Consider the following 116,065-nt stretch of genomic DNA (forward strand, 5'->3'; position numbering starts at 1 on the left):
TGTGTATAGGGAAAGGAAAATCATATTAAACACAGGCACAAAACTCTCCATAGTGTGTGGCTGGGATATTAAGGGAGTTGAATTAATTCACGCTGGGCATGCGATAGATTGCTGTATGGGGCACAGTATCTGTATGGAGCCCTGTTGAGCACAGGGTTCAACAGGCATAATGCAATTCACCAAATCAACACGATGTGTTATAGTAAAATGACACAGAAGGAGCAATAGTAGAAGGATAAAGATGCATAAATATGCAAGGCAGTCCTTTAAAAAGTAGGAATAGAACTATCCTATGACCCAATAATCTCACTACTAGGCATATACCTAGAAAAACAATAACTAAGAGAGATGCATATACCCCAATGTTCATTGCAGCACTATTACAATAGCTAGAACATGGAAACAATCTAGAAGTCCATTGACAGACTGATGGGTAAAGAAGCTGTGGTACATATATATAATGGAATATTCAGTTCAGTTCAGTTCAGTCGCTCAGTCGTGTCCGACTCTTTGCGACCCCATGAATCGCAGCACGCCAGGCCTCCCTGTCCATCACCAACTCCCGGAGTTCACTTAGACTCATGTCCATCGAGTCCGTGATGCCATCCAGCCATCTCATCCTCGGTCGTCCCCTTCTCCTCCTGCCCCCAATCCCTCCCAGCATCAGAGTCTTTTCCAATGAGTCAAGTCTTCACATGAGGTGACCAAAGTACTGGAGTTTCAGTTATAGCATCATTCCTTCCAAAGAAATCCCAGGGTTGATCTCCTTCAGAATGGACTGGTTGGATCTCTCTGCAGTCCAAGGGACTCTCAAGAGTCTTCTCCAACACCACAGTTCAAAAGCATCAATTCTTCGGCACTCAGCCTTCTTCACAGTCGAACTCTCACATCCATACATGACCACTGGAAAACCATAGCCTTGACTAGATGGACCTTAGTCGGCAAAGTAATGTCTCTGGTTTTGAATATGCTATCTATGTTGGTCATAACTTTTCTTCCAAGGAGTAAGCATCTTTTAATTTCATGGCTGCAGTCACCATCTGCAGGGATTTTGGAGCCCCAGAAAATAAAGTATGACACTTTTTCCACTGTTTCCCCATCTATTTGCCATGAAGTGATGGGACCAGATGCCATGATCTTCATTTTCTGAAAGTTGAGCTTTAAGCCAACATTTTCACTCTCCTCTTTCACTTTCATTAAGAGGCTCTTTAGTTCTCCTTCACTTTCTGCCATAAGGGTGGTGTCATCTGCATATCTGAGGTGATTGATATTTCTCCTGGCAATCTTGATTCCTGCTTGTGTTTCTCCCAGTCCAGCGTTTCTCATGATGTACTCTGCATAGAAGTTAAATAAGCAGGGTGACAATATACAGCCTTGATGTACTCCTTTTCCTATTTGGAACCAATCTGTTGTTCCATGCCCAGTTCTAACTGTTGCTTCCTGACCTGCATACAGGTTTCTCAAGAGACAGGTCAGGTGGTCTGGTATTCCCATCTCTTTCAGAATTTTCCACAGTTTCTTGTGATCCACACAGTCAAAGGCTTTGGCATAGTCAATAAAGCAGAAATAGATGTTTTTCTGGAACTCTCTTGCTTTTCTGATGATCCAGCGGATGTCGGCAATTTGATCTCTGGTTCCTCTGCCTTTTCTAAAACCAGCTTGCACATCAGGAAGTTCACGGTTCACGTATTGCTGAAGCCTGGCTTGGAGAAAAGCCTGGCTTGGAGAATTTTGAGCATTACTTTACTAGCATGTGAGATGAGTGCAATTGTGCGGTAGTTTGAGCATTCTTTGGCATTGCCTTTCTTTGGGATTGTACTCAGCCATAAAAAGAACACATTTGAGTCAATCCTAATGATGTGGATGACCCTACAGCCTATAATACAGTGAAGTTAAGTCAGAAAGAGAAAAACAAATTTCATATAACACATATACATAGAACCTAGAGGGGGGCTTCCCTGGTGGCTCAGTGGTAAAGAATCCACCTGCAATGCAGGAGTTGCATGAAATGCAGGTCCGATCCTGGGGTAGGGAAGATCCCCTGGAGGTGGGCGTACAACCCACTCTAGTATTCTTGCCTGGAGAATCCCATGGACAGAAGAGCCTGGTGGGCTACAGTCCATAGGGTCACAAAGAGTCAGACACAACTGAAGCGACTTAGCATGCATGAATGGAGATACAGACATAGAGAACAGACTTGTGAAAATAGTGGGGGAAGGAGAGGGTGGGACGAATTGAGAGAGTAGTGTAGAAACATATACATTACCATACGTAAAACAGATAGCCAGTGGGAGTTTGCTGTACAACTCAGGGAACCCCAAACCAGGGCTCTGTGAGAACCTAGAGGGGTGGGATGGGGTGGGAGGTGGTGAGGGGGGCTTCAAGAGGGAGGGGGCATATGCATACCAATGGCTGATTCATGTTGATGTACAGCAGAGACCAACATGATATTGCAAAGCAATTATCCTCTAATTAAAAATAAATAAAAATTTTAATTGCAAGACGAGGTCCATGAATTGAGTTATTAGGCACGTAGCTGTGGCAAGGAATTGGAGAGCACTTAGGAGTACAGGAAATGAGATGGTGAAGATAAGTGGCATCCAATGTGTGGGCATGGAAAGGTGCCATCATAAAGATTCTGGACTATGAGTGTGCAACTGAGGAGCTGAATGTTTTCTAAAACTATATCAAAGACATATTTTAGAAAGCTGGCACCCTGGACTTGACTACGGCATGATTTGCTGAAGGTAAGACTACATATAGGAAATATAATAATTGTCTTGAGACCTGCGCTGAGGCAGAAGCAGAAGGGATATAAGAAAACAAATGTACACAAGATGGCCCAGGAGGCTTGAGGTGCAGTTCTGGGAAGATATTTGGAAGTGAAGGAAAGTTCAAAGACAGATGATGATCAGAACATGAGGTCACTGAATTATATGCTGAGGAGTTAGGACTAGATCTCCTGGGTAGTCACTCTCCTCTCTTGCCTCTCCTAAATTCTGTTCTGTAGGACTCTAGAGACTCTGATGGAGAAGGCAATGGCACCCCACCCCAGTACTCTTGCCTGGAAAATCCCATGGATGGAGAAGCCTGGTAGGCTGCAGTCCATGGGGTCGCTGAGGTCGGACACGACTGAGCGACTTCACTTTCACTTTTCACTTTCATGCATTGGAGAAGGACATGGCAACCCACTCCAGTGTTCTTGCCTGGAGAATCCCAGAGACAGGGGAGCCTGGTGGGCTGCCGTCTAGGGGGTCGCACAGAGTGGGGCACGACTGAAGTGACTTAGCAGCAGAGACTCTGAAAGTGAAAGTGTTAATTGCTCAGTCTTGTCCGACTCTTTGCAACCCCATGGACTGTAGCTGGCCAGGTTCCTCTGTCCATGGGATTTTCTAGGCAAGAATACTGGAGTGGGTTGCCATTTCCTTCTCCAGGGGATCTTCCTGACCCAGGGATCAAATTTGTGTCTCCTGTAGCTCCTGCATTGCAGGCAGATTCTTTACCACCTGAGCCACCAGAGAAGTCCCTAGAGACTCTAGAAATGTCCAGATGAGCTGGTAATAAGCTTGGCACATCACACATTGCCTATTCCTCTCCTTAAAGTGCTCAATTCCTTTTAATGCAGCAGAAGTCCTACAATAAGGAACTTTCTGTTTAGTGTTTCCTTTTTATATACACTTCCCTTGTGGCTCAGCTGGTAAAGAATCCGCCTGCAATGCTGGAGACATGGGTTCAATCCCTGAGTTGGGAAGATCCTCTGGAGAAAGAAAAGGCTACCCACTCCAGTATTCTGGCCTGGAGAATTTCACGGACTGTATAGTCCATGGGGTCGCAAAGAGTCGGACACAACTGAGTGACTTTCACTTTCACTTTTTATAACACATTTTATTGTAAAAAAAAATCCATATAATATAGATCAAAATAAAAATCCATTTTTACCAACCACCCATCCCTATTCCAAACTCATTCCAGTCCCCTTCCAGAACAATGGTCGTTTCCAGTTTGGTGCTATATTTCTGGAAATTTCTATGTAAATATATGCATATATTTTTTTACTAAAAATGTAATTTTGAGGGAAAGCAAACTGATACACATTTTGATACATATTTCCCAAAACTTGCTTTTTTCACTGTGTAGCATATTTATTGTTCAAACATATGGATCTAACTTAATTTTTTGAGTTACTTAGTGTAAATATGCCACATTTGTGTTGTCACTCCTCAAGAGACATTTATGCATTCAATAATCTGTGACCCCTGCCGACAATGTTAAACTGCACATCCTTATACACATATGCAGATGTTTCTCTGGAATAGATACCAAGAAGTGAAATTCTAGGAATAATATGTACATTTTAAATCTTAATAGATACTGTTGGCCTAAACCAAACTGCCTGTCCCATTTTCTATTGTCATGCATAATGGTATTTTGTTAGTGTCAAGTGTGTGTGTGTGCGTGCAAACCATAATCAAACATTAGATAGGATATATGTACACCTGTTTAATGATGTTTACTTGTGGTCTGCACACAAACAAATGACACTAACAAAGTAACACTAAGCATGACAATCGGAAATATGACCGGCAGTTTCGTTTAGGTCAAAATTAGATCTTTGAGGGAATTGAGGATCTATGGGAAGATGGTTTCACGATCCATTTTTCAGTGAGACAGACTACAACAGGGGCACTCACATGAAGATAGGGGCTGAGCCATGGGATAGACTGCAACAGAGACACTCATATGAAGGTAGGCACTGAGCCATCTTGTCACTTGTAAATGCCTTTTGAGTACTGTTTCCTGAGGCCAATCCAGTATGGGAAATTTCCTTGTAGACTCGAGAATGTCTGTATGGGGAGAGGGCAGTTTAAGTCAAGCAATATTACAGCCAAAGGTGGGGATGGCAGTAGATGCATTCTAAGAACTGGGCTAACCTATGAGACTCCATGGATAGGGATGTCACCCCATGTCACAGCTGAACACGCTAACCGAGAGCTCTGAGTTGACCTCCACGTCCACCATTATTACAGCTGATGTGGTCAGCACATTACCAACACTTGTGATCCTTAGGCTCCTCATCTGTAAACCAGACCTAACAATGGCAGGTGCCTTCTAGGATTTTTCTGGAAGGTCCAATGAGGGAATAAGAGCTTAGTGTGTTTCCTCTTTGAGCATTGGGTAAGAACTCCTTGGGAGTGTTACTTAAGGGCATGCAGCCATGGACAGAATGAGGAGTTTGGACACAACCCCATAGAAATGGTTCTGGCCATCAGTTGGATTCCACTGACCAACACTAAGTTCTGCTGTGTGTCCAACCTGGTTCCAAGCACTAGGGACTCAAGGGTGAGTCAGATCAACCTCCTTTTTCTGGGGGCAGCAGCACATGTGGGGAGATGGACCCATGACCTGGCAGTACAGCCAAGTGTTGAAGAACAGAGAGTGGGAAGAATGCTGAGGAACAATGTTAGGTCTGATAGTGAAGAAGGAGTAGGAATTATCCATACAAACTAAGGGAGGGAAGGCATTTCAGACTGAAGGGCCAGGAGGTAGAATTGGTTAGAAGCAGGTCACAAAAGAAGCCTGGCCAACTAAAAGGGAGTTCCTTCCCCAGCGATTCTCTTAACTACTTTTTCTCATGTGTCCTTGTGAATACACTGTAACTCATGCTAACGTCTGGGCTGCATACAGCATTCCTCAGTTTAATTCTTATCTTTCTAAGTCCTGTTTGCCCCTAGTATTCTAAGCTCACTATTTCTTAGAAAGGGCTTCTAGCTAATAATATCTCTAAAGTCCCTAATTTCCATAAGCTATAGTAGAATACGCTAACATTACAGAAATCCTTAAATCTTTAGCTTCTAACTGTTTTAATTATTCCTAAGCTCTAAATTCAGCAAATTCCTTTGCCATAAACACTTTTCTCACAAATAGGCTTCAGATAGCAATCCCTGCCATGGCCTCAAGCTGCGGCCTGTGTGCTCACCCTGGAACACTTTCTTGTAAAAGTCCTTGAACAAATGTCAGTCATTAACTTTATGAATTATTCTTTGAGCACAGCTGCAGAAGGTGTTATGCCTTCTCATGCTCCTCTCAAAAACAATAAGCACCTTAGTATTCTCTTCAGTCAGCTCAGCCAAGGAAAGGAAAAAACAAGTCAGAATCACAAAGCCTAACTCCTTCATTCCGGGTCCATGCCTACGGAACAAAGGGAGGGGGTTTAGGGCCGTGCCTCCATTTTGTCAGTAATGGCTAACGCGGCTCCTGAAACCACAGCTTTGAGCCAGGGGGGGTTCATCAGTGGAAAAATTGTAGCAGGATCCCTGGAATGCCTTTTAGGTCTTTGGGCAGGACTCACAGGAGGATTCTGGGAAAGGGGAAACAGGTCAGGTCGGCTGGGGGTGGTAGCTGCTCTGGTCACTGAATGGAGACACCAATGAAATGACTTGAATTTGACCCACCTGTGCATCCTGGCATCCAGTCCCATCACTTCATGGGAAATAGATGGGAAACAGTGGAAAAAGTGTCAGACTTTATTTTGGGGGGCTCTAAAATCACTGCAGATGGTGACTGCAGCCATGAAATTAAAAAACGCTTACTCCTTGGAAGAAAAGTTATGATCAACCTAGATAGTATATTCAAAAGCAGAGACATTACTTTGCCGACTAAGGTCCGTCTAGTCAGGGCTATGGTTTTTCCAATGGTCATGTATGGATGTGAGAGCTGGACTATGAAGAAGGCTGAGTGCCAAAGAATTGAAGCTTTTGAACTGTGGTGTTGGAGAAGACTCTTGAGAGTCCCTTGGACTGCAAGGAGATCCAACCAGTCCATTCTGAAGGAGATCAACCCTGGGATTTCTTTGGAAGGAATGATCCTAAAGCTGAAGCTCCAGTACTTTGGCCACCTCATGTGAAGAGTTGACTCATTGGAAAAGACTCTGATGCTGGGAGGGATTGGGGGCAGGAGGAGAAGGGGACGACCGAGGATGAGATGGCTGGATGGCATCACGGACTCGATAGACATGAGTCTGAGTGAACTCCGGGAGATGGTGATGGACAGGGAGGCCTGGCGTGCTGCGATTCATGGGGTCGCAAAGAGTCGGACACGACTGAGCCACTGAACTGAAATGAACTGAACTGTGCATCCTTGATGCTTTGCAAAAGTGAAACACACTAGCTTCCTAGTTGTCCACTGAAGGGATGGACATTATCAGAGGTAGAATGCAAAGCAGGGTTGCCTCAGACTTTGTGTTAACACCAACCGTGACAGGGCTTTGATTGAAATAATGCACATGACACACTCCTATGCTACAAGAACTGCTACCATCAACAGTGCTGGAAAGAACAACCTCCCTCTCCAAACTCTGATCTTCCCCACTCAAACCACCCCATCTCCTTACCATTGCCTGGCCTCACAGCCTCCATTTGCTGGAAGATTTCTCCCCAAATAATGTCCTGTTTGTGTCCAGCATCTGCCAGACCCTGTAGAACTAAAGACCCATAGAGAAAGGCTGATTGAAACCTAGTGGTACACATGGTTTCCAAAGAAGCCCACCATTCTGATCAGCACTCACATTTGATGTCCATTTGCTTCAGTTCTTCCTGCATCTGGTTTATGAACTGTAAGACTAAGGAGATAAAAGCGATATACTCTAGAGCTTTAGACACAGTTTTTTCACCATCCCCCATATTCTCCAGACTGAGATGGGGAGGGCAGTTTCTCACTGAAGTCATAGGTTCAGGAACACAGTCCAGCCACACCTTACTGCTCCATCTTCCTCACAGCCCCATAAAACCCTCCTCTCAAGACTAGATTTGAGGTCCCAGTTCTATCAGATCACTTTTCCCACTGGTCCTGCCAACTTACCTTCAGCTGGAACTGCACCAAAGATCAGAACTAACAGAAGCAGCATCTATGTCACTGCCAGGCAGAAAAACTTCCAGGGATCCTCCTGGGGAGGCTTTTGATCCTGCTGTGTTGTAGAGACTGGAGCAAGAGTGGGATATCCCCCACACAGTGCGGGAAAGGACTTCCCAGGTGGCGCTAGTGATAAAGAACTTGCCTGCCAAAGTAGGAGATGTAAGAGACACAGGTTAGATCCCTGGGTCAGGAAGATCCCCTGGAGGAAGAACTAGCAAACCACTCCAGTATTCTTCTTTGGGAAATCCCATGGAGAGAGCAGCCTGGCGGGGCTACAGTTTATGGGGTCACAAAGAGTCAGACTGAAACGACTGAGCACAGCACTGAGTCAGGAAAAGTGCTGATATGGTGCAAGGACTGTGGAGGGCTGAGACTGAATCACTCACTGGAGTAGGAAGTGGTGAGTGATCACTGGTATTGCGGAAGGTGTCTACTCCTGCTTCACCTGGGTCCCTGGGACGGGGCAGAGATTTTCCCCCCATTGGTGTGTGGTCCTGAAGGCTGCTGCTCTCTGTGCCTATGTCCAGCTGTAGCTGCAGCTTCTCCTGCTCTAGCCACCCACAGTCCTTCTGGTTTAACTGAAGACACACCCTTTCTATGTGGGGAAATGCCACCCCCCATGTAAACCATCAGATATTTCCTATCTGGTTCAGCAAAGCCCCTGAGTTCTCTAGATGGTTTATCATCATTCATATCATGGGAAAATGATACTGGCACCTTGGAGAACGTATTCTGCTCCCAGTATATTCTCTATAGCTTTCATTTCTGCTGCCCCAGAATCTGCCTCGAGGGCTCTGGTGCATTTGTGTCTTAAGGCTTCAGGTCACACTCATTTCAAAAGACCTTGCATTTTTTCAGCGATAAAATTGTGTTAATTTCAACATTGGTGTTATTTTTATGACTCTTCTCTCAGAGCACGTGGCTGATCATTCCCCACACATTGATGTTTTATAACTTAACATTTTAATGGAGAACGTGGTGCAAAAAGGAAGAGAAGCAAGCGAATGTTGATGGAGAGGCTTCCGTTTGTCAAACCCATTGTTAGGGAACTTTCATATCATGTCATTTTTTTTTTTTTTTTAGAGGAAGTCTTTTGTAATTGGTTATTTATTTGTTTTTGGTTGTTCTGGGTCTTTGTTGCGGTGCAGGCTTTCTCTAGTTGTGGTGAATGTGGGCTGCCCCTTGTTGCAGCGCACTCGCTTCTCCCGTGGTGTAACACAAGGCTCTAGGCTCACGGGCTTCAGTAGCTGCAACGTGAAGGTTTAGCAGTCCTGTCACACGGGCTTAGCTCCTCTGCAGCATGTGGAATCTTCTTGGACCCGGGAGTGAACCCATGTCCCCTGCATCGGCAGGTGAATTCCTATCCATTATACCACCAGAGAAGTCCACCATGTCGTTTAATATGTATTTTCCTCTGGATGTCATTATGATTTTTCTCTCTTTTTTTCGGTTTTCAGCAGTTGGAGCAGGATGTCTTTGTCTGTATGGCTGTGTGTCTGTGCATGTGTGTGTGTGTGTGCATGTTATTTTTGGAATCTACCCAGCTTGGGATTCTCAGTTCCTTCAATCTGTCTTTTGATTATCTTTCCTAATTTTTATAAAAGTGTCAGAATTCTGAGCCCCATATCTCTTTTTTTTCCATATCTCTTATTTATTTACTATAATCTGAGATATGCCACCTAAACTCTCAAACTGTTTTCTTATTTGTAAAATGGAAATAGCTAGAATATCTGCCCATCTGCATTCAGAACATGGTATTTGGTGGTCCAGGCTTCCCAGGTGGCTCAGTGGTAAAGAATCCACCTGCCAATACAGGAGATGCAGGAGATGTGGGTTCAATCCCTGGATTGGGAAGATCCCCTGGAGATGGAAATGGTAACCCACTCCAGTATTCTTGCCTGGGAAATCCTGTGGACAGAGGAGAATGGCAGGCTACAGTCCATAGGGTCACAAAAGAGTTGGACATGACTTAGCAACTAAAGAACAACAACAATTTTGTGGTTCACAAGCCCCTGACAAGCACCTCTATAGATCTTTTTAAAAGTACAATTATACTCTTAGAATTGACCAAGCAGGACACCTACCTGCATCCTGAATATCTGGGGATCCTCAGTTTCAGGTATCTTCCTGAGGCAGTACTTCTCTGCTCTCTGGGACCAGACAAAACTGTCAACGCCTTCTAGAAGAAGCACTCAAAGTCCTCAAGATCATTCTGGGTTTGAGTGGGTCCCAGTCATAGGAAAGAATTGTCTCAAAAGTATCACTCTCCTCCGGTACTTGTCATCTGCAAGGACAACACTTATCATCATTTCTCTCTTTTTAGAGGGCACTCAACCCACAAGCCCACACGTGGGGCTGACCAGAAGCCTGAAGCCGCTCTGAGATTTGTACTTATACCTGTTAGTACCATATTTCTTTCCTAGGTATGGTGGCAGTCTGATGGTGATAACACACTGGTTATGGAGGACAGTCACCATGGACCTAGGATGAGTTTAGAGGTCTAGTCTACAGATGGGTCAACACCAGCCCTGGAGCCTGAGTTGCCTGTGGTCCTGTGCATCTACTTCTGTGTTCATTCTCTGGATGCTATCTCTGGTCTACATTTTTCAAAGCAGGCAGGGATGGTGACAGGAGTCCTTTCCCCTGTACATTCTCAGATGCTAACCCCGCCCCACCCCACCCCCATATGGTCTCCCACAGGTCAGCCACAGGCTCTACACCACATCTCCAGCCATCTACCAAGGATGGACAAGCCTCTCTCCTCCCAATATATTTGAAACTGTTGCTCTATAATGCCATCTGCTGCTGCTGCTGCTAAGTCGCCTCAGTCGTGTCCAACTCTGTGCAACCCCATAGACGGCAGCCCACCAGGCTCCCCCATCCCCGGGATTCTCCAGGAAAGAATACTTGAGTGGGTTGCCATTTCCTTCTCCAATGCATGAAAGTGAAAAGTGAAAATGAAGTCACTCAGTCGTGTCCGACTCTTAGCAACCTCATGGACTGCAGCCTACCAGGCTCTTCCATCCATGGGATTTTCCAGGCAAGAATACTGGAGTGGGGTTCCATTGCCTTCTCCGATAATGCCATCAGTCCCTTCCAATCGATGCCCTCTTGAGAGCCCTGAGTTTGATCCCCAGCTTCATCATTAATAAGTCTTTTGACTTCAAAGAAATTAGCATAAACCTCTGAACCTCAGCCTCCACATCTGCAGACTGGGAATAATAACAGCACTTTCTTGCCAGAGTAGATTTAACGATTAGTCGTGTCCATTTAAACATGTATACTCACTATGGCCGTGACAACATTGCATCTGTAAGTTTTATTGCAGGACCTTTAACTCCAGGCTTGAGAGTTTGGGGTCTGGGGAGCAGGAGTGGCTCTGCCATTGAACTTTGTACAAGAGGCACACAATAACAATATTTCTACTGCATGCCAGCACTGCTATACATCCTGGAAACCTATAACCAAAGTGCATGACGTCTAGTCTCACACTCGTGACCCCAAGAGCCACAGCACAATGTATGGAGCTGTGAGGGAGACTCCTGCTGCTCACTATGGGAAAAAGTGGAGAAAGGAATGTTTCTCTGGGACTTAAAGGGCCAAGGGAACGTTTCATGCAAAGATGGGCTCAATAAAGGACAGAAATGCTATGGACCTAACAGAAGCAGAAGATATTAAGAAGAGGTGGCAAGAATACACAGAAGAACTGTACAAAAAAGATCTTCATGACCCAGATAATCACGGTGGTGTGATCACTCACCTAGAGCCAGACATTCTGGAATGTGAAGTCAAGTGGGCTTTACGAAGCATCACTATGAACAAAGCTAGTGGAGGTGATGGCATTCCAGTTGAGCTATTTCAAATCCTGAAAGATGATGCTGTGAAAGTGCTGCATTCAATATGCCAGCAAATTTGGAGAACTCAGCAGTGGCCACAGGACTGGAAAAGGTCAGTTTTCATTCAGATCCCAAAGAAAGGCAATGCCAAAGAATGCTCAAACTACTGCACAATTGCACTCATCTCACATGCTAGTAAAGTAATGCTCAAAATTCTCCAAGCCAGGCTTCAACAATACGTGAACCATGAACTTCCAGATGTCCAAGCTGGTTTTAGAAAAGGCAGAAGAACTAGAGATCAAATTGCCAACATCCACTGGATCATTGAAAAAGTAAGAGAGTTCTAGGAAAAACATCTATTTCTGCTTTATTTACTATGCCAAAGCCTTTGACTGTGTGCTGCTGCTAAGTCGCTTCAGTCATGTCCGACTCTGTGCAACCCCATAGACAGCAGCCCACCAGGCTCCGCCGTCCCTGGGATTCTCCAGGCAAGAATGCTGGAGTGGGTTGCCATTTCCTTCTCCAATGCATGAAAGTGAAAAGTGAAAGTGAAGTCACTGAGTCGTGTCCAACTCTCAGCGACCCCATGGACTGCAGCCTACCAGGCTCCTCTGTCCATGGGAATTTCCAGGCAAGAGTACTGGAGTGGGGTGCCATTGCCTTCTCCTCTTTGACTGTGTGGATCACATTAAATTGGAAAATTCTGAAAGAGATATCAGACCACCTGATCTGCCTCTTGAGAAACCTGTATGTAGGTTAGGAAGCAACAGTTAGAACTAGACATTGAACATCAGACTGGTTCCAGATAGAAAAAGGAGTATGTCAAGGCTATATATTGTCACCCTGCTTATTTAACTTCTATGCAGAGTACATCATGAGAAACGCTGAGCTGGAGGAAGCACAAGCTGGAATCAAGATTGCTGGGAGAAATATCAGTAACCTCAAATATGCAAATGACACCACCTTTATGGCAGAAAGTGAAGAAGAACTAAAGGGCCTCTTGATGAAAGTGCAAGAGGAGAGTGAAAAAGTTGGCTTAAAGCTCAGCATTCAGAAAACAAAGATCATGGCATCCAGTCCTATCACTTCATGGCAAATTGATGGGGAAACAGTGGAAACAGTGACTGACTTTATTTTGGGGGGGCTCCAAAATCACTGCAGATGGTGACTGCAGCCATGAAATTAATAAAAGATGCTTACTCCTTGGAAGGAAAGTTATGACCAACCTAGACAGCATATTAAAAAGCAGAGACATTACTTTGCCAACAAAGGTCTGTCTAGTCAAGGGTATGATTTTTCCAGTAGTCATTTTTGGATGTGAAAGCTGGACTATAAGGAAACCTGAGCACCGAAGAATTGATGCTTTTGAACTGTGGTGTTGAAGAAGACTCTTTAGAGTCCGTTGGACTACAAGGAGATCCAATCAGTCCGTCCTAAAGGAAATCAGTCCTGAATGTTTATTGGAAGGACTGATGCTGAAGCTGAAACTCCAATACTTTGGCCACCTGATGTAAAGAGCTGACACACTGGAAAAGACCCTGATGCTGGGAAAGATTCAGGGCAGGAGGAGAAGGGGACAACAGAGGATGAGATGGTTGGATGGCATCACTGACTCAATGGACATGGGTTTGAGTAATCTCTGAGAGTTGGTGATGGACAGGGAGGCCTGGCGTGCTGCAGTCCATGGGGTCAGAAAGTCAGACACAGCTGAGCGACTGGACTGAACTGAAGGCTTCTCAGGTGACTCAATAGTAAAGAATTTGCCTGCCAGTGCAGGAGATGTGGGTTCAGTCCTAGTGTAGAAAGATTCCCTGGAGAAGGAAATGACAACCCACACCAGTATTTTTGCCTGGGAAATCCCTTGGATAGAGGAGCCTGGCGAGCTACAGTCCAAGGGGTCACAAAGAGTCAGACATAACTGAACACGAGGACACACACAGGCATTTTCTTGGCTGATAGCAGGGGGAAAGGAATTCATGCCACAGCGACTGAAATCAATACAACTATGGTATAAGAAGATGCACCATTGGATCATTCCCATATGCTGGCCCATGGTAGCAGTCCCCAACCGTTTTGGCACCAGGGATCAGTTTCATGGAAGACAATTTTTCTACAAGCCAGGAAAGGGGGCTGGTTTGCATTTACTTGCACTTTATTTCTATTTTTATTACATCAGCTCCGTCTCAGATCATCAGGCATTCGATTCTGGAGGTTAGGGGCCCCTGGGCTATGGGGTTTGGGAAGGATCCTGCAAGGACAGGGACATGATCACACATTGTCTTGGAGAAGAACTCTAAGGATCCTGCCTGCCCTCACCTGCTCTGTGTGTCTGTTGATAGTGACTTAGGTGAGCCTCCTCCTGGCCTGATTCCAGATGAGTCATCTGTGGAGACGTGGTGACAGGAACCCTCAAACCCCTGCCAGGCATCGAGCTGGATTCACGGGTGGATTCTAGGGGAAGTGGTGGGCTCCTCCGGTGGGGGGGGTGGGGGGTTGGGTATGTTTCCTCCAGTTCCGATACCTGCTCCCACTTTTATATCTCGAAGCTAAAATGAGACAGGGACATTTTCAGTTTCTTGAATGTGCCAGCCTCTCTCTTAACCCAGGTGCCACTACATGCCCAACTCCTCATTCCTATCTGCCTCAATCGACCAGTCTCAGGTCACATGTCACCTCTTCCAGGAAGCCAGTCTTGCCCCCCACACCCCTGACTGGATGAGTTGCCTCTCTGCTTCCCAGCTTCCCCTGAAACTCCCCATAACACAGTGTTGCCATCACCCAGTTATGTGTCTGTGTATCTTACTAGACTCCTACAGCCCTCCTCGGTGCAGAGAGGGCATCTCACTAGCTCCATGTGTTCCCAGCATCTAAAATGATAAATACTAAATAGAACAGTAAATATTGAAAGGGCTTCCTTGGTGATTCAGCAGTAGAGTCTGCCTGCAATGCAGGAGAGGCAGCTTTGATTCCTGCCCTGAGAAGATCCCCTGTGGGAGGGCATGGCACCCCACTCCAGTATTCTTGCCTGGAGAATCCCATGGACAGAGGAGCCTGGCAGGCTACAGTCTGTGGGGTTACAAAAGAGCCAGACAAGACTGAAGCAACCGAGCATGTACATGCATAAAATATTTAATAAATATATATGTTGAAGAAAATAACTAATGAAGGACATACATGGTGCCATAAGACCCTATGGGACAGGATGGAGAATGAGGAGATGTCATCTGAACTGGACTTTAAAGGATGAACAAGAGTCCTTGAGCACACAGTGTAGGCAGGGCATTCCAGGTGGAGGAACCAGGATGAGGGAAGACGTAGAGAAATGCCCAGAACAGGGTTAGGGGAGACTAGGAGTTCAGACCAGGACCAAACTGTGAAGGGGCATGAAGGCACCTTAGAACCATCACTCTAAGGCCAAGGGAAATGATGGGCTGGAAGCAAAGAACAAGAAGGGACTAGGGCAGCCAACTTGGCACTGGCAGATGCCAGCCTGGACCGGGGGCCAGCCAACACTTTCCACCAAGCTCTTTGCCACTGAAACAGCAGAAGACTCAGAGTGTGGGGGAAAATATTGGTGAATTTTTCTTGGCACAATTCAGAATGGGAAAGGACATCAGAGGAACAGATAATCAACCAAGGAGTGAATCCAAGACCAAGGAGAAAGGTGTTTTCTTACTGTTCCTAAATGCCCAGGGAGGTCAGGAAATATGGGTAGGGTCACCAAAAGGAGTCAATACTAAGACTGGGGACACAGTAGAGGAGATCAAGGTCAGAGTCCAGCTTCATCTTGCAACCTTGCCTTGTGGGGGATCTGTGACTTTGGATGAGTGACTTGACCTCTCTGAGCTTCATTTTCTTTCTCTGTAAAATGGGGCTGAATTATACAGATAAGAGACACAATGCATGTAAGGAGACTGGCACAGAGTTGGTGCTTGGTGAAGGTGAGCCCCCCGCCTCTACTCCCACTTCAAATTTTTTCATGCACTATAGGTGCTATTCTTACACTTGTCTCATAGATATTTGTTGAGCACCTACTATGTGCTGAGTAGTGTGTGGCCACTGAAGAAATCGTGTTGAATAACTTAAGTCTCTTGGGACCACAACCTTGTAGCTTTGCTCAACTAGGCGGGACCCATGCATTTCTAGATCTCTCCATTGGTTCAAGTCTTCATTTCCCAAACATTCATGAGCCCCTGCCAGAATCTATGCTCACATCTACAGATGAAAAGATGGGTCAGACCCTCATCTCACCCTTAAGAAAAATACTCTCAAACAGACATGTCGACACAGTGGGGGGAAGGAGAGAGTGAGGTGAATTGGGAGAGTAGCATATATATACCACCGGGTATAAAATAGATAGCTAGTAGGAGATTGCTGCGTAGCACAAGGAGTTCAGCTCGGGGCTCTGTGATGACCTAGATGGGTGGGATGGCAATGCAGAGGGAAGTTCAAGAGGGACAAGATACCCATATAAATATAGCTGATTCATTTTGTTGTACAGAAGAAACTAACACAACATTATAAAGCAATTATATTCCAATTTTTTAAAAAATTTAACCAAAAGAAAAATGTCCTCTATCTACTTTCCTCAATGCCTTTGACTTAGGAAGCATGCGACAGTGTCCTATAGATCTTCAATCTGATCTCAGATATATGAACATGGTAGATAATCTTTAGTGTTTGTGGTTAATTGTCAAAGGATTTCCTTTTTGGATCTCCACCTTGATGGGTTTCAGGGAAGTTAAAGGAGCTGGTCTGTCACATTTTCATTGCACTTATCTCCAGTATCTGAATGACTAATGTTCTTGCCTTTTAGAAGGGAAATTTGGCTCCCTGTCATCTTTCATCTCTAGCACAAACGATCTTTATCTCTGTAGGAGAAGGGGACAACAGAAAATGAGATGATTGGATGGCATCACTGACTCGATGGACATGAGTTTGAGCAAGCTCTGGGAGTTGGTGATGGACAGGGAAGCCTGGCGCGCTGCAGTCCATGGGGTCACAAAGAGTCAGACACGACTGAGCAACTGAACTGAACTGATGTAGACTGTTAAGTATTAATAAAATAAAATTCCAACTAAGGATTGCATAGGAAAGAGTTCTTCAAAGTCTTGGTCCACATTTTGCTCAAGGGGCCCCTCTTTTTCTGAGGCAAGTGACTGGTCAAAATAGGGGAAGGAAATCTCATGCTTGAACTGTTCTCTGACAAGTGGGAAAAGTCAGAACTCACCACAGTCACTGGTTAGTTTGATAAGCATGACCAGCCTTGGTATTTAAAGTCTGTGCATGAAATAACTCTTAGCTCCAGCGCAGAGGAAGTTCAGCCCCAACAACCATGTGTTCAAATGATATGTATGGAACATATGAGCCCATCTCTGGAGAGAACGCTGTGACTATAGCTAACACAATACCCGCTCTCATGGAAATTACAGTGGAACAGAAGAGGCAGATGATAAATAACTGAAATTAGACAAGGGAGTGAAGTGTTTTAGGATGATAAGGCAATTATTATCTATGAGAGCCCAACAAGATAATTCACAGTAGACAGACTTCTCTGGTGTTCCAGTAGCTAAGACTTCACCTTCCAATGCAGGGAATGTGGGTTTGATCTCTGGTCAGGGGGCTAAGATCCCACATGCCTTGGGGCCAAAAAGCCAAAACATAAAGCAAAAACAATACAGTCACAAATTCAATGCTTTAAAAATGGTCCACATTTAAAAAATCTTTTTAAAAAAAAGATAATCCATAGAGAGTAAGGCAGGCTAGGGGTAGTTTGGAGGGGTGGTTCACAGAGAAGTTGGCATTTCAGCTGAGGCGATCCACTCCAAGGGCAGAGAGAGAGGAGAGGTTGCAGCAGGTAGAAGGGGCAACATATAGAAAGGACCTAAAGAGGAAGAACGATGGCCCATCCAAGGAACAGAAGAAAGCCAAGATGACAGGGCACCTGGGCAGCAAGGAAGGGCATGGAGAGATCAAAGTGGCCTAAAATGACATGGATGAAATTGCCAAAAAAACATGCTTGCTAAGTCACTTCAGTTGTGTCTGACTCTTTGTGACGCTAATGGGCTGTAGCCTACCAGGCGTTTGTGTCCATGGGATTCTCCAGGCAAGAATACTGGAGTGGGTTGCCATGTCCTCCTCCAGGGGATCTTCCCAACCCAGGGATCGAACCCACATCCCCTGCGACTTCTGCATTGACAGGTGAATTCTTTACCATCTGAGCCACTGGAAGCCCGTTACAAAGAACATTATCCCAAAATCTCAACAGGCATGAGATGACACTCATTTACACAGAGTTCTGGCCATGCTACAGACACAAGGGGAAGTGGATTCTGGTGATGTCCACTGCACCTGAAAAGTGAATTTCAGACAAATAAAGGAATAGCCAATCACATTTCAGAAGGATTTTGCAGTTCACAAACTTTCACATAAAGTTGTTTGTATTCTCAGCAAGTGTTTAATGAGCCCTTATTAGGCGCCAACCTGTGGGAACATACTGGTGAGCAAGTTCAGAGTGGTGCTACCCTCTCAGAGCTGCCAGTCTAGCGGGGGAGGTGGGGAGGTGTTGATCAGTAATTTACACAACAGAGCACAGTGAGCACCACAATGGAAGCAGAAGCATCAGCTGCCCTCAAAGCTCTGGACACCTTCACTTCTGTGCAAACCCAGCAGCCTGGCGTGCTCACAGTGACCACGTGAGCACCAGGGGCTTAGCATGCTTTCAGTTCCTCTGACCAGAGCACCATAGGGAATGCTGTAGCATTTGGCTGTTTGGAGCTCTGGGGCTTTCATGGCTCAAAGGAAGAGAATGCCACCTCCAATTCCCACTTAAGTCTCTTGATGCTAATCAAATGCCCACGTTTGGGCTTGAGCTTAGTGGGAACATTATCTGAGACCATTCCTCCAGAGTAGGGTGAAACTGTGGCTCTTTCTGCATCTTATCCCTGAGGTATTCATCATACCTCATCTGCCTGCAGCGCTGATCCTTAGGGACTCTTGCATTCACACAAATGAAGTGGAGGGAGGGAACTGCAAGTCAACTTTTAATGAGCCCCAGGTGTCACTGAAAAATCCCGTGACCTGTTCACTCAGAAAACTTGAAATTGGCTTCTAGCGGTTACCGTGCCAGTGGAGTCTGGTAGACTATGCCAGGTGCATGTCCCACTGGGCTCTTTAACACCAGTCAGGTGTATAATATTTCTGAACTATTGTGTTCTCAAGGAAGATTTCCCAGGGGTCTTAACTGATGGGCACAGAGAGGACTGGGGTGGGGCTGGAGGTGACAGGTTCTGGTAAAGTCTATTAATTGTCTGCTAAGGAGATCCTATAACATCTGTTCTCTGGGGACTTGTTTTATTTTTATTTTTTTGATGTAAGGCTTTCATCTATTAAAAAGAGACCAGCTGGCCACCAGTGTGAATTGTTCGCTTCTCTTCAGTGTCTAAAACATAGATTAATAGGCAAGAGGAGATACGTAGTAGCAAGGATAGCTTCCTGCTCGGAAGATATGTAGTAGCATGCATAGCACTGACTCACAGCAGGTAGTTCAGTTCAGTTCTGTTCAGTTCAGTCACTCAGTTGTGTCCGACTCTTTGCAACATCCCTGGATCGCAACACCCCAGGCTTCCCTGTCCATTACCAACTCCCAGAGCCTACTCAAACTCATGTCCATTAGATGTGGGTTCACATCCAGATGCTATTGCTTACTGTCTGTGCAAATGTGGTGACATAACTTGACATCTCTAAGTCTCTGTCTGCAAATGAGGAAACTAATTAGTAATAGCACCTGCCTCATAGTGTGCTGCATGTAACCTGCTGGCACTTGGGAAATGTTCAATAAATGCTAGGTAGCATTGTTTCATCGCTCTGTACAGTCCTGAACCAATCAACTACTTCATTTACCTTACCCCATGCCTTAAGGACGTATCCATTCATTTATTCAACCAACATCCTTTAAATGTTGGAGTATAGAGTTGCCTTCCAATGTTGCATTAGTTACTATGTACACCAAAGTGAATCAGCTATACATATATCTGGGCTTCCCAGGTGGCGCTAGTGGTAAAGAATCTGCCTGCAATGCAGGAGACCCGGGTTCGGTCCCTGGGTCAAGAAGATCCCCTGGAGGAGGGCATGAAAACCCACTCTAGCATTCTTGCCTGAGAATCCCATGGATAGAGGATCTTGGTGGGCTACAGTCCATATGGTCGCAAAGAGTCAGAAACAACTGAAGCGACTTAGCACACACGCATACTTATATCCCCTCTTTTGGGATTTCCTTCCCATTTAGGTCACCACGGAGCATTGAGTAGAGCTCCCTGAGCTATATAACAGGCTCTCCTCAGTTATCTGTTTTATACGTATCATCAATACTGTATATACGTCAGCCCCAGTCTCCCAATATTTTGACCACTATAGAAAGCAACCTCTTGCAAGTTCCAGCTTCTGGGAATTCAAGGACAGAGCAAGCCAGATGAAGTCCCCTGATCTCTGGGTGTTCATCTCACAGTAGAGAGAAAATATTTCACAAGAATATGAGTAAATCAGTCAAACAGTGATACATTCATATTATCTTAGTGGGTTTAGTCACTAAGTCATGTCCAACTCTTGCGACCCCCTGGACTGTAGCCCACCGGGCCCCTCTGTCCATGGGACTTCCCAGGCAAGAATACTGGAGCAGAGAGCCATTCCCTTCTCCAGGGGATCTTCCTGACCCAGGGATCAGACCCAGGTCTCCTGCATTGCAAGCAGATTCTTTACCGACTGAGCTATGAGGGAAGCCCATTAATGTCTTGAAATGAAGTGAAGTGAAGTGAAGTCACTCAATTGTGTCCGACTCTTTGTGACCCCATGGACTGTAGCCTACCAGGCTCTTCAGTCCGTGGAATTTTCTAGGCAAGAGTACTGGAGTGGGTTGCCATTTCCTTCTCCAGGGGATCTTCCCAACCCAGGGATTGAACCCAGGTCTCCCACACTGTAGGCAGACGCTTTACCATCTAAGCCACCAGGGAAGCCCTATTAATGTCTTAAAGGAAATAAAAAGCATGCTGTGATTTTAAAATAGTGCATTCTAGACATTGAACTGAATACCTCCTATGATTATGAGATTGCTGCACTACACACCTGTATAAGTGACTATCGGAGACGCGAATGCTCCATAAGATGGATTTTCTCCTGACTAAAGGCATCCAAAGGGGAAATGCCCCACCTAGGAAGGCAGAGAGGCTTCAGCAGAGACTGGGCACACCACATGAGTGAGAAGACATCCACATTGGATGTAGAAGTATGACACTCTCAAATTCCTTTCTGATTTTTGAAAAAGATTTTTTTTGATATGGACATTCATTAAATCTTTATTGAATTTGTTATGGTATGGTATATTACAATATTGAATTCATTGCAATATTTTGTAAGATTTTTAAATTTTTATTTAATTAGTTATTTTTGAATGCGCTAGGTCTTCGTTGCTGTGTGGGTTTTCTCTAGTTGCGGAGAGTAGTGACTACTCTCTAGTTGCGGTTCAGGGGTTTGCACTGTGGTGACTTGTCTTGTTGCAGAGCACGGGCTCTAGGCCCATGGGCTTCAGTAGCACAAGGTATGGGCTCAGTAGTTTCAGCTCCTGGGTTTTAGAGCACAGGTTCAGTAGTTGTGGCTCACTGGCTTAGTTGCTCTGCAGTATGTGGGATCTTCGCAGACCAGGGATCGAATCCGTGTCTCCTGTACTGGCAGGTGGATTCTTTACCGCTGAGCCACCAGGGAAGTCTACAATATTGTTTTATGGTTTTGGCATTTTGGCCATGAGGCATGTGGGATTTTAGCTCCCTGACCAGGGATTAAACCCACACCCCTGCATCAGAAGGCAAAGTCTTAACCACTGGACTGCCAGGAAAGTCCCCTTCCTTCCTGATTTAGTGGGAACTGTTTCAGTTGTCAGTGACAGAAATGTAAATTAAAGCAAAGTTTTGGTAAAGTGAGTGGAAACCAGGAATGTTCAGAGATAGGTGAGGACCTGGATCTGAAGGTTGTTGAAAGACATGATGAGGAGGTAGGAAGGAATCCTCCAGTCATAGCCCTTCCAGCGTTGTCTGTGGGATGCTAAAGCCTCCAGATATTTCCAGATTCCCCGGTAGCTCAGCTGGTAAAGAATCTGCCTGCAATGTGGGAGACCTGGGTTTGATCCCTGGGTTGGGAAGACCCCCTGAAAAAGGGAATGGCTACCCACTCCAGTATTTTGGCCTGGAGAATTCCATGTATTGTATAGTACATGGGGTCACAAAAGAGTCAGACATGACTGAGTGACTTTCACTTCACTGAAATTTACTAAGCTTGGCAAATGACACATTGTCTATTTCTCTTCAGAATGAGCACAATTCTCTTTAATATATTCAAGGTACTATGGCTTCCTGTGATTAATTTTTTTTCATTTCTTTCTTGTTATTTAATCCATGAGTTCACGGGGTCGCGGAGAGTCAGACAGGACTGAACAACAATGACAATCCATAACTTAGATACAAACATATATTGGTGACTCGCAAGACAACAGGAGATAAGGGAACAGTTTGGTTGATGCCAAAGTCAGATCCTTGAGGTATTTGAGAAAGCATATATTGGAAAGGCTGTCCCAAGTTCCAGGGGTGGGTGCTACCTGGGGTAGAGGAGCTTGGAATCCACAAATAGAGACTAATGTGAAGATGAGGGGTGATCCATCTCATCACTTGTAGATGCATTTTGAGTACTGTTTTCTTGAGACCAATCCAATATTACTCATCTTTTATTTGGACTGAAAAAATTCTGCCTAGGGAGAAGGCAGATTCAGTCAAAAAGTATGTGGGACCATAGGTGGAAGTGGGCCCATTGAGCCATAGGTGGCTCAACTAAGTAAGTAAGACAAAGTGAAGTGAAGTTGCTCAGTCGTGTCTGACTCTTAGCGACCCCATGGACTGTAGCCCACCAGGCTCCTCCATCCATGGGATTTTCCAGGCAAGAGTACTGGAGTGGGGTGCCACTGCCTTCTCCAAAGTAAGACAAAGGGGGTCCCAAAGACAGGTGACACTGTGCAAGATAGAATGTCAGTAAGCAGGCAAAAAGGTCTCAATATACTTCCATATCCAATAGTATGGCCTGTGTGGTCAGTCAAATTACGGTCACCTATGATGCACAGGCCACTCATCTGTAAAACAGAGACAACAAAGGCAGCTGCCTCTCAGATTCAATGAAAGAATAACAACACACTGTGGTGCTTAGCTGAGCACCAGATAAGTGGTATCTAAGAGTACTGATGAGTAATACTGTTAGTATACTCTTTAGTTAACAGTAACTAAAGGGTACTGATGATGGCGTGAGAAGGTCAGATTCCACCCAGTCAACATGATTTTGGTACTCACTTGGAATCTCCTGACAAATATGGAGATCTGCTGTGTGTCCAGTCAGCTTCGAGGAACCATGGACTGAAAAGCGCGTTAGATTCAGCTCTTATCCTAGAATAGCCCTCACTTGTAGGGTGATGCCCCCATAATATGGCAACATTTTCCAGATTTGTGCAGTGTGATGGAAACAGAGTTGGGGAAGAACACTGAGGGTGTCTATTCTGGGTTGTGAAGTAGGCATAGGAGTCCTCCATGTAGATAAAGAAGAAAGAGCATTCCAGACAGAGGAGCCATAATGAATGATTGCCCCGAAACAGAGCAGGAGTGAACTGTGACCAACCCTTCATTTCAATACAGTGAGTGTGTATTATGAATAAAAGATTTGCACTGGATTACGCAGGGGACAAGGATATGACATTGCCATGATTTGGAAAGATTCCCAAATTCCTTCTCCCGCTCTTCCTACCTATTCTGCTTGGTTGTTGACAATGGACAGATAGTGGCCAGCACAGTGATCCTCAGCTTTGACCCAGAAGTCTTCGCCTATAGAAAAGTTATATCAGAAGACACCATACTCAAGCAAGTCCTCGGGACAGGACTCTCAGGAGGATCCTTGAGGATGGGAAATAGCTCAGCTCTGCTGGAACTGGTGGCTGTACTGGCCACTGATTTGAGCCTTCAACCAAGCAAACGATGTGAATATAACCCACCTCGTGCATCCTTGACATTTTGCAACAGGGAGCATACTAGCTTTCCATCTATCCATTCCAGAGATGGACATTATCAGAAGGTAGCATAATGCAATGCAATGTGCCTCAAATTTTGTGTCTATAACAAAGGTGTTAGTGAAAACGACCATCATGAGCTAACATGCTATAGGAACTGGTATAATTAAGTGTGCTGAGAAAAATTCAACCTTTATTCACCATTATCCAGCCCTGTGCCCTGACTCCTTACTGTTGCCTGCCCACACATACTCCATTTGTTGAAACGTTTCTCCTCAGATGATGTCTCATTTGCCTTCAGCACCTGTCAGTTCTAAGACTAACAGATGCATGAAGAAAAGCTGGTCAAGAACCAGGAAAGGTTGATACGTTGGGGAGAAATGCTATCACCCCTATCAGCACTCCCATTTGCTGTCCAGTTGCTTCAGTTTATCCTGCATCTGGTATACACAGTCTATGAACAGCAAGATTGGGGGCAACAAAGTGATATGCTCCAGATCTTTGGACCCCTTCTTGGTTCTTCCCCCACCCTAAAAAATCCTCCAGGATGAGAGGGGAAAGATAGTTTCCTTCTAAAATCCTACTGGCCAGGAAGCAACCCATCCATCCTGACTACTTCTCTACACTAGACCCATGTCTGTAGACCATAGACTATGGGCCTGTTTCCTTCTGATCACCCATCCCCAAACGCCTACCCATCTCACCAAGAATAAAGAGCAACAGAACTACCTTCTGATACTGTTCTGGAAAGGAATCAGTCATGCGGGGGAGAGGGAGGTCTCCTTGTATGGGGGCAAACACTGTCAGGGATGCAGAGAGGCTGGACTTCATGGACTGCCCAACTCCCAGCCCCAGAAAGAGTTGAACTCTTCCTCCAGAATCCACCCAGGAGTCCAGCTCAATACCTTCGCTGGTTCTTGAGGGCCCCTGTTACTGCTTACCCACACAGATGACTCTTTTGGAATCACACCAAGTCTCCACTTCCCAGAACACCTGGTTCATAATGAAGCCTAAGTTGTGCTCACATAGGCCAGAACCTGGGTCACCAGGAGACCCAAGGGAAGTACTTTCAGGGCCCCACAGGGGTGGCCTCAGAGCCCTGAGAATGTGACCACTGACTCCTTTTGTTCACTTTTGTTGTTCAGCTCATTCTGTATTATGTCAGCATCTTAGAGACTAGAAAGTGAAGGGAGATGAGGAAAGAGGGACCAAATGCACAATCCTCAGCCCCTAGCCCAGCTCCAGGATGCTCTGAACCTAGGACCTCCACTCAGGTCCATGGTCTGCCCCTTCCTTCCAGCCTATATATATGATCCCCAAAGACTGGGAAATTTGCCCAGCCCCTACTACTCCTTCCCCTAGGACCAACTCTTTCAAACCTTATCATCTAGCCCTACAGTCCCCTTCTCAGGATGCCAGGAGCTCCTCCAATGAACTCAGCTGCATTGACAGTGGCTAACATGGGGTAAAAGGGAGGAGGGTGTCAGGCCAGCCTCAGAGGACGGGAAGGCTCTCCAGCCAGTGCCTGGACTGGATTCAGCTCTGTGGGTGGCTCTTGTAATAATACTTGCTTCCTCTGTTTCTAGAAGTTCTCCTTTCCTCCTCTCATCCTCTCTCATCACCACTTTCAGCCACTTCCCCAAGCCCAAAACCCATACACCTGATGCCCCTCCTCCTGGAGGTGACCATGAAAATATGAATAAGAATGTCATTGTTATTCACTAATAATTTACTATTTACCAGTCCCTGAGTTCAACATGTCCTTGGGTCATCTCATTAACTGCTTCAAAATAAATGCAATTAAAACTCCCTTTGTACAAATGATGGAGCTGAGTCTCAGTGAAGGATATTCATCTTGTAAGGAACAGAGCCAGGATCTGAACCAGCTCTGCCTGACCTCAGAGTCTGAGTTCTCACCACCCTGCTACCCTGCCTCCAGAATATCCCAGCGTTCTGATCCTGTTCACACCTGGTTGCTTGTTTAGAGAAAATGTCATGCCTGTCAGTTCCTGCTCTGGCTTCAGCTGATAGATCACATGAAGTGCCCCCCAAGACTGTCCAATGGAACCCAACTCCCCTGTGATCTACCCAAAAAAATATATGTGAATGGGATATATTTAAAATTTTAATCACAATAGGTAAAAAATATTGAACTTAAAATTTTGCACAGCAAAAGAAATCTACCAGCAAAATAAAAAGACAACCTACTGAATGGGGGAAAATATTTGCAAATGAAAAGTAGACAGCAATTAAACTCCTCATGTAAAATTAACTACTCATACATGAGAGGATGCAATTGGGTTAAAGTCATTAATTAAAAGAAAGAGTTCATAGATTTGATTAAATAAGGAAGAAATGTCTCACAGGATGGTGTATACAAAACACTCACTTAAAGTATAAAAATACAGAAAGTTTTAGAAAAGAGGGAGCAGGGGAATAACTGCTTATTAGGCACAGGATTTCCTCCAGAGTGATGAAAACGTTCTGGAAGTAGATAGAGGGACAGCTAGTCAAAATTTCAAACGTACAAAATGCCACAGAATTGTTTACTTTAAAATTGTTAACTTATATGAATGTCACTTCATTTTTTATGGAAAAGATATAGCCAACAAATATTTAAAAAGTAACCTCAGGGTAGCAATCTCAATATTTACATCTGATAAAAATTAAAGGAAAATCATCTTATGTTACAAATAAAGTTATACATTTTTAAAGGGTCCAAACAGATTGCGAATAGATGCAAACCCAATATAGATAAATCAGTAAATGAAAATCCATAACTACATCAACACCAGTACTTGGAGCTTTTATCCCAATCCTCTTAAAATTGGACAAATCAAGAAAACAAGACTTAGACTACAGAATAAATTATCTAAACACAACTTAAAAGTTTGAGCTAGTAAGTAGAGAGAGAAATGTATACCCAAGAGGAAAGCAACTCACTCTCCAGCACACATGGAACATTTACAAGAAATTAATCATGTATTTAGCCCCCAAACCATTTAATGAATCCCAAAGCCATCTATTGTCTATGTGTTTCATTGAATTGCACTAAAATTAAATCACACAAAAAATAGCTTTAAAATGCACATGTCTGGAAACAGAGTCACCAAAACCACTTTTGGAATCATTAAAGGATTCCCCAGAGGTCTGGGGGTGAAAATTCAAGAATCTAGTTTGAACATAACAAGTCTGAGACAGCTATCAGACTTCCAAATAAAGATGATCATTGAAAGAAGGGCTATTTTTCCTATTGACCAGGCTTTTATTGGATGAATCAACATCCCACTTCTCTCTGTCCCAAAGAATGGTGGAAATGTTAGACATTCTACTATTACACTCGGTTAGTTACACATAAGTTTTTGTTTCATGAGGAAATAATTTAGATTTACTAACTTTCTGGGTGTTCTTAGGGTTTGTTTTTATTTGGTTTCCTTTTTCTCATTTTTTTGTACTTGATATTGTTTCATTGAAATATTTATTTGTGTTTAGTAATATATGAACCTGATTAAAAAGAAATTGGAGTAGATGAATAGATAGATAACCCATGGTACATCCAGACAATGGAATATTATTCAGCACTAAAAAGAAATGAGCCATCAAGCCGTGAAAACACATAGAGGAAATTTAAATGCATATTACTAAATGCTAGAAGCTAACCTGAAAAGGTTACATATCATGTGATTTCAACTATTTGACATTCTGGAAAAGGCAAAACTATGGAGACAGTAAAAAGATTTCTGGTTGCCAGGAGTTGGGGGGAGGTATAGATGAAATCGGCCGACCACTGGGAGGGTTTGAAGGCAATGAAATATTCTGTGTGGTACTATAATAATGGATACATGCCATTATCTGTTTGCCAAAATCCATAGAATGGACACCAAAAGTGAACTCTAATGCAAACTATGGACTTTGGGTGATTAATGTTGTGTCAATGTAAGTTAATCATTTGTTACAAATGCACCACTCTGATGCATAATGCTGAAGGCTCTGAACATGGAAGACATGGGGCGGGGGCGGGGGCGGGGGCGGGGGCGGGGGGGGGGGGTGGGAGTGGTGGTACATGAGTGGGGGTGCTGACAGGGAGTCTGAAAACCACTTCCCAGCTATTTAATTTAGAAAGACTACCTGGGGAGCCTAGAATTTTAGCACGCATGTCTTTGTTTTATTTCTTCCGTGTTCATTGGAGTAACCACAGATTTGATGTACTCATATATATTGGATTCCTCCCAGACTCCAACATATATTGAAGAACACTCGCCACCTCTTAAGTCCACCCTTAACCCTGGTCCCTCTTCTGCTCAGTCACATCATGTGGCTTCCTATTGCCCATGTTTGGGTTCTGGGAAAATCAAGTCATCCGCATAGGGTCCTGTAGTCAGCCGTGCATATATCCATGTGTGCTCAGGGTGACCCCATGAACTGTAACCTGCCAGGTTCCTCTGTCCATGAAATTTTACAGTCCAGAATACTGGAGTGGGTTGCCATTTCCTTCTCCAGGGGATACTCCCACCCAGGGATCCAACCCGCATCTCTTGCATCTCCAGCATTGGCAGGTAGATTCTCTACCACAGCGCCAGTCTGGTAGTCAGCTGCTGCTGCTGCTGCTAAGTCGCTTCAGTCGTGTCCGACTCTGTGCGATCCCATAGACTGCAGCCCACCAGGCTCCCGCGTCCCTGGGATTCAGCTAAAGCGGTAATATTGGGCGCATGGCAACTGGTCCCGCCTCCAATCAACCACGCCCACTCGCTGTACCTTCAAAAGCGCCCAGAGCGCCCCCTGTTGGTTCTCGGTGAGACTCAGGCAAACGTGAACACGTGAACGGAACTGGGGTGAGGCCTTTGCAGACTCCCAGGAATAAAATGCTGTCGTCACGTTTGCATGAGTCTCACCGAGAGCCAGCAGGGGGAGCTCTGGGCCCTTTTGACGATAGAGCGTCCCAGGCAGGGTGGTAGTGGCTCATTTGGTCACTGAGGGCTAGCGCTCAGCGGCTCCACCTGCAGCCAAAGTCCACCCTCCGCGCGCAGAATCAGCTCCCGCTTCCTGCGTGGCTCCTCCTTGTCTGGCAGAAAACGGAAGCGCAGCAGGGTGAGAGCGAGGACCACCTTCATCTCAGTCATGGCAAACGTCTGTCCAATGCAGTTCCTGTGGAAGGAGTCGGTGCTCTGACTACACGGAACCCTCATCTCGGACCCACAGTGCCTGAAATCTGACTGGCAGAGATAGAGAAAGCTAACCATGCCTGGGATACCCCTCGTGGGCTTGCATATCCCCTGAGCCTAGCCCAGACCTCAGTCTAGAATGCAGACCAGCAGACAAAGGAACCCTGCTCTCAGCATACTGCAGACCCCGCTTTGCACCCACTACCACTCCCAGGATGGGAGAGGAGTGCCAGAACTCTGACCATCTTCAGTTTTGCCCTTTCCTGCCCCCACAGTCACGCTTGGAATCTCAGCCCCAGAACCCCGCCCCCACTACTCCATCCTCACCTCAAATGCCCAATGCCCTCACCTGGGACCTGCTGAGAAGGGAATAAAAGCCAGAGGTGACCTCCCTTTGATGTTTTCTTGGTCAAAGCGGAAGGGGTCATAGACCTGGGGGCAAGACAAGACAGGGTTACTGGGTGGTATCTCCCAGGACGTCCACCCTTGGAGAGGCAGATATGTGTATAATGGGAAGAAGGTGATGTTTGATTTGCCAATCAGAATTCTGTAGTCGCCTTTGGGTCCCCCAAAGGGAATGGACAGGAATGATGGAAGTATGGCGTGGCAGAGGCCTCACCTCAGGGTCTGGCCACACAGATGGGTTGTGGTGGGTCCCGAAAATATCAATGATGCAGATAACACCTGTGGAAGAGAAGGGACCAATCAGAACTAGCTCCAACCTGCCTGATGGGCCCTCTTCCTACCAGGAACCTCCTCCCCTAATCATTATGGTCACCTTTGGGGATGACCCAGCCATTTGGGAGAACAATGTCCTGGGTACAGCAGCGAGAGATGATCGTGACTGGGGGGTGCAACCGCAGACTCTCCTTGATGCACATGGTCAGGAAGGGCAACTGGGCCAGGTTGTCCCTAAGGAAACCCCATGACAATTATCTGGGGTGAAAAAAGAGAGACACCACCCCCAGCCCTCCTGGTGACCTATAAGATCCTCTCTGCCTAGAACAAAATCACAGACAGATCAAGTATCTCCAAACTCATGAAGTCATATACATAAATACATACAGCTTTTCCTTTGATCATCATACCTCAATAAAATGGTTTTTAAAAAGAAAGAAAGAAAAGCAATATCACAGAAGTACTAGACAAAATTTAGTCAGATATTTTTAGAAGCTTTTCTGAAATCAACAAAAAGTGAACCATAGAAATATTTACAAATTTGTATGAATGTGGAACATTCTTTATGGCAAGATTGCAAAATCAAAAGGTAAATGAGCAAGAAACAGATTGAATGTTTATCTTATTTATTACAGGACTAGAGATACTAGCTAATGCAATTAAACAGGAGAAAAAAAGGAGGGTAATGTCATTTGAAATGTGGAGTAAATGCATCATTTTGGCAGACAGTGAAAGAGAATTCACTGGAAAAGTTTTTATAAGCACTGCAGATAAGATCCAGTAGAATTTAGAAAGTAGCATTGACAAATATACACTTCAGTTCAGTTCAGTCGCTCAGTCGTGTCCGACTCTTTGCGACCCCATGAATCGCAGCACGCCAGGCCTCCCTGTCCATCACCATCTCCCAGAGTTCACTCAGACTCACGTCCATCAAGTCCATGATGCCATCCAGCCATCTCATCCCGGGCCGTCCCCTTCTCCTCCTGTCCCCAATCTCTCCCAGTATCAGAGTCTTTTCCAATGAGTCAACTTGTCTCATGAGGTGGCCAAAGTACTGGAGCTTCAGCTTTAGCATCATTCCTTCCAAAGAAATCCCAGGGTTGATCTCCTTCAGAATGGACTGGTTGGATCTCCTTGCAGTGCAAGGGACTCTCAAGAGTCTTCTCCAACACCACAGTTCAAAAGCATCAATTCTTTGGTGCTCAGCCTTCTTCACAGTCCAACTCTCACATCCATACATGACCACTGGAAAAAACATAGCCTTGACTAGACGGACCTTAGTCAGCAAAGTAATGTCTCTGCTTTTGAATATACTATCTAGGTTGGTCATAACTTTCCTTCCAAGGAGTAAGCGTTTTTTAATTTCATGGCTGCAGTCACCATCTGCAGGGATTTTGGAGCCCAAAAATAAAGTCTGACACTGTTTCTACTGTTTCCCATCTATTTCCCATGAAGTGATGGGACCAGATGCCATGATCTTCATTTTCTGAATGTTGAGCTTTAAGCCAATTTTTCACTCTCCTCTTTCACTTTCATCAAGAGGCTTTTTAGCTCCTCTTCACTTTCTGCCATAAGGGTGGTGTCATCTGCATATCTGAGGTGATTGATATTTCCCCCGGCAGTCTTGATTCCAGCTTGTGTTTTTTCCAGTCCAGCGTTTCTCATGATGTACTCTGCATAGAAGTTAAATAAGCAGGGTGACAATATACAGCCTTGACGTACTCCTTTTCCTATTTGGAACCAGTCTGTTGATCCATGTCCAGTTCTAACTGTTGCTTCCTGACCTGCATACAGATTTCTCAAGAGGCAGGTCAGGTGGTCTGGTATTCCCATCTCTTTCAGAATTTTCCAGTTTATTGTGATCCACAGAGTAGCTAGAGGGAATCTACTATATAACATGAGGAGCCCAGCCTAGCACTCTGTGATGACCTAGAGTGGTGGGATAAGGAGCTGATAGGAAGCAGGCTCAAGAGGGAGGGTGTGTGTGTGTGTGTGTGTGTGTGTGTGTGTGTGTGTGTGTTGTTATGACCAGTTCGTGTTGCTGTATGGCAGAAACCAATACAACATTGTAAAGCAATTATCCTCCAATTAAAAATAATTAAATACAGTTACCCTCTGAGCCACCAGGGAAGCCAAAGCAAAGAACTAAAGAGCCTCTTGATGAAAGTGAAAGAGGAAAGTGAAAAAGTTGGCTTAAAACTCAATATTCAGAAAACTAAGGTATTTGGTCCCACCACTTCATGGCAAATAGATAGGGCAACCAGTGAGACTTTATTTTCTTGGGCTCCAAAATCACTGCAGATGGTGACTGCAGCCATGAAATTAAAAGACTCTTACTCCTTGAAAGAAAAACTATGACCAATCTAGACACTATATTAAAAAGCAGAGACATTACTTTGCCAAAAAGGTCCATCTAGTCAAAGCTGTTTTTTCCAGTAGTTATGTATGGATGTGAGAGTTGGACCACAAAGAAGGCTGAGCACCGAAGAATTGATGCTTTTGAACTGTGGTGTTGGAGAAGACTCTTGAGAGTCCCTTGGACTGCAGGGAGATCCAACCAGTCCATCCTAAAAGAAATCAGTCCTGAATATTCATTGGAAGGACTGATGCTAAAGCTGAAACTCCAATACTTTGGCCACCTGATGCGAAGAACTGACTTATTTGAAAAGACCCTGATGCTGGGAAAGATTGAAGGCAGGAGGAAAAGGGGATGACAGAGGACGAGATGTTTGGATGGCATCACTGACTCAATGGACATGAGTTTCAGTAAACTCCAGGAGTTGGTGATAGACATGGAAGCCTGGTGTGCTGCAGTCCACGGGGTCACAAAGAGTCGGATATGACTGAGTGACTGAACTGAACTGAACTGAAATACAATTAACTAGCTCAAAATTGGAAAACTACAAAACACCAAATCTATGGACCAATAGCACTCCTCTCCCTTTCTTATAGTTTGTCTAGTGATTATGTATCCTTCCAAAGGTATTTTTCACATTAAAAAATTATATACTAGCATACTGAATACCATACACACTGCTCTTTATCTATTTCATGAAATAGTATATCAATCTTTTCTTGTATGTCTCTTAGGATTAGTCTCAAAATAGAGCCTTCCCTACTCTGGAGCTATAACCTCCCATGGTTTCTTCTAGAGCCTTTAAGACGTCATCATTTTTTAAATCTTTTGATTCATGTGGATGTTATTTTCTTACAAGACATGAGAAGCAGGATGAATTAACTTTTTACACATAGCTTCCCAGTTGTTCCTGAGATTTTAGGAAACAATCTTTATTTTTCTTATGGATATGAGACTCAATATTTAGCATTTCCTATGTTCACTGGGCAAGAGATTTATATTCATAAATTATCAGTTTTTCTATTAGAAATAACAGTTCAAAAAATAATAAAAGAAAAAATGATGGTGATGATATAAAATACCTGAATTAAACTTACCAAGAAATGTGAATGCATATTTTCAATTAAACTTCTAATATTTCTCAATCCAGATAGAATATATGGTTTACCATAGCAACAAGAGTATCTAAGGTTAAGTTAACAACATGTGAATACAATCTTTTTGCTAAAATTTTAGACTCGATTAAAAGCCTAAAGATTCCCTGAATATCCAAAAATGGATATCCACTTCACACTCTGGGATACTGTGTATTAATATTATGAGGTAATCTCTTTCCACAGGTCAATTATATATTCAAGTCAAATTCCTCCCTCCCTCCTTCCTTTCTCTCTCTCACTCTCCCTCTTTCTCATCCCTTCCCCAAGTTCTTCATTTTCTCCCAGCTGTCTTCTTGACCTAAATGTACCTCAAATGCACCCAAAAATCTACTGATTATATCTCAGAGTCTCTGCCGAGGCACTTCTTTCCACCCTCAACTTGGCCCCTCTTGTTCCAAATCCCAGCCCTCCCCATGTACACTGAGAGTGTCCTGACCTGGGACTATTTCTACAGCAGGTTAGGAGCTCCTTAAAAGCAAAGACCGGGTCTGGTCCTTCCTGAGTCTCCAGCATATGGAATGGGGTTGGGAAGAATTGGAGATGGCATAGAATTGGGGACAGAGAGGCAGTATGGCAGTGTTTCCTAAGTAGGGATTAGATGGATGAAGCTGCAGATGTTCCAAGAAAGGAGTTGGATGTCTTTAATACGCAGGTGATCCTAGTGAACCCTAGACTCAACAATATGAGGAATTAAGGGGCAGGAGATTAGCAAATACTCAGGACGTGAAGATGTTTGAAAACATGTAATTTCAGAAAAAACAGTCAGGGAGTGGAGGCGAAGTTCACTTACTGAATTTATGCTAAGTGGCATCATCTGTCCTCACATATTGTTGTTAATTATCTCAGAAATCCAGGTTTCTCTGCCAAAAGCCAGCAAATTTTGTCCTCCTATCCATGCTGAGTGGGCTTCCCAGGTGGCACTAGTGGTAAGAACCTGCCTGCCAGTGCAGGAGACGTAAGAGATGCAGATTCATTCCCTGGGTTAGGAAGATCCCCTGAAGGAGAGCATGGCAATCCACGCCAGTATTCTTGCCTGGAGAATCCTATGGACAGAGGAGCCTGGCGGGGCTATAGTCCATATGGTCACACAGAGTCAGACACAACTGAAGCAACTTAGCATGTGCACGTGCACACACACACACACACACACACACACACACACACACACACACACACACACACACACACATACACTGGGTATGAGATCCTGCCTCTGTGTTCTGTTCCTATTTCCACTAAGTGACAGAATGCACACAAAAAATTTCTCTCTTCCCCAGCCAGGGAGCAGAGGCAATGAAAAGGGCTCAGAAAAAGGCCATGAAGACTTGCACTCACCATTCAATCTCTTTAGACTCACGGTCCCTCAGGAGCTCTTGCACCTCCTGCCGGCAGCGCTCCTGATATTCTGGGTGCTTTGCAAGGTTGTACAGAATCCAGGAGAGGCCACTGGCTGTAGTATCATGGCCTGGGGGCATCCAGAAAGACTTGTGTCTCTGGACTGCTTCAGCACCACAGGGTGGACAACACCCCCATGGTAAAGTCCATGAGGAGGATGGAGAGGAATGGGGTGGTCCAGGGTCTACTGGGCTAGTTCCTGGGTTTAGAGACACCCTATCCCTACATTTTCTCACACTGGTGCCTCACCCTCAAACATAAAGGTGTCAGCTTCAGCCCGGATGTCTTCATCTGACAATCTCTTCCCATCTTCGTCCTGGAGAGAAAGCAAGATCCCCAGAATTGCTCTAGCTCAGAGGGTTTCTGAGGCTAAACTGAGAATCTCTGAAGCCCCATTATCCATCCAGAGACCCAAGCCCACCCTGAGATTTTAAACCACCTGTGCACTCTGTCACCAGAGGCCCCACCCCAGAAACCTCCTCCTTGACCTCTTTGTCTCCTATGTTGTCCCTGGTGAAAAATAATCAGTCACCCATAATTATTTTTATATTTCAAAATAATGAGGGATTCCTGAAAAAAAAAGTTCCTGGCAACCTGGGTTACAACCTGGGTTATAAAAATATAAAAACTTTAGACTTTGCCTTCTTACCAAAAAATAATTTGTTTAAGCTCCAGAATAATCTCTCTCCCTGTGTGTTCTCTCTCTCCCTCTCCCCATAGGGAGAAAGGGGAAAATGTATCAGCTGTCTTGTATAAGTTCCAAATTTAAAAATCTGGAGGTATGTACTTTTACTGTGATGCAAGTATGATTGCCATGTACAGGTAATAGCACACTTGAGCCATCAAAGGAATTTAGGAATGGGGTAGGAGAGCTACAGTTCTACTCTGGTTACTGTTTTTGCCATGAGTAATAAATGGGCTGCTCTGATCCAGGATTCTGTATGTATACCGTACATACACCTATATATGTACACAGTCTATCTCTGTGGTAGACTGACTTACTAGTTTCCCATTTGAGTGAAATCTCAGGCCCCTCATAGTTTCAGACTTAGTAGTCCCCTACAGGCAATATTCCACATGGTCATCTCTAAAACTTATCCCTGACCCATCCCTCCGTTCCACAAGCCCCTTCCATGGCTTCCCAGGATCCTCTACATCCCATTCAAATTCTTTGATCAGATCAAAGTCCATTCTACCTCTTGAACTCAGGTCCCAGAGGAACGCACCTTGGTCAGCAGAAGCACATCAATGAAGTCCAAAGTCTTGGTCTTCGCCTTGGCCTTAAGGAAGTCATCAACATTCTCGGGAGAGTGCGGCACCGCTCCTGGATGACGGCATCGGTGAAGTCGTGCACCAGGCGGCAAGCCCTGCGGAAGCGCCACCCATCCAGGGTGAGGAAGTATAGGAAGTCCGCGTGCAGGAAGATCTGCCTGTTCCGCTTTGCCACAAGCTCACTGAGCTCCAAGATGGCGGTGATATATTTACTGGGCTTCCTACAGGAAGAGAGCCTGAAGGGAGGAAACAACTTAAAACACCTGAAGCCCAGAAACCAGGGGCTACCTCCCTTCAGCAACTGAGGCTCCAAGAACAAATGGCTCACAGATACAGTGTGGGGATGAGCCAGAAGATGTGACTCTTAAGACTCGTCTCAACCCACATCCCATCTCCATGAGCTGACTCCATGCCCCAGGCACCTGGAGCACAGCTGAGATATCATGTTTCTCTCCTGTCTCTCTCACTGCTCCAGTCTCCTTTCCAGAACCGTCCACTCAGCTCATACCTTATCCTCTCCCAGCTAGTCAGTGGCCCAGCCCCTTCCCTAGTCTTCTTACATCCAATGTCTATATGACAGTTGGATTCTTTTGAGTCAGATTCGCTTTGCCTGGCTTCAGAATGTCCTTAAGATATTACCTGCCCACTTCTTCAACCTTATTTCCAACGTCTCTCCTCACTATTGCACATACTTTTCTCATTCTAGCCTTCTGTTCTTTATCAAACAGGTCTACCGACCTGAAAGGATAGCTCCTTCTCTTTCCATTTCCTGTCCTGGGTTGTCCTGCTCTGGGCCACCTCCTTCAGGAAGGCCCTCCTTATTGCTCTGGTCAGTCCTCCCTCCTCCGTCTAATACCTTGGGTCTATGACTCATGTTCCCAGGCTCTTAGCTGAGACTCACTCCTGGCAATTGCTATCAAAACTGAAGACACATTTCTGCAGACTGTCCAGGGTCAGGAGGCTGAGGTGTTCAAACATGTCCAGACGGGTGTGGCCTTGGGTGATCAGGCGCTCCCACTTGGTCTGGACAGAGAAGGAGACAGTGTTAGGGCCCATTCCCAACCACCTGAGTGGACTCCCCAGACCCTGCCTCTTGGCCCCAGGAAACCATCTCCAGAGAGTATCAGGCATGAGTAGGAGTGGAAGCTGTTACTGCTAGGACATGAAGTTCTCATGACTGGGAGTCAGGAGACCTGGTTTTAAATCTTGGCTCACCCTCCTGCTCTCTGTATCCTTGGTCAACTTACTGCATAAAGTTAAGTGCTAAGCAAATTTTAGCTTTCATCACCTTCACTGATGGAAACTGATGAATAAACTGTCCCTATGTTTAGAGAGGTAGTTCTCCATGGGCCCTGAATACTTTTGCGTAATCTTGCTGGGTATGCCAAAAATTGGTAGTCCATGATGTTCTTTACCTGGACTATTTCTCAGAGCTGTGTTTGCAGCAAACAACCTTTAAGAGTGAGATAAAGTCTCCTCCTGGGAAAATATCAGGCGTGCTTCTAGTTCTAAAAGTCACAGACACCCTAAATCTAGTATTCTTCCACCCTATAATAAAACATACTATTTGAGTAGGTATCAGTCAAAGTCCACATTTGCCATCCACATGGGATTTGTTGACTTGGAGGAAGAATGCAAACCAGCAAGAAGAAGGTGCCATTTGCTATGCCAAGAGTAAAAACTATCCTTTGTCAGTGACCCAGGACTCTCATGTCTTCTGACAGAATCCACAAAACAGTAACAAGCTCCCTTGTCAGCTTGCAAGTATGGAAAAGACACAGCCAAGTCACAAACTCCTGACCTTCCCCGTGTATATATATCCAAACCCTTTGCAATGTGCTTTTTCAGTAACTTCTATCAGTAGGTGGAGCCTGCTTTGATTCTGAGCTGGCCTTGAATCTACTTTCGCCAATGTGTGCTATGCTTAGTTGGTCAGTCCTGTCCAGCTCTTAGAGAACTCATGGATCACAGCCTGCTAGATTCCTCTATCCATGGGATTCTCCCAGCAAGAATACTGGAATGGATTTCCATTCCCTCCTCCAGGGGATGTTCCCAACGCAGGGATCAAACCCATGTCTCCTACATTGCTGGCAAATTCTTTACCACTGAACCACCAGGGAAGCTCTGCTTTACCCAATAGACTCTGGTGGAAATGATGAGTAGATGGTCCTAAACCAAGCTTCCAAGCAGCATTGCAGCTTCCTGTCAGGCTGTTATAACCCTGCTTCTGCCATGTGAACAAACCTGAGATGAATTCTAAAGGGAGAGAATCACATGAAAGGAAGTCCTTTGCCTGGAGTAAGGCCATTTGAGATCAGCCTGCAACCAGCCAAGCCCAAAATATGTGAGAATGACCCTAGATCAGCAAAACTTCCTATCTGATCACAGATACACTAGTGGCCCAATCTACATCCATAAGAACCAGCCAGCTGACTTACAGACTTCTCAATACCAAGCACTTACTGTTTTTAAGTGACTTGTTACTCTAGAATAACTACTACAAAATATTCATCATTTTTACCAAACATGTCTCAAGATTCCAAGGCCTCTTTGAGGAAAATGTAGAAACTAACACCTTCTGAACCTCTCTTATGTGCCAGAGACATGATTCCATTAGGTCATCTTGGCCACCCTACAAAGCAGGGATCACATAATCCTTATTATTCAACTGTGGAAACCATGGTTCAGAAAGGAAGAGTCCATGGCCTTAAAGCCACCCACAAGAGCCAGGTTCCAGACAAGGTGTCTCTGAGTCCCCGTTATCCCCAGTACTCCAGATGGGACCCTGGGTTCAAGAGACTCACATGCATGATGTCTGTGCTCTTGGTGAAAATCTTCATATAGGGCTTCAGGATGTTGAAGTGGAAGGTGGGTGTCAGTAAGTGACGGTGCCTGCTCCACTTGTCACCAGCACTCAGCAGGAGCCCATCCCCTAGCAGAGATAGCCACGGGGAGTGGGCAAAGGCAGAACTTTCCTCTGGGTCCCCAGGGTTGTCCCCAATCCCCTTCACTCACAGTTACTCACCCAGCCAGGGCTTCAAAAATTTGTAGAAATCCATGTTCTTGGGTGCGACAGCAGCTGACATGAAGGAGGACCATCAGGGGCCAGGGAGATGGGGAAAGGAGGAAATTTTGTGTGGAATAGAGGATCCCAGCCAGGAATCTGCATTCCTGCTCTGAGCCCTGCATAGCAGGAATGGGGCCAAGAGAACTGGAAGCCATAAGCCAGGTGGAGAGGTGACGGGCGGGGGTGGGGGACCAGACCAGGCTGCAGGACAGAGGAGAGCAAAGGCAGAGCCCATAGACACAACTCTTAGGTGCTCAGTAACACTCTAACAAGATACAACATGCCCCAACATTCCCTGACATGGCTCCTACATGGTCCAACATGTTATGAAGACACAGGCATAGCCCAGCACTCTACAAAACATCTTTATGGGGACCTAGAACACCACGTCTGCCCCTGCACTCTGACCTCTCCTGAGATGTGTGACATGGCCCCATGTGTTAACATGTCCTGACATGGCCCCAACATGGATGACACAGCCTGATATGACACATGGACCTGAAGACAGTCTAACTTGGCCTGAATTTGCCCAGCAGGAGTCTCACACAGGGCTTACATACACTGATGTCACAGACCTGAACCAGGTGTGTTCCCGGTTGGGCCCCAGACATACCCTAAGACAGGCATCAAACAAGATCACATAAGGTCACTAGCATGTCTGAAAATGACCCTGAGTCTCAGACCTCAAACAAACCTGAAACGTGACCCAGACGTGACAAGCAAGAGAACCAGATAATCACTAACAGCATCTCAGGCAAGAAAAAGACAAACCCCAAAATGCCTCAGATGTCCTTGGCCACAGCTAAAGCAACTCCAGATGTGACTGAGACCATGTCTATTTGAGCCCAGGTCTAATCATATACCGCGCGTCACCAGGTAAAACATGTACCAGCTGTAATCAGAAACCAGGTAGAAACATAAAGCTGACCAGACATAGCCTACAGCAGACAGGACACAGATATGCCCTAGGTGTGAGTAGACGTGACGAGAAGTAGGCAGGTGAGAGTCCAGGTAAGAAAGAGGCAGCGGCATCTCTACCACAGCCCCCTGTGTCTGCACCCAACACGGAGGATGTGGCAGCAGGCAAGCCATGGCCAAGAGTACGTCTACCTGGAGCGGTGGAGTGGAAGATGCAGGTGACCACATGCCAGCCTCCCGCGCCCCACAAGCAGCACACATCCCCATAGGTGCTGGCCAGGCCCTGTGTGTACAGGAGACCTTCCTCCCAGCTCTGGATCTGGAGAGGAACAGAAAGGACCCAATTCACACTCTTCTCGGCAGCAAGAGGCAAGGATTTGCAGGGCAGAGATCCACACCTGAGCCCATGAGTCACCTCCGGCAGCTGCTTGTCTGTCCTGAGTTTTCCCCTGGGTTCCCTCCCCACACTGGCCATATACAATCTTCGGGGTCCCTCTGGTACAGGGATAGAGAGGTTCTTTCCCTGTTTGGATCCCAAACACCATGTTCACCTGACTTCTCCTTCGTCCCCATATTGCAGATGAGGAAACTGAGGCTCTCAGTGATGGAGTCCCTTGCACACATTCTCCCGGACAGTAAACCTGAGACACCAGCCCAAGACTCTTTAATCCATGGCCTGAATTCTTAATTATCCAACTGCTCTAAGCCCCAAAACAATGGCTCAGTGGACCCTATGATGCCAAGACTGGATGCTCAGAATCTTAGGTTTGTAGGAATTGGTCCTATGACCCAAACCAGACAAATTAAAAGGAATCCTCAACTTTTCCTAGAACTGTTGTAAATAAACTCCCTTTCTCATGGAGTTTGAGCGTCTGAGATTCAGTTTTACCAGGATGAGAGTAAAGCCATCACAGATGAACACTAAATGATGAAAACAGATTTCTGATAACATTGTTTAAGACCTGGATCCAGCTGCTCAGTTGATTTCCTTTCTTTGCTTAGACCATACAGGGTGGCACTTCCACCACTAACAGCTGAAAGAGACTTCAGCAACCAGAGGGAGCCAGGACCCTTCCCAGAGTCACTCAGCATTCTGTTGTCTGAACCCAGGTCTCCATCAGAAGCTGCCCGTTCCCCTGATCTGTCTCAGATGGGAGGGGCAGAGGGCAAGGGAAGGGAGACAGGGTGGGGTGGAGTCTCCTTAGGGAGATTCCTGGGGACTGGAGAAGGAGAGCACTGAACTAGAGTGGCTGAGCCACAGGATAGGATAAATGCGATGGGCCCACCAGAGAGGTAGATGTCACAGGAAGAGCAGCCCCCAATCCTGCACCAGCCAGAAGCCTTCATTGCTCTGGATCTGCAGATGAGTGAGACTAAGGCCTGGCCTGGCAGGGGGGCCTGGGATACTATGGATGCCCACTGAGTCACTCTACCCTCTGCTTTGGAATATTTTCTTCTCATTGCTCCAGACCTAGTTCCAGCACCTCTTCTTCCAGGAAGCCTTCCAGAACACCCCAGCAGAGAATTTTGTTTCTTCTCCGGATTGCCACATCTTCTGTTGGCCAGTTCCTGACCAACCGTACCAGGTCAAGGATCTCTCTGTCCAGATATGAGACCTTGAGATTGGGGATAAACTTCAGAAGGGTACAAGGTTGGAGGCCAAACGGCCATGGGAAGAAACAGGAGTCAGTGAGATGGAGCTTGATAAATGCATGAAGCAAAGAGGAAGTGGCTGAGAGAGAAGAGAGGAAGAGGGAGCAGGGTCCTGTAGGGGCCACATAAAAAGTTGGCAGGGAGGGGCTAAAATCCATCAAATGTGTCATGACACCCACCACCACAAGCTCTGCATGGGTACCTGAGGCATTGGCGATGCTCCGGAGCATGTCAGGGTGGCAGAAAACGATCATGGGAGTGATGGGGCCAAACCAGATCAGATATCCATGGGAGTAGTTAGCTGCCAGCTGGGTTGATTTTCTCAAGCCCTGCTCTGTCGGGGGGACCTGAAAGCATGTAAGGACATCATTGCTGAGAAGAAACCGCTGCAGTGGACAGGGTGTCAGATCCCACCCAGATGGAGGGAATCTCTGCTTCCCCTGCTCCTTCCCTCGTGTGAAGGAGTGGTCCTGAAGCACCTCCAAGTCCCAAGGAGATACCCCAGAGTGCAGGGAGAAGACTGGCTCTTTGCCCACAGGTAGGGTGACTTTATCTTGAGAAGCCAAACTTTTTCTTGTCCTGGGAATGGTCTCAGCGCCAGGGGTGGCCACAGAAAGAGATCCCCACTGGCGAGGTTTGTAGGTAGCAAGGTGGCCTCAGTGCTTGTCCCTGGGTTTTGGTCCCACATCCTCTCCTATTCTGGCTGGTCCATACAGCCTGCAGTTCCTTGCAGTAAATCATCTGCACACCTGGGGCCTTCCATCCCTGGCTGATCCCAAAGGACAGATGTGAATTTTGTCCCTCACTCATGACAGCAGCTCTGACCCATGAATCCCCCTCCCCCAACTGGCTCCATGCAGAGTACATCCTGCCTATTTCTCTGCAACCTAAGGACATGACTTTCAATTATGCCATCTATAAATGAAGAAGCTGACACCTTTGCACCCAAAAGAAAAGAAGGGTGGGTTGCCTGCTGGTAAAGTATCCTCTCCCTCAGGACGCCTCATTCAAACCTGACAAATACCCCCAGGGGCTCTTGGCAGGTGAACATAAGTCACATTCACCTTTGTGACCTGCTCCTGAGAGGGAAACAGGCAGGAAGGCCAGGGGTCTCCAAATGGAGGACATAGGCTCAAGTGTCAGACATTTTTTATCTCTCTTAAGCGGCAGGAGGAAACAAACTAGTGATATATATATATATATATTTTTTTTTTCTTCTCTATACAAATTTTAAAAGGTTTCTCTTAAAATACTGTGTTGCCATAATGACACCTGGTTCCACCTGAAGTTAACTATTCTCAAACCTCGAGTTAACCAATGCATTTTTTATGGAAATGTTTGTCTTAAGCTATGTTAATGTACTATGCATTTACCCCAAACTGTGTCTTCAACTCAGTTCTACCTAATGGCTCAGAACTGACTTGACAAACCAGTATGTTATACACAGATATTGCTCCCCTAATCTATGTAAACGAAACTATTTGTATGGTAATCTGCCCTTCTACAAGATTCAGGTCAGTCGTTTTATGGCCCAGGATGAATTGTCTGGTGCCCGAGATTATCCCAAACTACATCTTATGGGTGAGGGGCCTGGTGCCATTCTGAGTTTTAAGACATTCCTTTCTTTCATTAACAGACTGCTAGTGACTATGTAACATCCAGCTGAAGACTAGCAGGGGTACTCTTTCTGCCCCCTTCTGATGCCTATGTCAGAAGGTTTCTCTATCTCCTTTATACTTTAATAAAACTTTATTACACAAAAGCTCTGAGCAATCAACCCTCTTCTGTGGCCCTGGACTGAATTCTTCTCCTCCGGAGGCCAAGAATCCCGGCGTCTTTTCGTAGTTCAGCAACAACCTTTCACTCCTTTCTCCTCAAGTACCAAATTGAGGATGCAAAGCACTTGGTGAGACTGGTCCAGAGAGGGAGAGTGACTCAGCTGAGGTCGCACAGCATGAGGGACCACAGGAAGGAAAAATGACCAAGACCATACTCCATGACCAAGCCCTTAGAGGGGAGGGAAGAAATGCAGAAACTTCGTAATGCTCCTGCTGCCTCCAAGACTCACTGTGCCTCGTGAGCTAGGTCACTTCAGTCGTGTCCGACTTGGCGACCCCATGGACTGCAGCCCGGCTCCTCTGCCCATGGGGTTCTCCAGGCAAGAATACTGAAGTGGGTTTCTGTGCCCTCCACTAGGGCATCTTCCCAACCCAGGGATCAAACCCCCCTTTCTTCCATCTAACCTGCATTGGCAGACAGGGTTCTTGACCGCTAGCACCACCTGGGAAGACTCGCTGAGATGCTTTCAAGACCCAGAATCTCAGGAAATCTTCACATGAAGATTTGTAATGCCCCTGCCTCCTGAACTTTGCCACAATAAACAGTACAATTTCAGTAAATCCTCCACCAAGTGGTAGCTCTTGTCCAAGACAGGAAAGAAAAGATGGACACCTCTCTCAGCTAGGCTGTTAGATGGGAGGAGCTGGATACCCATCCCTTTGACCCTGACAGAAGAAAGTGATGGCATGCTCGTCACTTAGGTCATCACACCTTTATTTTGCATCCTAATATTAGCCAGCCATGGACTGTAGTCTGCTTCCCAGAACCATCATCAAACTGGGAGGTGCTTATTAAGCAATTTGACAGTTGAGCTGTTTAGTTAATCAGGAGCAGGGCCAAGCCAGAGTCAAGGTCTGAGGCACAAAGTGGGGAGGCGTGGAGGAGGGAGAGGTCTAAGAAGGCTTCTTAGAATGGGTGGTGATTGGCCAACTTTATCCAGGTTGGGCTGTGAGCACCTTGGGACATCTTGGTAGAGGGAGGGGAGTTAGAAAAGAGGAGGGATCCTGGAAGGAGGAGGCATGGGGATGGGGAAGCTGTAGCCCAGAGTGGAAAGTCACAAGGAGAAGGACCACATGCAGAGCAGACCCACGGCAGCACCCTTGAGAGGACCTCAAGGCCACCATGGAGACTGGAGAGGCCAGGGTACCAGATTCTGTGCAGCCCGGCCTCAGAGGTGCACTAATGTATGCAAGGCAGGCAGGAAATGGACCCCAAAGCAGGCTAGGGCTGGAAAGGCAGGATGTGGAGAAGGTCTTGATGGCAAAGCAGAGGAATGAGTAAAGGAGGGCAGAGGGGCCTCCCAGGCCTCCCCTGGCTTGTCTGCTGTTCTAGACCCCAGCCCAAACCCTGAGCCCCATTCCTGATTTCCCAGGATCTCCCAGGAAACTCACCAGGTACAGGTGAGCGAAGAACCAGTTCTGTTTTGGGGGCTGCGGAAAACACTGGAGGAGGCGACAGTTGTTGTAGAAGGTGTAGGTCCAGGCCAGGACGCGGGCCAGGAGCCAGGAGGCCCCAACCACCAGCAGCAGCAGCCACGGGGAGGCTGCCACCAGCCCGAATCCCAGCCGGGACACGCTCAGCTCTAGCATCCTGTGGTCAGATGGGTTGCAGGGTGAATCCTGAGGATGAAGGAAGAGACAGTGATGGTGAGCTGTGAAGCAGAGACGGATAGAGGGAGAGGAGCAAGGGAGTGAAGGCAGGGTGAGCGCTAGGGACAGGGTGAGAAGGGCTCAGAGACAGACAGACACGAGCTGGGAGAGGGAATGGAGACCAGAGAAATTCAAAGGAAGAGGGAATGATAGAGACAAGAGACAGACACACACAGACAGTGTGTGTGTGTGTGTGTGTGTGTGTGTGTGTGTGTTAGTTACCCACTGGTATCCACTCCTCTCCCAAGCCAGCTCATTCCCTAGAGCCACCATGCCATGGGCAGCGGCCTTCCCCACACCAGGTCAAAACCCCGAGCCCCTTGACCCTCAGCCTGGTACCTTCTTTCTAGAGCGGATTGTCTCTCACACAACTTCCTCTCCCCTTTTTGTGCAAAGCCTTTACCCAGCCCCTCCCCTAGAAAATACTGCCAGGCTCCAGACTAAGCCAGCCGATTCGCCCAGCATGCTTACTTCCTCCCCACCTGGACGCTGCCCAAACATGAAGTGAGGCCTGGGAACCAGTTCAGTGTAACAGACACTGGATCCTCAGGACAGACAGAAGGTCAGCCTTGTCCCAGGTCATCTCCAGGGCTCCCTTCCCGAGGTGGACCAGGGAGACATCATGGACCATTTCTCGGCAGAGACCCTGGAAACTCAGAGCCCCGAGGCCCCTGGCCTCCAGGGCACAAGCCTGGTAGCGGTTCAACTTCCACCTCCACACAGCCCAAGGCCTGTGTTGAAGCACAGCTTCCAGGAACAGGAGCAAAGAAACCAGTCTGCGTGGAAATTACCATTATCTGAGTCTGGGAGGTGGTGATGGACAGGGAGGCCTGGCGTCCTGCAGTCCATGAGGTCACAAAGAGTCGGGCACGACTGAGCGGCTGAACTGGACTGAGTCCAGGGATAAAGGAGCCAATTGGAAGAGGGCACATGGAGGCGTGAGGGGCCAGGCTGGGGTGGGCTGAGAGAGAACGGGGTCCACACAAGGGGGTGGGGGGACAGAACTGGGAGTGGAGGTCTGCCCCGCCCTTGCTCTGACTGTGGGCTGTGCAGACCGTCCTCAGTGGGATGTTGAATGAGACCTTGAGATGGGGGCGCCAAAGAGGATCTCACAGGAAAATGGGAAAAATCTTGAGTCCTCAAAAGAGATGGAATGAAAGCAAAGTGATGGCTACTAGTGCTTGTGTTAGTGTGTGCCAGTAGTCCACCTAGAGCAAGCCTACTCGGTGCAGGCAAAGCTGTATTTGAAGAGTGCCTTCTATGTGCTGGTACCTGAAGAAGCCTACAGTGTGTCGGAAACTCTGCATAAAGCGTGCCTGCTACGTTCCAGGTGGGCTACAGAAAGTGCATTTAGTGCGTGCCAAGGACTCTGCATAAATCCTGCCTACTGTATGCCAGGGGTTGTACATAAAGCACACCTACTATGTGCTGGGGACTCTCCACAAGTCATGCCTATGATATGCCAGGGTCTCTACATAAGGCACACCTACTATGCATGTGGTACTCTGCTCAAAGGACACATGCTGTGTGTTGGACACTCTATGTAAAGCACTGCTTCTGTGTGCTGAGTGCTCTATGTATATATGCCTAGTGTGCGTCAGGTGTCCTACATAGAACACACCTACTGTGAGTCTGGTGCTCTACATAGAGTGATCCCTGTGCGCAGGATGTTCTACCAGCAATATAATTGCATCACCTTCCCCTCAGGGCTCTGGGCCAGCACCCTGGGATCAGGCAGAGGGACCCACATGATGGCAGGAAGGAAGTTACCTATTTAGGAGAAGAGCCAACTGAGGTTCAAAGAGAACAAGCCTCTAGCTTAAGTTGCCCATCTGAAAGGCACTCGGGTGTAGCAAACCACCAAGCCTAAGTCTTCTCCCTCTCCCATGCTGTTCCACCCCCACTCATAAGGGACAATGTCCTATTAATCCATTAATACAGGTGGAATTTCAGGCAATATGATGACACCAGTGGAGAGACACCTGGAGGTCCTTTCATCAGGTGGATCATCTTACTACATCCAGGATAAACCACCCAGTGGATCTGGTGCTTCCCTCCTGGCCCTTACTTGATCCTGTCCAGAATTGCCTTGTGGGGGTGTTCTAAGGTGTAAGAGAACTTGAGGGATGGGGCTCCTGGCAGAATTTCTGAGCAGGAGAGTGGGGGTAGTGTCCTGACACTGGTAGGCTGCTGGGGAGACCCCAACCTCCTTCTCCTCAACACTGGCTGGGAGATTCAGGTGGAGGATCCTAAAGCCCCCAGTGTGGTGTTATTTTCTGTTCTGCAACTTTTCATTGCTATATGAATGAAAAGTGTTATGACTTTAAAAGTCAAGCTTAGAGGTCGAGTCTTGAGAAAGTGCTATCATGCATATTTCAGGCTATTTGTTGTTTAGTTGCTAAGTTGTGTCCGATTCTTTTGCCACCCCGTGGACCGTAGACTGCAAGGCTTCTCTGTCCATGGGATTTCCCAGGCAAGAAATAGTGGACTGGGTTGCCATTTCCTTCACCAGGGAATTTTCCCAACCCAGGGATTAAGCCCACATCTCCTGCATTGGCAGGTGGGTTCTTCACCACCTGGGAAGTCCATATATTTCAGACTCTAGGCAACATATTTGACAAAGATGCAGAGCCAGCATGACTAAGCACACCAGCCTAGCACAAATGTTACAGGAATAGGTCCAGCGTGAAGTCACATTTGTTCTTCCTTGTTACAACAGGAGTTTTTAGCCACCTACTTGCAGCCTCTCTGGGTAGAGAAAGGAGATGACATTTGGTCAGTGGGAGGCCCTGCAGGCAATCAGAGAGGTTAGAGGATTGCCATCCATCCTCTCCAGAGGCCACTGCTGCTTCCAGCTTCAGCGCTTCTCTCTGGGTTTCAGGATCAGCTGCGCCCTGGCCTGGGGGTGGTGTCAGCGCTCACTGATAGCTCCCAGAGTGCCACACCTGATGGTTCCCCTTGTCCTGTTGTCAACTGAAATAAAAACTACACGACGTAAGAGCAGTGAGTTTCAGTTTGATTCAGAGACCCTACCGAGGACTCTAGCCCAGGATTCAGTTTCTCGCATAGCTCTGAGGAGCTAAGGAGGGATGTCAGCATATATATGACTTTGGCGTAGGGAATATGCAATCCAGTACGCATCATGGGAGAAGGTCATGAGGAACAGATTTCTTAGTTAATAATTTTAGTACTGTTCTAAGTATGGCAAGATACAAAAATTCGGGTTCATGCAAATTTTACCTGAAACTATCTAAAGGCAATTTTACCTCTTTTCCATGTACACAGTGCCTCACCCGCTACTCTGTCCTGAGTTGGCAACTGCAGCGGCTAATGATTTTACCTTGCAGAACCAGATGGTGAGCAACATTTCTTGTTTACACAGTCTGTGCATTGTAAATGGCCCCTACGTAAACCCACTCTCATGTAGTTCATCTGAGGTCCCTGGAAGGACCCAACTGCTACATTTCCCAAAGGGATGGGGTACCTCAGACATCTCCGCAAACCAGTTATATGAGTGTCCCTGTTTGTGTAGGCACACACACAAAATGAAGTATTATACCCACATCCTGGAACGGGAGGGTGAAGTAGAAGGAACAATATTTCTGTTGTTGTCGTTCAGTCACTAAGTGGTGTCGGACTCTCTGTGACCCCATGAACTGTGGCACACCAGACTTCCCTTACCCTCACTATCTCCCAGAGCTTGCTCAAATTCATGTCCGTTGAGTCCGTGATGCTATCCAACCCTCTCACCTTCTATCATTCCCTTCTCCTGCCCTCAATCCTTCCCAGCATCAGGGTCTTTTCTAATGAGTCGGCTCTTTGCATCAGGTGGCCAAAGTATTGGAGCTTCAGCTTCAGCATCAGTCCTTCCAGTGAATATTCAGGACTGATTTCCTTTAGGATTGACTGGTTTGATCTCCTTGGTTCTGTTAAATGTCTACACTTAACCGTTTCCTTTCCTTAGATGAAACCTGCAAAGCACTTTTCACCACAATTACGAATCCATGTAATTACAAAAATTATATTTTTAAAAGGAAAAAGCTTGACATCATGCATAGTACCATACTGAGTAAATGCTCAGTGCCAAGCCTGGCATGCAGCAGGACTTAATACATAGAAACTGTGAAGAACCAGAAGGTAACCCAGTTCAGAAAAAGGGCTCCAAGTGCCAAGGTTCAAATCAGGACCAGCTAAGTTAATCTCGGTAGCTCTATTTACCTTTCTGTGTCTCAATTTTCTTGTCTGAAAACAGGTTATTTTCAAGTTAGTTGTGAAAATCAAATCAATTTAAAAGAGTTAAGTGCTTATAACAACACTCCCAGACTCACAGTCAGCACCAAACTTGAAAAACTGCCATTGTTTCCTGACTTCACAACAGAATGAGGATTTTGGCACCAGCCGTGAGCCATGGGTCCCCCTTGTACAGACATCAGTTATCTTGCAGACTATGAACATCCCCTGTTCATTCCCTCTGACCTTAGCAGGGTAGAGCTCCTAGGAGAACAGCAAGCACTGGAATTGGAGTCAGAGGGCTCTAGATCAAAGCTAGGTTTGCCATTTTCCAGCTATATGACCTTGGGCAACTGCTGTACCCTCTGAACTTCACACTCCTCCTCATTAAAAAAGGAGTAATAACAAGCCCTTGGGGCTTCCCTGTTGACTCAGAAGGTGAAGAATCTGCTTGCAATGCAGGATACCCAGATTCAATACTTGGGTCTGGAAGATTCCCTGGAGAAGGGAATAGTTATCCATTCCAGTATTCTTGCCTGGAGAATTCCATGGACAGAGGAGCCTGGTGGGCTACAGTCCATGGAGTTTCAAAGAGCCAGACATGACCGAATGACTAATACTTTCACTTTTCAACAGAGCCTTGGCAAATGGAGAAGTAAGTCTGTGTGTTTCTTAGTTTGCAACCTTTGAAAGTAGACCTTGATTCAAGGATTGAAATGCAACTACTTTATTTGCTAACGACCCTAGGGAAGGGTTAACGTGAGTTGTTTCTTTGAAAAGTGATGCCAGGAAAGGCCAGTAAGGCACTGTAGAAGTGAGCCTGGGAAGGGAAAGCAGAAGGAAAAGCCTGCTTCATCAAGAAGCTCACACTCTCTGGGCACATGGGGCTCAGTTCCTCTGGAGGACAGCAGAGAACACGCACCCACCAGTTCTTAGACAGGGCCCCTTCCTTCAAAAGCATTATTTTTCCAGATATCCTGCATACACCGCATAGCTGAGGTCTGGGGACAGAGGAAGAGGCCGCCCACAGCAGTTGTTGTCAGGAATACAGCCTGGTTGGTGCACACATAGTTACACATAGTTCAGTTACTTCAAGATACATACATTCACACCTTTACACACATGCACACCCACACTTGCAACACAATTGCACACACAGTCACATATGCATACACATTGTGTGCACAAAGACACACAAAACCAGGGCTACATACACCCACGTGCCCTTACAGTTGCATACACAGTCTTAGGCACACCAAAAGGCTATGTGCAACAACACACATGCTCATATGTACACATACACATATGCATCTACCCATGCAGACAATTAAATGCATACACTCATATACACATACCATAACATATGTGTGCACAGAGCCACACATGCACTTACTCACAGTCACATACAGAGTCACACAGCCACTCACCCACGTTCAATGAATGGAGACCAGATGTCTTAGAACTTGTTATTTCCATATCCACCAGCAGAGGGAGCCTCCAACGCACTCAGAAGAAGAAAGGATACTTCCCCTCACTCCCACAGCAGCCAGTGGCTGGACCAGGGCTGGAAGTGTATGAACAATTAAACTCACAGGTGCAGCACCATCTGCAACTCTGTGGCCTCCAGACCTCTCTCCTTCTCCTCTCATTCATTCATACAGCCCTTAGTGAAAAGAGCTTTTAAGTGGGAAGGAAACATTTGACCCCTCAAGTATAGATAACTCTTTGAAGGGGTTAGCTCCATGGTGGTGGAAAGAAATAATGCATCAACTGGTGGGAAAACTGCATCAAGGAAAGGGATTTTTTCTTTAAAGTTGAGGTAATAGCAACATTATTTGTATTCCAACAGGAATGAGCCATTGTCAGTATACCTGGAATATCCCTGGAATGATTCATAGTCCGTGTACCAAAAAAAATTAAGTCTATTTCTTAGGCTTCCTTGATAGCTCAGTTGGTAAAGAATCTGCCTGCAATGCAGGAGACCCTGGTTAAATTACTGGGTCAGGAAGATTCGCTGAAGAAGGGATAGGCTACCCACTCCAATATTCTTGGGTTTCCCTTGTGGCTCAGCTAGTAAACAATCCGCCTGTAATGTGGGAGACCTGGGTTCAATCCCTGGGTTGGAAAGATCCCCTGGAGAAGGGAAAGGCTACCCACTCCAGTATTCTGGCCTGGAGAATTCCATGGACTGTACAGCCCATGGAATCACAAAGAGTCGGACATGACTGAGTGACTTTCACTTTCACTATTTCTGTATTCTACGTGTCAGCAAACCATAGTCTATGGACCAAATCTGTGCTATGGCCTATCTTTCTAAGATAAATATGCAAAAAAAATTGTTTTATATTTTAAAAGGATTGTAGAGGAGTGGAGGGGAAGAGGAGAAATTTTAAAATATGGACTGTATTAAAGCCTGAAATATTTACTACATGAGTCTTTATAGAAAAGGTATGCCAACCCTGCTGTACACTAGTAATAAACAATTGGAAAATGTCTTCAAATGCCATTTTCAACTATCATGCATCATAAAAAGTGGAATTTGTTGTTGTTCAGTCACCCAGCAGTGTCCAACTCTTTGTGACCCCATGGACTGCAGCACGCCAGGCCTCCCTGTCCCTTACCATCTCCCAAAGTTTGCCCAAGTTCATGTTCATTGCATCAGTGATGCCTTCCAGTCATCTCAGCCTCTGATGTTCTCTTCTCCTTCTGCCCTCAATCTTTCCCAGCCTCAGGAAGTTTTCTAATGAATCATCTGTTCGCATCAGATGACCAAAATACTGGAGCTTCAGTTTCAGCATCAGTCCTTCCAGTGATTATTCAGTGTTGATTTCCTTTAGGATCGACTGGTTTGATCTCCTTGCTGGCCAAGGGACTTTCAGAAGTCTTTTCCAGCAGCACAGTTTGAAGGCATCAATTCTAAGCCTGCTTTTTCACTCTCCTCATTCGCCCTCATCAAGAGGCTCTTCAGTTCCTCTTCAATTTCTGTCGTTAGAGTGGTATCATCTGCATATCTGAGGTTGTTGATTTTTCTCCTGCCTATCTTGATTCCAGCTTGTAACTCATCCAACCCAGCATTTCTCATGACGTGCTCAGTGTATAGGTTAAACAAACAGGGTGACAGTAGACAGCCCCGTTGCACTCCTTTCTCAATCTTGAACCAATCAGTTGGTCCATTCAGGGTTCGAACTGTTGCTTCTTGACCTGCATGCAGGTTTCTCAGGAGACAGGTAAGGTGCTCTCGTATTCCTATCTCTCTAAGAGCTTTCCACAGTTTGTCATGATCCACACAGTCAAAGGTTTAACATAGTCGATGAAACAGATAGGTGTTTTTCTGAATTCCCTTTGTTGGCAACTTTATCTGTAGTTCCTCTTCCTTTCCTAAACCCAGCTTGGACATCTGGTAGTTCTTGGTTCACATAATGCTGAAGCCTAGCATGCAAGATTTTAAGCATGACCTTACTAGCATGAGAGATGAGTGAAGTTGTCCAATGGTGAGCACATTCTTTGAAACCACCCTTCTTGGAAACTGATGAGAATTGACCTTTGCCAGTTCTGTGGCCACTGTGAGGTCTTCCAGATTTGCTGACATATTGAATGCAAAACATTGATGTCATCATTCTGTAGGGATTTGAATCGTTCTGCTGGAATTTCATCACATCCATTAGCTTTATTAACAGCAGTGCTTCTCAAGACCCACTTGACTTCACACTCCAAAATGTCTGGCACTGGGTAACTAACCACACCGTCGTGGTAATCCAGATCATTAAGATCTTTTTTATACAGCTCTTCCATGTATTCTTTCTATTTCTTCTTGATCTATTCAGTGTCTACTAGATTGCTACCATTTTTATCCTTTATTGTGCTTATCTTTGGGCAGAATGCTCTCTTGATGTTTCCAATTTTCCTGACCAGATCTCTAGTCTTTCTGCTTTTGTTCTTTTCTTCTATTATTAAGCATGGTTCATTGAAGAAGGCCTTCTTGTCTCTCCTAGCTATTCTTTGAAACTCTGCATTTTATTGGACGTATCCTTTCATCCCTTGCTTTTCACCTCTCTTCGTTCTGCTGTTTGTAAAGCCTTCTTCAATGACCACTTTACCTTCTTGCTTTGCTGTTTCTTTGGGATGGTTTTGTTTGCCACCTCTTATGTAATATTATGAACCTCTGTCCATCATTCTTCAGGCACACTCTTAGCTAGATCTAGTCCCTTGAATCTATTCATTACTTCTACCACAAATTCATATGGAATTTAATTTGAGTCATACTTCGTTGGCCTAGTGTTTTTCCTGATTTTCTTTAGTTTAAACTTGAATTTTGCCATGAGAAGCTGATGATCTTAGCCACGGTCAGCTCCAGGTTTTGCTTTCACTGACTGTAAAAAGCTTCTCCATCTTCAGCTACAAAGAAAGCAATCAATTTAATTTCAATATTGATAATTTTGGTGATATCCACGTGTAAAGTCATCTTTTGTGTTGTTGAAAAGGGTTATTTGCTATGACACATGGATTTTCCTAATAGAATTCAGTTAACCTTTGCCCTGCTTCATTTTGTTCTCCAAAGCCAAACTTGCCTATTACTATAGGTATATCTTGACTTTCTGCTTTTGCATTCCAATCCCCAATGTGAATAGAACATCTTTTTTAGGTCTTACTACTAGGAGGTCTTCTAGGTCTTCTTTTTTTTTTTAATTAATTGATTTATGTTAATTGGATGCTAAGGCAGAGGAACCAGAGATCAAATTGCCAACATCTGTTGGATCGTCAAAAAAGCACGAGAGCTCCAGAAAAATATCTATTTCTACTATATTGACTATGCCAAAGCCTTTGACTGTGTGGATCACAATAAACTGTAGAAAATTCTTTAAGATATGGGAATACCAGACCACCTGACCTGCTTCTTGAGAAACCTGTATGCAGATAAGGAAGTAACAGATAGAACTGGACATGGAACAACAGACTAGTTCCAAATAGGGAAAGGAGTACGTCAAGGCTGTATATTGTCACCCTGCTTATTTAACTTATATGCAGAGTACATCATGAGAAATGCTGGGCTGGATGAAGCACAAGCTGGAATCAAGATTGCCAGGAGAAATATCAGTAGCCTCAGATAGCAGATGACACCACCCTTATGGCAGAAAGTGAAGAAGAACTAAAGAGCCTCCTGATGAAATTGAAAGAGGAGAGTGAAAAAAGTTGGCTTAAAACTCAACATTCAGAAAACGAAGATCATGGCATCTGGTCCCATCACTTCATGACAAACAGATGGGGAAACAATGGCTAACTTTATTTTGGGGGGCTCCAAAATCACTGCAGATGGTGATTGCAGCCATGAAGTTAAAAGACACTTCCTCCTTGGAAGAAAAGTTATGACCAACTTAAACAGCATATTAAAAGGCAGAGACATTAATTTACCAACAAAGGTCCATCTCGTCAAGGCTATGGTTTTTCCAGTAGTCATGTATGGTTGTAAGAGATGGACTATAAAGAAAGCTGAGTGCAGAAGAATTGATGCTTTTGAACTGTGGTGTTGGAGAAGACTCTTGAGAGTCCCTTGGACTGCAGGAAGATCCAACCAGTCCATCCTGAAGGAAATCAGTCCTGAATGTTCATTGGAAAGACTGATGTTGAAGCTGAAACTCCAATACTTTGGCCACCTGCTGTGAAGAGCTGACTCATTTGAAAAGACCCTGATGCTGGGAAAGATTGAGGGTAGTAGGGAAAGGGGACAACAGAGGATGCGATGGTTGGATGGCATCACTGACTCAATGGACATGGGTTTGGGTAAACTCTGGCAGTTGGTGACAGACAGGGAGGCCTAGCGTGCTGCAGTTCATGGGGTTGCAAAGAGTCAGACATAACTGAGCAGCTGAACTGAAATGAATTACTTTACAATATTGTAGTAGTTTTTCCCATACATTGACATGAATCAGTCATGGGTGTACATGTGTCCCCCATCCTGAACCCCTCCATCCCTCCATCCCCATCCCATCCCTCAGGGTCATCCCAGTGCACCAGCCTTGAGCACCCTGTCTCATGCATCGAATCTGGACTAGCAATCTATTTCACACACGGTAATATACATGTTTTAATGCAATTCTCTCAAACCATCCCATCCTCACCTGCTCCCACAGAGTCCAAAGTCTGTTCTTTACATCTGTGTCTCTTTTGCTGTCTCGCATATAGGGTTATCATTACCATCTTTCTAAATTCCATATATATGCATTAATATACTGTATTTATGTTTTTCTTTCTGACTTACTTCACTCTGTATAATAGGCTCCAGTTTCATCCACCTCATTAGAACTGATTCAAATGTATTCTTTTTAATAGCTGAATAATATTCCATTGTGTATATGTACCACAGCTTTCTTATCCATTCATCTGCCAATGGACATCTAGGTTGCTTCTGTGTCCTGGCTATTGTAAACAGTGCTGAGATGAACATTGGGGTACACGTGTCTCATTTCTGGCTTCCTTGGTGTGTATGCCCAGCAGTGGGATTGCTGGGTTATGGCCTTTCTATTTCCAGTTTTTTAAGGAATCTCCACACTGGTCTCCACAGTGGCTGTACTAGTTTGCATTCCCACCAACAGTGTAAGAGGGTTCCTTTTTCTCCACACCCTGTCCAGCATTTAATGCTTGTAGACTCTTTGATGGCAGCCATTCTGACTGGCGTGAGATGGTATGTCACTGCAGTTTTAATTTTCATTTCTCTGATAATGAGTGACGTTGAGCATCTTTTCTTGTGTCTGTTAGCCATCTGTATGTCTTCTTTGGAGAAATGTCTGTTTAGTTCTTTGGCCCATTTTTGATTGGGTCGTCTATGTTTCTGGAATTGAGCTGTAGGAGTTGCTTGTATATTTTTGAGATTAATTCTTTGTCAGTTGCTTCATTTGCCAATATTTTCTCCCATTCTGAAGGCTATCTTTTCACCTTTCTTTTCACTTTTTCATTGGGCTAAAGCTTTTAAATTTAATTAGGTCTCATTTGTTTTGTTTTGTTTTGGTTTTTTGCTTTTATTTCCATTACTCTGGGAGGTGGGTCATAGAGGATCCTGCTGCGATTTATGTCAGAGAGTATTTTGCCTATGTTTTCCTCTAGAAGTTTTATAGTTTCTGGTCTTACATTTAGATCTTTAATGCATTTTGAGTTTATTTTTGTATGTGGTGTTAGAAAGTGCTCTAGTTTCATTCTTTTACAAGGGGTTGACCAGTTTTCCCAGCACCACTTGTTAGAGATTGTCTTTTCTCCATTGTAATTCTTGCCTCCTTTATCAAAGATAAGGTGTCCATAGGTGCATGGAATTATCTCTGGGCTTTCTATTTTGTTCCATTGATCTATATTTCTGTCTTTGTGCCAGCACCATACTGTCTTGATGACTGTGGCATTGTAGTAGAGCCTGATGTCAGGCAGGTTGATTCCTCCAGTTCCATTCTTCTTTCTCAAGATTGCTTTGGCTATTCGAGGTTTTTTGTATTTCCATACAAATGGTGAAATTATTTGTCCTAGTTCTGTGAAAAATACCGCTGGTATCTTGATAGGGATTGCATTGAATCTATAGATTGCTTTGGGTAGTATACTCAGTTTCACTAAATTGATTCTTCTTATCCATGAACATATTATATTTCTCCATTTATTTTTGTCGTCTTGATTTCTTTCATCAGTGTTTTATAGTTATCTATATATAGGTCTTTTATTTCTTTAGGTAGATTTATTCCTAAGTTCAGTTCAGTTCGGTCGCTCAGTCGTGTCTGACTCTTTGCGACCCCATGAATTGCAGCACACCAGGCCTCCCTGTCCATCACCATCTCCCGGAGTTCACTCAGACTCACGTCCATCGAGTACGGGATGCCATCCAGCCATCTCATCCTCAGTCGTTCCCTTCTCCTCCTGCCCCCAATCCCTCCCAGCATCAGAGTCTTTTCCAATGAGTCAACTCTTCACATGAGGTGGCCAAAGTACTGGAGCTTCAGCTTTAGCATCATTCCTTCCAAAGAAATCCCAGGGTTGATCTCCTTCAGAATGGACTGGTTGGATCTCCTTGCAGCCCAAGGGACTCTCAAGAGTCTTCTCCAACACCACAGTTGAAAAGCATCAATTCTTCGGTGCTTAGCCTTCTTCACAGTCCAACTCTCACATCCATACATGACCACAGGAAAAACCATAGCCTTGACTAGACGGACCTTAGTTGGCAAAGTAATGTCTCTGCTTTTAAATATACTATCTAGGTTGGTCATAACTTTTCTTCCAAGGAGTAAGCGTCTTTTAATTTCATGGCTGCAGTCACCAACTGCAGTGATTTTGGAGCCCCCCAAAAATAAAGTCTGACATTTTATTCTTTTTGTTGCAATGGTGAATGGAATTGTTTCCTTAATTTCTCTTTTTGGTTTCTCTTTGTTAATGTATAGGAATGCAAGGGATTTCTGTGTGCTAATTTTATATCCTGCAACTTTACTATATTCATTGATTAGCTCTAGCAGTTTTCTGGTGGTGTCTTTAGGGTTTTCTATGAAGAGGACCATGTCATCTGCAAACAGTGAGAGTTTTACTTCTTCTTTTCCAATCTGGATTCTTTTTATTTCTTTTCCTTCCTGATTGCCGTGGCTAAAACTTCCAAAACCATGTTGAATAGGACTGGTGAGAGTGGGAACCCTTGTCTTGTTCCTGACTTTAGGGGAAATGCTTTCAATTTTTCACCACTGAGGATAATGTTTGCTGTGGGTTTATCATAAATGGCTTTCATTACATTGAGGTATATTCCTTTTATGCCTGCTTTCTGGAGGGTTTTTATCATGAATGGATGTTGAATTTTGTCGAAGACTTTCTCTGCATCTATAATCATGTGGTTTTTATCTCAATTTGTTAATGTGGTGTATTACATTGATTGATTTGTGAGTATTAAAGAATGTTTGCATCCCTTGGATAAAGCCCACTTGATCATGATGTATAATTTTTTCAATATGTTGTTGGATTCTGTTTGCTAGGATTTTGTTAAGGATATTTGCATCTATGTTCACCAGTGATATTGGCCTGTAGATTTCTTTTTCAGGGGGCATCTTTATCTGCCTTTGGTATTAGGGTGATGATGGCCTCATAGAATGAGTTTGGCAGCCCACCTTCCTCTGCAATTTTCTGGAAGAGTTTGAGGAGGATAGGTGTTAGCTCTTCTCTAAAGTTTTGGTAGAATTCACCTGTGAAGCCATCTGGTCCTGGACTTTCTTTTGTTGGAAGATTTCTGATTACAGTTTTGATTTCCATGCTTATGATGGGTCTGTTAAGATTTTCTATTTCTCCCTGGTTCAGTTTGGAAAGTTATACTTTTTTAAGAATTCGTCCATTTCTTCCAAGTTGTCCATTTTATTGGCATATATTTGCTGATAGTAGTCTCTTATTATCCTTTGTATTTCTGTGTCATCTGTTGTGATTTCTCCATTTTCATTTCTAATTTTGTTGATTTGATTCTTCTCCCTTTGTTTCTTGATGAGTCTGGTTAATGGTTTGTCTATTTTATTTATCTTCTCAAAGAACCAGCTTTTAGTTCTGTTGACTTTTGCTATAGTCTCCTTTGTCTCTTTTTCATTTATTTCTGCCCTAGTTTTTATGATTTCTTTCCTTGTATATACCCTGGGGTTTTCATTCTTCTTTTTCCAGTTGCTTTAGATGTAAAGTTAGGTTATACATTTGATTTTCTCATGTTTCTTGAGGTAAGCTTGTATTGCTATGAACTTTTCCCTTAGCACTGCTTTTACTGAATCTCATAGGTTTGGGGGCATTGTGTTTTCATTTTCATTCATTTCTATGCATCTTTTGATTTCCTTTTTTATTTCTTCTGTGATTTGTTGGTTATCCAGAAGCGTGATATTTAGCCTCCATATGTTTTTATTTTTAATAACTTTTTTCCCCTGTAGTTGATATGTAATCTTACCACATTATGATCAGAAAAGATGCTTGAAATGATTTCAATTTTTGAATTTACCAAGGCTAGTTTTATAGGTCAGAATGGGATCTATCCTAGAGAAGTTTCCATGTACACTTGAGAAAAAGGTGAAATTCATTGTTTTGGGGTGAAATGCTCTTAAATATCAATTAGGTCTAACTGGTCTATTGTATCATTTAAAGTGTGTGTTTCCTTGCTAATTTTCTGTTTAGTTGATCTATCCATAGGTGTGAATGAGTATTAAAGTCTCCCACTATTATTGTGTTACTGTTAATTTCCCCTTTCATACTTGTTATCATTTACCTTACATATTGCAGTGCTCTTATGTTTGGTGCATATATATTTATAATTGTTATATCTTCTTCTTGAATTGATCCTTTGATCATTGTGTAGTGTCTTTCTTTGTCTCTTTTCACAGCCTTTATTTAAATGTCTATTTTATCTGAAATGAGTATTGCTACTCCTGCTTTCTTTTGTTCTCCATTTGCATGAAACATCTTTTTCCAGCCCTTCCCTTTCAGTCTTTATATGTCCCTTGTTTTGAGGTGGGTCTCTTGTAGACAACATATATAGGCGTCTTGTTTTCGTATTCATTCTGCCAGGCTTTGTCTTTTGGTTGGGGCATTCAACCCGTTTACGTTTAAGGTAATTATTGATAAGTATGATCCCGTTGCCATTTACTTTGTTGTTTTGGGCTAGAGTTTATACACCCTTTCTGTGTCTCCTGTCTAGAGAAGATCTGTTAGCATTTGTTGGAGAGCTGGTTTGGTGGTGCTGAATTCTCTCAGCTTTTGCTTGCCTGTAAAGCTTTTGATTTCTCCTTCATATTTGAATGAGATCCTTGCTGGGTGCAGTAATCTGGGTTGTAGGTCTTTCTCTTTTGTCACTTTAAGTATGCCCTGCCATTCCCTTCTGGCCTGAAGAGTTTCTATTGAAAGATCAGCTGTTATCCTTATGGGAATCCCCTTGTGTGTTATTTGTTGCTTTTCCCTTGCTGCTTTTAATAATTGTTCTTTTTGTTTGATCTTTGTTAATTTGATTAACATGTGTCTTGGGGTGTTTTGCTTTGGGTTTATCCTGTTTGGGACTCTCTGGGTTTCTTGGACTTGGGTGACTATTTCCTTCCCCATTTTAGGGAAGTTTTCAACTATTATCTCCTCAAGTATTTTTTCATGGCCTTTCTTTTCGTCTTCTTCTTCTGGGACTCCTATGATTCGAATGTTGGGGCATTTGGCATTGTCCCAGAGGTCTCTGAGGTTGTCCTCATTTCTTTAAATTGTTTTTTTTTCTTCTCTGTTTCATTTATTTCCACCATACTATCTTCCACTTCACTTATCCTGTCTTCTGCCTCAGTTATTCTACTGTTGGTTCCCTCCAGAGTGTTTTTGATCTCAGTTATTGCATTATTCAGGAGAAGGCAATGGCACCCCACTCCAGTACACTTGCCTGGAAAATCCCATGGGCAGAGGAGCCTGGTAGGCTGCAGTCCATGGGGTCTCCACGAGTCGGACACAACTGAGTGACTTCACTTTCACTTTTCACTTTCATGCATTGGAGAAGGGAATGGCAACCCGCTCCAGTGTTCTTGCCTGGAGAATCCCAGGGACAGCAGAGCCTGCTGGGCTGCCGTCTATGGGGTCGCACAGAGTCAGACATGACTGAAGTGACTTAGCAGCAGCATTGCATTGCATTATTCATTATTGATTGACTCTTTTTAATTTCTTCTAGGTCCTTGTTAAACATTTCTTGCATCTTCTCAATCCTTGTCTCTGGTCTATTTATCTGTAACTCCATTTTGTTTTCAAGATTTGGGGTCATTTATACTATCATTATTCTGAATTCTTTTTCAGGTAGACTCCATATCTCCTCTTCTTTGGTTTGGTTTGGTGGGCATTTGTCATGTTCCTTTACTTGTTGAATATTTCTCTGCCCTTTCATTTTGTTTAGATTGCTGTGTTTGGGGTGGCCTTTCTGTATGCTGGAAGTTTGTGGTTCCTCTTTACTGTGGAGGTTTCTGTGGGTTCAACTAGTGGCTTGTCAAGGTTTCTTGGTTAGGGGAGCTTACGTCGGTGTTCTGGTGGGTGGATCTGGATCTCCTCTCTGGCGTGCAATGAAGTGTCCAGTAGTGAGTTTTGAGGTGTCTCTGGGCTTGGTGTGACTTTGGGCAGCCTGTATTTTAATGCTCAGGGCTAAGCCCCTGCATTGCTGGAGAATTACTGTAGTATGTCTTGCTTTGGAACTTTTTGGCTCTTGGGTGGAGCTTGGTTTCAGGGCAGGTATGGAGTCTTTTGAATGAGCTCTTATTGATTAATGTTCCTTGGAGTCAGGAGTTCTCTGGTGTTCTCAAGTTCTGGGCTTAACCCTCCTGCCTTTGGCTTTCAGTTTTATTCTTACAGTAGCCTCAAGGCTTCTCCATCCATACAGCACCAATGATAAAACATCTAGGTTAATGGAGAAAAGATTCTCCACAATGAGGGACACCCAGAGTGGTTCACAGAGTTATATAGAAAGAGAAGAGGGAGGAGGGAGAGAGAGGTGACCAGGAGGAGAAGAAGGGGGAACCAAAAGGGGAGAGAGCAATCTAGCCAGTGATCAGTTTCCCATGTGCTCTCCACAGTCTGGGACACCCAGAGAGATTCATGGAATTACATAGAGAAGAGAAGAGGGAGAAGGGAGATAGAAGTGGCCAGGAGGAGAAGAGAGGCAGTCAAAAGGGGAGAGACCAATATGGCCAGTAATCAGTTCCTTAAGTGTTTCCACAGTCTGGAACACCCAGAGAGATTCACAGAGTTAAGTAGAGAAGAAAAGGGGGAGGGAGGACATATATGTGACCTGGGGGAGAAAAGGGACAGTCAAAAGGGGAGAGAGCAATCAAGCCAGTAATCACAACCCTGAGTAAAAGTGGGTGCTGAAGATTAGATTCTTAAAGGTAAAAAATTGATAACAAATACCAAAAAGCAAAGATTAAAAATCTTGAGTAGAGGTTAGACTCTCAAAAATACAATACTAAAAATACGAAACGAAATCAACCACAAAAATTATAAAAAATATATATGTGAAATTTGCTTTAAAAATAGGGTCTTTTTTGCAAGATAATAGTAGGTTATACAAATGAAAATTAAAATAGTAATAAAGAACTTAAAATTTTTTTAAATGATAATAGTAAAATAGATCTAGGAATTTCTCTGGAGCTGTTGAGGGCAGTGTGGGGCCAGTTCAGTTTCAGATAGTTCCTTGTTCCAGCTTATAATTCTCAAGGTCTATAGGCCCCTTCCAATGCTTAGTCAATGCTAACTACAGGGTTTTAATCTGTTGCACCTATCACTTCCAGATCAGCTCCCTCTTGTTCGTTTCTTTTGGCTTCCTCTGTTTGCAAATCTCTTCAGTATCTAATTTCTGCCTTGACACAAGGGGATGAAGGTGGTCACCTATTTAAGCTCACTTGTTCAGTTGTGCTGTGGGGAGGGAGGAACACTGCAAACAAGTATCACTGGCGTGTGTGGGGAGTGCTTGCAGTGTATAGACCACACTAGGTTTGCCCCAGCTCACGGCCCCTGTGCTTTCCTGGTCTACACTGCTCAGGGTCCAGGTTGCTTGGAAGGGGAACTGTCCAAAGTGAGCCCTGGATTGAGTGCATTTCCCAGATCTAAGCTGCTCAGGTTCAGGTTCTCGGGTACTCCACAAAGACACAGACTCGGTTGGGCCTGCATTTTGTGCCTCTCCCAGGTCCGAGGAGCTCAGGCAACCAGGTGCTTGGCGAGTGCACTATCCCAGGTGTTCGGTGCATCTTATCACCTCCCTGGTCCCAGCCACTTGGTATCCTAGGTGTGCCACAAGAGTGCCATCTCAGGTGTGCTGTGTGTCTCCTCTGGGGGGCTGATCTCAGGCTGTGACCCTCCTGGCAGATGGCAACTGTCCAGGATCACAGGAAGACTTGGTTAGCAGCCAGGAGCCTGCTCACTGTTTGGTGGAGGATGCCATCTCTGGGGCCGAGATTGCCTCTCAGCTTCTGGCTCTGGCTCTCGCCCATCTGCCTCTCTGCCTCTAGCAGGAGATGGGCCGGTATACAGTTATCTAGCTCTCCTCTGGTGTTCGCTCAGTCCTTTGTTTTGTGAGCCGCCGGCCAGGCTATGCCTTAGGTTAGAGCTTTTCAGGGAAAGTTCTCTCTCTCTCTCTCTCTCTCTCTCTCTCTCTCTCTCTCTTTTTTTTTTTCTTCTCTCTCTCTCTGGCTACCCCACAGTTTGGGTTGCGAGCTCATGTTAACTCCTTCAGATTGTCCTCAGGGCATTCAGGTCTGGTCCTTACCCTAAGCATGCAACCCTTGCCTCCCCTGCTTGCTGTTGGCAGATGTAAGCATCTGGGCTATTTCTCCTCTGGGAGTTGTGGTTAAGGCATGTATTCTGTGGGGTTTTGTTTTGTTTTCCCCTCCTAGTTATGTTGCCCTCTGAGATTCCAAAACTACCCACAGACCTGCTGGTGAGAACGTTTCCTGGTGTTTGGAAACTTCTCCTTCATGACTCCCTCCCCGTGACAGGTCTGTGTCCCAAATTCTTTTGCCTCTCTTTTTGTCTTATATTTTGTCCTACCTCCTTTCGAAGAGAATGGGCTGCCTTTCTGGGTGCCTGGTGTCCTCTGCCAGCGTTCAGAAGTTATTTTGTGGAAGTTGCTCAGCATTCAAATGATCTTTTGGTGAATTTGTTGGGGAGAAAGTGGTCTCCCGTCCTATTCCTCTGCCATCTTAGGACCGCCCCTCGATTTTCTTAGAACTTATAAACTTCAGCTTCTTCAGCATCAGTGGTAGTGGCATAGACTTGGATTACTGTGAAACTAAATGGCTTGCCTTGGTAACAAATGAACCAAGATCATTCTGTCATTTTCGAGGTTGCACCCAAGTACTGTATTTCAGACCCTTTTGTTGATTTTGAGGGCTCCTCCATTGCTTCTATGGGATTCTTGCCCACAGTAGTAGATATAATGGTTATCTGAATTAAATTCACCTATTCCCATCCATTTCAGTTTGCTGATTCTTAGGATGTCGATATTTATTCTTACCATCTCCTGCCTGACCATGTTCAATTTTCCTTGATTCATGGACCTAACATGCCAGGTTCCGATACAATACCATTTTTTTGCCACATTGGATTTTACTTTGATCATCAGACACAACTGAGCATTGTATCCCCTTTGGCCCAGCCACTTCATTCATTTTAGGACTCTTGGTAATTTTCCTCTACTCTTCCCCAGTAGCATATTAAATACCTTCAGGCCTGGGGTACTCATCTTTTGGTGTCATTTTTTTGTGTGTTTTTATACAGTTCATGATGTTCTCACAGCAATTTACTGGGTTGGTTTGCCATTCCCTGCTCCAATGGATCAAAATTTCTCAGCACTCTCTGCTATGACCTCTCCATCTTGGGTGGCCCTGCACAGCATGGCTCCTAGCTTCACTGAGTTATGCAGGCCTCTCTGCCATGGCAGGCAGTGATCTATGAAGGGGAAGAAGTGAAATACTCAGGTAAAAATCTAATAAAGTATGTGTATGATTTCTAGGATGAAAACTTCAAGACATTGATGAAGAAATGAAAGAAGACTGAAATTAATGAAGAGATAAACAATGTTAATGGAGTAGAAGACCCAGTATTGTTAAAATGCTCAGCCTCTTCTAGTTGGTCTACAAATTCTAAGCAATCAGAAACCTAGGAGGACTTATGTTGAAATAGATAAGCTAATCATAAAATGCGGAGTATTTACCAGAGTCAAAATTTTCTGGAAAGAAAAAAAACGTAGTTGAAAGGTTTATAATACCATTTTCATGATATACAGTAAAACAAGGATAATCATGACAGTGTGATATTGGCCAAAGAATAGACACATAAATCAAAGGAACAGAATAGAGTCCAGAACCGGAAAAAAAAAAAAAAAGACATGTCAGGCAAGTCAATAAACAAAGGATAGTCTTTTTGAAAAGTGGTACTTGAAAAACAGGACATCCATGTGTAAAAATATGTTCAACCCATATCATACCTTATACAAGATTTAACAATATGAATCATAGAACAAATATAAACTGTGAAACTTCTAGAAGAAAAAATAGAAGAGAATCTCTGTGATCTTAGTTTAGGTAGAGTTCTTACACATAACAACATAAGCATAATCATAAAAAGAAAAAATTGATAAACTGGACTTAAATTTTTTTTTCCCCTGTGAAGGAAATTTAGGATAACATAAAGACAAAACACACACTAGGGAAAAAGACTTGCAAATCACATATCGGACAAATGACTTATATGCAAAAATTCAACAATCAGGAAGTATATAATCCAAGAAAAATTAATGGGCAAAAGATTTGAACAGGTAATTTACAAAAGATGACGTATGAATAGAAAATAGGCACATGAAAAAATGTTCAACATCATTAGTCATTAGGAAATGCAAACAAAAACCACAGGTATCTATCATTGCACACCCATTGGAATGACTAAAAAAAACTGACACTGCCAAGTGGTTTCAATGAGTATGGGAGCAATTAGATATCTTATACTTCAAAGACAGAATTTTTTAATAGAAATTTATTTATTTTAATTGGAAGCTAATTACTTTACAATATGGTAGTGGTTTTGCCATACATTGACATGAATCTGCCATGGGTGTACATGTGTTCCCCATGCTGAACCCCCCTCTCACCTCCCAACCCATCCCTCTGGGCCATCCTAGTGCACCAGCCCCAAGCACCCTGTCTTATTCATCAAACCTGATGGGTGATCTGTTTCACATATGATAATACACGTTTCAATGCCATTCTCCCAAATCATCCCACCCTCGCCCCCTCTCACAGAGCCCAAAAGACTGTTCTGTGCCTCTGTGTCTCTTTTCCTGTCTCGCACGTAGGGTTCTCATTCGCATAGGGTTCTCAGTTCAGTTTAGTCACTCAGTTGTGTCCGACTCTGTGATCTCATGAATCACAGCACGCCAGGCCTCCCTATCCATCACCAACTCCCGGAGTTTACTCAGACGTATGTCCATCGAGTCAGTGATGCCATCAAGCCATCTCATCCTCTGTCATCTGCCGGGAGCCAGCGTGAGGAACTCCGCCCATGGCAAAGGTCATGAGGAAGGAGGCTTGGCATATGCAAAGGCGTGATCAAGCCTCAGGAACCCCCTGTTGCCAAGGATCTACCCTCAAAACCAAAGTCTGTTTTATGCTCTCACCTACACCTCTGACTTTACGGGGGATTCTCCCCCATCACCATTTCTCTCCAAGAAGGAGTAAATGTGCAGCTCCAAGGCAATAAAAATTCCTGGGCATGACAAGAGTGTTTCAACTTACGAACTCCTCTGAAGGTTAGCTAGCCTGCCTGTACAGGCTCGCCTGGCCACATGTGATTGTTTACAGCCTCCCAGTCATGAGAGGCACGAGATGTTTTAGATTTACTAAAGGAAAATTCTTTGGGGAAGTTAGAAATTAATAGTATAGTGGGTTGGTTAGGAATTATATTGGTGAAGGGTTTTTTCATTTGTTGTGCCAATAATTGCTGCTAATTCCCTGCCCTGGGTGTGACAAGGGTGTCTCAGGTCAAACCTCTCTGCTGACAGACTAGCTTGTGTGACAACCTCTCAACCATAAACAGCACAGAGAGTTTGGAGTATTTTGAGAGTCTTAATTAGCATAGGGCTTTTCTCATTGTTGAGTCAATTATTGCCGCCAGGCCTCCATGTCCTTAGGCACCTGGGAATATATTAATCAATGTATTTGGACTATAGAAAAGGAAATATAGTCGTTTTTAAGGTTAGCAATACTAGACTTTTTGAGTTAACGAATTTTCTCTTTTATTATAGATCACTGTACTTTGTTATAAATCACTGTGTCCTTGCTATGTAAAAATGTAACTTTATCACTATCTTAAGACTAAATAGATCTTAAGGGGAACATTGGTGAAGGGTTCTCATTTGTTGGGCTGATGCTTGCTGCTAAATCTCCATATTCCCTGCCCTTATAATGAATATAACTAGCATTAGGAGAAATAAGTATTAACCTTTAAGATTCATCATGTTAACCTTGGGTTGTAACTCACTACACCCTCACCCTATAGGAATGCAACTTTATTTGGAGGGTGGTGCCTGGTTTAAGAAAAAACACCCTTGGAAAAAATAAGTTTTTTGGTTATCAGAAAGAAAGGGTCATAAATGTCAGCCGGCCTCATGGCCAGAAGATGATGTAAAACCCCTAAGAAATTTTTTTATGTAAAGCATCTGATTTTGATAAAGGTCAGGACTGCTGACCCCCGCGTGACTCTGTATTCATCCCTATATGTAACAAAAGGTATATAAGCAAACCTAAAAAATAAAGAAATGGGATCAGTTTCTGGAAAGACTGATTCCCCCGTGTCATTTCTTTCTTGCTCCCCGTTTTTCTGGCTGAATTCCCATCTGGAATGTGGGTACCCACCAAGCCTGCTAATTTTGCCTGGGCTTCTAAGATCGGACCGGGGAGGCCTCAGTGCCTCCTCTCCTTCGGGAGAACGGAAAGATGCCTGTGGCCTTCGTAGGTGGTGATTGGTATTCCACGAAAACCAAGTTATTCAGCCTCTTTTTCTCTGCTAATTTTCTAACCCCTCTCTATCTGTAATCAAATAAGTTATTTCCAAGGACGCCGACTCCATCCCCACCTTCGAATCACCCTGGATCCACTGGGGCTGGACCCTGGCACTCGTCCCCTTTTCCTCAGCCCCCAATCCCTCCCAGCATCAGTCTTTTCCAATGAGTCAGCTCTTCGCATGAGGTGGCCAAAGTACTGGAGTTTCAGCTTTAGCATCATTCCTTCCAAGAACACCCAGGGCTGATCTCCTTTAGAATGGACTGATTGAATCTTGCAGTCCAAGGGATTCTCAGGAGTCTTCTCCAACACCACAGTTCAAAAGCATCAATTCTTCAGTGCTCAGCTTTCTTCACAGTCCAACTTTCACATCTATACATGACTACTGGAAAAACCATAGCTTTGACTAGAGGGACCTTTGTTGGCAAAGTAATGTCTCTGCTTTTCAATATATTATCTAGGTTGGTCATAACTTTTCTTCCAAGGAGTAAGCATCTTTTAATTTCATGGCTGCAGTCACCATCTGCAGTGATTTTGGAACCCAAAACAATAAAGTCTGACACTGTTTCCACTGTTTCCCCATCTATTTGCCATGAAGTGATGGGACCAGGTGCCATGATCTTCGTTTTCTGAATGTTGAGCTTTAAGCCAACTCTTTCACTCTCTTCTTTCACTTTCATCAAAAGGCTTTTTAGTTCCTCTTCACTTTCTGCCATAAGGGTGGTGTTATCTGCATATCTGAGGTTATTGATATTTCTCCCGGCAATCTTGATTCCAGTTTGTGCTTCTTCCAGTCCAGCGTTTCTCATGATGTACTCTGCATAGAAGTTAAATAAGCAGGGTGACAATATACAGCCTTGACGTACTCCTTTTCCTATTTGGAACCAGTCTGTTGTTCCATGTCCAGTTCTAACTGTTGCTTCCTGACCTGCATACAGATTTCTCAAGAGGCAGGTCAGGTGGTCTGTATTCCCATCTCTTGAAGAATTTTGCACATTACCATCTTTCTAAATTCCATACTGGCATAATTGGCAACATTGGGGTACAAGTGTCTAGGATTTTGGGTCATAAGGCAGTTCTATTTCAGTTTGCATTCAGTGTTTCCATTTTCTTCGCTTGTAGACTTTTAATAGCAGCCCGTGGTTTTGATTTTGCATTTTCTGCTGTATGTCTTCAGAAACCTTACTAAGTCTAGTTAGGTTCCATTTTGTTTTATTTTTGACGCCATTGTCCTTCATGTCTTTGAGTTTTCCTTTTATAGTTTCTGGTCTTATGTTTAGATCTTTAATCCATTTTGAGTTTGTTTTTGTTTATGGTGTTAGAAAATGTTCTAGCGTTGAGATTGTCTTTTCTCCTTTGCATATTCTTGCCTTTGTCGAAGATAAGGTGTCCATACTATCTTGGTGACTGTGGCTTTGTAGTAGAGCCTGAAGTCAGGCAGGTTGATTCTCCAGTTCATTCTTCTCTCAAGACTATTTTGCATTGAATCTATAGATTGCTTTGAGTAGTATTCTTCCAATCCATGAATATGGCTACTTGTGTCATCTTGATTTCTTTCATCAGTTATATAGTAGGTCTTCTTTCCAGTTCAGTTCAATTCTCATGAGTCAGTGATGCCATCCAGCCATCTCATCCTGATCTCCTTTCAGTTCAAAGTTGCATCAATTCTTCAGCGCTCAGTCTTCACATAGTGTATAGGAATGCAAGGGATTTCTCTGTGTTAGCTCTGCTTTCATTTCTTTTTCTGCTCTGATTGCTGTGGCCAAAACTTCCAAAACTATGTTGAATAGTAGTGGTGAGAGTGGGCACCCTTGTTTTGTTCCTGACTTTAGTGGAAATGCTTTCAATTTTTCACCATTGAGGATAATGTTTGCTGTGGGTTTGTCATATATAGCTTTTATTATGTTGAGGTACGTTCATTCTATTCCTGCTTTCTGGAGGGTTTTTATCATAAATGGACATTGAAGTTTGTCAAAGGCTTTCTCTGAATCTATTGAGATAATCATATTTTTAAATATAAATGTATTTATTTTAATTGGAGGTTAATTACTTTACAATATTGCATTGGTTTTGCCTTTTTATCTTTCAATTTGTTAACGTGGTATATCACATTGATTGATTTGCAGATATTGAAGAATCCTTGAACCTCTTGGATAAAGCTCATTTGGTCATGATGTATGATCTTTTTAATCTGTTGTTGGATTCTGTTTGCTAGAAGTTGGTTAAAGATTTTTACATCTATGTTCATCAGTAGTACTGGCCTGTAGTTTTCTCTTTTTTTGTGTGGCATATTTGTCTGGTTTTGGTATTAGGGTGATGGTGGCCTCATAGAATGAGTTTGGCAGCCCACCTTCCTCTGCAATTTTCTGGAAGAGTTTGAGTAGGATAGGTGTTAGCTCTCCTCTAAATTTTTGGTAGAATTCAGCTGTGAAGCCGTCTGGTCCTGGGCTTTTGTTTGCTGGAAGATTTCTGATTACAGTTTCAATTTCTGTGCTTGTGATGGGTCTGTTAAGATTTTCTATTTCTTCCTGGGTCAGTTTTGGAAAGTTGTACTTTTCTAAGAATTTGTTCATTTCTTCCAAATTTGTCCATTTTATTGGCATATAGTTGCTTATAGTAGTCTTTGATAGTTCTTTGTATTTCTGTGTCATCTGTTGTGATTTCTCCATTTTCATTTCTAATATTGTTGATTTGATTCTTCTCCCTTTCTTTCTTGATGAGTCTGGCTAATGGTTTGTCAATTTTATTTATCTTTTCAAAGACCCAGCTTTTAGCTTTGTTGATTTTTGCTATGGTCTCTTTTGTTTCTTTTTCATTTATTTCTGCCCTAATTTTTAAGATTTCTTTCCTTCTACTAACCCAGGGGTTCTTCATTTCTTCTTTTTCTAGTTGTTTTAGGTGTAGAGTTAGTTTATTTATTTGACTTTTTTCTTGTTTCTTGAGGCAATCCTGTATTCTTATGAACCTTCCCCTTAGCACTGCTTTTACAGTGTCCCATAGGTTTTGGGTTGTTGTGGTTTCATTTTCATTCATTTCTATGCATATTTTGATTTCTTTTTTGATTTCTTCTGCGATTTGTTGGTTATTCAGCAGTATGTTGTTCAGCCTCCATATGCTGGAATTTTTAATAGTTTTTCTCTTGTAATTGACATCTAATCTTACTGCACTGTGGTCAGAAAAGATGCTTGGAATGATTTCAATTTTTTTGAATTTACCAAGGTTAGATTTATGGCCCAGGATGTGATCTATCCTGGAGAAGGTTCCATGTACACTTGAGAAAAAGGTGAAATTCATTGTTTTGGGGTGAAATGTCCTATAGATATCAATTAGGTCTAACTGCCCCATTGTATCACTTAAAGTTTGTGTTTCCTTGTTAATTTTTTGTTTAGTTGATCTATCTATAGGTGTGAATGAGTATTAGAGTCTCCCAGTATAATTGTGTTACTGTTAATTTACCCTTTCATACTTGTTAGCATTTTCCTTACATATTGCAGTGCTCCTGGCAACCCACTCCAGTATTCTTGCCTGGAGAATCCCATGGATGGAGGAACCTGGTGGGCTACAGTCCACTAGATCACAAAGAGTCAGACACGACTGAGCGACTTCACTTTCACTTTCACTTCACTTTCCTATGTTGGGTGCATATATATTTATAATTGCGATATCTTCTTGGATTGATCCTTTGATCATTATGGAATGTTCTTCTTTGTCTCTTTTCACAGCCTTTATTTTAAAGTCTTTTTTATCTGATATGAATATTGCTACTCCTACTTTCTTTTGGTCTCTCTTTGTGTGGGATATCTTTTTCCAGCCCTTCACTTTCAGTCTGCATGTGTCCCTTGTTTTGAGGTGGGTCTCTTGTAGACAACATATATTGGGGTCTTGTTTTTGTATCCATTCTGCCAGGCTTTGTCTTTTGGTTGGGGCATTCAACCCATTTACATTTAAGGTAATTATTGATAAGTATGATCCCTTTGCCATTTACTTTGTTGTTTGGGGTTTGAGTTTATACACCTTTTTGTGTTTCCTGTCTAGAGAAGATTCTTTAGCACTTGTTGGGGAGCTGGTTTGGTGGTGCTGAATTCTCTCAGCTTTTGCTTGCCTGTAAAGCTTTTGATTTCTCCTTCATATTTGAATGAGATCCTTGCTGGGTACAGTAATCTGGGTTGTATGTTTTTCTCTTTCATCACTTTAAGTATGCCCTGCCATTCCCTTCTGGCCTGAAGAGTTTCTATTGAAAGATCAGCTGTTATCCTTATGGGAATCCCCTTGTGTGTTATTTGTTGCTTTTCCCTTGCTGCTTTTAATATTTGCTCTTTGTGTTTGATCTTTGTTAATTTGATTAATATGTGTCTTGGGGTGTTTTGCCTTGGGTTTATCCTGTCTGGGACTCTCTGGGTTTCTTGGACTTGGGTAACTATTTCTTTCCCCACTTTAAGGAAGTTTTCAACTATTATCTCCTCAAGTATTTTCTCATGGTCTTTCTTTTTGTCTTCCTCTTCTGGGACTCCTATGATTCAAATGCTGGGGCTTTTAACATTGTCCCAGAGGTCTCTGAGGTTGTCCTCATTTCTTTAAATTGTTTTTTCCTCTCTGCTTCATTTATTTCTACCGTTCTATCTTCTACCTCACTTATCCTACATTTTGGCTCCATTATTTTACTGTTGGTTTCCTCCAGAGTGTTTTTTATCTCATTTATTGCATTATTCATTATATATTGACCTTTTTTTTTTCTCCTAGATCCTTGTTAAACATTTCTTGCATCTCTTCAATCCTTTTCTCCAGGCTATTTATTTGTAACTCCATTTTATTTTCAAGATTTTGAATCATTTTCACTATCATTATTCTGAATTCTTTACCAGGTAGATTCCCTATCTCTTCCTCTTTTGTTTGGTTTGGTGGGCATTTATCCTGTTCCTTTACCTGCTGAGTATGTCTCTGCCTTTCCATCTTGTTTAGATTGCTCTGTTTGGGGTGGCCTTTCTGTATTCTGGCAGTATGTGGTTCCTCTTTATTGTGGAGGTTCCTCGCTGTGGGTGGGTAGGGTTGGACGGATGGCTTGTCAAGATTTCCTCGTTAGGGAAGCTTGTGTTTGTGTTCTGGTGGGTGGAGCTGGATTGCTTCTCTCTGGAGTGCAATGAAGTGTCCAGTAGTGAGTTTTGAGATGTCAGTGGGTTTGGTGTGACTTTGGGCAGCCTGTATATTGAAGCTCAGGGCCTTTTTCCTGTGTTGCTAGAGAGTTTGTGTGGTATGTCTTGCTTTGGAACTTGTTGGCTCTTGGGTGGTGCTTGGTTTCAGTGTAGGTATGGAGGCTTTTGATGATCTCTTATTGATTAATGTTCCCTGGAGTCAGGAGTTCTCTGGTGTTCTCAGGTTTCTGGACTTAAGCCTCCTGCCTCTGGTTTTCAGTCTTATTCTTATGCTAGCCTCAAGACTTCTCCATCTCCTTTCGAAGACAATGGGCTGCCTTTCTGGGTGCCTGATATCTCCTGCCAGCATTCAGAAGTTGTTTTGTAGAATTTGCTCAGCGCTCAAATGTTCTTTCAATGGATTTGTGCAGGAGAAAGTGGTCTCCCTGTCCTATTCCTCTGCCATCTTAGGACTGCTCCCCCCATCAAAGACAGAAATTTATATGATATGGACATCTATGGAAAAAGCATGGAAAGTTCTCAAAATTTTAAAACTAACATGCTGCTGCTGCTGCTTAGTTGTGTCAGTAGTGTCCAGTTCTGTGTAACCCTATTGGCTGCAACCTTCCAGGCTCTTCTGTCCATGGAATTATTCAGTCTAGTACTGGACTGCGTTGCCATGCCTTCGTCTAGGGTATCTTCCTGACCCAGGCATTGAACCCAGGTCTCCTGCATTGCAGGCAGAATCTTTACCCCTGAACCACTCAGGAAACCCTAAAACTGACATACACTCCAGCAAAATTGAAATCTGATCTACACTCTCATGTTCACTGTAGCATTATTTGCAATTGCTAAGATATGGAGACAATCTAACTGTACACCAGTAGATAAAGAAGATGTGTGTATATATACAATGGAGCATTATTCAGAAGAAAAGCCTGCCCATTTGTGAAAAGAAGCATGGACCTTGAAGGCATTTTGCTAAGTGAAATAAGTTAGAGAAAGAAATATATAGGTCACCCTGTTTCCAGGTTCTGTATCCTCAAATTCAATCAATTGTAATAAAAAATATTCACAACAGAAAAATCGAAGAATTAAATCTTAAATTTGCTGCTCACCAGCAACTATTTATGTAGCATTTACATTATACTGCTTTATAGTAATCTAGAGATGATTTAAAGCAAACAGGAGAAGATGAATAGGTTACATGCAAATAGGACACCATTTTCAATGAGGGATTTGAGCATCTCAAGATTTTGGTGTTTGTAGGGAGTCCTAGAACCAATGCCTTACAGAGATATTGATGAAAACTCTACTGTATGATATCACTTATATGTGGATATGTGATAAAAAATGACAAACTCAAAGGAAAAGTAACAGAGTGGTGGTTATCATGAGATATAACAGTGGGAGAAATGGGAGATGTTGGTCAAATGGTAGTTATAAAATTAACAAGTTGAGGATCTAATATACAGTATGGTGATTAGAGCTAACAGTACTGTATCACACACTTGAATGCTGCCTAGAGAGTAGATTTTAAATGTTCTCACCATAGAAAAAGAAATGGCAACTATGAGATGAGGTGGGGGTGGTAACCTAATACTATAGTGATCATGGTTTCCTAAGTTATGAGTGTAGCAAGTCAACTATGTGGTACACCTCAAACTGACACGGTATTATGTGTTAATCATATCTCAATAAAGCTGGGGATCTTATTTATCTTTAAAGCCTTTATTGAATTTCTTACAATTTTCTTTTTACTTTTAATGTTTTGGTTTTTTGGCTGCAAGGCATGTGGGGTCTTATCTACCCAACCTGGGATCGAACTCACATCTCCTGCATTAGAACATGAAGTCTTAACCAGTTAACCACAGGACTTAACCAGGGAAGTCCTGAGAATTTTTTATTTATTTAAAAATTGTAAATGGCACACTTTGGAAATAGTTTCATTGTTTCTTCTAATGTTATACATGCACATATGTTAAGACCTAGTATCCCACTCCAAGTCCAATGAACATTTGTATGAAAATGCTCATAATAGCTTTATTCATAACAGCAGAAAGCTGAAAACAATGCACATGTCCTCCAACTGGTGAAGAAAACATGGCCTATCCTTACTATGGAATGTTACCTTGCAATAAAAAGAAACAAAGCATTGATACATGCCACATGCTGCTGCTGCTGCTAAGTCACTTCAGTCGTGTCTGACTCTGTGCGACCCCATAGACGGCAGCCCACCAGGCTCCCCTGTCCCTGGGATTCTCCTGGCAAGAACACTGGAGTGGATTGCCATTTCCTTCTCCAATGCATGAAAGTGAAAAGTGAAAGTGAAGTCCTGTCCAACTCCTAGCGACCGCATGGACTGCAGCCTACCAGGGTCCTCCGTCCATGGGAATTTCCAGGCACATGGGTGAATCATAAATACATTGCTAAGTGAAAGAAGCCAGACTCTAGGGATAGAGAATAGATCAGTGTTTCTCAGGGGGTGAGGTGAAAGGCTTTTGTTTACCAACAGCAGTGATTGTTACACTACTCTAGGCATTTGTCAAAACTCAAGGCTGTACACCAAGTACAGAAAACTTTGCTATTTGTGTTTTATAAGTTTACATACCATTTTAAGATGAAGCAGAGGGTAGCTAAGCATATATATTATTTGCATAAATATACTATGAAGTGATAAATAAAAAATATTTTAAAAGATGAAAAAACTAGGAAAACCAAGGACATATGGAGAACCAATTTTTTCCCTGTACATTTTTTTACATGAGTGGATGTATTTCATGTCAAAATATTACATTTAAAGATTTAGGCATCACTCATCAAAGATTCTCAACTAGTAAGCCTGCAAGGATTCTCCAGGTGATCTCAGCTGGAGCTGAGACAGACCTTGAAAAATCACTCCCTTGGAAGACGCAGCATGACTTTTGAAGACAAGCTGACCAAATTTATCCCCACTCCAACCACTCATCAACTGAGTGACCTTGAGCAAGGGAGTTAATCTTCCCAATCCATAAGAACTGGTGTGAGGATGAAATTGGTCTTTACCTTGGGGAGCTGAAGTGTCATCATCTTCTTGCTTCCAGTGGTCTACCTCTGTTAATAGGACCCAAAGCATCAGTGTCTGTGGAGTCACCAAGCCTTATGCTGTATAAAAAGCATCTAACTACACCCACATCTACATGAATTCATGTGTATCTATTGTTTGCTGTTGTTTAGTCACAAGCTGTGTCCAATTCTTTGCAACCCCATGGACTACAAGCATGCCAGACTTCCCTGCCCCTCATCATCTCCCTGAGTTTGCCAAAGTTCATATCCATTGCATCAGTGATGCCATCCAGTCATCTCATTTTCTGTTGCCCTTTTCTCAATCATCCCCAGCATCAGTGTCTTTTCCAATGAATCAGCTCTTTGCCTCAGATAGTTAAAGTATTGGAGCTTCCGCTTCAGCATGAATCCTTTCAGTGAGTATTTAGGGTTATTTCCTTTAGGATTGACTAGTTTGATCTCCTTGCTGTATGAGAGACTCTTAAGAGTCTTCTCCAGCAGCACAGTTGGAAAGCATCAATTCTTCAGCACTTTGCCTTCGTTATTGTCCAATTATCACAACTGTACATGACTACTGGAAAGACCATATCCTTGGCTATACATACCTTTGTCAGCAGAGTAATGTCTTTGCTTTTCAACTCAACATGCTGTCTAGGTTTGTCATAGCTTTCCTGCCAAGAAGCAATCATGTTGCAATATCATGCCTGCAGTCACCATCCACAGGGATTTAAGAACCCAAGAAGAGGAAATCTGTCACTGCTCCCACATTTTCCCCATCTATTTACCAGGAAGTGATGGGGCTGGGCCATGATCTTAGCTTTTTTAATATTTAGTTTTAAGCCAGATTTTTCACTCTCCTCTTTCACCTTCATCAAGAGGTTCTTTAGTTCCTCTTTGCTTTCTGCCATTAGAGTGGTATCATCCTCATATCTGAGGCCATTGATATTTCTCCTGGAAAAATTGATTCCAGCTTGTAACTCATCTAGCACAGCATTTCTCATGATGTGCCCTACATATAAGTTAAATAAACAAGGTGACAATAAACATCCTTGTCATACTCTTTTCTCAATCCTGAACCAGTCAGTTGTTCCATAAAAGATTCGTTAGAAGCAACAGTTATGTTGCTTCTTCATTGGCATACAGGTTTCTTGGGAGACAGGTAATATGGTCTGGTACTCCCATCTCTAAGAGTTAAAGATATACCAAGGGGAAGGTATCTATTGCTACAGAAATGAATTTTCTACACCCAGAGAATGTGATTAAGAGTAACTCAGTTTGAAATTTGTTGTGATATCTCAAGCTATCAAAGTGCATAAAGAGAATTCTTACAAAGTGAGCCAAGCTCAATTATTTCCTAGCATAATGCCATTCACAAAAATAAAGTGCCTTGAATACTTGACACAAAAGATTTTAAGGATCCATAACATGTTGATTGTATGCTGTGGAAGGATGTTCACAACATATATTATTATATGAAAAACTCAGATGAACAAGGAAAACATGTATGATAAAAGAATTTTTTTCTTGAGGCAAAATTCACATAAGATAAAATTCACCATTTGACCATTATGAAGTGTTCACATTCAACTTCATGCATCTAGTACATTCACAGTTTTGTGAAACCACCACCTCTCCTCTGGTTTCAAGATATTTTCATCACTTGAAAGAAGATCTGTACCACTAGCAGTCACTGTCTATTTCCTCCTCCATCCTCCAGCTACTGGATCTATCTCTATGGATTTGCCTATTTTGGACATTGCATATAAATGAAATCATACAATATATGACCTTTTTTTGTCTTGCTCCTTTCACTTAGCCTGATGTTTTCAAAGTTCATTCATGTTGCAGCACGTATCAGTGCTTCATTCCTTTTTATGACCCAATAATATTCTTTATTATGGATATATCTCATTTTATTTATCCATTCATCTATTAATGGATACCTGGATTGTTTCCCAAATATCTAACTTCTGGCAATTGTGGATAGTGCCTCTACAAAGAGTTACATACAAGTACCTGTTTCCAATTCTTTTGGGTAGATACCTAGGCATGGAATGGCTGGATCACATAATAATTCTAGGGTTTTTTTACTGAAAAATATCAGATTATTTTCTACAATGGTTGCACTATTTTATATTCCCAACAGCAATGTTTGAGAATTATACAACTGTTATACAATAGGATTATACAACAATTATTCCAACTATCCTGCATCTTCACCAACACTTGCTATTTTCCACTGTTTTATATTCTTGCCATCCTGGTGAGTGTGAAGTCGTATCACATGGTGGCATTGACTTGTATTTCCCTAATGACTAATGGTGTAGAGCATCTTTCCACATGTTTGGTTCAGTTCAGTTCAGTCGCTCAGTCGTGTCGGACTGTTTGCAACCCCATGGACTGCAGCACGCCAGGCCTCCCTGTCCATCACCAACTCCTGCAGTTTACTCAAACTCATATCCATTGAGTTGGTGATGTCATCCAACCATCTCATCCTCTGTTGTCCCCTTCTCCTCCTGCCTTCAATCTTTCCCAGCATCAGGGTCTTTTCAAATGAGTCATTCTTTGCATTAGGTGGCCAAAGTATTGGAGTTTCAGCTTCAATGTGCTTGGTAGTCAGTGACACAACACTTTTTTAAAAAGAGATTACATGATGTAAATGTAATACATTCACATGAAAAGTCAAATTTTTACTGGTATAATTTCAAATATCAGTATAATGAAAACTTGGCAGTATGTGTGAGAGAATATGAATGGTGATTACTTTAACATGTTTGGATTAACGATATTACTTTTATTTCTTTTTTTCTTATTTGTATTTTCTTCTATGACAAGGTATCATTTAAGGTAAAAGATAGGCATCTTCAATAACAACTCTGAAGGGAAAGAAAAACAACTGTGATTTTCAGCTTCGGTTCAGTTGCTCAGTTGTGTCCAACTCTTTGCAACCCCATGGACTGCAGCACACCAGGCCTCTCTGTCCATCATCAACTCCCAGAGTCTACTCAAACTCATCTCCACTGAGTCAGTGATGCCATCCAACCATCTCATCCTCAGTTGTCCCCTTCTCCTCCTGCCTTCAATCTTTCCCAGCATCAGGGTCTTTTCAAATGAGTCAGTTCTTTGCATCAGGTGGCAAAAATACTGAAATTTCAGCTTCAACATCAGTCTTCCCAATGAACATTCAGGACTGATCTCCTTTAGGATGGACTGGTTGGATCTCCCTGCAGTCCAAGGGACTCTCAAGGGTCTTCTCCAACACCACAGTTCAAAAGCATCAATTCTTCTGCACTCAGCTTTCTTTATAGTCCAACTCTCACATCCATACATGACTACTGGAAAAACCATAGCCTTGACAAGATGGACCTTTGTTGGTAAATTAATGTCTCTGCCTTTTAATATGCTGTCTAGGTTAGTCATAACTTTCCTTCCAAGGAGTAAGTGTCTTTTAATTTCACGGCTGCAGTCACCATCTGCAGGGATTTTGGAGCCCCCCAAAAAATAAAGTCAGCCACTGTTTCCACTGTTTCCCCATCTATTTGTCATGAAGTGATGGGACCAATGCCACGATCTTAGTTTCTGAATGTTGAGTTTTAAGCCAACTTTTTCACTCTCCTCTTTCACTTTCATCAAGAGGCTCTTTAGTTCTTCGCTTTCTGCCATAAGGGTGGTGTCATCTGCATATATGAGGTTATTGATATTTCTCCTGGCAATCTTAATTCCAGCTTAGAATATGTTAAACATTTATTCATTTTGCAATATAGGGTTTCTTTCTTATTTTGCAACCATTAAGTCCTCTGGCTCCTGAAATAGTCTGAGACTAAGACTCTATCCCTGCAACCTGAGTGGGGTTAGTCCTGGGGCAGCTACTGTCCTGAGTGCTGAAGGAAGTGGCCCCACTCCTGCCCCATCCACTTCACCCACTTGGCCTCCACTCCCTAAAACACCCAGATAAAAATGAAGTCCTGGGTCATGACTCTGTGATAGGAAAAAAAATTTTTTTCAGTTCCCAACTTCAGGTCAATGTCACAGCAAGGCCCTTTGAAATTGCAATAGATGTAACTATGGGAATTTTGAAGTTGCTGAACCTTCTAATGACAGTCTTCTGAAGCAGCAGGTTTCCACATGTCCCCAAATTTAAGTATACCTATGATGACTTTAAAATATTTTATTTTTAAGGCTTTTTTAAATTAATTTTTTTTATTTTACTTTATAATACTGTATTGGTTTTGCTATACATTGACATGAATCTACCACAGGTGTACATGAGTTCCCAATCCTGAACCCCCCTCCCACCTCCTTCCCCATATCATCTCTCTGGGTCATCTCAGTGCACCAGCCCCAAGCATCCTGTATCCTGTATTGAATCTAGTCTGGCAATTCATTTCTTACATGATAGTATACTATGGTTTTTCCTGTGGTCATGTATGGATGTGAGAGTTAGACTGTGAAGAAGGCTGAGCACCGAAGAATTGATGCGTTTGAACTGTAGTGTTGGAGAAGACTCTTGAGAGTCCCTTGGACTGCAAGGAGATCCAACCAGTCTGTTCTAAAGGAGATCAGCCCTGGGATTTCTTTGGAAGGAATGATGCTAAAGCTGAAACTCCAGTTCTTTGGCCATCTCATGCAAAGAGTTGACTCATTGGAAAAGACTCTGATGCTGGGAAGGATTGGGGGCAGGAGGAGAAGGTGACGACAGAGGATGAGATTGCTGGATGCCATCACGGACTCAATGAACATGAGTCTCAGTGAGCTCCGGGAGATGGTGATGGACAGGGAGGCCTGGCATGCTGCCATTCATGAGGTCACAAAGAGTCGGACACGACTGAGCCACTGAACTGAAGTGAACTGATACATGTTTCAAATTTATGAAAGCAATGCAGAAAGAAGTGAGGAAATGAGCCCTTATTGACTACTAATGCTTACTACATACTGAGTCAGTCATTTTGCATATGCTTGTTTATTCAGTCTCCCCAACAGCCCAGTAAAGTGGCTACAATTATGTAATAAAGGAACTGAGAGGTAAACAATTTTCTTAAGCCAAACAACTAGTAAATGGCAGACTGGGACGGTGACCTTTACATTACTATGGCAGGGAGCAAGTCCAAGGTCATCTGACCCTCTCTGCATCAAGTGGTTGGACTTCCTTAATGAGTAGTCTTATACTTGGGATCCAAGTTCCCCTCTGAGCCGCCCTGCTAAAGGCCAACAGGTTTACAGCAACCCCCACCTGCCTGGAACTTAGCAGACCCTATGTGCTCCTTGCTGTCTTCTTGATGAGACTAGGACAGAGGTGACCACGAATTTTGATTTCCAATCTGCCACTTGAGGTGTCTAGCGTCAGGGAGGATCCCAGGAGAGAAGGTGCTGGGTCATTGCTGGCCTGCGCTCAGCGGCTCCACCCGCAGCCAGAGTCCGCCCTCAGTGCGCAGGATAAGCTCTGGCTTCCGGCACGGCTCCTTATCCGGCAGAACGCGGAAGCGCAGCAAGGTGAGCGCCAAGATCACTTTCATCTCAGTCATGGCGAAGGTCTGCCCAATGCAGTTCCTGCAGGCAGGAATGATGGCTCTGACTACTCCCTGGACCTTCATCCCAGCCTCATCAAGCCGGAAATCTGGCCCACAACCCCCATCCCCATCTGTAGAGACAGAGAAGTCGAACAATGCCTGGGACCCCTGACATGGGTTTGCGTATCCCCTGGGCCTGGTCCAGATTCCAGTTCTGAACGCAGACGCAGGAAGGAAAGGGCTCTCAGCACACTTCAGGCCCCTCCTTGGGCCCACCTCCATTCCCCAAACGTTTATCTGTCACCTCCAGGGCAGGGGAGGGAAGGAAAGCCAGAACTCTATCTTTATTTTTCCCACTCCACTGCCTGACAGTCATGCCTGGAATCTCAGTCCCAGATGCTGCCACCCCTACCACCGCATTCCCACCTCAAATGCCCAATGTCCTCACCTGGGACCTGCTGAGAAGGGAATAAAAGCCAGAGGTGACCTCCCTTTGATGTTTTCTGGGTCGAAGCGGAAGGGGTCATAGACCTGGGGGCAAGACAAGACAGGGTTGCTGGGTGGTATCTCCCAGGACGTCCATCCTTGGAAAGGCAGATGTGTTTATAATGGGGAAGGAGTGATGTCTGATTTGCCAGAACCCTGTGCCCTCCTTGGCAAAGGGGAATGGACAAAGATGATGGAGGTAGGGTGTGCGGGAGGCATCACCTCAGGGTCTGGCCACACAGATGGGTTGTGGTGGGTCCCGAAAATATCAATGAGGCAGACAACACCTGTGGAACAGGAGGGACCAGTCAGGACTAGTTCCTCCCTGCCTTACTGGCCCCCTTTCTGATCAGGAACCCCCTCCCCTAGTCATTGTGGACACCTTTGGGGACGACCCGGCCATCTGGGAGCACAATGTCCTGGGTACAGCGGCGGGAGATGCTGGTAACCGGGGGGTGCAACCGCAGACTCTCCTTGATGCACATGGTCAGGAAGGGCAACTGGGCCAGGTCATCCCTATGGAAACCTCATGACAATTATCCAGGGAACAAAAACAGAGACACTCCTCAGCCCTTTGACTGTTCCTTAAGATCCTTCTTCCTAAAACAAAATCACAGGTGGATAAACTATCTCCAAATTGATTAAGTCATATACATAAATATAGACAGCTCTTTCTTTGACCATCATGACTCAGTATAAGTTTTAAGAAAGAAAGAAGGAAGGAAGCAAGAAATGCAGGATCAAAAAAGTACTAGAAGAAACTTAGCCAGATATTTTTAGATTTTCTGAACAATTCACCTAAAAGACAATCATTAAAACTTTTACATTTTTGTAAATATAAAACATTTTTATGGCAAGACCACAAAATCAGAAGACAAATGAGTAAGAAAAAGATTCAATGTTTACTCTTATGTAACTACAGGACAAGAGATTCTAGCTAATACACTTATGAGGTGGGAGAGGAGAGTAATGCCATTTGAAATGTGGGGTAAATGTGTCATTTTTTGCAGATAGTGATTTTATATTTAGAAAACAAGTGAATTCACTGGAAAACTTTTATAAACATTGAAGACAAGATCCAGTAAGTGGGGGCTGAATTCTTTTTTTTTAAATCTCCCCCTTTCTGTGTGGTTATTTAAATTCTTCATAGCTGATACAGTTAACTAGCTCAAAACTGGAAAACTTCAAGACAAACTCGGTATGGTCCAACAGCACTCACTTCCCTCCACAGTTTTCCTAGTGATTATTTTTTATGTATCCTTTCAGAGGTAACTTTTTGCATTAAAAAATAAATTATATAGTAGCATACTGAATACCATACACACTACTGTTCATTTCAAGTAACGTAAACCAATGTCTTATACATCTCTTGGAATTTGTGTCAAAAACAGGGCCTTCCACACTCTGGAGCTAGAAAATAATTTTTTCGTGGTTTATCCTACAGACTTTAAGACTTCTTTATTTTTCATTTAAATCTTTGATTCTTGTGGATGTTATTTTCTTATAAGGCCCAAGAAGCAGGATGAATTAACTTTTCTCCATATACATCCCTAGTTGACCCAGAGGTTTTATTAAACAACCTTTATTTTTCCTAATGATAAGAGACTAAATATTTAGCATTTGCTGTTGTTTGCTATGGACAAGAAAGCTTTATCCATAAATTATTAGTTTTTCTATTAGAAATAGCAGTCAGAAGAGATAATAAAAGAAAAGATGATGATGATACAAAGTGTGTGTGTGTTGGTATCTCGGTTGTGTCCGACTGTGAGACTCCATGGACTGCAGTTTGCCAGCTTCCTCTGTCCATGGAATTCTCGGGCAAGAATATTGAAGTGGGTTGCCATTCCCATCTCCATGATATAAAGCATCTGAATTCAACTTATCAAGAAATGTGAATGTGTTTTGTTCAAATAAACTTATAAATATTTTTCAATCCAGATAGGCATATGGTTTACCATAACAACAAGGGTATCTAAGGGTTAATTTAACAACATGTGAGTATTATCTTTATGCTAAAATTGTAGGCTCCATTAAAAGCCTGGAGATTACTTGGATTTCCAAAAATGGATATCCGCTTCATGCTCTGGGATACTGTGTATTAATATTATGCTTCCCACAGGTCAATTATATATTCACAACAACCACCTCTCTCCATCCTTCCTTTCTCTCTCCCTTCTCCCTTCCTCCTAGTTCTTAATTTACTCCCTGCTGTCTTCCTGACCTAATTATATCTCAAATGCACCCAAATATCTACTCACCAATATTCAGGGTCTCAGCTGAGGCACTTTTTCCACCCTCGATTTTGTCCCTCTTAGTCTAAACTCCAGGCCTGCCCATGTACACTGGAAGTGTCCTGACTTGAAACTTGTCTCCACCAGGCTAGGAGCTCCTGGAAGGCAAAGACTGGGGGGCGTCTGGGACCTTCCTGAATCTCCAGGACAACAAAGAAGCTGGAAAGAACTGGAGATGGCATAGAACTGGGGATAGGGAAACAGGGTGGCAGTGTTTACTAAATGGGGACTGGGTGGAGAAAGATGCAGGTGTCCCTAGACAAGAGTTGAATACTTTATTCCCTCAATGATCCTTCTGAATCCTGGACTAAATAATATGAGGAACTAGAGGGGGAAGGAGATGAGGAAACACAGAGTAAAGATGTTTGAAAACATGTGATTTCAGAGAGAAAATTAAGGGAGTGGAGGGAAAGTTCACTTACTGAATTTGTACCAAGTGTCATCATCTGTCCTCACACATTGTTGCAAATTATCTCAGAATCCAAATTTTTGTCCCAAGAGCCAGTTTGCCCTGCTATACAGGCTGAGTACTAGATCTTGCCTCTGGGCTCTGTTCCTATTCCCACTAAGTGAAAGAATCAACAAAAAGATTTTCTCTCTGCCCCAACCACGGAGCAGAGCCAAGGAGAAGGGTTCAAAAAAAGGCCATGAGGTCTTGAACTCACCATTCAATCTCTTTAGACTCACGGTCCCTCAGAAGGTCTTGCACTTCTTGCCGGCAGCGCTCCTGGTATTCTGGGTGCTTTGCAAGGTTGTACAGGATCCAGGAGAGACCACTGGCTGTGGTGTCATGGCCTGAATAGCATCCAGAAAGGCTTCATCTCTGGGATACTTCAGCACCAAAAATGAACAGCACCCTCACAGTAAGGACCATGGGGAAATTGGTAGGGATGAGGTAGCCCAGGGTCCACACACCAAGTCCCTGGGATACAGAGACTCTACCCTTTCCTTGTATTCTGAGTGTTTTGCAAGGTTGTGTAGGACTCAGGAGAGGCCACTGGCTGTGGCATCATGGCCTGAGGGGCATCCAGAATCACTTGGGTCTCTGGGTTACTTCAGTACTAGAGCATGGACAGCTTCTGGGAGCCAGCACAGGAGATCCCACCCATGGCAAAGGTCATGAGGAAGAGGCCTGATGGGCAAAGGCAGGTCAGGACTGGAGGGACTCCCCAACCCCACCCATGACAAGGTTATGCAGAAGAGGCCTGACAGGCAAGGCAGATCAAGACTCAAGGGGTCCCCTAGATCTGCTCGAGCATCTACCCCTGAAACCAAAGTCTGTCTGTTATATTACACTCTTCTGACATTAACAGGGGCTATCCCCAACCACCTTTCTCTGGAAAATTAACTTAGAGTTCCAGTTAATAGTCTCCTGCATGTAAAAGAAGTGTCTCAGCTCAAACCTCTCTGATGGCAGTCTAGCTTGTGTGACAGGTTTATCCACACTCCTGCTACGATGCACATGATTGTTTACAACCTCTCAACCATAAACAGCACAGATAGTTTGGAGTATTTTGAAAGTCTTAGTTAGCATAGGGTTTTTCTAAAGATAAAAATCATGTTGGTGAAGGGTTTCATTGCTGAGTTAATGATTGCCGCCAGGCCACCATATCCTTAGACACCTGGGAGTATGTTAATCAATGTAATTGGAATGTAGAAAAAGAAATATAGTAGTTTTGATGTTAGCAATATTAGACTTTTGAGTTAATGAATTTTCTCTTTGTTATAAATCACTGTACTTCCCTTTCTTTGTTATAAATCGTTGTATCCTTGCTATGTAAGAATGTAACTTTATCACTATCTTAAGACTAAGTAGATCTTAAGGGAAAACAAGTTTTCTGATTGACTAACCTTTATCAATAGAAAGAAAGATGGGGCCATAAAGTGTTAATCGGTCTCCAGACCAGAAGATATTATAAACAAACGTAAGACAAAGAACAAAGATATGCAAAAAACACTCTGTCTTTAGATAAGGGTCAGAGCAGCTGACTCTGCATGACTCTGCTTCTTACATTTATCTCTATGTACAACTTAAAGTATAAAAGCTTTCCTGAAAAATAAAGAGACGGACCAGGACCAGTTCCACAAAAGCCTGGTTTCCCCGTGTCGTCTTTTCTTTCTTACTCTTCTTTTCAGGCTAATTCCCATCTGGACCACAGAGGTCAGCCATGTTTACTTATTTGCCTGGGCTTCTAAGACCTGAATGGGAAGGCACCCTGCGTCTTCACTCCCTCGGGAGACTGAGAGGGCACCTGCGGCCTACGTAAATGGTACAAGTCTCTTGTCTCGAGACTTTTATTGACTTTCTGTGTAAACCAAGGAATATAAGCCTCTTTTTCTCCTCTATTCCCTTAACTGCAAATTCTTTCCTTATCTCTCTCTAAATCTACATATCTCCCTCTCCTCGCCGTCCACGCTTTAGATACCCTGGATCCAACTGGGGCTGGACCCCGGTAGACAGCTCTCTTGCACTAAGGCCCATGGGGAGAATGGGGAGGGATGGGGTAGTCCAGGGTCAATTCAGCAAGTTCCCTCCCTTTCTCTAGCCCCAAACTGGTACCCTCACCCTCAAACATGAAAGTGTCAGCTTCAGCCCGGATATCTTCATCTGACAATCCCTTCCCATCTTCATCCTAGAGAGAAAGCAAGAGCCCCAGAATCTCATTAGTTCTGAGGACCCCTCAGTCTAATGTGAAACAGTCTCTTAAACTGTATATAGGAACCCAATCCCAACCTGAAGCCCTAGAAATCCTTTGCTCAGCCTGTAACTAGAGGCCATATTCCATAGGCCTCCTCCTTAACATCTTTCTCTACTGTGTTGTCCCTGGTGAAAGGAATCAGTAATCTGAAAATATTTTCATGTTTATACATGACAGGGGATTTCTGCAAAAAGTTTCTGGCAACCTGGGTTACAACCTGGGTTATAAAACTATAGAACCTGTAGAATTTGCCTTCTCACCAGAGTATTTGTTTAAGCTCCAGAGTAATCTTTCTTCCAGTCCCTCTCCCTCTCTCCATAGGGATAAAGGGGCTGATGTATCAATTGCCCTGTATAAGTTCCAAATGTCAAAATCTAGAGGTACTTGTACTGTGATCCAAACATGGTGCCCTCATAAGCATTTGGGAATGGGGAGCCAGAGCTACAATTCTACTCAAGCTACTATTATGGCCATGAGAAATAAATGTGCTGCTTTGCTCCAGGCTTCCGTATATATATGTAGATTCTGTACATACATGTAGAGCCTACCTCAGTGGTAGACTGACTTATCAGTTTGCATTAGAGTCAAATCACAGGGCTTTCACAGTTTCAGACTTAGCAGTCCCCTACAGGCTATACTGCACATGATCATCTCTAAAACATCCCTGACCCATCCCTCCCTTCTACAAGCACCTTCCACGGCTCCCCAGGACCCTCTGCACCCCATTCAAATTCTTTGATCAGATCAAAGTCCCTTCTACCTCTTGAACTCAGATCCCAGAGGAACCCACCTTGGTCAGCAGAAGCACATCAATGAAGTCCAAAGTCTTGGTCTTTGCCTTGGCCTTGAGGAAGTCATCAACATTCTCCTTGGGGAGAGTGCGGCGCCGCTCCTGAATGACAGCATCTGTGAAGTCGTGCACTAGGCGGCAGGCCTTGCGGAAGCGCTGCCCGTCTGAGGTGAGGTAGTACAGGAAGTCCATGTACAGGGAGATCTGTTGGTTTCTTTTTGACACAAGCGCACTAAGCTCCAAGATGGCGGCAATATATTCACTGGGCTTCCTGAGGAAGAGAGCATAAGGGAGGCAACAACTTAAAACCTGAAGCCCAGAAGCCAGGGTCTACCTCCCTTCAGGAACTGAGGCTCCTAGAACAAATAACCCACAGATACAGTGTGGGATGAGCCAGAAGATGTGACTCTTCAGACTCTTCTCAACCCACATCCTATCTCAGTGAGCTGCCTCCATGCCCCAGGCACCCAGAGCACAGCTTAGATACCATGCTTCTCTCCTTTCTCTCTTTCTCAGTATCTGCCCTTTCTCCTTCCCCATACTGTCCACTTGTCTCAGCCCTTATCCTTTCCCAGCTGGTCAGTGGCCCAGCCCCTTCCTTAGTCTCCTTACATCCAGTGTCAATACCATCCAGGGTCTACATGACTATTGGATTCTCTTGAGTCAGATGTCTAAGCTCAACTTTAACCGAGACCTTCAAGTGCTCAAACACCTTCCATAGCTCCCAGGAAACCTCAGATAAAGTTCATATCTTCTTAGACTGACTTCAGAATTCCCTTAAGATATTACCTTCTCATTCCTCCAACCTGTTTTTTTTTTTTTTTTCATGGTGTCTCCTCACTGTTGCACATACTTTTCTCATCCTACCCTCCTGCCCTTTATCAAAGGGTTCTACCTACCTGGAAGGAGAGCTCCGTCTTTTTCCATTTCCTGTCCTGGGTTGTCCAGCTCTGAGCCACCTCCTCCAGGAAGGCCCTTCCAATTGCCCTGGTCAGTCCTCCCTCCCCATCTACTACCTTGAGTCTATGTCTCATATTCCCAGGCCCAGCAATGAAACTCACTCTTGGCAATTGCTGTCAAAACTGAAGACACATTTCTGCAGACTGTCCAGGGTCAGAAGGCTGATGTGTTCAAACATGTCCAGATGGGTGTGGCCTTCTGTGACCAGGCGCTCCCACTTGGCCTAGTCAGAGAAGGAGACAGAGCTGGGGCCCCTTCACAACCACCTGGGTGGACTACCCTAAGACCCTGGCTCTTGGTTCCAGGACCATCCCCAGGGAGCATCAGGCTTGAGTGGAAGTGCAAGCTGTTACTTATAGAACGTGAAGGTCTCATTGCTGGAAGTCAAGAGACCTGAATTTAAATCCTCACTCAGCCTCCTGCTCTCTATATATTCTTGATCAATTTATGACATGAATCCAATGCTCAATAAACCTTGCTTTCATCATCTTCATTGTTAAAAGCTGATTAGGAAACTGTCCCCTATGTTGAGAAAGGCCAAGTTCTTCCATGGGCCTTGAGTATCCCAAGTATCCCAAGTATCCCTTTAGTATACCAAGCATATTCTTGCTTGGCATACTAAAAAAATGGAAAGACCCTGATGTTCTTTACCTGGGCCATTTCTCAGAGTTGTGTTTGTAGTAAAAAACCTTGAGAAGTGAGGTAATGTGTCCTCCTGGAAAAATATCAGGCTTGCTTCTAGTTCTAAAAGTCATAGAGTCCCTAAACCTAGTAGTTCTCCCCACTGTAATACAACATACTACATGAGCAGGCACCAGCTGAAGCCCACCTGTGTCATCCTCATGGAATTTGATTACTTGGAGGAAGAATACAAACCAACAGGAAGCACATGGCATTTACTGAGCCAAGAGTAATAAATTATCCTTTGTCTGTAACTCAGGACTCTTGTGTCTAATGGCAGAATCCATGAAACAGTAACAAGCTTACTTGTCCATTTGCAAGTATAGAAAAGTCCCAAGCACTTCACAAAATTCCTTCCTTTAGTTCTTCAATTCCATATATATATATATATGCCCTTTGCAATGTGATTTTTAAGTAGATTATAATAGGGCATGGGGCTTATTTCACCATCCTTTGATTCTGAGTTGGCCTTGGACCTGCTTTGGCCAGTAACCTGAGAAAAATGATGACTAGGGTGCCTCATAGGCTTCCCTGATAGTTCACTTGGTAAAGAATCCACCTGCAATGCAGGAGACCCCGGCTCGATTCCTGGGTCAGAAAAATCAACTGGAGAAGGGATAGGCTACCAACTCCTGTATTCTTGGGCTTCCCTTGTGGCTCAGCTGGTAAAGAATCTGCCTGCAGTGTGGGAGACCTGGGTTAGGAAGATCCCCTGGAGAAGGAAATGGCTACCTACTCCAGTATTCTGGCCTAGAGAATTCCACGGACGGTATAGTCCATGGGGTCACAGAGTTGGGCACAACTGAGTGACTTTCACTTTCAGGGTACCCCAAACCAAGACCCCAAAAGGCATTGCATTTCTGCATTGTCTGTTGTAACTTCTTTTTCTATTCTAATTTTATCAATTTGAGTCTTCTCTCTTCTTTCCTGAGAAGTCTTGCTAATGGTTTATCAATTTTATTTATCTTCTCAAAGAAACACCTTTAGTTTTGTTCCTCTTTGGTACTTTTTTCTTCATTTATTTTTTATTTCAGCTCCAATCTCTCTGACTTCTTTCCTTCCACTAACTTGGGGGTTTTGTTGTTCTTCCTTTCTATTTGCTTTAGATGTGATGTTAGGTTGTTTATTTGATATTTTTCTTGTTTCTTGAGGTAGGCTTGAAAAGCAGTTCTTAGAACTGTTTTTCCTGCACCCCATAGATTTTGAGTTGTGTTTTCAGTGTCATTGATTTCTAGGTGTTGTGTGTGTGTGTGTGTGTGTGTGTGTGTGTGTGTGTGTTTTGTGGTTTTTTCCTATAATTGATATCTAACCACATAGCATAAGGGTCAGAAAAAATGCTTGATACAACTTTAATTTTCTTAAATTTACCAAGGCTTGATTTGTGACCCAAGATGTGATCTATCCTGGGTCACATGTGCACTTGAGGGAAAAAAAAATGTATTCTGTTGCTTTTGGAAGGGTTTTCCTGTAGATATCAATTAGGTCCATCTGGTATAATGTGAAAACACAACCCTCAGAATGGCAGAAAATAATTGCAAATAAAGAAACTGACAAAGGATTAATCTCCAAAATATACAAGCAGCCCATGCAGCTCAATATCAGAAAAACAAACAACACAATCATAAAATGGGCAGAGGCCCTCAAAAGAAATTTCTCCAAAGACATACAAGTGACCAATCAACACACGAAGAAGGTGATCAGTCTTGCTCATTGTTAGGGAAATGCAAATCAAAACTAAAATGAGGTATCACCTCACCCTAGTTAGAACTTCCATCGTCAAAAATTCTCAAGCAATAAATGCTGGAGAGGATATGGAGAAAAGGAAACCCTCTTGTGCTATTGGTGTGACTGTAAGTTGATACAAGCCACTGTGGAGAGCAGTATAGAGATTTCTTTAAAAACCAGGAATACTAAGCAAATATCTTGAGAAAATCATAGTTCAAAAAGTCACATATACCCTAATGTTCATTGCTGCACTATTTACAATAGCCAGGATATGGAAACAACCTAGATGCCCACTGACAGATGAATGGATAAAGAAGTTGTGGTACATAGGTACAATGCACTTAGTCATCAAAAGGAAAAAATGTGAATTAGTTGTACTGAGGTGGATAAATCCAGAGCCTGTTACACCAAGTGAAGTAAGTCTTATATTGGCCAAGAGAAAAACAATTATTTTGCCATATATATATATATATATATATGTATATATATATATATATAATTTGCTTCCCTGGTGGCTCAAACATTAAAGAATCTGCTTGCAATGCAAGGAGACCCAGGTTCAATCCCTGGATCAGGGAGACCCCTGGAGAAGGGAATGGCAACCCACTCCAGTGTTCTTGCCTGGAGAGTTCCATGGACAGAGGACCCTGCGGGCTACAGTCCATGGGGTCATAAAGAATTGGACACAACTGAGAGACTAACACTTTCACTTTTCATAGGATCTAGAAAAATGGCACTGATGAACCTAATTGCAGGGCAGGAATGAAGATTCAGATATATAGAACAGACTCTGGAACACAGCAGGGAGAAGAGGGGGTGGAACAAATTGAGAAAGTAGCGTTGATGTATATATTACTATTATGTGTAAAATAGATAGCTAGGGGGAAGCTGCTATATATGACTGATTAGCATTGCTGTATGGCAGAAACTGACACAACTGTGTAAGGCAATTAAACTCCAATTAAAAACTAAAATAAAAATAAAAGGGCATTGCAGTTTCTTCTCAGTCTGTTGGAACATTGCTTCCGCCAGTGAACAAACCTGAAATGTCTTCAAGGGAGAGAATCACATAAAAGGAAATCCATTTGACCTGGGTGAAATGATCCGAGATCAGCTAAGAAGGGATAGGCTACCCACTCCAGTATTCTTGGGCTTCCCCGGTGGCTCAGCTGGTAAAGAATCTGCCTGCAATGTGGGAGACCATGGTTCAATCCCTGGGTTGGGATGATCCCCTGGAGAAGGGAAAGGCTACCTACTCCAGTATTTGAGCCTGGAGAACTCCATGGACTTTATAGTCCACGGAGTCACAAAGAGTCAGACACAACTGAGTGACTTTCACTTTCGTGTTATTGTTTGTAAGTGATTTGTTACTCCAGAATGACTACTAAACAACACTCATTATTTCCCTAAAATATGTCTCAAGATTCCAAGGCTTCTGTGAAGAAAAAGAGAAACTAACACATTCTGAGCACTTACTATGTGCCAGGAACATGGCTCCATTACATTATGTTGACCACTTTGCAAAACAAGGCTCATGTTATACTTATTTATCAGCCAAGGAAACTAAGGTTCAGAAAGGAGAACAATGGCCTCAAAGTCAACTGGAAGATCCAGAATTCCAGACAAGATGTTCCTGAGTCCCCGTTATCCTCAAGATTCCAGCTGGAATGCTGGGTTCAAGAGACTCACATGCATGATCTCTGCGCTCTTCGTGAAAATCTTCATATAGGGCTTCAGGATGTTGAAGTGGAAGGCGGGTGTCAGCAGGCGACGGTGGCTGCTCCACTTGTCACCAGCACTCAGCAGGAGCCCATCCCCTAGCAGAGACAGCCACAGGGAGTGAGCAAAGGAAGACCTTCCCCTGGGTCCCCAAAGTCATCCCCAACCCCCTTCACTCACAGTTACTCACCAAGCCAGGGTTTTAGAGTGCCATAGAATAGCATGTCCTTGGGTGCAATGGCAGCTGAAATGAATAAACACAATCAGGGGCCAGGTAGATGGAGAGGTGAAGGACTTCTGATGAGGGGTGGAGGCTTCCAGCCAGGAATCTGCATTCCCTCTCCAAGCCCAACATAGCAGAATGAGACTAAGAGCACAGGAAGCTGGGAGGGGAGAAGGGACCAGACCAGGCCGCAGCACAGAGAAGAGCAAAGGCAGAACCCATAGACACAACTCAGTGTGCTTAGACACACCCCAGAATGATGCAACATGCCCCAGCATTCCTTGACATAGCCTACAGAGTCCAACACATTCTGACATGGAAGCAAAACCCAGCCCTCTACAAAACACCCCTACAGGGACCAAGGACACCACACCTGCCCCAGCACGAGGACCTCTCCTGAGACATCTGACATGGCCCCAACATGCGTGACACAACCTGAAATGATGCACAGCCATGGACCTGAAGACCACCTGACCTGTTCCCAGGGTTCCCCAGGAAGGCTCCAGACAGGACTTGAATACAGTGATCTCACAGACATGAACCAAGTGTGAGCCAGGCATACCTTAAGACCCCAAACAGGCAGGATTCACACAAGGTCTCAGGCATTTCTCCAAGTGACCCTGAGCCCCAGACCTGAGGCAAACCCCACATGTGATCAACAGGAGAACCAGACAATCTCTAATGACATTTCAGATAAGAACCAGAGAGACTCCTAGATGCCTCAAGTGTCCTTGGCCACAGGTGAGCTCCAGACATGACTGAGAACATCTTTGAGCTCAGGCATAAAATATACTAGGTGGCACCAGGTATAACATACACCAGTTGTAACCAGAATCCACGTGGATACATAAATGTGACTAGATGTGGCCATGCAGCAGACACTGCACAGACATGACTGGAGGTCAGGCAGGTGGGAGTCTGCAGTGAGAGACAGTGGTACCCTGGCCACACACCCCCACTGTCTGCATCACGGTCAGCCGCCCACTTAGAGGCAACACAGACCATGACAGGGGACAAGCTGCGGCCAAGGATCTACCTGGAGCCAAGAGCACAGGCTTGATGCAGGTGGGATGGAAGATGTAGATGATTGCACACCAGGGCCCCACCCACCAGCAGGCTGCATCCCCATAGGTGCTAGCCAGGCCCTGTGTGCACAGGAGGCCTTCCTCCCGGCTCTGAATCTGGAGAGAAACAAATAGGACCTAATTCAAGCTCTTCTAGGCTGCCAGAGGGAAGGATCTGCAGGGCAGAGAGCCACACCTGAAGCTATGCATCAATTTCAGCAGCTGCTCCTCTGTCCTCACGCTTTCTCAGGCTCCTTCCCCACACCCTCCGTAAAGGACAGTTGGATGCCCTTTCAGGTGCAGGGATAGGAAGGGTCTTTCCCTGTGTGGATCCCAAACACCATGTTCAACTCACTTCTCTTCCACCCCCATATTCCAGATAAAGAAACTGAGGCTCTGAATATTGAAATGACTTGCCCACAGTCGCACAGATATCATGCCTGACACATGAAGCCAGGTGTGTCTGAATCCAGGGTCTGAGTTCTTAACCACTGAACTGCTCTAAGCCCTAAAACAATAGCTCTGGTAACCCTGTGCCTGCCAAGACACGCAATCAGACTCTCAGGAACATGAGAATTGGTCCTATGACCCAAGACACGCAAATTAAAGGGAACCTTCAACTTTTTCTGAAACTGTTTTTAATGAGTTCACTTTTCTATGGGGGTTGAGCTTGGAGGATTCAATCTTACCAGGATAAGAGGGAAGCCATCACAGATGAACACAGAACTAAACGATGAAAACAGATTTCTGATGACATTTTAAGACCCAGATCCAGCTGTCCTGAAGACATCTTCCTTGGAGTTTACAGTCAACTGATACTCTTTCTTTGTATAGATCATACAAGGTTGAGTTTCCACCACTACAGCTGAAAGAAACTGCAGCAGCCAGAGAGAGCTAGGGCCCTGCCCAGAGTCACTCAGTGTTCTGGTGTCAGAAACCAGGTCTCTGTCAGAAGCCGCCCATTCCCCTGCTTGCGTGGTCTGTCTGTGGATGGGAGGGGCAGGGGACAAAGTTAGGGAGCCAGGGTGGGATGAGGTAGAGTCTCCTCAGGGAGATTCCTGGGCACTGGAGAAGGAAGGCCCTGAATTAGAAGTGGCTGAGCCACAGGATACGGTCAAGGAACCCACCCACTGGAGAGGTGGATGTCACAAAAATACAGCTCAGATCATGCACCAGACATAAACTTTCATTGCTGGGGATCTGGGGATGAGTGAGACTGAGAGCAGACATGCCAGGGGGCCTGGGATGCTATGGAAGCCCACTGCATCACTCTGCCCTCTGCTTTCAAATATATCTGCTCATTGTTCCAGACCCAGTTCCAGCACCTCCTCTTCCAGAAAGCCTTCCAGCATGCCCTAACAGGACCTTGCTTCTTCTTGGGTTGCCACAGCCCATCTCCCTCCAGCCAATTCCTGACCAACCACACCAGGTCAGGGATATCCTGTTCCAGATCTGAGTCCTGAGATTTGGGACATCTTTCAGCAGGGCACCAGAGTGGCGTATAGTTAACAGAGTGAGGAAGGAGACAGTGAAATGGGGGCTGATGAACATATGAAAGAAAGGAGGAAATGGCTGAGCCAGAGAGGGGAGGAGGGGCCATGGTTCTGTAGGGGCCACATCAAATGTAGGCAAGGAGGGGTTGGAATCCCTCAAATGTGTCATAACATCCACCACCACAAGCTCTGCCTGGGTACCTGAGGCGTTGGTGATGCTCCGGAGCATGTCAGGGTGGCAGAAGATGACCATTGGGACAATGGGGCCAAACCAGATCAAATATCCACGGGGGTAGTTGGCCGCCATCTGAGTGAAGTAGATCAGGCCCTGCTCCGTGGGGGGCACCTGCAAGCAAGGGAAGAGTCATCACTTCCCAGATGGAGCCACGCAGTGGACAGTGTGTCAGATTCTGTACAGATGGAGAGAACCTCTGCTTCCTCCTTCTCTGGGAGCAGAAGGGACATGGAGCATCTCCAAGTCCCAAGGATGTACCACAGGACACAGGCAAAAGACAGGCTCTCCACCCATAGGGAGGTTGACCTTGACTTGAGAAGTCAGATTTTTCATGTCCTGGGAGTGGTCCCAGTTCCAGGAGTGCCTACAGGAGGAGATACCTATGGGGGAGGTTTGTGGATGCAGGGTGGCCTCAGGACTTCTCCCTAGGTTTGGGTCCCACATCCTTTCATAATCTGGATGGTCCGAGTGGCCTCCAGTTCCTTACATGGTAAAGGGTCTGCAGACCTGGGACCTTCCAGCCCTGGCAGATCCCAAAGGACAGACATTAATCAAGAAAGCAACTCAGACCTACAAACCTTCTCTATTGGCTAGGCTCTGTGCAGAGTGCATCCTGTCTGTCTATTCCTCTGCGGCCTCGGGATACGACTTTCAATCGTGCCATTTATAGATGAAAAAACTGACACGATATGCGCCCAACGGGAAGAAGATGATGCTCCTAGAGAAGCGCCACCTCCATCAGGATGCTCCATTCAAGCTTGACAAAGGTGCTCCGGGTGCTCTAGGCAGGTGAACGTACGTCACTTTCACTTTGGGGCTTTGTTCCCCTCTCCCCAAGGACCTCAAGTGAGGGTTCAGTGCACTTGGTGAGAACTGGTCCAGAGAGAGAGAGAGTGACTCAGCCAGGGTCACACAGCAAGAGGGGCCGCAGGAAAGAAAAGTGATTAAGACCAGACCACACAGCCAAGCCCTTGGAGGGAAGAGCAGAACTGCAATAATTTTATAACATTCCTGTTACCTCCAGGGCTTGCAGAGACCATTTCTAGACCCAGACTCTCAGGAAAACTACACAGCAAGCTTTGGAGTGCCCCCTGTTCTGGGCTTCTGAACTTTGCCATAATAAACAGGAAAACTGCAGTCAAGTCCTCCCTCAAGTTGTAGTTCTCATCCCAGACAGGAAGGAAAAAATGTTCTCATCTCTCAGCTGGGCTGTTAGATGGGGATAGCTGGGTACTCAATCCTTTGACCTTGACAGAAGAGGGTAATGGCAAGTTTGTCACCTAGATAACCAAACATTTATTTGGCATGGTTACAGTATGCCAGCCCTGGAGTATGCACTCTAGAGTCTGCTCCCTAGAACTAGTATCAAACTGGAAGGTGATTAATATATAATTGGACAGTTGACGGTTTAATCAATCATAAGCAGAACCAATTCAAAGATCAAAGTCTGGGGCACAAAGTTGGCAAGCACAGAGGATGGGGAGGTCTAAGAGGGCTTCTTAAAGAAGAAGTGAACTTTATCCTGGTTGGGCAATGAGCCCATTGGGATATCTTGGGAGGAGAGAAGGTAAGATTAGAAGAAGGGATCCTGGGAGAGAGAAGCTGTGGTCCTGTAGGTCGGGGTGGGGAGTTGATAGCCAATTCTTGTGGGACAGCTGTAGCCCAGAATGAAAAGACACAGGAAATGGATCACAACCAGACCAGACCCTGGACAGCACCCTTGAGGAGACCTCAAGGTCACCATGGAGACTAGAGAGGTCAGGAGACCAGGTTCTGTGAAGCCGGACCTCAGAGATGCACTAATGTGTGGAAGTCAGGCAGGAAATGGACCTCAAAACAGACTAGGGCTGGAAGGACTGGATGTGGGGAAGGTCTCGACGGCAGAGCAGAGGAATGAGTGAGTGAGGAAGATGGGGCTCCCTGGCCTCCCTTGCTTCTCTGCTGTCCTAGACCCAACCCCCAACCTGAGCCCCATTCCTGACCTCAGGAAGTCCATCCACCCTGATCCCCCGGACCCATCCTACTGCCCACACTCACCAGGTCCATGTGACCCAAGAACCAGTTGTGTTTGGGGGGCTGCAGGAAACATCGGAGGCGGCGAGAGTTGTTGTAGAAGGTGTAAGTCCAGGCCAGGACGCGGGCCAGGATCCAGGAGGCCCCAACCAACAGCAGCAGCAGCCACGGGGAGGCTGCCACAGGCCCGAGTCCCAGCCGGGATAGGCTCAGCTCCAGCATCCTATGGGGTAAACAGGGTGAAGGGTGAGCTCCTGAGGGTGAAAGAAGAGGCAGTGATGGTGAGCTGTGAGGCAGAGATGAATAGAGTGAGAGGAGCAATGGAGTGAAGGGCAGGGTGAGCGCTGGGGACGGGGCAAGACAGGCTCAGAAATGGGCAGACATGGGCTCTAAGAGGGAATCATAGACAGAGAGAGACAGAAGGACATTCTGAATGACACAGAATGTCTGCGTGTTAGTTACCCACTGACGTCCACTCATCTCCCAGACCAGCTTGTTCCCTGGAGCCACCCTGCCTAGAACAGTGGCCTTTCCCACCCCAGGCCAGGCCGCCCAGCCACGTTACCCCCAGCCTGTCACCTTCTGCCAAGAGCAGCTTGTCCTGCACAACTCCCCTGCTCCTCCTGGGAAGGCTTGTTCTGACCTTGACCCAGGAAAAAGCCTGCCAGTGTCCACACTAAGCCAGCCAATCCTTGCTGCCTGCTTACCTCCTCACCTGGAGGCTGTCCAAACAAAGGGTGAGGCCTGTGAACAAGTTCAGGGTCATAGTTTGTACACTGGATGCTCAGGACTCATCACATCCCAAATGGGAAAACTGTGGGGCAGGTAAAGATGACTCTGGGCTCCCAGGTGCGCAGCCACACCTGCGGCTCTAAGCACAGTGTAGCAGATAAAAGCATGAACATTCAGGTATCACACAAGCAGGGCCTAGCTCAGCCTTGTCTGAAGTCATTTCCAGGGCTCCTTTCCACGCCTGGGCCAGGAGGGTGTCATATAACACTTCTTGGGACAGAAACAGGGAGCTCGGAGACCTGAACTCTCTGACCTCCTGGTGATACAGCCTGGCAAGAATTCAAGTCCTGCCTCTCAGCACCCCAGGGCCCAGGTTGAGACATGACAGCTGGGAGCAGGAGCAGAGAAACACACCCGGCTGAGAATTACAAGGGGATAAAGGACTCAGTCGGAAGACAGCATCTTGAGACATGAAGGGTAAGGCTGCAAGGGACCTAGAGAGACCAGTGCATACACAGAAGAGGCAGAGCTCGGAGTGGAGTTCTGACCCACCCTCATTCATACTGTGGGCTTTGAAGACCCTCTCTGGTCTCAACCTTCCTATCTGGGAAATGGGATGTTGGATGAGACCCTGAGATAAGGCTAGCATAAAGGAAACAACTCTGCGACAACTGTATATGAGGAGTGTGTACTGTGTGCTGGGTCCTTCAAAAAGCATGCCTACAGTGTGTCAGGAGCTCTACATAAAGCATGCCTGTTACGTTCTAGATGAGCTACTGAAAGAGCACCTACTGTGTGCCAAGGACTCTGCATAAATCCTGTCTACTGTATGCCGGGTGTTCTACATGCCTACGGTGTACTGAAGATTCTCCACAAGGCATGCCTACTAAGTGCTGAGTCCCTACACAAGGCACACCTACTATGTGTTAGGTGTGGTATGTAAAGCAAACCTACTGTGTGTTTGATAATCTATGTAAAACACAGCTATTGTGTGCTGAGTACTCTGTATAGAATGCCTACTGTATGTCCAGTGCTCTACATATAGTGATCCCACTGTGTGTGGGATGTTCTTACAGCAAGATAATACATCACCTTCCCTTCAGGGCTCTGGGCCAGCACCCTGAGGTCAGGCAGAGGGGCCCAAGTGATGGCAGAGGGGAAGATACCTATTTAACAAACGAGTAACTGAAGTTCATAGAGGTAAAGCTCTAACCTAACTTGCAGAGCTCGAAAGAAGCCAGGCCTGTCATACCACCAAGCCTAAGCCCTTCTCCTCTGCTATATTGTTCCACTCCCATTCATAAGGGATGACACCCTACTAATCTGGGGGCATTTATAATGGTGGATTCCCAGCCAATTACATCAATAACAACGACAGCAACAAAGAGTGACTCGCATTTACTGACCCCTTCCTCTGTCTTATGCGTTCTACAAGCATTGTCTCTTTTAGTGATCCCTCCCATTTTCCATGAGAGGTGATGCTAATGAAATGCCCATTTACACATAGGGAAGAAGGAGAGGTTCGTGGTTCAGGCTACCCAGCGTGAGGCCTGGGTCACAGCCTGTTTCCATCACATGTGTGACTTTGGGTGAGTCACTCACATAGTTTTCAGTGTCGAATGAAAGCAAACAAAAAAGTTCACACACGAGAAGGCTTCAGACAGCTTCAGTGGCCCAGTGGGGAGATATCTTGAGGTCCTTGTATCATCACATGGATCATCTTCCCACATCCAGGATGAACCACCCAGTGGATCTGGTGTCCCCTCCTGGTCCTTCCTTGATCCTGTCCAGAATTGTCCTGTGGTGTGGTCTCAGATGACAGAGAACTTGAAGGATGGGGCTCCTGGCAAAGAAACTGAGCAGGAGAGTGGGAAGAAGGACTGTCCTGAAACTGGTGGAATGCTAGGGAGACTCCAAACATCCTCCCCCTCAACACTGGCTGGGGGATTCAGGTGGAGGATCCTAATGTTCTCAGGGGTGTGGGGTGCATCTTCCCCCAAGAATGACCTTCTGCTCCACAGAGGTAGACTCTGCCTCCTGGCAGGTCCATTCACATCAGGGTTAAAGTGGCAAGGCCACCATGCAATGACATCATACACATAAAAGGAGCCCCAGAGCCTAGAGGGGTTCAGTTCACTGCAGACCAACTATGGGCCAGGAATAAGCAGGAAGCCTAGAGCAGAAATGGCACCCACCACCCAGCATTTGCCAACAGGGGCCACTGAAGCTGTCTGAAGCCTTCTCGTGTGTGAACTTTTTTGTTTGCTTTCATTCGACACTGAAAACTATGTGAGTGACTCACCCAAAGTCACACATGTGATGGAAACAGGCTGTGACCCAGGCCTCACGCTGGGTAGCCTGAACCACGAACCTCTCCTTCTTCCCTATGTGTAAATGGGCATTTCATTAGCATCACCTCTCATGGAAAATGGGAGGGATCACTAAAAGAGACAATGCTTGTAGAACGCATAAGACAGAGGAAGGGTTCAGTAAATGCGAGTCACTCTTTGTTGTTGTCGTTATTATTGATGTAATCTTCCAACAGCCTTGGAAGATCAAGTGCATGAGCCAACTTTTACAGAAGAAGAGCTGGAGATTCAGAGAGGTGAAGCAACTTGCTCTAGCTCCCCAGCAAATTAGGTAAGTAAGACTGTACAGATGACAGCAAAGCCTGATACATAATAATGCTTATTATAAAACTGAGGAAGAGAGAAAGATTTGCATCGGGCAGTTCCAAGGCTAGGCTGCCGAAAGTGTGGTCCTCAAACTGCCATCCCACCGTATCACCTGAGAGTTTGCAAGTAAATACAGAAACCCCCGTGTGGAAACACAGACTCAGAACTGTGTCTAAATAGATACCCAGGGGAGCTGTGTACACTGCTTCGAGTTTTAGGAAATGTTGCCATAAGACTCCTGAGTCTGGATTCTGGAAAGGATACAGGGAGCACAGTGCCTTCCTTCATCCTGCTAATTCTAATTTTCAGTTATAATATAAAGAGAAAAATCTATACCTTCAGAGCTGTTCATACAACCATGATTGTTATGTGCTGGTCACTATTTCAGGCATGGGGGTGCAGCAGTGAGCACTGCAGACATCTTCCCTGCTGTCATCTTGTGAGGAGATGGGCAATGATTGAATGAATCACCAAGGATGTGTCGGAGAGTGGTGAGTGATGTGCCCAGAGAACATCCTACCTTAGTCCAAGGGTGAGGGTGGGCAGAGACCTGAATGAGAACCAACAGCCTCCAAGAGCAAGCATTGGGTGGAACATCCAGGCTGCACAAAAGGACAAGTGGGTGCTGTCCTTTGACATTTGTGCTAAAATTTGATACCATGTGATTGACCTTTGGCATCTCGTCCCATTACTTCATGGCAAATAGATGGGGAAAAGGTAGAAGCAATGGCAGATTTTATTTTCTTGGCCTCCAAAATCACTGTGGACAGTGACTACAGCCGTGAAATTAAATTTTCAATTATCTTCAAACCTAGATTGCATATTAAAAAGTAGAAATACCACTTTACTGACAAAGGTTTGTATAGTCAAAGCTATGGTTTTTCCAGTAGCCATTCACGGATGTAAGCGTTGGACCATAAAGAAGGCTGAGCACCGAAACACTGATGCTTTTGAACTATAGTGCTGGATAAGACTCTTGAGATTCCACTGGACAGCTAGGAGATCAAAGCAGTCAATCCTAAAGGATATCAATCCTAAATAGTCATTGGAAGAATTGTTGCTGAAGCTCCAATACTTTGACCACCTGATGCAATAAGCCGACTTGTTGGAAAAGACCCTGATGCTGGGAAAGATTGAAGGCAAAACGAGAAGGGGGTTGCACAGGATGAGATGGTTAGATAGCATTACTGACTCCATGGACATGAATTTGAGCAAACTCTGGGAGACAGTGAAGGACAGAGGGGCCTGAAATGCTGCAATCCATGGGGCTGCAAGGAGTCAGACAGGATTTAGCTATGGAACAACAATACATTGATCCTTATGAAGGGCAACATGCAGAGTAAATTCTAGCCCCATATTGAAGCTCTAAGCAGGTATCTAATTTTCTGTAGCCAGGACCAAATACTCAAGCCACAGCAGGTCTCTGCAGCCGTCACAAGGACAGGGTCTAGTGACCTGGCTCCCCTGACTCTTGGATCAGGTGGTAGAAGGGAAAGGGGAGGCAGCACAGGAGGCAAGCAGACTCAGGAGAAGAAATTCTGTGCAGAACTTGAGGAGGCTGTAGCATCCCCAGTGGATTTTCATCAAACACAAAACATCTCAGCTGCCAAATCACGGAAGCCTGGCTTATGAAATGTTCCCTGGCCTGTGTTGAAAACACTTCACCCACTGTGCCTTCTCCAGGGGTTCTTCCGCCCTCATCCAGAACCGTTCAGTGGGCAAGCCTGTATCAGATCAGCTATTCTGGTCACTTGATGTCACCCCTCTGAACCACTTTCTTCATATGTGTTAAATAGGCTGATAGAATGTCACAGAGAGTTGCAAACATTGTATTAAACATAGACACAGTAGGGGAAAGTATGTTTCAAAAATGGTACGTGAGTAAAGGTTCCATTCATAAATAAAACAGGAATGTGTGTGTATGTGTGCACACTTTGTGCACACATTGGGAAAAAACCAGAGGAATCCACACACTGTGGTGGAATTGGAGGAAGTAGAATTGTAGTCTCAGTTCCCCGGCCATGAACAAGTACTGGTCCCTGGCCTGTCAGGAACTGGGCCACACAGCAAGATGTGAGTGGTGGGAGAGCAAGCCAGCGATGTTTCATCTTTACTTAGTCACTCCTTGTGGCATTCCCAGGCTTCCCTGGTGGCTCAGCTGGTGAAGAACCTGCCTGCAATGCAGGAGACCTGGGTTCGGCCCCTGGGTTGGGAAGATCCCCTGGAGAAGGAAAAGGCTACCCACTCCAGTTTTCTGGCCTGGAGAATTCCATGGACCATATAGTCCATGGGGTCACAAAGAGTCGGACACAACTGAGCGACTTTTACGTTCACTTCCATGGTTATCCCATCACCCCTAGATGGTACCATCTGCTTTCAGGAAAACAACCTCAGAGCTCTCACTGAATCTGTATTATGGTAAGTTGTGTAATTATTTCATTATATTTCACAGTGTAATAATAATAGACATATAAAGTGTACAAAAAACATCATGCGAATGGATCATACTGAAACCATCCCTTGTACCACCCCATCAGTGGAAATTTGCCTTTTATAAAACTGGTCCCTGGTACCAAAAGGGTTGGGGACCCCTGCTCTAATGCATTGATCACCCACGCTGAACTGCTATAATTTCTATAACTAAGACACAATTTTTATTTTTTTTAATTTATTTATTTTAATTGGAGGCTGATTACTTTACAATATTGTAGTGGTTTGCCATACATTGACATGAATCAGCCATGGGTGTACATGTGTTCCCCATCCTGAACCCCCATCCCACCTCCCTCCCCATCCCATCCCTCTGGGTCATCCCAGTTCACCAGCCCTGAGCATCCTGTATCATGCATCAAACCTGGACTGGTGATCTATTTCACATATGATAATATATATGTTTCAATGCTATTCTCTCAAATCATCCCACCCTCGCCTTTTCCCACAGAGTCCAAACGACTGTTCTATACATCTGTGTAGCTTTTGCTCTTTCGCATATAAAGTCATCGTTAACTGTCTTCCTAAATTCCACATGCGTTAGTATACTGTATTGGTGTTTTTCTTTCTGACTTACTTCACTCTGTATAATAGGCTCCAGTTTCGCCCACCTCATTAGAACTGATTGAAGTGTATTCTTTTTAATGGCTGAGTAATATTCCATTGTGTATATATACCACAGCTTTCTTATTCATTCGTCTGCTGATGAACATCTAGGTTGCTTCCATGTCCTGGCTATTGTAAACAGTGCTGCGATGAACATTGGGGTACATGTGTCTCTTTCAATTCTGGTTTCCTCGGTGTGTATGCCAGCAGTGGGATTGCTGGGTCATATAGCAGTTCTATTTCCAGTTTTTTAAGGAATCTCCACAATGTTCTCCATAGTGGCTGTACTAGTTTGCATTCCCACCAACAGTAAGACACAATTTTTTAAAAGAAATAGGAATTTGGAACAGTGAGGAGCACATTGTTGTTGTCCAGTCACTAAGTTATGTCCAACTTTTGGGGACCTTATGGACTGAAGCCTACCAGGGTCCTCTGTCCATGGGATTTTTCCAGGCAAGAGCACTGCAGTGGGGTGACATTTCCTTCTCCAGGGGATCTTCACAAGCCAGTGATCAAACTCACGTCCCCTGCATCGGCAGGCAGGTTCTTTACCACCAAGCCACCTGAGAAGACACAGCTGGCACGTAAAATGGATGAGCAGTTCTTATTTCATCTTGCCATGAAGACACATCTCCCAGGAATAGGCCTGACATCTCTCTAGAGCTGAGGCAGGAGATATATGGGCCCTGGGCAAAGCAGCTGGACTTTGTTAAGCAGAGTAAATTGCAACTCTGTTTTCCCTAACACTCCAAGGACAAAGTTAATGGCAGGAACTAGCTCCGCTAGAACAAAGAGATAAGATGAGCACATTTATGGCTCCTGAGGTCAAGGAAGTCTCCCCCACTGCACATGCACAGAGTCAATAAGGGAGGGGTTGCCACCCCATAATAGGTATTGTTGAACCTCCCCCAGGCCTCTGCACTGGTACCCATTTGGGCAAAAAGATGTGCACGTGTATAGAGAAGGGTCCTAGGGAAGGTCTTCCCTGTAGGAAGGACTTCCCTGTAGCTCAAATGGTAAAGAATCTGCCTACAATGCAGGAGACCAGGGTTCAATCCCTAGGTCGGGAAGATCCTCTGGAGAAAGGAATGGCAATCCACAACTAAAGAATCCCATGGACAGAGAAGCCTTGTGGGCTACACCCCATGTGGTTGCAAAGAGTCTGACACTGAGTGACAAAACCAAAGGGAAGGTCAGATGTAAACAAAGAAATGAGATAAAAGACCAAAGGTAAATAAAGACCTGGAAGAACTGCCCTACTGGCGTGGGAAGCCATTCCCTCCTCCAGGGGATCTTCCTGACTCAGGGAGCAAACCCAGGTCTCCTGCATTACAGGCAGATTCTTTACCATCTGAGCCACCAGGGAAGCTCATATAAATGATTTAACTGCCTCTTTTCCATGCTCCTCCTCCTTAGGGGGGGACACCCGCACTGTTTCTCTCTGTGTCTGTACTTCTGCCTTGCTTCTGTTCTAAATAAACAACCTTTCTCTGTGTGGTTTTCCACATGTTATTCTGTGTCTCTGATAATAAACTTTGTACCTGTGTTTTACAGGCTTGCCTTAGAGAAATTCATTTTTCAAATGGGGCAAGAGACAATAGGGCACCTTCCTTCTTCGTCTCTAAGCCTTGATGGTATAGAAGCTAGAATTCCCCAGAGTTTCCCCCCACACCCAGGCTGCATGCGTGTTAGCTGCTCAGTTGTGTTCAACTGTTTGTGACCCTGTGGACTGTAGCCTGCCACACTCCTCTGTCCGTGGGATTCTCCAGGCAAGAATACTGGAGTGGGCTGTCATGCCCCCCTCCAGGGGATCTTCTCTACCCAGGGATTGAACCCAGGTCTCCTGCATTGGGGGCAGATTCTTTACCATCTGAGCCACCAGGGAAGTTGCCCAGGCTATCCAAGTTCGATTCCTGTGCAAGAAACTAAAACTCTGCTTCAGGACCATCAGCTGCCATCTCTCCAGGATCAGAACAAGCATGCAGGCTGCCTGCTGCCTGAAATTACACCATTCCTCATGTTGTTGCTGTTCAGTCACTCATTGTGTCTGACTCTTTGTGACCCCATGGACTGCGACACTCCAGGTTTCCCTGTCCTTCACTATCTCCCAGAGTTTACTCAAATTCAAGTCCATTGAGTCAGTGACACCATCTAACTCTCTCATTCTCTGGTGCCCCCTTCTCCTCAGGCCCGCAGCTTTTCATTTTCTTGTGTCAAAGCCAAACGGGCTCACCAAGGGCAAATGTGCTGCCTCTGTGGAGACTGAACCCTGTGCCGCCGCAGCTGCTGACCTTCAACTCGCCCTGAAGGGAGTTCAGGGTGGAGAATGAGGCACTTTGTGCTCCAGGAAAACTGATGGAACAGGTCTTTAGATAATTAGATATTTTCAGGAACTGACTTCATAATCTCAATCCCTGTATCTCTTCATATCTAGAAAAGCACTAAACCATCCATGGTGACATCAGCTCCTTGTGACTAGCAGAAAACCTTTTGTAAGATAAGCGCTTGATTGCATGAACTCCACCTTCACCAAAATCACGTATATTCTCATTCCCCACTACCTCTTTGGAGAAATTCCTCAGACCTATCTGAGATACTCTATCCCTGGCTGCAGTTCTCATTTTTCCCCCTCCCCCCCAAAAAAACTAACACACAACTCTCACACTGTGCATCTTTTTTTTTGTATTTTTTTTTAAAGTCAACACTCATGTCTTGGGAAAGTACAAGTTCTGCCTTCAACAGAACTCACTGAGTTCAAAGTCTCAGCTCTGCCTCACTGACTGCGGCCTTGGGCAGTTTAGTTGCCTTCTCTGAGTCTCGTATCCTCCTCTGTAAATCAAAAAGTAGATTTATTTTCCCAGGTAGTTGATTGTTCAACAACAACAACAAAACTGTGTTTGACCACCTGTTGTGTACTACACACTCTGCTAGACCTCAGGATATGGAATAAACAAGATAGACAAGGTCTCCGGATTATGGCACTCTTGTCTGAGGGAGGAGGCCAACAGGAAATAAGAACAAGTCAGATGGTGGCAATAATGAGTGAAATCAACAGCTTGAGATGTGCTAGAACGTGACCAAGGGGGCTGCTCCAGACTGGACAATCAGGGAAGTCCTTCATGAGCACATCGCCTTTGAAGACATGGAGGAGTGGGCCTTGAATAAAGATCACCACCCATGCCCCCTAAAGCCTTGCTAGGACTGTAAAGACCCAGCACAAGTTGGGGTAATCAAATAGACTTTTTAAAAAGGTGTCATTATTGCTTACTTCCTCAAACACACTGAAATACACAGAGAAAGGGAGGCAGTTTCACCCCCATATCATTATGTGGGAAAAACAGGTATTAGCCTTCCTTGGTGGTTCAGATGGTAAGAAATCTGCCTGCAATGCAGGAGACCCAGGTTCAATTCATGGGTCAGGAAGATCCCCTGGAGAAGGGAATGGCTACACTCCAGAACACTTGCCTGGAGAATTCCATGGACAGAAGAGCCTGAAAGGCTACACAGAAAATGGGATCACAAAGATTCAGACATGACTGAACAACTAATACATGCCCACAGCTGTACTGGACCCCTGCATTGATGATGAAATCTAGCCAGACACTCAAGCAGGAAGCAACTGTTGCATCTCACTTACCAGAATAAAGGTCAGGAAACCTAACTATCCCCTGAAGGCACACAGAGCCTGAGCTGACCAAATCTGTATACTGGGGCTGCCAACTTCTTGGCATACATATCAGGAGAACAAATGAGCTGGTTTTGGGAAAGGTAAGGCTCAAGGAAAACTTCAGGAAGCTCCAAAAGACCCATTGTAAATTGCATTCACTTCCCTTCCTTGGTTGGGATTTATTGGGTGATGCTAGTTCTGACCACTCCAACCACTCAGAAGTGGGGGCACTCAGTGGGGGTAGGGAGCAATAGAAAACACCTCTGTGGAGGGGGAAAGAGGGGTTTCTCACCCAAAAACCAATGGAGAGAGCCCCCAAGAACATTACTTAAAAGGAGAGGAAAATGCCTATAGGAATAGAGGTGTCTACTTAGTCAGGGGGCAGAGGTACTGGCCAGGTACACAGGAGGTGAGTGAACCCCAATCTGTAGCAACATGTGGAGTTGAAACTGACCCAGGTTGAGAAAATGGACTACAGTAGCATTAGTGAGGAGAAGGCAATGGCACCCCACTCCAGTGCTCTTGCCTGGAAAATCCCATGGACGGAGGAGCCTGGTAGGCTGCAGTCCATGGGGTCGCTAAGAGTCGGACACGACTGAGCAACTTCACTTTCACTTTTCACTTTCATGCATTGGAGAAGGAAATGGCAACCCACTTCAGTGTTCTTGCCTGGAGAATCCCAGGGACGGTGGAGCCTCATGGGCTGCCGTCTATGGGGTCGCACAGAGTCGGACATGACTGAAGCGACTTAGCAGCAGCAGCAGCGTTACTGAGTACAGATTTCTACTGCTCACCACAAGACAGACAAAGAACAAGGTGCTGGGGCATGGAAGAATAACTTTATCTGGAAAGCTAGCAGACTGGGAAGATGGCCAACTGACCCAAAGAAGCATTGTACTGGAGTTAGAAGTCAGGCTTCTTTTACACTAGAAAGGGAGGTGATGTGGTTGGTTCTTGTAGACTTCTTGGGTCCAGCCAGACACTGGAGATAATCCCTTGTTCTTGAAGCTTTCTATGTAGCTGTTGTCAAGATATTTATGTAAACCTGCAAGAAGACAAGCATTTTCGGTTTTGCAGCATTTTATCTGTGTATGAATGAAAAGGGTAAAAGAGAAGAGTGAAAAGGCTGCCTTAAAACACAACATTTAAAAGAAAAATAAGATCATGGCATCCAGTCCCATCGCTTCACGGCAAATAGAAGAGAGAAAAGTGGAATCAGTGACATATTTTCTTTTCTTAGGTTCTGAAATCACTGCGAAGGATGCTTGTAGCCATGAAAGTAAAAGATACTTGCTCTTTGGAAGGAAAGCTATGACAAATGTAGACAGTGTATTAAAAAGCAGAGACACCACTTTGCCAGCAAAGGTCCACATAGTCAAAGCCATGGTTTTCCCAATAGTCATGTGTAGATGTGACAGATGGACCTTAAAGAAGGCTGAGCTCCAAGGAATTGATGCTTTTGAATTGTGGTGCTGGAGAAGACTCTTGAGAGTCCCTTGGAATGCAAAGAGTTAGTCCTAAAAGAAATCAGTTAAAGATTCAACCCTAAATATTCATTGGAAGGACTTTTGCTGAAGCTGAAGCTCCAATACTTTGGCCACCAATGCAAAGAACCCACTCACTGAAAAAGACCCTGATGCTGGGAAAGAATGAAGGCGAAAAAAGAAGGGAAAGGCAGAGGGTGAGATGGTTAAATAGCATCGCCAACTCAATGGACCTGAATTTAAGCAAACTCTGGGAGATAGCGGAGGACAGAGGAGCCTGGTGTGCTGCAGTCCATGGGGTTGCAAAGAGTTGGAAGTGACTTAGGGATTGAACAACAACAACAGTGAATGAAAAGTGTTATGGCTGTAAAGGTCAATCCTGGGAGGCAAAGTCTTGAGAAAGGGCTATCACGTATATTTCAGGCTATAGGCAATGTTCTTTCACAAAGGTGCGGCATCAGCATGCCTAAGCACTGGCAACACGGCACAAAGGTTAGAGATAAAGGAATAGATCTGATGTAAAGTCACATTGGTTCTTCCCTGTTACAACAGGAGTTTTTAGCCATCTACCTACAGCCTCTCTGGGTATAGAACGGAGATGACATTTGGTCAGTGGGAGGCATCTTCAGGCAATCAGATGGGGTTAGAGGATTGACATCTATCCTATCCAATGGCCACCTGCTTGCAGTTTCAGCTCGTCTCTCTGTGTTCCAGGACCAGCTACTCCCTGTCCTGGGGGTGGTGTCACCTCTCAACTGATGCTAGCTCCCAGAGTGCTACACTTGATGGTTCCCCTTGGTCCTGTTGTCAACTGAAATGAAAAACACACAGTGTAAAAGCAGTGAATTTCAGTTTAATTCAGAGACCCTACTGAGGACTATAGCCCAGGATACAGCCTCTCACATAGCTCTGAGAAACTACTCCAAAGAGGTAAGAGGGGAGGTGAGCATACATGTGATTTTGGCTAAGGGGTACAGACAATCCCATATACACCTTACGGGGAACAAATTTCTCAGTTAATCATCGAAGTACTTTTCTAAGTATGGCAAGATGCAAAATTAAGGCTCATAAAAATTTTTTCCTGATATATATATATATATGTATATATATGTATATACATATATATGTATATACATATATATATGTATAAATATCTAAAGGCATTTTTTGCCTCTTTTCCCAGTGTACAGAGTACCCCATCCTGTCCTCTGTGCTGAATAGTGACTGCAGTGGCTAATGATTTGATCCTTACAGAGCCAGATAGAGAGAAGTATTTCTTGCTTACACAGCTCATATTTTGTTAACGGTCCGTACCTAAACCCAACAAAGTAGCCCACCTGAGGTCCCCATCAGAACCCAACTATTACATTCCCCAAAGAGATGGGACACCTCAGCAATCCAGTCATGACCGTGTCCTTGATTGTGTAGGCACAGAAAAATTGAAATATTACACCGAACACCTGGAGTGGGAGAGCAAAGTAGAAGGAACAATGGTTCTGTTAAGTGTCTCAGTTCAGTTCAGTTCACTTGTTCAGCCGTGTCCAAATGTTTGAGACTCCATGGACTGCAGCATGCCAGGCTTCCCTGTCCATGACCAACTCCCAGAGCCTACACAAATTCATGTCCATTGCGTTGGTGATGCCATCCAACCATCTGTCATCCCCTTCTCCTCCCACCTTCAATCTTTCCCAGCATCAGGGTCTTTTCAAACGAGTCAGTTCTTTGCATCAGGTGGCCAAAATATTGGAGTTTCAGTTTCAGCATCAGTCCTTCCAATGAATATTCAGGACTGATTTCCTTTAGGATGGACTGGTTTGATCTCCTTGCTGTCCAAGGGACTCCTTGGTCCAAGAGTCTTCTCCAACATCACAGTACAAAAGCATCAATTCTTCAGTGCTCAGCTTTCTTTATAGTCAAACTCTCACACCCATACATGACTACTGGAAAAACCATAGCTTTGTCTAGATGGACCTTTTTTGGCAAAGTAATGTCTCTGCTTTTTAATATGCTGTCTAGGTTGGTCATAACTTTTCTTCCAAGGAGCAAGCATCTTTTAATTTCATGGCTGCAGTCACCATCTGCCGTGGTTTTGGAGCCCCCCAAAATAAAGTCTCTCACTGTTTCCATTGCTTCCCCATCTATTTGTCATGAAGTGATGGGACCTGATTCCATGATCTTAGTTTTCTGAATGTTGGGTTTTAAGCCAACTTATTCACTTTCCTCTTTCACTTTCATCAAGAGGCTCTTTAGTTCTTCGCTTTCTGCCGGAAGGGTGTTGTTATCTGCATATCTGAGGTTATTGATATTTCTCCTGGCAATCTTGATTCCAGCTTGTGCTTCATCCAGCCCAGTGTTTCTCATGATGTACGCTGCATATAAATTAAATAAGCAGGGTGACAATATACAGCCTTGACATACTCCTTTCCCAATTTGGAACCAGTCTGTTGTTTCGTGTCCAGTTCTAACTGTTGCTTCCGGACCTACATACACAGATTTCTCAGGAGGCAGGTAAGGTGGTCTGATATTCCCATCTCTTTAAGAATTTTCCACAGTTTGCTGTAATCCACACAGCCAAAGGCTTTGGGCTTTGACTACAAGTAGTCTACATGTAACCAATTGTTTCCTTTCCTTAGATGAATCTTGCAAAATATTTTTCATTGTAATTGCTAATCTATGTGATTACAAATTATAAAATATAATTTGAAAGTTATAAAATTTTTAATTTTCAAAATTTTAAAAATTTAAAAGAAAAATGCTTAGTTTTATGGTAGTAATATGCTTATCGCATGCTTAGTGCCCTGCCTGCCACGCAGCAAGATACAACATATACAAACTATGAAAAGCCAGATGCATCCTGGTTTTAAAAAAAAAAAAAAAAAAAAAAGGACTTCAGGTTCCAGGATTCAAATCAGGACCAGCAGACTAAATTTGGGCATGCTCTTCTCAAATGAATTTAAATGAGTTAAGTGGTTATAACAACACTCCCAGGCTCAGAGTCAGCACCAAGCATGAATAACTGCCATTGTTTCCTGATTTCATAACAGAATGAGGACTGGGCTTGGGGTCAGAAGGCTCATGGTCAAAGCTGGTCTTTGCCATTCTCCAGCTGATGTGCCCTCTCTGAACTTCACATTCCTTCTCAGTAAAATAGGTAATAAACACAGGCCCTTGGGGACTGGAGGAGTGAACCTACATGAGTCTTAGTTACCTCTGTTACTAGGACCAAGTGAACAGTGTCTGGAGTCAGCAGGTATTACATGCTGTATGAAAAGTGTTTCGTGTATGTGCATCTATTACATATAAATGAAATTTCTACACCAAAGGTATGTGATTAAGAGTAACTCAATTTGTAACTTATGATATATCAAGCCATCAAAGTGCATAAAGAGAATCCCTTACATAGTGAGACTGAAGGACCTTAGCTACTCCGTTTTGTTAACAGAAAAACCATTTTGTAAGGTTCCAGGAAAAGAGCCTTTGAAAATCCAAGAGCCTTTGGAAATCCCCTGACCTAACCCCACCACCCTCGAGCCAATCGGACCCCAGATCAAAATCTCCTGACTTAATGTTCAGGAACTCGTGGTCTACCTAGGTAATGGGAACCAATCAGAACCCGTGGCCAGCCCAAGAAATGGGAACCAATCAGAATCCATGGCCAGCCCGAGAAATGGGAACCAATCAGAACCCGGGCCAGCCTGGGAAAATAAAAACCAATCAGAAACCAACACCTAACCCTTCCACAGAAGGTAACCAATTAGACATCTCCCAACCCAGAAACTCCCGTTTTTCAAATTTCTCGTGCGAGAATACCCTATATAAGCAATGTAACCCAGAACTCGGGGCTCCTCCCTATAGCTGCTGCGTTGGTATCAGTGGGAGTCCCAGCTCGAGCTTGGTAAAAAAAACTCTCTTGCTTTTGCATCGGACATCAGCTCCCTGGTGGTCATTGGGAGATTTTGTGACTTGGGCACAAGACAAGGCTTTTTCCTAACATAATGCCATTTACAAAAATAAAGAGTGACTTGAATACTTAACACTTAAAGATTTTTAAAGACCACCAGATGATGATTGTATGCTGTGGGAGGATGTTCACAATATATTGTTATATGAAAACCCAGATTAGCAAGAGAAAAATTAGGATAAAATAGCATTTTTTCTTGATGCAAAATTCACATAAGATAAAATTCACTATTTTGACCATTATGAAAGGTTCAATTCCATGCATCTAGTACATTCACAATACTGTACAGTCACTACATCTCCTCTGTCTGGTTTCAAGATATTTTCATCATCTGAAAGGAGTAAAGTACCCAATAGCAGCTCTCTATTTCCCACCCCACCCCACCCTCCATCTCGTGAATCTCTCTCTATGGATTTATCTATTCTGCACATTTCATATAAATGAAAATATATAATATGGATGTTTTGTGTCCGGCTCCCTTCATTTAGCATGTTTTCAAAGTTCGTTCATGTTGGAGTATATATCAGTGCTTCATTCGTTTTTATGACCCAGTAATATTCCTTATTATGATACCTCATTTTATTTACCCATTCATCTGTTAATAGATATTTGGATTGTTTCCCAAATATTCAACTTCTGGCAATTATGGACAGTGTCACTACAAAGAATCATGTACAAGTATCTGTTTTCAATTCTTTTGGGTACATATCTAAGCATGAGATGGCTGGATCATATAATAATTCAAGGTTTAATTTATTGACTATTTTCCACAGTGGCTGCACCATTTTACATTTCCAACACAGTGTATAAGGATTTCAATTATCTCACATCTTCACCAAAACTTTTTATTTTCCATTGTTTCATATTCCTGTGATCCTAGTGGGTGTGAAATGGTATTGAAAGGTTGTTGGTGAACGAAAAGATGCCGGGATTCTTGGCATCCGGGAAGAGAAGAATTCAATCTGGGGCCAGAAATGAGGCTTGATCACTCAGAGGTTTTGTAGGACAAAGTTTTATTAAAGTATAAAGGAGATAGAGAAATTTTCTGACATAGGTATCAGAATGGGGCAGAAAGAGTACCCCCCCTGCTAGTCTTCAGCTGGATGTTATATAGTCACTAGCAGTCTGTTAATGAAAGAAAGGAATGTCTTAAAACTCAGAATGGCACCAAGCCCCTCACCCGTAAGATTTATTTTGGGATAATCTTGGCACCAGATGGGCCATAAAATGATTGACTTGAATCTTGTAGAAAGGCAGATTACCATAAAAATAGTTTCATTTACATAAATTAGGGGAACAATATCTGAGTATAACATACTGGTTTGTCAAGTAGGTTCTGAGCCATTAGGTGGAACCGACTTGAAGACAGAGTTTGGGGTAAATGCATAGTACATTAGCATAGCTTAAGACAAACATTTCATAAGAAAAATGCATTGGTTAACTCAAGGTTTGAGAATAGTTACCTTCAGGTGAAACCAGGTGTCATTATGGCAACACGGTATTTTAGAAGAAACCTCCTTTTAAATTTGTATAGAGAAGAAAAAAATATCGCTAGTTTGTTTCCTCCTGCCGCTTAAGAGAGATAAAAATGTCTGACACTTGCACCCTATTTCCTCCGTTTGGAGACCCCTGGCCTTCCTGCCTGTTACCCTCTCAGTATCACATTTAGATATTGATTTGCATTTCAATAATCTCTATGTCAAGGCTGTATATTGTCACCCTGCTTATTTAACTTATATGCAGAAGACATCATGAGAAACGCTGGACTGGAAGAAACACAAGCTGGAATCAAGATTGCCAGGAGAAATATCAATAACCTCAGATATGCAGATGACACCACCCTTATGGCAGAAAGTGAAGAAGAACTAAAAAGCCTCCTGATGAAAGTGAAAGAGGAGAGTGAAAAAGTTGGCTTAAAGCTCAACATTCAGAAAATGAAGATCATGGCATCCGGTCCCCTCACTTCATGGGAAATAGATGAGGAAACAGTGGAAACAGTGTCAGACTTTATTTCTTTGGGCTCCAAAATCACTGCAGATGGTGACTACAGCCATGAAATTAAAAGACGCTTACTCCTGGGAAGAAAAGTTATGATCAACCTAGATAGCATATTGAAAAGCAGAGACATTACTTAGGTCCATCTAGTCAAGGCTATGGTTTTTCCAGTAGTCATGTATGGATGTGAGAGTTGGACTGTGAAGAAGGCTGAGCACCGAAGAATTGATGCTTTTGAACTGTGGTGTTGGAGAAGACTCTTGAGAGTCCCTTGGGCTGCAAGGAGATCCAACCAGTCCATTCTGAAGATCAGCCCTGGGATTTCTTTGGAAGGAATGATGCTAAAGCTGAAACTCCAGTACTTTGGACACCTCATGCGAAGAGTTGACTCATTGGAAAAGACTTTGATGCTGGCAGGGATTGGGGGCAGGAGGAGAAGGGAACGACAGAAGATGAGATGGCTGGATGGCATCATTGACTCGATGGACATGAATCTGAGTGAACTCCAGGAGTTGGTGATGGACAGGGAGGCCTGGCGTGCTGTGATTCATAGGGTCGCAAAGAGTCGGACACGATTGAGAGACTGAACTGAGCTGAGCTGAACTGAACCTCTAATGATGTTGAACATCCTTTCATGTGCTTGGTAGTCAGTAAAAC

At 44.4% G+C, this 116,065-nt stretch overlaps 2 protein-coding genes across 5 annotated transcripts; both read right to left on the minus strand.

Annotated features, from left to right (window-relative positions):
• Window positions 1-28,802: 28,802 nt before the first annotated feature.
• Window positions 28,803-44,921, minus strand: CYP4F21 (prostaglandin omega-hydroxylase CYP4F21). The gene is given in 13 exon segments (NM_001009743.1): window positions 28,803-28,980; window positions 29,347-29,429; window positions 29,617-29,681; window positions 29,776-29,909; window positions 34,524-34,653; window positions 34,833-34,899; window positions 35,810-35,887; window positions 35,890-36,091; window positions 36,757-36,878; window positions 38,660-38,787; window positions 38,881-38,934; window positions 41,696-41,840; window positions 44,724-44,921. Coding segments are annotated over 13 exon segments (1,584 nt in total).
• Window positions 44,922-80,853: 35,932 nt separating this feature from the next.
• Window positions 80,854-98,682, minus strand: LOC105613870 (prostaglandin E2 omega-hydroxylase CYP4F21-like). Of its 4 annotated transcripts, none has more exons than XM_042249741.2 (13): window positions 98,506-98,682; window positions 97,823-98,021; window positions 95,752-95,896; window positions 92,961-93,014; window positions 92,741-92,868; window positions 88,747-88,868; window positions 87,686-87,956; window positions 86,763-86,829; window positions 84,862-84,991; window positions 82,288-82,421; window positions 82,128-82,192; window positions 81,868-81,950; window positions 80,854-81,459 (listed from the first exon to the last, which is right to left on the minus strand). In XM_042249741.2, exons 1-13 carry the CDS (start codon window positions 98,562-98,564, stop codon window positions 81,285-81,287), a joined length of 1,632 nt encoding a protein of 543 aa, XP_042105675.1. In that variant the 5' UTR covers window positions 98,565-98,682; the 3' UTR covers window positions 80,854-81,284. The 4 variants fall into 4 exon arrangements, 3 of the variants coding, with proteins under 3 accessions (XP_042105675.1, XP_012033133.1, XP_042105676.1); XM_012177743.5 differs by lacking the exon at window positions 98,506-98,682 and adding an exon at window positions 98,378-98,444; XM_042249742.1 differs by lacking the exon at window positions 98,506-98,682 and adding an exon at window positions 98,261-98,401.
• Window positions 98,683-116,065: the final 17,383 nt, after the last annotated feature.

This window comes from Ovis aries, chromosome 5 (genome assembly GCF_016772045.2).
Source record: "Ovis aries strain OAR_USU_Benz2616 breed Rambouillet chromosome 5, ARS-UI_Ramb_v3.0, whole genome shotgun sequence".
In the NCBI taxonomy this organism is placed as follows: domain Eukaryota; kingdom Metazoa; phylum Chordata; class Mammalia; order Artiodactyla; family Bovidae; genus Ovis; species Ovis aries.

Coding starts and splice junctions, on each gene's coding strand:
- LOC105613870 (XM_042249741.2), bottom strand. CDS start 98,564: ATGACCCTGAACTTGTTCACAGGCCTCACCCTTTGTTTGGACAGCCTC. Junction 88,869..92,740: donor AGAGCGCAGAGATCATGCAT/GTGAGTCTCTTG, acceptor TTCTCTGACTAG/GCCAAGTGGGAGCGCCTGGT. Junction 82,193..82,287: donor TGGCCGGGTCGTCCCCAAAG/GTGTCCACAATG, acceptor CCTGTTCCACAG/GTGTTGTCTGCCTCATTGAT.